This window comes from Camelus dromedarius, chromosome X (assembly GCF_036321535.1).
Source record: "Camelus dromedarius isolate mCamDro1 chromosome X, mCamDro1.pat, whole genome shotgun sequence".
Lineage (NCBI taxonomy): Eukaryota > Metazoa > Chordata > Mammalia > Artiodactyla > Camelidae > Camelus > Camelus dromedarius.
The window spans coordinates 77335929-77463133 of NC_087472.1; the positions used below are offsets into that span (position 1 = coordinate 77335929).

Here is a 127205-nt window from a genome sequence, read left to right on the forward strand (position 1 = left end):
CTCAAAGCCCACCTGGCTCTCCTGGGACCAACTAAGAGTCCCCCACTCCCAGATCCAAGCTCCTCTTTCTGCTTCTTGTCCTACCTTTAGTCATCACCCAACCTTTGGGGTCTCACTCATTCTGTGAAGGTTTATTGGGCATCTATTCTGTGCCAGGTACCGTTCTGGGTTTCCCCCAGCACAAACTGAGCTGGCTTGTCCAAAGTGGTAGTCATCCCCACTCCAAAGGAATTGGAAGCAGTGTTGGAAGTGGCACAGGATGGGGCCACCCCTGGGAGGGGTATCTGAACTAGGGGCTCCACCCAGCTCTCAGAGCAGGGGTTCCTCATTTGTATACTTTGTGTCAATTAAGCCAGGACTGAAATTTGGGGGAAACCAGAATTGGAGACGAGGACTCAGAATATAAGAGTTGCACTAGGTCTTGAAACAAAGGCTTGGAGTGGTTGGGCTGGTGTGTTGTGGGAAAGAAAGTCATGGGCAGGGTAAAGAGAGTGGAGGGAGATAGTTGTGGGATGATGTGGGACAGGCCACCAGTGGCCAGATGATGCAGACCCTTGAATGCCAGATCCCAAGCCCTAGGATTTTTCCTGAAAGCAGTGGGGAGCCATGGGAGGGATATGAGCAGGGTAGTGATATAGTTAACTTTGCATTTTAAGTAGATGCTCTGACGGCTGAGCTGAAAACAGAAGGGAGGGGGAAGAGACTGGAGATGCTAAAATTGGCAGAATGATGGTTACCTTAGCCAGGGGAGGTGGCAGAGGAGATGACGAGAAGTGAGTAGATTCCAGAAATGTGTAGAAGGTAAAATGAACCATTTACTGGGCCCTGTGCTAAGTGCATTACCGTGATTATCTTGTTTAATCAGTGCAACAATCCTATGAATATCATTTTAAATTATCTTGCCTATCCAAAGTCATACAGGAACAAGTATTAGAGGTGGGATTCAAATTCAGGCAACTGAATGCCAAAACCCATGCTCTTCCCCCAATAAGGCAATAACTGGGAAGTATCTATTGCATATTTGTGTGAATTTGAGTGTGTTCTTTTAAAAAATAGCTATACATTCAGATGGTTAAAAATTCAAAGGTACAAAGGGATATAAACTGAAAAGTTCCCTTCCCTCGGGAGGCAACTGGTGTTATCAGATATCTTAGCCAGGTATGGGATGCTGTGCTGATAAGTTAGCACAGTGGCTACGAGTAACAGGTGCTGGAGCCATACTTCCTGGGTTAAAGTCCTAGTCCTATCATTTACCAGCTGTATGACCTTAGGAAAATTCTTTCGCCTCTCGGCACCTTAGTTTACTCAGCTGTAAAATGAGGCTAGTAGTAGTACCTAACTCGTAGGGTTGCTGAGGATTTAAATGAATGACATATGTGAAGCTCACAGAACAGCCACAATTTAAAATGTTAATTTAAAATGCTAACATTTTAAAATGTCTCCCTATAATTATGATATGACCCTTCCCTTCTCTTTGTACACAATTCCCACATAGTTTGACCTCTACATTTCTTAACTAAATATCTTGGCAATCATTACATAGCTCCATATTAGTGACAGCTACACAGTACTCCACTTTGTGGCTCTTGAGTTTTTTTAAACAGGCCAGCAGTAATGAGCACTTAGGGAGTGTCCACTCCTATTATAAACAGCGATACAGTGTATCATCTTATACATACATCTTTTAGCACATGTATGACTCCATCCATAAGATAAACTCCTAGAAGTGCAAACCCTGAGCGAAATATATGGATTTGTTAGTTTGCTAGATTTTGCCAAATTCTCCTTTACACAAGTTACACCAACTTAACTTCCACTGGCAATTTATGAGAATGCCTATTTCTGACCAACCTGCTAATATTGAGCATTATCAAACTTTTTTTTATATGCACCACCCTCAAGATGAAACAGTGTCTTAGTAGCTCTTATAGGCATTTCTTTTAGTATGAATGAAGTTAAGCATCTTAAATTCCAACTTGTATTTATCCATTGGATTTTTGCAACATGGCAATTGCCATTGACCTTGGTAGGCCTAGTTTTAGTAGCATGAAGAAGGAATGGTCCAATTAAGAGAGGACTGGGGAATAAACAAGACGTAACGAGTAGAGTTGGAGTAGTAAAGACTTAGACTATGGAAGAGAGAAATAGGGAGACGGTTGGAGGGGGAAGGAGAGGTTTTCTTAATGTGTTTAAAATGCAAACGAGAAGAAACCCTCAAGACCCTGAACTATGCTTACAGTGCAGGGACTTTGGGCACTGCCAATAAGTAGCTGGGCGACCTTGTACAAGTCGCTTAACCTCTCCCGGGACTAATTTTCCTCACCTGTAAAAATGGGACCAAGAGTCCCTACCACATAGGGCTGTTCTAAAGAATAAATAAATGAACATATTCGACAAATTCAGCAAAGGGCCTGGCAAACTCATACTGTAGGACCGAACAGTCCACCTCTCCCCAGATCTCTAGTTGTATTTTCGGAGATAACGATCTTCCTAGAGCCGTTCTCACGGATCCAGCCTACGGGCTGGAATGGCGGCCGGGGAGATTTAGGCACGGCCCGCTGTGCGCAGGCGCGCGGGGCGAGCGAGGTGGGGGCGCGAGGGGCGGAGCTGCAGCCTCCTGGGCTGTTCCGACGATCGCGCGCCACCCCCGCCGCGCCCCGCGCCCGCCCTTGCTAGCAGGCGCCTCCCGCCCCCCGCATTGCTGATGCTGCTGCTGGCCGACATGGACGTGGTGAATCAGGTACGCGTTCCAGCACCGCGGACAGAGCCCGCCGCTGCCCGGCATCCTGGCCCGGTTCGCAGCGAATCCGCCGACTGTAAGAGGTGGTGGCCAGAATCCTAGCAGCGGACTACCGGCCCCTGGCGCTGGGGCTAGGGTCTGCGGCAAGAGAGGGGAGGAAGGGGGAGGTGGAGAAAAGAAGGAGTGCGCCCTTTGCCGCAGCGAGGGCCGTCCTTACTGCAGCAGCGGGGCTGCCAGAAGCCGGTTCCTTACAGGCAACCGGAGAGGAAGAGAGGTCTTGGGGCTAGGGTATAGGCAAGGAGGGAGGGGAAGGGAGAGAGGAAGGAAGATGGGGGGTGCTGCGGATGAGCTGGGAAATAGAGCGACAGAAGGCGTGGGGGCGGGGGTGGAGGGGAGGGCTGACACCTGCCCCTGACAAATAGAGACGGTACCCTGGTGGACGACCACCCCTTCTCCCAGAGCAGACCAAGGGGACGATTGGTTTCGCCTCTCCCAAACCCCTAGTCTCCCTTCCCCCAGCACGTATCCAGTGAAACCATGTCCCAGCCCTCCTCCACCTTAATCAGTCCAGACCCTCTCTGCCATCGCACTCTTCTTCACCACCTCCAAACCTCACCCATCTCTAACCAGGACTAACCCCTCCCCATCCTCATCACCTCAGACCCCATCACCATCATCTGACCCACCTTTACCGATGCAGACCCCTCCCCCACCCTATCCTACCCGACTCCCTCCCTGATATGATTCACCTTCACCACCCAAACCCCTCCCCCACCCTAGTGAACCCCAACTCCTTCCCCACTCTCTCCACCCGATCCCCTTCGCCATCGACTCACTTTTATTGTTTCAGACTTTCTCCCCTTCCCTAACTCATCGTGACTCCATCCCCATCTTCCTCACCCCTGACCCCCTCTGCCATTTATCTCCCTATATTTCCCCACACCTCCCCACCAGTCCTGAACTGCTAGGGTTTTCTCAGAGACCCTGAGCTCACACCTTCCCCAAAGTGTCACCTTCTCCTTTTCACCCCCTCTCCAAACATCACTCCCTCCCCGAGGTCACATGCCTTATCCCTAGGGGTCATTGCCTGGTGGCCTTGCCCCTCACCTCCCTCTCCATCCCCAACAACCCCACCCCTCCCCACTGCTTCTCTCCTCAGCTGGTGGCTGGGGGTCAGTTCCGGGTGGTCAAGGAGCCCCTTGGCTTCGTGAAGGTGCTGCAATGGGTGAGTGTGGTCTGGGCTGTAGGGAACAAGAGAGAAGGAGTGGGGTCCAGAAGAGCAGAGGTGGGAGGGAGGAATGGATGGGTGGGTAGGGGGCAGAGGGGATGGGGGAATCGAATCAGGCTCCAGGGTGAAGTCTGGGGGATTGGGCTAGAGAATGGATGGGCTATGATGTGACGTCACATAAGGCCAAGGGTACCCCCATGGTGAAGTGGAAGATTGTGACGTCCTGCTTCCTCTCCTGAGGTGAGAGAGGGGCAGGGGAGGTGGAGCCTGGAGCTGGTTGCTGCAGGAAAGACGCAAACCCAGAGAAATCCAGAGATAGTGAAAGAGAAAGAGAGAATGAGAGATCGGGAATGATGAGATAGAGGTGGAAATACCAGGAAAAAAGAGATACAAAGATGGGGGGGGTAGCAAACAGAACGAGACAAAGAAAAGAGAAACAGAGAAAGATGCACAGAGAACAGAGATGCAAAGAGAAACAGGCACAGGAAGAGAGGAAGAGAAATGGGGTGGGGGAGAGAGAGAGACAGAGAGAGAAGAGACTTTCCAGAAAAAGAAAAAAAGAGAACCTATAAATGGAGGAAGAGAGGCAGGAGGGGGACAGAGAGACCGAGTCAGAGACAGCACAGAGAGACCAAGAAACAGAAAGACAGAGAGAGAGAGAAAAGAGGCAGAAAGAGACATAATAGATACCAGAGCGGCAGAGAGAGAGACAGAGACATCTGAGAAAAAGACACAGAGAAACAGAGAGATATCGAGAGAAATAGAGACACAGGACAACAGAGACAGGCAGAATACAGAGAGGCAGAATACAGAGATAGAGACAGACAGACAGACAGAAGGGGAAATCAGAGCATTATTGAGAGATAGAGACCAAGAGAGACACTGGGAGAAAGACAGCAAGAGATAGTCACACCCCTCTAATCAGCTTGTCCTTGGGCCCGATGAGCCCTGATTAGGGGGTGGGGGTGGGGACCAGTCCATCTGCTGCTGCCTATGCCCCGAGCCATCCAGAGGAGGGCACCCCCATCCCTCATGCACACAGGCTCATCATGGCCATCCCCATCCCTGCTGCCCAAGGTCTTTGCCATCTTCGCCTTTGCCACATGCGGCAGTTACAGTGGGGAGCTCCAGCTGAGTGTGGACTGTGCCAACAAGAGCAAGAGTGACCTCAACATCGAGGTCGAATTCGAGTACCCCTTCAGGTGTGCCCCTACCCTAGCCCACCGTGGGATCCTGACAGACCTGGGAGGGAGGGGGAGGAGAGGGGGGAGGGAGAGGGGGCCGCGGGACCACCAATGTTTCCTCCCCAGTGGCTCCTGCTCAGCCCCCACCTCAGGAGACCACACCCACTCAGTCACTGCGCATGCACTGAGCACCTACTTTGTGCCTGGCACTGCTCTGGACATCTAGGACACATGGTGACCAAGACAGGCATAGGCTGTTGCCCTCTGGTTATGTCCAGTGAAGGGGAAGGGTAGGAGACTGGCAATAAATAAGATTTTAAAGTAAATATATATCCTTGTATGAATATATATATATATATATTATATATCTTAAACACAGTAGGTGCTCAATTAATGTTACCCAGTATTATTATTTAATTCCCATTCATTCATTCCATACACATTTTTTGAGAACCTACTGTATGTCAGGTACTGCTCAAAATGCTGGAGACATAACAGTAAACAAAACAGACCAAGCTCTCTCCCCTCATGGAGCCAACATTATAACAAATAAATTCATAAAGAGGATAATTGCAGATTGGGAGAAATCCAAGGAAGGGGTTCTCATGCAGGGTTTTGATAGAGAATAATGAGAGGGTGCTGCTTAGCTACAGGGAATGATTAAACCCAATTAAACAGGTCTGATCGTTATTGAACCCATACCGTGTGCCAAGTGCTAGGTACACGAGAGACAGCACTAGCAGGCAAGGTCATTGCCCTCATGGAGATGCTTAATGCCTAGGACTGGGGAGACAGAGACCCAGAGACACCATTTCAATAGATGCTCCTGAGGCTCCTCCACTACTAGGACAAATCACATAACTGCTCTGGGTCTCAATTTCCTCATCCGTAAAAGAGGATAATAATACCACCTTGCAGGGTTATGCTAAATATTAAATGAATTAATACTTGTAAAATGCTTAGCATGGTGCCAGGCACACAATAAGCGCTCCATAAGTGTTAAAATAAGGAAAAGAAATAAGTTTAAGGGACTCAGGAAAGAGGCCCAGCATTGAGTTGGAAATGGGGGATTTTTGAGCACTGAGTGTAACTATACACTCAGGAGGTCACCCGGGGTGAGACGGAAGAGTGAAGAGAGGAAAACCCTGGCACAGGCCCTGAGCTATAACCAAAAGAAAAGGGGGCACCAGGGAGGCGTGGTCTGAGAGGCTGGGGGTGGGATGGCAACTGGGGATCCAGCAGTTCACAGAAGCCAAGAAAGACAGTCTGGGGAAGGAGAAAGAGTTGCAGCCTGGGATACTGCTGAGAACAGGCCCTTTGGGAATCCAGAAGACCACAAAAATCCAGGGATCCCCCAACTCTCCCATGCATAGGACCTCGAGTCCTGAGGGTCTGCCTCTTACCCAAAAGTCTCCCAGGGAAAAAAATACTTTGCCCTGTATTTTGCTTTGACCAACCCTGCTGCTGCCCCAATACCCCACCAAGGCCCTCTCGCTCCCCCTTGGATACCCCTTCTAGTAACCCAGCCCCCTAGAAACCCAGACATGCAAACCAGATCCAACTCCTGGCCCCATCATCTAGCAGCCACACAACCCCGGGCAAGTAACTTAACCTTGCTGAGCCTCTGTTTGTTCATCTGTAAAACAGGTATAATAATGCCTGATTTAAAGAATTGTGGGGGAAGATCATTAAATGAGGCAGTTCTGGAAAATGCTTAGAGGTGATCAATAAATGCAAGCCCTTCCCTCAGGACCTTTGCTATACTAGGGCACTGGCATCATTTGCTGGTCTCAGGATCCTGCCCACCCCCCAACCTGAGGCCAGAGCTCTGGGACCTCACCCCAGCCCTTCTCCACAAACACATTTTCTCCCTAGGACCCATCTTCCATCACACAACAGGAAAGGCCTTAGCCCCGGACACCTTCCCAATCTGCCCCTGCCCTACATCTCACATACATGCATCCTGTTCCAGGATCCCTTCTACCCTCCTGTCTGTTGGTCTCCACTTATTTTGTAGTCTCTGAGCTCTCCTTGGCAATGTATACATTCGTTTTTCTCTCCAGGACCTGAAGTGAGGTAGAAGAGTCAGCATGATGTAGGGGGAAAACACAAGATTCAGATCCCAACTCTGTCATTCCTTTGGCAGCTGTGTGACTTTAGGCAAGTTAATGCACTTCTCTGAGCCCCCGTTTCTGCCTCTGTATACCTCACATAATAAACATTTTTTGAGCGCTGACTTTGTGGCCACACTATTCCAGGCCTTAGGGGTACAACAGTGAACAAAGCAAAGGAAAAAGCCCTGCCCTCTTGTAGTTATGGCAAAAATCAAGGAGAAAACTAAAATACACAGTATGTCCGATGGGATATCACAGCTACAGACGAAAAGTGGAGCAAAGAAGGGGGCAAAGGTGTGCTGGGAGGGAATAATTAGATTTAATTTTAAATAGTGAGATCAGGGAAGGCCTCATGGAGAAGGTGACAAGTGGAGTGAAGCTTGAAGGAGATGAAGTGAGTAGGACATGAAGATATCTAGAAGAGCATTCCAGTGCAAAGATCCTGGGGTAGGAGGGTGCCTGATATGTTCTATGAATAACCGAGAGGCCAAGGTGGGAGTGAGCGATGAATAACACCTATTTAACCAGCAATCAATGAAATGTGACTGGTACACAGTAGGTGCTCGTGAATGGTTATTTCCTCCTCTTCCCGGGACCTTGTCAGAATCCGGGGGACCCATGACTGGGCAGGGGGGAGGGGGAGGGAGTTCTTAGGGTCCGGGCCATACCTGCCCACCTCTCTCCGCAGGCTGCACCAAGTGTACTTTGATGCACCCACCTGCCAAGGGGACCCTAACAAAATCTTCTTGGTGGGGGACTACTCCTCATCAGCTGAATTCTTTGTCACCGTGGCCGTGTTTGCCTTCCTCTACTCAATGGGGGCTCTGGCCACCTACATCTTCCTGCAAAACAAGTACCGAGAGAACAACAAAGGGCCCATGCTGGTGAGCCCCCACAGCCAGTCCCGTGCATGCAGGGGCCAGGGGACACGGAGCCTCGGGGACACAGCCATGTTCGTGGGCCACACCAAATCCCAGACAGACCTGCATACAAGCAGCCATGATAACAGCCACACACATTATTGCTGCTTCTGCTGCTGCTTCTGGGAGGATCAGAGACACCAGGTCATAGAGTGACAGGGACACATTCATAGCCCACACAGCATCCCAGACACCCGGAAACTTGCCACCTCTCACAAAACCACACAGTCTAGATGAAAGAAAAGAGCACACAGAGGTTCACTGTGACAGTCATGCTTGTCATCACGCCACAGACACAGAGATTCCTCCACAGCTGTACTCAGACACCCTCATCCTAGACACAAAATGACACGAATTCCCACACTCAGACTAAAGTGGAAAGACACTCTACTTTCCACAGGTTCGGCAACCATCCCACAGAATGCTCCCCACACACCAACACCACATACCACAATCACACTCCCACATCCTCTGTGTCACACACACACACACACGCCCAAGCTAGGAGGGCCACCTTCAAGTGAGGGTTGGGGGCTTCAAGAGTTGGAAACGCAGGGGAGAGACAGGCCTCTTCTAGGGGAACCCCACTCCCAAGAAAGCCTGTGATCTGAGGTGGCCCTACAACCTGGCATGAAGCAGCCTACTCACAGTGTGGTCCTCCTCTCCCCTAGGACTTTCTGGCCACAGCAGTGTTCGCCTTCATGTGGCTGGTTAGCTCATCGGCCTGGGCCAAGGGGCTGTCAGACGTGAAGATGGCCACTGACCCAGAGAACATTATCAAGGGGATGACTGTCTGCCACCAGGCGGGGAATACATGCAAGGAGCTGAGGGACCCTGTGACCTCTGGCCTCAACACCTCAGTGGTAAGCCCTGGGAATTTGGCTGGGCCAGTGGGAAAGGTGGCTGGGAAACTTAGTCTGGCATAGAGAGTGGTGGAGAGAGAGAATGAGAGGAGAATTTAGAGGAAATCCAAGTGGGCTTCCTGGAGGAGGCATGCCAACAACAGAGCCTTGAAGGATGAGCTAGCAATTGCAACCACTGTGACACCACAGACTGTCCCCAAGAGGAGAATGTGATATCTTCTGTCCAATTAGGTTGGGGAGACCTGGATCCCAGGCCCAGCCTAGTCATGTAGAATCTCTGGCAACTCAGTAAGTACCTTCTTGGGACCTGTTTCCTTACATGCAAAATGAAAAAAACAAAACAAAACAACCTTGAAATGGTTCCCATTTGGACGCCCCCTACTGGCCAGAGTCAGACTGAGCTCAAATGCCAGCTCTGCCAATTACAAGCTCTGGGACCTGAAACTAATTACTCAGCCTCTCAGGCCTCAGCATATAAATTGAAAACAAGAGGTCCTGCTCCAAAGTTGAGTATTTAATGAACTAATAACATACAAAGTGCTTAGGAAAGGGCCTGGCACATGGTAACTCGTATACAAACGTTACAGATGCTAAGATTCCAACTCTCCTTTTCTGTCAATTGCTGGCTATGAGACCTTGGGCAACTTAGCCTCTCTGGGCCTCAGTTTCCTCAACTGTACAGTGGGAAAATTACTCCCTATCCCCAAACTGAATTACATTGTATATATTTATACAAATTCAATATATTTGTTTTAATATAAAAGTATATATTTACATACTTTATACACGTGATTTATACATTTACTTGTATATACATGTGTATATAGGCATTAGTGGTATATCTACATGTTCAATAAACATGCGTAACATTTTACTACACATTATAAATTCAGATTTGTTTACTATATTTCATACATGTATAAACATGTGTATATGCAAATATATAAATACTTACATATGTAATGCTGATAAACCTCAACATCTCCGGGAATCTGAGTTCTAACACCCCCCGCGCCCCTCTCCCCGCCAAGGTGATTTTTCCTGCACATAGACATTCATGCGCTGGGACTTAAGAGGGTCTAGGTTTCAGAAACCACCACCCACCGGGAGCCCGCGGATCCAAGCCCGACGCAAGCGGCCTCGATGTTCCCCGGGGCCGCCAGGCCAATGGGCACAGGACGACAGCCGAGCTTTGTCTCCCCGCAGGTGTTTGGCTTCCTGAACCTGGTGCTCTGGGTCGGCAACCTGTGGTTCGTGTTCAAGGAGACAGGCTGGGCCGCCCCATTCCTGCGAGCTCCTCCCGGCGCCCCTGAAAAGCAACCGGCGCCCGGGGACGCCTACGGCGAGGCAGGCTACGGGCAGGGCCCCGGCGGGTACGGGCCCCAGGACTCCTACGGGCCCCAGGGCGGCTATCAGCCAGACTACGGGCAGCCCGCCGGTGGCGGCGGCGGCTACGGGCCTCAGGGCGACTATGGGCAGCAAGGCTACGGCCCTCAGGGTGCGCCCACCTCCTTCTCCAATCAGATGTAGCCTGGTGAGTGACGGGCGGGCGGTGCAGCCAGAAAGGGTTCATGACAGGAGACGGGCGGGTCAGTGAACCAGTAAGAGTCAGGAGTAAATAGTACGTAGCTACGCTAGCCGGACAAGTGAGGATGGGAGTCTGAAGGAGTCAATAGGGAGGCGGAGCTATATACTAAGGGCGAAAAACTAGCCAATGATGGAAGTCAGGAGAGTGGAACTTGAAAATGGGCAGAATGAAGAGCCAATGGGAGAGGGATAGAAAGGTTTCTTTGAGGGAAGGGAGGGGCGAGAGAAGTGGGCAGAGCAACCAATGAGGGTTGCAACCAATAAAGGAGGAACTAGCGGGAGGACATGCGTAGTGGGGAATCAGCCGGGCTCAGGAGCTGAGAAGGGACGACCAGGGGTGGGGGTGGGGGTTAGCCAAAATGTTAAGATAAGTCCAATAGATGCTTAGGGTAACCTGGCTTGGATCATGAAGGTCAGACAAGCTCGCCAATCCGGGAGAAGGTGGTAGATCCGCCACCTCTCCGCAACCCTGGAGGTGAGGGAGGTGGTGTGAAATTTCAAAGAGGCAAAGGGGCGGGGCGGGGGAATTGGAAAGTCTTGCCAGCCTTCTTGTTGGGCCTCCAAAAAGAAGTGAAATTTCCCTCACATATGAGGAGGGAAGATGGAGAAAAGAGGCATCTGAGGGAATGGCGTGAGAAGGGAAAGGCAAGGAGGTGGAAACAAGTGGGTAAAGGTAGCTTCTGGCACTTGGCCAGGATGGAAAGGGGACAGAGTTTCTTAGGCATCTCATCTCCAATTCATTTAAAAATCTTATTGGCTCTATCTTCAAAATATATCCATAATCTTTCCACTTCTCACTGTCCCCCTGGACGTCTTCACTGGTTTCCACCCCTATTCGCATTATATCCTACTCCCAGCATGGGGAAGGATCCTGTTAAATCCTAAATCACTCCGCGACCCTCCTGCGTTCATGGCACAAATCTCTGCTGGGCCTCCCATCTCACTCAGATTAAAAGTCAAAGCCTTCACTATGGCCCATGAGGCCCTATACAATCCAGCCCCACCCCTCACTTCTCTGATACCTCACCTCCAACCACTGCCCCCACAACTCTGTTCCAGCCACGCTGGCCACCTCAATGTGCCAGGCACCATCCAGTCTTGGTACTTGCTTTCTCCCTAGAGTTTCACACCCACACACACTGATAACCTTATCTGGCCAGCTCCTTACAAGTCCCCTTTCTTATCTTATCAGGGAGCTGTGCTTTTCTTTATCAGTCTGTAATTATTAGTTTATATGTTTATTGACTTTCTCTTCTACTAGACTAGGGGATGTGACCATAACTTATTCATGCTATACACACATCACTTAGAGCACTACTAATGTTAAGAAACATTTGTTGAGGAAATAAAAGAAACTATATAGCATAAGACATTTTACTATCATTTTACTCTTCTCTGCTTAAAATCTTCCCATGATTTACACCTCACTGAGAGTCAAAGCTGAAGTCCTCACAGTCTTGTCCACAAGATCCTATGACCCCGTTTCCTACCTCCCCGATTTCACCTCCTACCACTCTCCCTTGCTCACTCCACTGGAGCCCAACTGACCTCCTTGCTGTTCCTCAAACACACTAGACATGGTCCCACCCCAGGGCCTTTGCACAGGCCCTTCCTAGAATTCTCCCCCCCCCCAAGTTATCTGCATGGCTCATTCCCTCACCTCAAGTCTTTATTCCAATGTCACTTCTTCAATGAGGTCTTCTCTGACTACCTACTTACCACAGTTACCTTTCTTCCCCACCTGGCATTCCTAATCCCCCTCACCCCAGTCTACTTTTTGTTTTTCCATTTCACTTATTATCACCTTATGTCATACTAGATAACTCACTTATACATCTTGGTCATTGTTTGAAGTCTGTCTCCCCTGCTACAATGTAAGCTCCAGCAAGATAAGGATCTTTGCTTTGCTCAACATAGTTTACCACCAGTGAGGAGACCAGCATCTGTTAACGGACTTTTTTGGGCTGGGGGAGAGGAAACCATCCTTTCTTTGGGACCTAACCTAGTGGGAGCAAGGTATATCTTCACAGTAGGGGCAGCTGGGATGAAGCTGACTCCAAGACTATAAGTGAAGGAAGAAAGGGAGAAGAAAAGGCATGGCAGGTAGAGGTTAAAGCCAGGGCAGAGGCACAGCAGCCCAGCCCTTCCACAAGAGCATCACCTGTGTCTGGACCCCCTCTCCTTTCTGTGTGTTTTGTCTCCACAGGTCAGTGCAGCCCGGGAGGACCCCATGGTAGGCAAGAGCTCAGGAGAAGGCCTGCCCCCCCAACATCCCACTCCTACACCCTGGTCTCCACCCCTCAAGCCAGGAGACCCTTAACTGTCTTTGCTGTTTATATATATATATATTATATATAAATATCTATTTATCTGTCTGAGCCCTGCCCCTACTCGACTCCCCTCATGCATTAGGGCCCAATCTTGAATGGACCCCTCTCTTACCCCTTCCCCTGCATCCCTTGGCACCTCTCTGTTCCCTGGCCCTGTGCCCTGAGGTTGGGGGACTCTGAAAGGGGGTCAGGGAGGAGACAGAAGGCTGTGTGGGGAGGGTGGGTGTGACTTCAGACTCTCTCCCCTCTCTCTCTCTCCATCCCAACTCTGGCCTCAATTCCTCTAGCAATGCCTGAACAGGGGCCACTAGGAAAAATTCAACCCTGAGCAGGGGAGAAAGGCAGAGACCAGAGGAGCTTGGGACCCAAGGTGTTCTTGGAGAGAGCCTCTGGAGTAGAGGAGACTAGTAAGCAGGGAGGTTGGATTCCAGACATACTGGGTCTGGAGTCTCAAGAAGAGGGGTCGCCTTAGAGCATTCTGGAGTGGGGCTTGGAAGGAGGCTGAGGGTATGGTTCTAGGAGGGGTGGAGCTTTGAGTGAGGCAGCAGGTGGGCCAGGAGTGGGCAGGGGTTGGAGTAGAACAGGGTTCTATGGAAGGGGTGTGACTTGAGACCTGGGAACTGGGTTTGGAAGAGTGCTGAGGGCTTGGCTGTAGGAGTGGGGTGGGGCTTGAACCAGGCAGCAGGTGAGGCTCCAGGGTGGGTAGGTCTTGGATTGGGACCAGAATCGATGAAAGGGGTGTGGCTTGGAACATTCAGGAGGCTGACTTTGATTCTACAGGGGGCAGATCTTGGGCAAGGCAAGAAGTGGGATTCAGGAATGGATCAAACTTGAGGTGAGGTCGTGGTCTGGGTTCTAGAGGGTTCAGGGCTTAGAGTGGGGCGTGCATGGTGTTTTCAAAAGGGGCAGCCCCGCCCCCGCAGTGGAGCAGTGAAGAAAGTATGTTTTAGAGTAGGTAGGTTTGGCAGTGGGGAGGGCGGGGTGAGAAGCCTGGGGAAGGGTTTTGTTAGGGGTAGGGGGGAATATCCCTGGACAAGGCTGGGGACTGAGGTGGCCTGGGAAGAACTAAGAGGTAAGGCTTGAAGGGTAAGGGATGGGATCCAGAAAGAAGCACCCAGTAAATGGGATTTGCTGAATCCCTTGCTCATCCCCCGATGGGACAGCTAGGCAATCAGAGGACAGAGCCAAAGGGTCTGTGGGGCCGACCCACCCCTCTCCCCGCCTTCCCTTGCCTCTTCCCTCCCTCCGCACGCCCATCCATCCCGGGGTGGTTGGAGGCCCGGTCTGGAGCCCCTATCCTGCACCCTCTGCTGTGTCTGTGACGTCGGTAGTGCCTGTGATCGTGTGTTGCCATTTTGTCTGGCTGTGGCCCCTCCCCTCTCCCCTCCAGACCCCCACCCTTTCCCGTGCCCTTCGGTATTGTTTGAAGACTCCCTCCCCAAGGAAGAACAAATATGATTAATTCTCCTCCCCTAAATAAACTCAACCACCTAGTCCACAGGGCTCTGACTTCTCGATGTGTCTTTTTTTGGGGGGTGGGGGCGGATGGATGAAGGGAAAGATGGGGAAGAGGAGGCTAGAGGAAGCTCTGCCTCCAACCTGCTGGGCACTGCTCAAGTCACCCCAGAGTTTTCAGACCCTCCAACAGTGTTTTGCCAAGCTGCATCCTCTGTGAAGCCTGGCCTGCCGATCATTTTAAGTCACACTCTGGATAGCCCTGCCCACTGCCCCGCTACTGGCCACCAAATGTCCAATCTTTCTAGGGTTCAGTTCTCATTCCGGTCCCTTAGCCACACCCCTTCCCAGCCCCTGTGGAGCCCTGTCCTCGAATCCCCAAAGGGTTCAAATAGGACACCCATACTTCACAGGGAGACTTCCTTCTAGGCACCCCTCTTGCATTCTTCAGACACTGCCCTCTCTCCATTTCCTTGCCTTCGCTTCAGCTGGAGAACCGAAAGACTGGCTAGGCTGCTAGGCCCGGAGGTGGGGGTGCCGAGGTGACTTGTTAGTTCATTCATTCATTCCCTATAACATGTTCCCGGTTCCTCCCAGGGGGAGGGAGGGACAGGAAGTATCAGGGATGTGCGTAAAGGGGCAGGGGTCGGGGTGTGAGGTCCTGACGCCCACGATGAAAAGGCTGGGCTGACCGTCGCCACCACGCGGTGCCTAATTAGAGACCTCGGCTGGGCACGAGAGTTTTGACTGTGGCCAGGAGACCCCCCCACTTCCTCCCAATTCCGAGGCACAGCAAAGCCTGGAGCGCGAAGGAGAGACTCTCAGCTCTGAGAGTGAGCTCAGGGAAAGGAATATCTAACTGGAGAGGGAAAAACGGGAGCAGGGGAGAAAAGACTTTAAAATATATTTCTCAGGACTTAGGGGGCACCACAGCTGGGCCTGTAAGGATGGGGAGTGAGCAGGGAAGAGGGTCTCCGAACCTGGTCAGTAACTTTAGCCCCATCCCTATAAATCTCAAATAATCCTAGCTCTGAAAGGGGATGGGAGCAGGGGTGGGAGGGTTGTAAGATCTAGCTCTCTGATGGGGCAAGGGAGCACCAGCTGGGGCTGCGATGGGGTTGGGGACTGTTCTTACAGCATTCATCCGGGGAAAGAGACCTTCGTAACATCACCAGTGGGGAGGGGGCCAAGATGTGGTTTTAACCCGTCCCCCAAATAAACATCCAAGCTAAATCGACACGAAGCGTCAATAGAAGTACCGTAGAGCACACCTCTTGAAGTCAGGTGGCCACTTCCAAGTTCCCCCTCCTCCTCTACAGAGCCCTCAAGCGCTAGAATGTCCTGTGAGAGACCATGTGGAACTTTGGGGTTCTGGGGGCCGTGCCTTCTGAGGCCCAGCTCCCGCCGCCGGGGCAGGAGCGCATGGGGAGCTTTCGCGCACGGCGCTCCTGGGCTGCGGGCCCCTCACCTCTAGGCAGGGGGCGCCTTGGCCCGAGAGAGACAACAGGCCCAGGGGCGGACCCGGCTGGGCGCGCTCCTCCCCTGCCGGTGTCAGGTTTACGGAACAGAGCTCCCCTGCTGGACGCGCGGTGGCCAGACGGCCACAAGGATTCCATTCGCCCGACCCGGCCCGGCTTGACCCTGCTCGGACGCGCCATGTTCGCGCGTGGGTCCCGGAGGCGCCGCTCTGGGCGCGTGGTGAGCTAAACTCAGGGCAGCGGCGGGGGTCGGGGTAAACTGAGGCCCAGGGGAGGGGGCAGGGGAGAGGGATAGTAAGGAGGTGCTTCACAGAGGATCTAGGAATCCTCATCCCCAGGATTCCCAGACCCGAGGGTCTGGAGCTATTGGAAGCATGTGGGTGAAGGAACTGGAGATCAGGTGGCCCTTGCTCCGTAATTACCTCTCCGCACACCTTTATCAGCACCCCGCGGATCTGGTGCACTCCCCTCTCGGTGAATTATGAGAGGGGATTCTGAAAGCCAAAAGATTGAGTCCTGGAGTCCTGGATTGAGTAGGGACCTTCTGAGCTTCTGAGGAAAGGAACCTACCCCTGTACCTTGGCGGAAGGTGAACTGAGGATTGAGGCCCTACACTTCTGTGGTGTCCAAATACTGAGAGTCCAATGAATGGGATTTGCTGAAGAGGGCTTCCAGGCTTCCTCTTGTGCCAGGGAGTTTTTTACTTTCTAGATAGGAGGGTCTCTATCTTCCTTTGGTGGGGCTGTCTGGGTGAGGTCTGGGTTTGGCGGTCCAGAGAAGAAGTAAATAGCCCTAGGATACGAGGGGTTAGGGCCAGGCTTATTGGGGTGTGGGTTTCTGAATGGCTCAAGGGCCTCCTGAGATCCTGGAGGAGGGTCTCATTTCCTTGGATATGAAAAGGTGAAGCCAGGGCTTGCGGGAGGGGCTCTTGAGCTTCTGAAAAGAGGAGCAGGGTTCGTATGGGGATCCCAAGTAAGGATGGGGTCTCAGAATCCTACCCTGTGGAACTGGAGTGCCTCTGGCTTTGTGGGTGTTGAAGGGGCCGAGACGAGGCCTGGGAGAAGACATTCACATTAGGGATTCTGCTCTGGTGGTGAGAATGCTCTGAGTTCTAGGGTAGGTGTTTTGAGGCATAGAAGAGTCAGAGGCTGGGCGGAGGTACTGAGGCTGGGTGAGGGGATTCTGAGGCTGACTTGGCGAGGGGAATTCCTTGAAAAAGGGACATTTAGGGAGGTGGCCTCGGCTATCCCGCCTCTACCTCGGTTGTGTCCCCCACCCCCGCGCTCTGGGCGCTGTCCCAGCCTGCCTGGCGTTGCCCTGGTGGGACAGGCCCCAGCGTGCGGTTGCCGGTCTTGGACTGGAGAGGTGGGCGTTGACTTCTCTCTCAATCCCTCCCGCGCACCTTGCTCGGTCCGCGTCTGCCCTCGCCCACTACAGCCTCCAGAGGCAGAGGACCCAGACCGCGGCCAGCCCTGCAACTCCTGCAGGGAGCAGTGCCCCGGCTTCCTGCTGCATGGTTGGAGGTAGGTGACCATCCCAGGGCCTAGTCTTCGTCAGGGTCCTGCTGTCAGGGGAATCCCCTGAGATTTAGGCCACGCCCCTAGGCTTGAGCCGGGACATCGGAGAAAGCTCAGATTCAGAGCCCCGCGCCTGACTCACTCCCAATTGTCTGGTTCCCAGGAGAGCTCCGCCCACTACACAGCCCCGCCCCCAGAAGTGACCTCCCCAAGCTTCCGAGTCCCATCTCTAGGGAGATCCTCCGTCCCAGGCTCTGAGCACCGCCCACTGAACACCAGCCCCCGTCTTGTGCTCAGAACTCCTCTCCCAGACCCAGTGTCCTATCCTCCTAGGACGCAAAACGTGCCATAAGATATCTCAGACAGAGCCCTACCCACAGGCTCAGAGCCCCACCCGCCCACAAGAGCCTCAGCGCAAGCTGGAATCCATCCCTAGGGAATATTCCCCCACAAGGGCCAAAGTCCCGAAGGAAGCCCCTAAATTTATAACTCCAATCTCAGACTCAGAGTCCTGCCCCTATTCAGGCCCGCTGCGGGGAGAGTTTGACCCAAGTCCCAGCAGTGAAAGTCAGGGGATGGCTTTGAGATCTCCCCACAGCGCCCCTACCCCTGTCGCATCCACGGCCCAGGCCCACAGCCCCACCTTCAGCTCTCAGGCACGCCCCCCGCCCCTGTCTCACAGCCCTGCCCCCAGCTGGCCGCTCCGCCCCTCACAGCCCGACCACTCCCCACAGCGGTTTAGTTCACAGCCCCACCTCCGTTCAGCACCGCCCCCAGGCCCAGAGTCCTGACCCGGCTCCGAGTCTTTTGCTGGTGATAATCTGCATGTCCCTGCCCCTTAATTGGACTTCCTTGGGCTGCCGAGGAGTTCAAGTGGGCTATCCCTTAGTAATCACCTCTCATCCCGGCCTCCTCAGAAAGATCTGCCAACACTGCAAATGTCCGCGGGAGGAGCACGCCGTGCATGCGGTGCCTGTGGACCTGGAACGCATCATGTGTCGGCTAATCTCAGACTTCCAGCGCCACTCCATCTCCGACGATGACTCTGGCTGTGCCTCGGAGGAGTATGCCTGGGTGCCCCCTGGTCTCAAGCCCGAGCAGGTGACCAGACGCCGCCACCCACTCTTGCTCACCAGTGGGTGCACACACACACGCATTAGCCTGCGCACACACAGGTGGGAACCTATTTCCCAGGAAACGCTAGAGTGTGTGGTCAGACTGCGCATGTCATTCTGGCCCCTCTTTGATCTAGGGGTGGTCGGTCCCCCATAACTCACAGGAAACTCTGCATCAGTTCCTCAGGGCCTGTTCACCACACTCCTGTTCTCCCACCTCAGGTCTTATTCCAGCACTTCATTCACCACGTCTCCATTGACTGATTCATTCAGCAAATAGATATTAAGCACCTACTGCATGTCAGACACTGTTCTAAACACTGAGAACACAGCATTGAACAAGACACACACCAAAAAAAATCTGCCCACATGGAGATTTTATTCCCAAAGGGAGCAAGTGCCAATAAGCAAACCTGTAAAAATGTCAGATAGTGTAAGGGCTATGGACTTTTTCAAAAGCAGGAAAGTAGGGGGCAGAGAGATGTTAGAATTGTAAATAGGGTGCCCAGGTCAGCTTCTGTGAGAGTATGATGTTTGAGCTTCCTGAAGGAGGTGAGGGTGGGAGCCATGCATATATCCAAGGTTAGAGCAATCCAGGCAAAGGGAGGAGCTAATGCAAAGGCCCTGAGGCAGGAGTGTACTAGGCGTGTGTAAAAAACAATGAGGAGATCTGCGTATCTGGAGCATAGTGAGCAATGAGGGGAGTGGTCAGAGGTGAGGTCAGAGAGATGGCAGGGGGCCATGGAGAGAACTTTGAGTTCTACTCTGAATGAATGAGGACGCAAGAGGCTTGTGAGCAGAGAAAGGATGTGATTTGTCTTAGGATTTCACAGGATCCCTCCACATGCTGAGTTTAGAATGAGCTGTAGGAGTGAGGGCAGAAGCAGGGGATCAGTGAGGGGGAGGCTACTGCAGTAGTCTAGGTGACTGACGATGGTGCTGGCAGTGGAAGTAGTGAGCGGTGGTCATATTCTGGTTATATTTTGAAGGTAGAACTGAGAGGATTTGTTTGTGGGTGTGAGAGAAGAGTCAAAGATGGCCTCAAGGATGAATGGGTTGATTGATATGGGGCAGGCCAAGGCATAAGTCCGGTTTTGGTCATCTGGAGTTGGAGATGCCTGTTGGACATCTGAGTGGTCATGTTGTCTGGAACACATGGAAGAGGTCCCAGGGCTGGAGGTATGCATTTGTGAGCCATTAGCCACAAGATGATATTTATAGCCATGAGGTTGGATGTGAGTCCCAAGGGGAGTGAAGGTAGACAAGAGGCAAGAGGACCAAGGATTGAGCCTGAGGATCCTCCCACATTTAGGGGTCGGCTAGTTGAGGAGGAACCAAAAATGGGACAGAGAAAGAGCAGCCAATAAGGTAGGAGGAAACAAATCCAGGAGTGTGTGGTGTTCTGGAAGCTAAAGGAACAGAGGGTTTCCAGGATGGAGTGATCAGCTGTGTCCAGTGCTACTAATGGGTCAAATTGGATGAAGATCAAGACCTGAACACCAAGATGAATGATATAGATGACATTGATGACTGAAAGGAACAGCTTTGGAAGAGGGGCAGGGACGAGGGAGCCGGGAAGCCTGACCAGAGTGGGGTCTAGAGAGAATGGGAGGAGAGGAAGTGGAGACAGCAAATGCACACAACTCTTGAGGAAGTTTGCTGTAAAGGGAAATTAACAATTGGAGTGGCAGCTGAAGGGAAAAGTGGGGTCAAGACAAGATGGACCTCTCAGCATATTGGAGAGGTGGCAGAAATGACCTGGCCTGTAGGAAGGAAGGATGGAGGGGGTCAGTAGAAGTTCCCTCCTGCTGACTTTAATTTTCTCAGAACAGTAAGGCCCCATCATCCCACTGCAACCCAACTCACCCTGTTTCAATTGTTTTCTCCCACCCCCCATGTCCTCCCAGGTATACCAGTTTTTCAGCTGCCTCCCAGAGGACAAGGTCCCCTATGTCAACAGTCCCGGGGAGAAATACAGGATCAAGCAGCTGCTACACCAGCTGCCCCCACACGACAGTGAGGTGAGGAGAGAGAAGACATGTCAGATTGGGGGCACAGCCTAGACAAATGCTTAGCCGCTGGAAAGGAATGGGTAGGGTCAGAGGAGGAAAGGTGAGCTGATCTGAAGTGACATGCCTGGACAGGCAGGGGCAATCAGGGGACACTCTTTGGCAAAACCACAGTTGGGCCTTGGGAGAAGAGGTAAGGGGTAAAAAAAAAAAAAGAGGGGTAAGGGGTGAGTATTGCAGGCAGGAAGCACCACCTATACAAAGGCCTAGAAATAAATTCTTTGAGCCTGGATGGAATCTGGAAGAAGGTCGGGGCGGGGCAGGCATCAGGGGAGGAGCCTGGAAGACCCCCACTACTCCAGGCACAGTACTGCACGGCACTGGAAGAGGAGGAGAAGAAAGAGCTCAGAGCCTTCAGCCAGCAGCGGAAGCGGGAGAATCTGGGGCGTGGCACCGTCCGCATCTTCCCGGTGACCATCACTGGAGCCATCTGTGAGGAGGTGAGACATGGAGGGAGGGCCTCAGTGAGTGGGCAGTGCCTTTGCTCCAAGCCCTGAGGTGCAGGGCCCATCTCCCAGGCCCTGGGAAGATGAGGCCTGCCACTTAAGCCCTAGTGATCTGTCTAGTGTCCCCTCTGGAGGGCGGGGTCTTTTCCTTACGTTTTTTTTTAGTGGAGGTACTGGGGATTGAGCCCAGGACCTCGTGCATACTAAGCATGCATTCTACCACTGAGCTATACCCTCCCCCCTTTTTCTTTACATTCTACTGTTAAAGAGGGACCATTTCTAAGGCCTGCCAGGCCAGTGAGTTCTGTCTCCAGTGAGTCTACAAACTGGTGGACTGATGGATGGAAATCTGTCCTCAGATCCCACTGTTAGTACCGTCTGTCTGTAAGGAGGCCCTCATGGATCTTCTCCATTAGTTTCCTCTCCTCCATGCAATTAACATGGGGCATGGGCTGTCTCTCTGATCCTCTGTGATTGAGACTTATCCTTAAGAACCAACCCACAGTGGCAGGGCCTGTCTCTAAAGCCCAGTGATGGGTGGAATTTGTCTCTAAGCCGCTCCCCTACCCATGGGAGAAGGCTGAACTTAGATCTTACCGTTAGGTGAGACCCGTCACTAAGGTCCCTCCACTGGGCCTGGCCTGTCTGTATGGTTTCTCCCAGGGCAGGGTCAATCTCTAAGGTGCCTTCTCTCACCCCCAAGCCCAGCCATGTAGGCATGGGCCTGTCTCAAAGTTAACCCCTGGATGGGGCCAGTAACAAAGGCCATAGGAAGGCCCAAGTGTGACACATCTCGGCTGACCCCATCTGTCTGACCATCCTGGTGATGGGGACGATATCCCTCTGTCATTTGGCAGTGCGGGAAGCAGATTGGAGGTGGGGACATTGCCGTGTTTGCCAGCCGTGCGGGCCTGGGTGCCTGCTGGCACCCACAGTGCTTTGTATGCTCCACGTGCCGGGAGTTGCTGGTGGACCTCATCTACTTCTACCATGCTGGCAAGGTCTACTGTGGTCGCCACCATGCCGAGCGCCTGCGCCCACGCTGCCAAGCCTGTGACGAGGTTTGTGCCTCTCTGTCCACGGGTGAGAACGGAGGGCGCACAGGGCCAGGGGCACCCCCTTCTGACAGTCACAGATGGCCTGTGCCCCCCAGATCATCTTCTCCCCTGAGTGCACGGAGGCTGAGGGCCGACACTGGCACATGGGTCACTTCTGCTGCTTTGAGTGTGAAGCATCCCTAGGAGGGCAGCGCTATGTTATGCGTCAGAGCCGCCCCCACTGCTGCGCCTGCTACGAGGCCCGCCACGCGGAGTATTGTGATGGCTGTGGAGAGCACATTGGTGGGTGAATGTGGGACTGGACGGGGAAAGATAGACAGCTGGGCCACAGCCCCACCCCCAGTGTTCCTCCTGCCTTCCAGGCCTCATCCCCCATTATACCCTGTACTTTAAGTCTAGCCCCAGCGCCATAACCCTATATCCTTAACTGTAATCCCATCACCAATGTCTCCCATTATGCCATACTTTCTAAACCTCACCTACAAAACACTAGGCACCACTGCACATCTAGGCCCACCTCCAGAGTGTCCTCTAATTCCTAGCTTCCCAGGGAGACCCTCCTACACTCTCAGTTTAGCCTCTACTCTAAGCCATGCCCTATTCTCCAAGATTCTCCTCCATCAACATAGGTAAACCCTACCTTCTAAGCCAGACCCTACCTTCTAAGCCCCACTCCCTTCCCACCAAGGCCACATCCTACCTTCTAAGCCCTGCCACCACCACCCAGCCCTCTTCTTCAGGTCCACCTTCCACTCTTCTTCCACCTGAAGCCACTTCTTAATGTCTAAGCTGACTCACATCTTTGACTCCAATGCCCACCCCTACTCTGGGAGGGGCCACCCTGGTAAAGAAAGGGAAGCAGAGGAGGAGACATTTATCAGCCCGTTTCCAGGAAAGGAGGATGAGGATCCCTGGGATGAGGGCCCCATTCTTGAGAGGTGGGGGGAGAGGGCATCTCTGAGTACCCTGCCTCAGATTCCCTGTCTCTTTTCAAGAAGGGCCCCCATTCAGGAGGAGTAGGGATATACCTGGGGACTCCGCCTCAGTTTTCCCCATCGTGTTCATCCCTACAGGCCTAGACCAGGGCCAGATGGCTTATGAGGGGCAGCACTGGCACGCCTCAGACCGCTGCTTCTGCTGTAGTCGCTGTGGGCGAGCCCTCCTGGGTCGCCCCTTCTTGCCACGCCGTGGCCTAATCTTCTGCTCTCGAGCCTGCAGCCTGGGGTCTGAGCCCAAGGCTCCGGGGCCTGGCCGCCGCAGCTGGAGCGCGGGCACGGTCTCTACACCTCTTGCAGCCTCCACAGCCTCTTTCTCTGCTGCGGAGGGAGCGTCCGACACCTCCACCAAAGGCACCAGCACCGAGCCAGCGCCTGGTGAGCTAACACTCGAACCACGCCCAGCCACTCCGTGTCCCCGCCCCCGCCTCAACCCTGGCCCCTCCCCTTGACTCAGGCCCAGGCCATCAAACTGTAGCATCCCTGGCCCCGTCCCCGTCTCCGCCCTTGTTCCGTCCCCAAACCATTCCGGGCCAAGTCTCCATCCCAAACTACATCCCCACGTGAACTCTGGTTCCGCCCCACTGTACAGCGCTCTTCCCCTACCTCAGCTAGTCCCTATTTGAGCCCAAGTTCCGCCTCCTTTCCTCCAAACCCTTGACTCCTCTCCCTCCGCCCAAGGCCCGCCCCCTACTTTATCCCAGCATTGTCCGCCCACCTTTGCCACGCCCTTCTTACCAGAAGCCACGCCCACCCCAGCCACACCCCATACACCGATCCAGTCCTGCTTCTCGGGCCTTCAACCTCGTTCTCCACCCAGAGCATGCCCCAGGCCTTATATTTCCCAGACCCCCACCTCGCTGCCCCTCTCCGACGCCTGCCCCCACTTTCCCAGTCCTTATGGGGGAAAGAAGAGAGAAGGCTATTCCAAGGCCTCCTCTGGGCGGAGGTGGAGGGGAGGGAGATAACAGGGAGTTGCTCCATCTCCTTCTTTCCAGCTTCAGGCCCCGAGGAGCCTACCTGCTTTCTGAGAGGGGCCCCCCACCGCCACTCCATGCCAGAGCTGGGGCTCCGCAGTGTCCCGGAGCCAACCCCGGGGCCTCCCGGCCAGCCGGACCCGCGCCCAGAAGATGATGCCTTTGGTCGCCAGAGCACCCCGCGAGTCAGCTTCCGTGACCCTCTGGTGTCTGAGGGAGGCCCGCGGCGGACCCTGAGTGCCCCCCCAGCCCAGCGCCGCAGGCCGCGCAGTCCCCCGCCCAGGGGCCCCACCCGTCGTCGTCGCCACCGCCACCACCACCACCATCACCACCACCATCACCGCCGCCACTCTGGCAGACGTCGCCACCATCAGTGTGACTTGGGATCAGGGTCTGACTCAGGATCTTGCTCTAGCTCGCCGTCCAGCTCCAGTTCTGAGTCCTCAGAGGACGACGGCTTCTTCCTAGGGGAACGCATCCCGGTGCCCCCGCACCTGTGCAGGCTCATGCCAGCGGTGCAAAACACTGCAACTGAGCCCGCCAACTCCCCATCTCCACAGCTCGCCCGGAACTCCCGCCCAGGGATGCCTCGCCAGGCCAAAGACAAGAATTGCATCTTGGCTTGAAGGAGAGGCAGTGATGGGGGGGGGGGGGGATCCATTCTCAAATCAGTGTCGGCGATGACCCAACCCTCAACTTAAGTCATAGATCCCCTTCCTTCCTCCTTCCTTCGTCTGTTTGTATTATTGAAGTAATTTAATATGTGTTGTAAAACAGGCCTGGCTTCTTTACCTCCTTGTTCCAGCTGTCCCCTCCCTCCCCAATTTCCCCCAACCCTGATGCTTGAGATTTATCTACATTTGATCAAAGCATTAATTTATTTGTCATCATATGTTCTAACAATCTACTTACTATTTATTTACTCCTCCACAGAACCACCCCCACCCACACACACGCTGAGGTTATTTGGAGTGGATCACAACCTGGGGCCTGGAGTCTGAAATCCAAGGCACCTTCCTTTTGTAGCTGGGGTGGGGGCATAGTCCAGGCAGAACTGGAGTCTCGGTTTGGATGCTGCAGAAGAAAGGGGGACCTAGGCACACCCGTAAACGTGGCCACACCCAGGAGGGTTGAATGGCAGGCTAGAAGACAAAATCTCCCGATAAAGGCACTTTTACCTCAATAGAGGGCTGGGAGTTGGCTGGGAGTATTGTAGGGGAGGGGAGGAATTATTTCGATGGAGGTGTTCTTTGCAGGTTGCTGAGAGAAACGGAGTTCACCTACACCGGACCATCTGCAGGGTCTGCAAGTGAGGAAAAGAGAGAAAGCATTGGCTGGATCCATATGTCCATTTTACAGATAAGACTACTGAAGCTTAAGATACTTCTTGGCAATAAAGTCTTACGTGCCAATAAGGGACAGAGTTGGCATTCACGCCCTTGAAAGACTCATTTCCTTCTCAGCCCTCTTAGCAACACCCCCTCCCACACACAGACACTTACCAGTAGGGGCTGCTGTATGTCTTTGCTGCCGCAAGGGGAAGGTAATGTAGGCATCATAGCCAAAGAGGCCTGCGGCGACTAGGCCCAGTACCTGGAATGGGGATGGGAATGAGAGGGGTTGGATTAAGCTGATAAGCCTACTCAACCTCTTACCTCCTGGTATCCACCACCTCCAGTGACTGCCCCCACACAGGGGTGGTGACTAAAGCCCCAGGTTGGGAAGCCAGAGAGCCCGAGGGAAAGGCCAGAAGACTGAACTGTACCCCACCCTCCCTCTTCCTAGTACCTCTCAACACAGTGCAGCCACACAGTGGCCCCACATATAGGTGGAACCATTCATACTGTACAGTGAGACAAAGCTTTAGCAGATGGTAGTCTAGCGTGATGACAAAGGGGCCACCTCTTTGTGCTTCACACAAAGGTCCCCATGTTGGACAAGGGATGCCCCTTTACACCAAATACGACTTGGGGAGAAAAAACAGGGCCTGGGTCAGAGTTTCCTGCAGACCCTGAGGACAAAGGTGACCTACTGTAGGTCACACACTTCCTGGCAGAAGCAGAGGCAGAAATGGCCCCAGGATCCTCAAACCCCTCTCTCTATGCTTTGGAGCAGATTCTACAGCCTTTACCCCTGCGGCAATTTTGGAGTTGTTTCCTCTCTCAACAAGCACAACAATGGAGGTGATCAGGTAGAGGATGACTGCTATGAGGGTTCTGAAGAAATCCTGTGATGTGCAGGGAGAAAAGAGAAGTCAGTATCCAGAATTCCCTCTACAATACCACCTTCCCAGACCCCTCCCTAGCCTGGCCATTGTGGCCCCTTTCTCACACTCCAAGGCCAGTTGATGATCAGTATCTTGGTGTGCAGGTCACACATGTAGACGACAAAGAAGATGGCAGCAAAGATCATCTCAATCACAGACAGGAAAGAGTATTCTGATGCTGAGGCACCGAAGCAGATCAGAATCACCAGGCACAGTATCTGGAAGAATGACACGTGAAAGGGGACCTCCATCAACTCCCAGGGCGGAGAAGATTGGTTTAAATTGGGAGTTTCAGACTCAGATGCCTACCAGGACTGGGAAGATGGCAAATAATAATAGCTAAACAGTTATTGTGTGCACACTGTATTCCACATATTGTTCTAAGAGTTGTACAAGTATTAATTCGTTCAGTCATCACAACAACCTAATGAGCTGTGTACTATTAGTAGCGTCTTTATCTTATAGATGAGAAAAGGGAGGCACAGAGACAGACATTAAGTGATTTGTCCAGGGTCACCCAACTAGTAAGGGATAGGGTTGTGCGCATCAGTTTCTCCCCTTTTCCCTTCTGGAATAGTGGCAGCCTTCGGAGAGTGGTGCCTTCAGGTGTTTTTTGTAAGCACTGCCAGCACCAGCTTCAGGGCTTTTGACGGGGCGGGACGTGCGGTTCCCCCGGCAACCCCTTTGAGAAGCGGTGAGTGTCACACCGAAGGGGCAGAGCTCAGTTAAAGGCGCCGCACCCCTTTTACAAGTGACTCAAAAACGGCGCCCACTTTGAGAGGGGCGATAAGCCGAGGTTTCCAAGCGGCCCAAATATCTAAACACCTCCCGCCCCACCACAGAAGGGCGAGGAAGAACTTGGGAAGGGCGGATCGCCCTGCCCTGCGGGACTAGCGCGCGGGGCCCCACCCCAAGAGGTCCCGCCCCTGGGCGCTCTGCCAGCCCGCCCGCCAGTGCCCAGGCCGCACCACGCCCTGTCACGGGAGACCCTCCTCCACCTCCCAGCCCGTGGGGACCCCTTGGATGAGTCCACCGTGTATCCCTCCACGGGGCCCCGCAAATGCCCTATGGGCCTCTTGTCTCACCCCGTGGGTCAGCAGCTCCCAACCACCTTCAAACTTCACTGACCCGCCCTGCGCCCCTGGTTTCGGGCCTCCGCCACCAATCTACCCACCCCGCGCCCCACGGCGCAGAGCCCCTCACCACGCGCCTGCCTCCCCTGGGGCTGTCCGGATCCGCGTGGTCCAGCCACCCCACCCACCTTTGCCCACCCGCCTGTCCCGGGACGCTCACAATCTCAGAAAACAGGAGAATCCCCTTTCGGGTGCGCGAGAAGTTGGTGCAGGCGGCCCAGCAGCCGGGGGCCGAGAGGCGCTCGGAATCCGCCATGGCGTGGACCGGAGCCCGTAGGGGCGCAGAGGATCTGCTCGCTTGCTCGTGCGTTCGAGGACGCTGCACACCCAGCAGTCTTGCCCGCCGTCTGGCCGGGAAGGGGGCCCCGGGGCGAAGGAGGGAGTGAATCACCGCGCGGAGTAGAAGCGGGCGGGGCCGAAGCAGGCCGGGCCAGGTGGCTGCCGCCCCGGAAGCCCCCTCGCCCCGCCCGCCTAGGATACTCCCCGCCCGGCGCACAGCCCCCCAGGGCGCTCTATCTCCGGGACCGCCAGCCTCTGAGGCTTGGCAGTTCTGCGTGCCATGTGTTGCAATGGAGAGATCTTTCACGCTTTTAGAATACAAACGCGCCTGGGGCTGCCTCAACTCAGAACCGTGGGGATTTCGCTTTGGAGGGGGAATGCCTCAGTTTCCTTAGTTGTAAATACGGCCAAGGCCAGGGTTAAACTCCAGTACGTTTCCAGAATTCCGAATATTTTGGATTTTAGAAAACAGTGCGTGTAAGGTACATTATTTAACACTCTCGGCGAGGGTCTGAGGCTGCCCCGTTTAAAAAAAAAAGTTAATATTTCCTCAAGGAAAGGTGTGGACAGCCACAGTAAGTGGGATAAGCCAGAACCAAAAATTGTTCCTGGTTAAGTCAGATCAGGATTTTTAACCAAAAAGTGCCCAGCTTGTGGGAAAACTGTTGGTTTTCAGAGCTTTGGGGATTTTGAAATTGTGGATAGAGGATTGTGGACCTTGGAGTAAATTAAGCCGTGATGGGAATGAGACCTCGACCGTGAACAGGCTGAGAGGGAACAGGGCCTGCTCAGCAAGCTGCTTGGTAAATGGAGGTGGACATTATAATAGTGTCAGAGCACAGGGTCTGATTCTCAGTTCTGCAATTCTAGGGAGGTCCTGGCCCGAAATGCTGGGCCTCCATTTCCTGGTTCTAAGGAGAAGGGCTGTCAGCTCCAGACTTAGATGAAGAATGAGGAAGGAATACAGGTTTATTTACTGCTGAGAGCTTGGCGAGATGAGGGGAAGTCTCCTGGGGTGCCAGGCTGGTTGACAAGGCTGATGACATTTGAAGAGTGTGTTATCCTGAGTGAGTAATGTTTCCTGACTCAGCCTTGATTTCTGTGTCTGAGACATGCACCTGGTCATGGGAATCAGTATCTCTATTTGGGGGGGGGGGGGTAATAAGGTTATTAATTTGTATATTTATTTATTTTAATGAAGGTCTGGGGATTAAACCCAGGACCTCCTGTGTGCTAAGCACGTGTTCTACCACTGAGCTATACCCTCCCCCTGTGGGTGCTGGTTTCATTCTCATCTCATTTGAGGAGAGCAGAGCCATGGCTGGAAGACCAGGATGGTTCCCCAAGGGACTGACTGTTCCCCCCCAACCCAGGGTCCCACAAAATCAAGGAAGGGGCTCCCCTCCTTCAGCCCAGGATGTTGAAAGAGTGATTGGACAGTGGAAGATATGAGGCATACTTTTCCCAGTGCTGGATGTGTGCTTTCCAACTCTGTGAGGACATGCCCGAGTTTCTAGAACAAAACAAATTCTGTTCTACATCAGGGTCTTTGAACTTGCTGTTCCCACTGCTGTCAATGGTTGCTGTTCCCCAGTACTTCCGACACTTTGTCTCCGGTCATTTAGGTCCCAGCTCAAATATTAAGTCTTCAAAGAGGCCAACAGCCCACCATCATTACCTCCCTCACAATAACCTCCTTTTGCTATCTTCATAACTCTCACTTCTCTCTGAAATTATCTTTTATCTTTTCCTTGTCTTTTCTGAAATCTGTCCCCCTCCACTACATCAGCTACACCAGGATAGAAATCTTTATGTTTCATTCCTCCAGCATCTCACCAGTACCTATCACAGTGCAAGGTAAAACAGATGGGACTCAATTCATACCTGTCAAATGCTGGTGAAATTAAGAGAACGGGCTTGGGAATGGGACAAGATTAAATCTCGCTTCAATCCCCAGCTCTCTCAAGCTATTTATACTCGCTGGGCCTCATTTCTCTCCTCTGCGAAATGGACACATCAGGATTGTTGAGTAGATGTGTAACTAGACGGAAATAGGTAATGTGAGTAAAGCCAGTAGCAGGGATAAGGCTAAATAAATGGTGGTCAGGGTTACTGTTATTAGTCTCTTGGGTATGACTGTGCTTATAGGGCTGGGGCTCTGAAGCCCTTTCCTGACTTCTCCAGAGCCACACCTCTACCAGGCTCTGAGTCAGGGTCAGCTAGAAGCCCCAGCACACTCCCCCACAATGCTTACAGTGCTAATCATTCAAGGGTTCACTTCTTCACCTCTTTATACCCCAACTCCTTGCCTGGCTTTGAAGTCTCCCTCTCCTCCCCAACACCACCCTGGACACTCACACTCGGGTCCTTTAATTTCTCTCCCCCACCTCTCCAGCCCCTCCCCATAGGGGTGAGAGTTGCCCATTCCCTCCAGACCACAGCTTCCTTCCTTGCGGGGATGGGACCAAGTGTTCAGGAGGTGGTGACAGCAGAGGTGACTGGACATTTCTGGCCTCGGTCAGCTCCTGCTTAGGGGCTACCCCGATTGGAGTCTGGCTGGCCATATAAGCCCTGGCTTTGTGGCTCTGTTCCCAGGATGGAGGAAAACTCTGGCCTCTCCCAGGACTGGGAACGCCCAGTGTGTAGCGTGTGCACACAAGCCCGGCCGGCCACAGTTCTTCACCATCTATGGAAGCGGGGGCGGGGGGGGGGGGGCGCGGCCCAAAGGTTCTAACAGCCTTTTTTAGCCCGGCCCGCTGACTCACACCTTCCCGGCTCCGCCCCGAAGGGGGCACCAGGGCCCCAGCCCGTGCCCTGAGGGTGGCAGTCTACCTGCTTGGGAAAGCTGGCCGACCAGGCAGGAAGTGAAAGACCTCAGGCTCTCGGCAAAGGAAGCTACTCTGGTTCTAGCCTTGCTATCTGGCCCAGCTGAGGATCTGGACGACTCCTGGCCAGGGCTGTGGGTATGCTGGTGCACTGGTCACAACAGGCCCACCTCTGCATTCCCCACGCCGCGCGCAATAATTATCTGTGAGCCCTGCGCACCTCCAAAAAAGTGAAATGAATGAATGGGAAAGAAGCAGGAGTTGACGAAGGGAATCGGAGTTGGGAGACAGCCCGCCGGCAGAAGCAAAGGTCTCTCTAGGGGCATGAAAGAAACAGCACGAAGTAAGCCTGTCAACAGTTGCTAGAAGAGGCCCTCCTCGAAACCAGATCGACACACCCCCTCCTTTACGGGTGGACTCGGCAGCCCCACCCGGCCTAGAGCACCCGGCAAGTCAAGACTGGATCGAACCATTTTATTACTTCCCCTGCCTGAAACAAGAAGCGCAGGGCTGGCCGGTCCGGGAGGGTCGTACCACTGACGCCGCGAGGGGAGAGCGGGCTGGTCGACTGCGCAGCAGGAGGGGGGACAAGTGGAAGCTCTCACCGCGAAGCTAGAGAGCGGAGGGCGGAGCGTGCCAGATCCAGGTTGGGCAATACCAAGTGAACTGTCTGATGCATGTTCAGTGCCTCCGCCTTCCGGCTGCCATCTCCAAGGCTAGCTGCGCGGTCCCCGGGACCCCTAGAGCCTGCGAGAGCCGTTCCTCACTTGGCACCAGCCAGGGTCCAGGGGAATCTGGGGTTTGGTCTTCCGGGTCCCTCGTGCGGGGCTCACGAGCAGGAACGGCGGGGCCGTCGGCTGCCCCTTCTGGGCTAGGCTCCGGGCTGCCCTGGGTTTTGGGCGTCGTATAGGGTCGAGGGTGCTGAAGTGGGGAAGCGCTGGCGCTGTGAGACCTCATCACCTCTGGTTCCCCAAGATTTGGGCTTTGATCTGGGGATGGCAAGACTGCGGGTTAGATTGGGCGATAGGGTGGGGAAAGGAGGTCGGGATCCCTTGGCCATGGATGGCCGGGAGACTCCAAAGGCTGCCGGAGGCAGCGGCCCCGGTACTTAGAGAAACCTCCCTTCAAGGCATGGACATGCCCTTCGGGAACCGATGCCACCCCTCAAGACCCGACACCTCCTTTCCCAAGACCCCTCCCCTCCTGGATCCAGAACACTCCCCTCAGAAATCAATTCCAACAACCCCCAAAGGAAATCAAATCCCTCCCATCTAGGATCCCAGACTTTCTCCTTGCTCATCCTACCTTCTTCAACTCCCAACCCTTTCTCTTACCCCTCTCTGGGTCTCTCTCTGACCCCTCTCCTTTTGGGACTAGACCTCCTACTTTCTGGATCCCCATCCCATCCCCTCTCTCTTTAGAGCCACTCTTCCTTCCCATCCAAGGACCACGACCCTTCCTTCTGAATACCCACTTTTATCCCAAACCCCTTCATTCCTCTTCCCTTCTAGTACTTCAAAAACCACCCTTCTGGAAATCCACCTTTATTCCTATCCTGTGACCCCGCCCTCCCCACCGCAACTTTGGAGACTATCATGACCCTCACAAACACTGAAGCCTCGACCCTCCCCATTGAGACCACCAAACCCTTCTCACCCAGGACACCAGCCTCACCACTCTGCGACCCCCTTTCCCCCTCACAGATCCTTGACCCCTCTCTTCCTGGGAAACCCACCATCTTCTTTCCGGGGCCCTCCCACCCCCTCAGGCTTGCTGGCGTGGGTCTCAAGAGGCCTGCTTAGCACGAGACAGAGCCTGGGGCCGCCTGCACGAATCCGCTCCATGACCTGGGCATGGGTGAGGCCTTGAGTTGACTCTCCATTGATGTGGAGCACTAGATCACCGACCTGTAAGAGTGCAAGGCAAGGGGTGTTGTAGGAAGGGCAAAATGGAGAGCACACTGACAAAGGGCAAGGACAGGGCTAGCACCGTCGAATGGGCGGTGCCTTACAGTTCACCTGCAAGCGGCCGCAGCGCTGTGCCGGCCCGTCCTTCAGCAGCCCGCGCACTGCCAGCGGAGCGTCCGCGCCTGCATCTCGGCCTCCACTAAATGTGAGGCCAAAGCCCGCAGAACCCCGAACAAGTTCCACACAGAATCGACCAGAGGTCTGGGACGGCTTCGAAGCACAACGTGCCTTACCCTGCGTCACTTGGGGCGGTGCGGTACGTGCACCCAAGGTCTCTGGCCGACGGTGCTGGAGTAAGGACACAAGTGTACATGTGAGTGCCAGTCTCGAGGCAAGTGGCCTCGATTAGGAGGGCGAGGTGGTACCTGGGGCCGATGTTCCATGAAAGTGGCATTGGGAAGGCGACTGTCTGTGACCTCTATGTCCGCAGAATCGAGCACGCTAATGGCTGGGGGACGAAAGAGGCAGTCGGCAGAGTACGATACGGAAACCATCTAGGATCTGCTAACTGAATTAATATACTAGCCTCAGCTCATTTCCTTCCCCCTAGAAAGCACAGACTTGCCTATCTATTTAACTAGGCTCCGCCCCCACGAATAAGTATCCAGATCCCGCCTTCTTAACTAATAATCTTGGAACTGAATAACCCTCCAGACCTTCCTACTTTCTTCTAGTAATACGAAGATCCCGCCTCTCATATTAAACCCGTAGCCCCCACCCTGGAAAGAGCTACTCTCGGATTCGGCTGCTGAAGATTCCAGGGCCCGCCCTCTTATTAGCCTATGAACCTCAACCTCTCCTTGACATTTCAAGACACGCCCCCAGTGCGTTTATAGGCTCCACCCCTTGACTACTAGTCTAGGCCCGCCCCGTAACTAAATCCCCATTCTCTACCCTCTCCAGGCTCTGCCTCCTCAGAAATGCCACTCGAAACCCAGCTGACAAAAGACAGATCCAATCCCGCACCAACGATGAATCTTGCAACGTTCACCTACTGCAATAACCCTCTCTGTGTCACCTCCTAGAGGAATATTCTAGGATAACCCCAGCCGCCTCGAATCGCCGCCGAGCCCCGCCCTCCCAACTCACGCCCATGGGCCCCACCCAGCGGAGTAACTAGCAATCCCGGGCCCGCCACCTCAGAACCCAGCGCCACTCCGGCCACGCCCTCCAGGAGGCCCAGCCCCCATCACGCACCCTCCTTGGGGCGCAGGCGCAATGAAACGCCGGCCCTGCGAACCAGCGCCGCCACGTCGGCCGCGGCTCGGGCCGCCAGGGGGCGCGCGTCCAGCCGCGCCAGGAGCTGCCGGGCGCTGGGGCCCGCGGGCGGGGAAAGGCCGCGGCCTGCGCGAGTGAAAAGAACAGATCAGCGCCCACCCTGAGCCTCAGCGAGCCACCACACCCCCGACGATCGAAGACCTAGTATGCCCCTCAAGATCCCCGGGGACCGAGACCACGCCCTCCGTAGTTCCAGAGGTCGCCGACTGTCCCTCTCACCTCCCGCGATCCCCGACCATCGCGGGTGTGCCCGTGGACCCCCCGCCTGGCCCCACGATATCCCTGGAGATAGCTGTTTAACCTCAGTACTCCTGGACACCTCCGAACACCCCGCAAATACCTCTGGAGGTCTCCGACTGCCCCCTTGTAACCCCGGACTACAAACTCTCCTCCCCAATATGGAGAGGGACCTAGATTTCCCCCAGATGTCCCGACAGAACACGGTCTGCCCCCCACCCCAGTGGCCGCGGCACCCCCGAGTCCCATTCCAGATATCCTAGGCAACCCTGACGGCCCACGTGGCCCCAGAGTGCCCCCTCCACACATCTCCAGAGGCCCCCCGCCTCACCCCCCAAAATGCACCACAGACCCTGAGTGCCCAGGTGTCCCCAGTGACCCGGGCAGACCCCTCTGACACATCTCCCCCGAGATTCCCGAGAGCCCCCGGGTCTGGTGCGCTGCCCCGCAGCGCGGGTGTGGGTGCGGGTGCAGGTAGGGGGCCTCGAGCCCAGCCCCGGTCGCTGGGCCCCTGCCCTCTACGGCCGCCGCCCGCCCGCCGCCGCCGCCGCCGCCGCTTGGGCGCCAGGGCTGCTTTGTTTACCACCTGTCGCAAGGAAAAGGTGAGGAGCAGACAGGCGGGGCGAGGGCTGGCAGGGACGCGCCCGCTCCCTCCCCCCCGCCCCGTACCTCCTCTGCTCCGCCTAGGGTCCGCGGCGCCCCCCGCAAGCCGCTCCATGACCAGGAGTCGGCGGGGTGGACGCACGGCCGCCAGCGACGCGTTTGGAGCGCCCGGGCGCGCTCACCTGGCGGCCCGCCCGGGCCTGGACGCGGCTGAGGCCGGCCGGTCCCGTGCCCGGCGCCCCGACCAGCGCCGTGACCTACCTGGCGGCCGGCAAGGAGGCCAGGCTGTGGGAGCCAGCGCGAGCGCTTGGCCTCGCTCTGTCTCAGGCGCTGCCTCTGTTTCCCAGGACCGTGGGAAACCTCTTTCCACCCAGGGGATGTTGTTACTCCTCTGGTGAGAAGGGGAAGTCGAGGCCCAGACAAGTTAAGGGCCCCACCTGAGCTCTGACAACTACCAAGGGGATCCAGAACCCGAACCCAAGTTTACCAGGGTGTTCTGCCGCCTCCAACAGAGCTTTGCACAGCCTAGGCACTCAGTAACTTTGCAGTGAATGCTTGCCTCAGCTGGTCCCTACTGGGGAACTGGAAGAGTGTGGTGGGCTGGGGAGGGTGGCGCCCTTGGAGCCTTTGGGGTCCATGGGAGGCTTGGAGGCCCTGAGCAGGATAAGGTTTGGGGACTCAAAAAGTAGGGAGGGGAAGGCCCCCTGGAGAAGGAGGGGCGGTAGGGGCCTGGACTTGAGGAGGCTTTGAAGGCACGTTGGTGGGAGGGGACGCCAGCCAGTGAGAGGTGAGAAATGAAGTCCTGAACGCCAGATTAGAAGCTGCCATTTCCATCTTCAGTGCGCGAAGTCTCAATAAGAACAGAGCCAGGCAGAGAGTAAGTTACCTTGTCTGGGCCTCTGTTTCCTAATTTAAAAAATTAGGGAATAATAATTGTGCCAGTGTTGGCTTATTTCTCCTTCCACAAGCCATAGGTAAGAAGTTTACATAGCATTATACAAAGCAAGCATCCTGGCTTCTTCGAAGAGAAGGTGGGCAGATGCGGGCATCTTCTGCTGGGGATCCTGGGAGCTCACACATCAGCTGTACTTCCAGGGATAGCCAAGAGGGACACAGCAGATCCCAGTTCAGGCAGGCAGACGACCAGAGGCCAATGATCCCGGTGACCGGCACTGCCCTGCATAATTGGTGACATCCCCGGGGGAGGGAGAGGGGACTGGGCCCTAGAGGAGAGAGAGGCAAGGCTTCCTAATGGAGGAGAGGACATGGATGCTTAGGTCTCAGCCTTGGTTTTTCTCCTCAACCGAATTTTCTTGGGAAGACTTAGGAAAATAAATCAGCCTGGACTCTTCCCCACAGACAGAAGCACTTTGGTTTACAATTCTTCATAGTCAATCATACACCATCTGCATATGAACATGTGTTCTTTCTTTGTTTCAGAAAGAGAAGAATGGACGATTGGAGTCTTTGAACTGGGCCTTGATAACATGCAGTGGTGGACAAATGTCAGAAAAGGCCTCCCAGGGAGAGGAACAGCATGGGCAAAGGCAGGGAGGTGAGAATAACAGAGGGCCTATTTGGGGATCTGTGAAAACCCCATGTAGTCACCACGAGAACAAGGCAGAGGAGGGAAGGAGGTCCAGTGTGCCCCTCTTCAGACAAGGTCAGGTCAGAGATGGGAGGGGCATGAGATTGCAGGAGGAATGAAAGCAAGAGAACAATCAGCCCTTTCACCTACCACAACACTGGGACCCTGCGAAGTGGATGAGAGAGGCTGTCCAGCCAGCCAGAATGGATGTCAGGACACAGTGCATCTACAGCCCATAGTGGAACAGGAACTGGACCAAGGAAGTGTGCGGAGTAAGCTGCCAAATCCAGGGCTATTGTTGGCTGGCTATGGGGCCCTGAGCCCCTCCTGCCCTGTTTCTTCCTCCACAAAATGGTGGCCACAGACCTTCTCTCACTGCACCCCATTCGTCCTTCCACTATAGTAGCACTGTGTAAATCACTCTCCCACTTGGGCCTTCAGCTCCGGATACCCCACCCCTTTTCAAACCTAGAAAGGACCTTATTTCTCACCTCTCACTGGCTGGCGTCCCCTCCCACCAACGTGCCTTCAAAGCCTCCTCAAGTCCAGGCCCCTACCGCCCCTCCTTCTCCAGGGGGCCTGCCCCTCCCTACTTTTTGAGTCCCCAAACCTTATCCTGCTCAGGGCCTCCAAGCCTCCCATGGACCCCAAAGGCTCCAAGGGCGCCACCCTCCCCAGCCCACCACACTCTTCCAGTTCCCCAGTAGGGACCAGCTGAGGCAAGCATTCACTGCAAAGTTACTGAGTGCCTAGGCTGTGCAAAGCTCTGTTGGAGGCGGCAGAACACCCTGGTAAACTTGGGTTCGGGTTCTGGATCCCCTTGGTAGTTGTCAGAGCTCAGGTGGGGCCCTTAACTTGTCTGGGCCTCGACTTCCCCTTCTCACCAGAGGAGTAACAACATCCCCTGGGTGGAAAGAGGTTTCCCACGGTCCTGGGAAACAGAGGCAGCGCCTGAGACAGAGCGAGGCCAAGCGCTCGCGCTGGCTCCCACAGCCTGGCCTCCTTGCCGGCCGCCAGGTAGGTCACGGCGCTGGTCGGGGCGCCGGGCACGGGACCGGCCGGCCTCAGCCGCGTCCAGGCCCGGGCGGGCCGCCAGGTGAGCGCGCCCGGGCGCTCCAAACGCGTCGCTGGCGGCCGTGCGTCCACCCCGCCGACTCCTGGTCATGGAGCGGCTTGCGGGGGGCGCCGCGGACCCTAGGCGGAGCAGAGGAGGTACGGGGCGGGGGGGAGGGAGCGGGCGCGTCCCTGCCAGCCCTCGCCCCGCCTGTCTGCTCCTCACCTTTTCCTTCCGACAGGTGGTAAACAAAGCAGCCCTGGCGCCCAAGCGGCGGCGGCGGCGGCGGCGGGCGGGCGGCGGCCGTAGAGGGCAGGGGCCCAGCGACCGGGGCTGGGCTCGAGGCCCCCTACCTGCACCCGCACCCACACCCGCGCTGCGGGGCAGCGCACCAGACCCGGGGGCTCTCGGGAATCTCGGGGGAGATGTGTCAGAGGGGTCTGCCCGGGTCACTGGGGACACCTGGGCACTCAGGGTCTGTGGTGCATTTTGGGGTGTGAGGCGGGGGCCTCTGGGGATGTGTGGAGGGGGCACTCTGGGGCCACGTGGGCCGTCAGGGTTGCCTAGGATATCTGGAATGGGACTCGGGGGTGCCGCGGCCACTGGGGTGGGGGGCAGACCGTGTTCTGTCGGGACATCTGGGGGAAATCTAGGTCCCTCTCCATATTGGGGAGGAGAGTTTGTAGTCCGGGGTTACAAGGGGGCAGTCGGAGACCTCCAGAGGTATTTGCGGGGTGTTCGGAGGTGTCCAGGAGTACTGAGGTTAAACAGCTATCTCCAGGGATATCGTGGGGCCAGGCGGGGGGTCCACGGGCACACCCGCGATGGTCGGGGATCGCGGGAGGTGAGAGGGACAGTCGGCGACCTCTGGAACTACGGAGGGCGTGGTCTCGGTCCCCGGGGATCTTGAGGGGGGGGGGGGGGAGGGGGGGACGGGGGGGGGGGAGGGGGGGCTGGTCGGAGCGGGGGGGGTCGGGGGGGGGGGGGGGGGGGGGGCTCGCGGAGGGGGGGGATCGTCGGGGGTGTGGTGGCTCGCTGAGGCTCAGGGTGGGCGCTGATCTGTTCTTTTCACTCGCGCAGGCCGCGGCCTTTCCCCGCCCGCGGGCCCCAGCGCCCGGCAGCTCCTGGCGCGGCTGGACGCGCGCCCCCTGGCGGCCCGAGCCGCGGCCGACGTGGCGGCGCTGGTTCGCAGGGCCGGCGTTTCATTGCGCCTGCGCCCCAAGGAGGGTGCGTGATGGGGGCTGGGCCTCCTGGAGGGCGTGGCCGGAGTGGCGCTGGGTTCTGAGGTGGCGGGCCCGGGATTGCTAGTTACTCCGCTGGGTGGGGCCCATGGGCGTGAGTTGGGAGGGCGGGGCTCGGCGGCGATTCGAGGCGGCTGGGGTTATCCTAGAATATTCCTCTAGGAGGTGACACAGAGAGGGTTATTGCAGTAGGTGAACGTTGCGAATATTGGACTTCCTGTTTTCAAGACCATCCTCTGAGCCACTGTACTATTCTGCTTTCCAAACATTGTTACTATGTCCCATTTCATTTAATTATATGTATACTTTCACATTTAAAGGCTCTAGTATATTTGCTCCATTCAAGCCATGTGCTGTAACTCATTTAGCCCATCCCCTAATGTTGTTCATTTAAGTGGTCTTCAAGCTTTTGCTACAATAAATAATACTCTGATGAATCTTGTATAAATTTTTTTTGCACATCTTCGATGATTTCCTTGGGAAGAATTTTTAGCAGATTTGTAGTATTCTTTCTTATGACTATTTAAGTATCAGTCTCTTAAGGTCCTACACAAGAGTAGTCTATCTCATTAATCTTCTGAAGCCTTAGGACCTGGCTCTCACGACATATTTAAAGTTGGTAGGAATTGTTTCTGCTTTTGTTTTTGTTTTTGTTTTAATATCCATTTAAGTGTCATTGATCCCCGCTGGAGTAGGAGCCTCTAGAGAGGAGGCCCCTCTATTTTATTAATACAGTTGACCCTTGAACAAAGGGGGGTTAGGGCAGCGACCCAGTGCAGTCTAAAATCCCCATATAACTTTAGTCTCCCCTCCATGTTCCACATCCTTGGATTCAACCAATCTTGCATCATGCAGTACTGTAGGAGGTAGTTAGTGACAGATACCCACATATAAGTGGCCCCTTGCAGTTCAAACCATGTTATTCAAGGATCAACTGTATCTGAATCCAGAATTTGTCCAGTATTAAATCTGTCACGTGTAGGCACCATTTACATGTCTATTTTTTATTATCGTACACAACTGGCACTCACAGATGTTTCTCTTAATGACTTTTGTTACCTACACTTCCCACACCAGTAGGGCAGAATAACGAGCACACAGTAAACGCCTACAGGAAGGAATCAATACTTGGCAAGAACGAACCCACCTTCTATCAAGCCTACCTCCTCCAAGAACTACATTTCCCGGTATGCTTGGCGCCACGCTCTCCTGTGACGTAAAAAGAGCGGCAATTACTTCCTATGGCCCCTTAGCCTTTGACCACCAGTGCCGCACTGTTTCACGGGTAAAGTAGTTCTAGCGCTCGTGGTCCGCCCCCCGGAAAAGTGAGAACAAACTAAACTTCCCATCAAGCAGCGCTCCGGCCTGGGAAGAGGGGCAAGATGGCGGACGCTGAAGATGGTATATTGCGGCCGGCGAGAGCCTCCAGCGTCCCAATTTCATTCAGCTTCAGTCGAGTATCTGCCCGGATTCGGCTGGCGGGAGACGGCGCGGGTGCGGCTCCGGAGGATAAGGATTTCTTGAAGACCGTGGAAGGGAGAGAGCTACAGAGGTGAAGCGCTGGGTCTTTCGTCCGTTGGAAACCAGTGCAGTGGGTGCCTGCGGGAGAGTGGAATCAGAGTTGATTGTCTTGGTGACAGTGGCCTGTAAAGCCTAAAGCACTGCGTGAGGAAATTTCGTGGAAGCGAGAAGGCGGGAGTTAGTAGGAGAGGGGGGCGGAAATTGGACCTGTTGACCCTAGGGGTTGAAAGGAGAGGATATAATCCTGAAAGGGAGTGTCTTTAGGGCTTGGGGGGCCCTGAGGAGCCTGCGTTCTGAAAAAGGGAAAGAGGGGAGAATGACAGGACTCCTAGTGTCCCAGCTAAAGCGGTGGGGCTTGTCCAATATGGCAAGCGGGATGGAGCGGCAGATTCAGGTTGGAGGAGACCCCCATCAGCTTAATTGGGAAAGGAGAGCCTGATACAGGGACTTCCAGAAGAGAATCAACCATCCAGGAGGCTGGTGTGGAGCCTGGAGCTGGGGAAAGAGTCCAGGCTGAAGATGGTGATTTGTAGGTCATTGTGGAAACCATGGAAGTGGGTCTTGGGGTGAATAGAGGGTCCAGAACTGAGACCGGTTCCTCAGAAGCATTGATATTTAAGTTGAGGGTGGGGCAGAGAATCCAAAGAAAGCCTCACCAGCGACCTAACAGGAGAGCCAGACAGAAGAAGGGAGGGGTTGAGTGACTTGGGGCTGAGGGTGAGTTTGGCTCTTGTGTTTTTCCCCTGAATGAAGGGGTATGGCTCAGAACCCACTGATCGTGCTGCTTCCCCAACTTCACCCCTCTGTGTCCACATCAGTGTGAAGCCCTCAGAAGCCCCCAAGGAACTTGTCATCCCTTTGATCCAGAATGGCCATCGCAGGCAGCCACCCACCCAGGCCCCTGGACCATCCATACATCCTGAGGTCTTGGCGGATGGAATGCTGTCCCAAGCTGTGAAGGAACTCATTGAGGGTGAGTGCTCCCTCCTTTGCCTTGCCCTAGTGAAGGAAGAAGGGGAGGAAAGCGGAAGGATAGGGTGGGACCTCATTGCTCCCTCCCATTCTTCCTTAGAATCCAAGAAGTCTCTGGAAGAGAGAGAGAATGCGGGTGTCGACCCCACGCTCGCTATCCCCATGATCCAGAAAGGATGCACCCCCAACGGGGAAGGGGCAGACAGCGAACCCCGGGCTGAGACAGTGAGCTGGCCCCTTGCCTCCCTCCTTCCCCAGTCTCTCATTACCCTGTTGGCCAGGCCGGCCTCCCTGAACACAGAAGGAAAAGTCTGTGTGTGTACTAGAGGCCTGCTGCCTCTCCCTTCCTCCTTTCATCATTTTTGGAAGCATTAACAAGTGAACAAGTACTCGGATTCTGGGATTATCTGAATGAGACGAGGAGCAGAGGGAACAGGAAATGGAGAAATCCTGAGAGTAGACTCTGCCTGGAGTGTTTGAGGAACACCAGGGAGACCAGTGGAGCTGGAGTGAGGGGTATGGGTAGTTGATGAAGTCAGAAGTCAGCCACAGTGAGGACTTTGGCTTTTACTCTGAGTGAGTTGAGAGCCATGGGAGGGCTCTGAGCAGAGAAGGGACAAGACTTATGATTTGACAGGCTCTTTCTGGCTGCTATGAGCAGAACTAGTGAGCAAAGGTGGAGGCAAGGAGACCAGCAGTCCAGGCTAGAGAGGATGGAGGCTCAGGCCAGAGCAGTAGGAGTGAGGTCAGGAAGGACAGAGAGGGTTTAGTGAGAGATGGCAGAGCAGGGTGAATGCTCCTAATGGCAGTGATGACCCAAACACTGGCATGGTGGCAGGAAATGGCATGGGAGCAGGTGTGGTGTGTGTCCATCAGTGAGGCAACTTGTGGTGTGTTTGCAACAAATATAAAGAATTGAAGGACTGATGATGGGAGGTGATAACACGAGAAGTGAGGGGTGTGTCCACAGAAGTAACCAAGTCTGTTTTTCATACCCATGGACCCTACTTTTCACTCTTTACTCACAATTTTTTTTTTGCAATGCTTCCTTGGTTCCTAGTTCTCCTATGGCCCCAAACCACTCTCTCTTTTGACTGAACTGTTCTCATTGGCCTTCAGACATCCTCTGGTTTCTTTCATCTTAAAAAAAAAAGACCTTCACTCTCTGTCCTGTTCCAGCTTTGGCCTCCTTTCTCTCATTTTCCCTCCTCTTGTAGCCTTCCACACCTCAGTTGATTACAGTTCCATCCATCTTCCTCTCACTTAGCCTAAAAACCTTAGGGTCACCCTTGACGCCTTTTATTTCATACCCTGTGTACAATCTGTCAGCAAAATCCTGTCATCTCCTTTTTCAAAATATATCCAGAGTCAGACGACTTCTCACCATCACCTCTACACCACTCTGGTCTGAGCCACCAGCATTTCTCATCTGGACTAATGCAGTAACTTCCTCTCTGGTCCCCTTTTGGCTGCCATCCTATTGTGGCTTCTGCCCAGCTCTCCTCAGCCTCCATATCTGTTTCAATCAGATTGACTTTCATGATGCTCTTCATACATAGATCTTGTCCTGCCTCAGGGCCTTTGCTCTTACTGTCCTCTCTGGAGCGCTCTTTCTTCTTATATCCTCAGAGTTCCCTCTGTCATCTTTTGGTCTCTGCTCAGATGTCAACTCAGTAACATTCCCTTCGCCATCCCTCTGCATCCCCTTAACCTGCTTTATTTTTCTTCACATACCATATCACTATCTGACATACTGTTTTATGTATTTTATTTGTGATGTCTCCACAACTAGAATGAAAGCCACATAAGGGCAGGAGTTTTTGTCTCTTTCGTCCACTGCTTTATCCCCAGCACCTAGAACAGTAGCTGGCACAGAATGAATCCTTTATAAATATTTGTCAAAGGACTGAATGTGGAGGAGTAAAGTGAGGGATAGCAAGAGGAAATCAAAACTCACCCTTGAGTTGACTGGGAAAGAAGCCTCAAGGGTCACCCCATGTGTGATAGCGAGCACACTTCAGAGGGCCCACTGTAAGCCAAACCTGACCATCCTTTCTGTGCCTAAACTCATAGGTGCCAGAGGAGGCTGATTACGAGGCAGTCCCTGTGGAGGCCTACGGGCTGGCTATGCTGCGGGGCATGGGCTGGAAACCTGGCGAGGGCATTGGCCGCACCTTCAATCAGTGAGTTGTAGGGTAGGGGCAAGGGGACAGCAGATGGGCCAGGGAACAAGACCTGCATGGTTACCACCCACCCAGAACCATCCAGGCAGGGAGAGGACGCATTTCCACCCTAAGTATTTCAGTAGCCCCTTCCACTACTGTTCAACCTCCTTTTGCCCTTCAAAACCCCATAACCTAACAAGATCTCATTTATGTAAAGATTGCCTGTCTGGGCATCAGCCTTCTCAGCTGAAAAATGGGGATAATAACAGTACTGACTTCCCAAGTCTGTTGTGACAGTTAAGTGAAATGATGCACATTAAGCACTTTACAGTAAGCCCTGGCCCCAGATAAGCACATACTATATATTTGCTATTGTTATCACATGGGCTTACGAGCCCTTCTTCCACAGTTTTAAACTCCCCAAAAATCTGAAAACCAAACTTTTTTTTTTCCATAAAACAATTGGTAGTCAAGTGTAACCTGAATTGACACTGAGTATTTTATGTTCTGTTTCTTCTGCTTGGTGAATAGTCATATGGTTTCCCCTGTGGAAATATTAGTATATTTGGTTATTGGAACCTGCCTCAGATCCTACTAGAGATACTGTGTAATAGAGGGTATGCACAACATGTTATTAGGTTAAACCAAATGAAATTGCCATTTCTGTCCTAATATGAGTTTGGCAAGGATATTCTTGAACATATTGATAGGGTGGGATTCGGGCAGTGGTTGGGGGTAGGGGTGGGGAACGGGGCCTTGAAGACAGATGCATCCCCCACAACAAGCCCATATCCTGTGTTCCCTGCAGAGTGGTGAAGCCTCGTGTCAATGCACTGAGGCCCAAGGGGTTAGGGCTGGGCGCCAACCTGACTGAGGTCCAGGCCCTGGCCCCCACGGGCCCCCACCGGCTGCCAAGGCCAGATGAGCAAGAGAAGGATAAGGAAGACCAGCCTCAAGGACTGGTGCCTGGAGGAGCTGTGGTGGTTCTTTCTGGCCCTCACCGTGGCCTCTATGGGAAAGTAAGCAACCAGGATGTGCCTGGAGCCCGAGACAGGAAGCAGGGAAGATTGATGTGAGGGTCAGAGGGCAGAAGAATTGGGTCTTGGGTAGGAAAGCTGGAAGTCTTTGTCTTTCAGGCCTTCCTGGCCCACCGCCTCATTCAGTAACTCAAGACTATTTGTTGGGCCTGTCTTGAGCCTCAGCTTCAACTAAAAGGGAGAGAATCCTTATGCCACAAGTCCCTGAGGATTAGATACTTAAAATAGATCCAAGCCCCACGGTCTGCTGGGGGAGACACAGGGGTGAGGCCTATCAGAGGTAGGGACAGACAGTTTGGTTTTAGGACTGTGGGTCAAGTTCACTCAACCCCTGCCTCCCTTCTTCCCCACAATACTTTAGGTGGAAGGCCTCGATCCTGACAATGTTCGAGCCATGGTCCGTCTGGCCGCAGGGAGCCGCATGGTGACTGTTAGTGAGTACTGCCTGCGGCCTGTCTCCCAGCAGGAGTTTGACAAGAACTCCTTGGATCTCAGTGAGTGAGCCTCTTACCTAGCTGGGGAAATTGTAGAAGCATTCCTGGGGGTGGTAGGGCCTATCTTGGGGGCAGAGGTTAGATCCGCAGAGGGGTGGAACAATGGACTGCTGGCAAGGGTGATTTCTGGTCACAGTTAAGAAGTGAGAATGAACATAAGTGGTATATTCCATTTAATTGAAAAAAGATTGATCTATTAACTCTTTAGCCTCTTTCTGAGGCGGGAGAAACAGATGTGGAAACCATTCCCTACCCTTGGGAGGTCTTTATTTGGGGTGGTGAACCTCTCTTGCTAGGGAGTGAGAGCAGCTAGGACTAGATGGTGATGGGGAGGAAGGCATTTTAGGCATATCGGTAGGATGGGCCAGTTTGGCTCATGGGAGATGGGTGCTGTCAGCTCTCCAGGACTCCCTAGCCCATACTAGGTGGTTGGCTCAGGTAAGCACTGTCAGGACTGGCTGGGATGGTTGAGGAAGGCTTCCTGACAGAGGCCGAGATGGTTGAGAGGAAGGGGAGAGTGTTCTAATAGCCCAGGCAAAAGCTTGATGGTAAGAGGGAGCATTTTGGCAGATGGAAGGTGGTCTGAGGCTGGGGTGTGGCCTGGAAGGAAAGAGGGTGAGATACCGAGGCTCTTTTCTGGTTCTCCCCACACCCCCTTGAACAGGCCAGGTGAGCAAAACCTCAGGGCAACAGAACGGAACAGCCTCATCACGAAAGGCTCTTCGGAATCAGGACCTCCACGGCCGGCAGGAGGACTCAGAGAGGAAGCGGAAACACCTTCCAGACCGGTGGGACCCTGGGCATCTGGGATGGGGGTAGGGGGAAGACCATGGTGAGGCTCCAGTCAGAGAAAGCGTCCCCAGGGCAAGGCACTTGCCTGGAAGGAACTAGGAGTAGCATTATGGGTGGGTTTCACAATATTGGTGAAGGTGGTGTGCCCAGAACGTGCCTCTGATAAAGAGCTAAGCCTCCTGTCGGCCCCTCTCTACAGACAGGATGGGCCTGCAGCCAAGAGTGAGAAAGCAGCCCCCAGGAGTCAGCACTGGTTGCACAGGGACCTGCGCGTGCGGTTTGTGGACAAGCTGCACAAGGGTGGCCAGTATTACAACACCAAGGTGGGAACCCCGCACCTGCGTCCGCTTCCTCCCCCAGGGACTGGGCCTCCTTAGCTCTCTGACATTCTCATATCCCCTGACCCTCTCCCCAGATGACAATTGAAGATGTCCTGAGCCCAGATACTTGTGTGTGTCGGACAGATGAAGGCCAGGTCCTGGAAGGTGAGTCTGAGGGATGGCCACTGGGTTGTCATCCTGGACGCTGATCAAGAAGGCTGTCATAGGCCAAGAACCTGGCCCAGGCAAAGGCTGGGAGGGTGGGTTTTTTGCAATGCCCAGCATCCTCTAACAGAATGTCAGACACCTCTGTGATGGTGAGTATCTGAGCCCCACTTTCTCCATCTGCACAGTTAACACCTGTTTCTCCCCCTCTGTGACTGGTGCCTTGTAGGGATGTGTGCTCTGTGTGCAGGGCAGGGCATACAGCATGCCTATGATAAATGGTGTCTGAGGTGTATTTTTCTTTTAATTTAAGTATAGTTGATTTACAATGTTTCAGGTGTACAGCAAAGTGATTCAGTTATATATGTATGTAAATCTGTTCTGTTATCACCCCCAGCCATCATCATCATATATAAATGCTCTCTTTATTACAACTATTCCCAGGAACCACTCGTTAGGTTTCCTCATCCGTGAAATGGATGTGGGGAACTCCCATCTGTTAGCAGGTACAGAGTAGCTCCAGGGAACACAGGAGAGGCCCTTCTGATAGGACCCTGGCTGGGCTGCCCTTGCTGGGGGCCTCACTCCCCTCTCCTTGTCTGCAGGCCTGAGGGAAGACATGCTGGAGACCCTGATCCCTAAGGTCGAGGGCAACCGGGTGATGGTGGTGCTGGGGCCACAGGCTGGAAGGGTGAGTCCCAGACCTGGGAATGGGGGGTAGGGGCACACAGGGAATGTCCCAGGGTCTGCATTGGCCTTGCTGATTCCTCCCGCCCCTACTCTAGGTGGGCCGTCTGCTGGACTGGGACAGAGAGCGGAGCCGGGCTCTGGTGCAGCTGCGGAGAGAGAATGAGGTGGTAAAGCTTCACTATGATGCTGTCTGCCAGTACGTGGGCCCCAGCGACTCGGATGAAGACTGACCTGTGGACACACTCCCATCCCCCAGGCTGTTACCAGTCCTGCACGGTGTGGAGAGACTGCCTTCACGAAGGTGGGGAGGTTGTTGTTCTGCCCTCCACTTTGCAGCGCAGCCCTGGGACAGGGTCAGGGCACAAGCTGGATGGACCAGAAGGGAGGCTAGAAGCAAACCAATATTTACCAGAAGTTAGTGTATAATAAAAACCATTTCAAATACCAAGTAAAACGAAGAGATCGTAAGTGGTGTGCTGCGCTGTGAGAGGAGGCGGGAGCCAGGCTGATTGAGGTGGGAACTATTCCATTTTTCAGCCCCACTGCCTTGCTTGGGCAGCTAGCCAAGCGGAAGGATCCATTCGCTCCCACACTCACTGTTGGAGTCCAGAAGTTATGAAATCTGTCCCCAGCAGGTACTATGAAGTCTGGAAGGCCACATCCCTGGACAACTTCCTGAGCAAGAATCTAGCAGGCTCTGCTCTTACTCTTGGTCCAGAGCAGATGCCCAGAGATTATCTTGAGCCTGTGACAGGGGTCAAGAAGAAGGGAGGCTTCTACCCACCAAGGGGATGTGTTAGCACTACTTTCCAGAGGACCCAGTTAACCTCGGGGCCCCCATTTTAGTCCCAAAACTTTGGCTTGAAAGTAAAAAAGTTTTGTCTGTCTCGGGTAGAATTTCCCTGGTTGCTTCAGGTAACTGGATTCTCAAAAAGGTTATTGTCAGAGAATCCTTTTTCCTACTCAGTGGCCTAAGATAAAAAATCAACAAAGGAAGAAAAAAAAATCAAAGGAAGTCAGAGTTTTAGGCCCAGCTGTTTCTAACTCATCCTTCATCACTAAGTCGTTGATGTAATTAGCTGTATTTGAGTTAGATCTAGGCCTCTGGTATAAACTGACACTTCAGAACATGGCACAGCACTGGAGAATTTGAATAGTTCTTGTACAGGATGACATGAGCTGCCGTCCCTGCTAAGCTGAGGCAGACTGCTGTTTTGAGCCAAAATAAGCAAGGTATAGAAAAACAATGAGTTGGCCAGACCAATGGCCATATACCCAGTAAGGCAAGGGATGATTAGAAAACCTTCCAGCATAGTAACCCCCATATGAGGGACACTGGCACAGACTGATTTACTTTTTTTGATTGTCCCTAATTAATTCCAGAACTCACCTGTTTTCAAGATTAGCCAAAAAGGGTTGTTAAGGCCGACACTGGAGAACAAATTCCCACCCCAACGCCCCCAGTTCCTCCAGTTCTTAAGTCATCATTGTGACTGCACACACTGCCCTGGAACTGCAGGCTGACGTGTATTTTTTTTAATTTAAGTATAGTTGATTTACAGTGTTTCAGGAGTACAGCAAAGTGATTCAGTTCCATATATATATATATACACGTGTATATATATATATATATATATATACACACATATATATGTACATATATATACACACATATGTAAATCTCTTCTTTTTCAGATTCTTTTCCATTATAGGTTATTACAAGATATTGTATAGCTCCCTGTGCTATACAGTAAGCTGAGTTGTATTTTTAATCTTGGGAAAGGTTGGGAGTTCTAGAGGTTCCCAGTTTGGCACGTCCAGGAGTCAGTTTCCTGCGCTGTCATGTGTGAAGCCTAGTCAAGAAGGCCTCCTCCTAGGGTTGGGTATTAGCTCAGTGGTAGAGTGTGTGCTTAGCATGCATGAAGTCCTGGGTTCAGTCCACAGTACCTGCATTTAAAAAAAAAAAAAAAGGCCAGGGAGTGGGGTGGGAAGGAATAAACTAGGAGTTCAAGATTTGCAGATATTTTATATATATGGTATATATAAAATAGATAAATAAGTTTATACTGTATAGCGCAGGGAACTATGTTCAATATCTTGTAGTAGCTTAAGTGAAAAAGAATATGAAAATGAATATATGTATATCCATGTATGACATTGTGCTGTACACCAGGAATTGACACAACATTGTAAACTGACTATACCTCTATAAAAAAAAAGAAGGCCTCCTCCTTTCTCCAAATCATAATAAATTTCTTGGTAGTGCCCTTGAGAATGATATAAAGCTCTCTAGGGAAAGGCATTGTCCCTCTGGGTCTGCCCTGCAACGTGGCATCACCTGGCAGTTTCAGACAATCCCTCCATCTCCTCCATGTGCCATGACACTTAAAATAGATCTTGCATCAGATTCCAATCTCCTAGAGTTAATGTTTCTCCCGAGCCTGCCTTTGGAAATGGGACCTGAAGTTCTTGAATACGGCCCGGTGTCCAGAACGCCTAGCCCATGGCAGAACGCCTGGTCCCCCAGAGCAGATGATCAGATTTTTTTGTGTTTCCTCAGAGAGGATCCCTCCTGATCCCTCAGTTTGAGAACAGAGCTCCTTAAGTTCTGGAAAATGTAGACAGCATCAGGAGGCTTTCCCAATCTGCGCTTTGTTCATTGTGCACAAAGACTTGGTCCTAAAGACCCTTTGAGTCTGCGCAGCTTTCTCGGCTGTTACCCCTTGGGCAACGGTTACTGCAGCAACAGCTTTTGTGAGCCCATGAATTCTCCATGGACCGCTCACAAGCCGAGGACCATGACCCATACAGTTTATCCAGACTGGCTTCTTCCACATCACAGGGACTGAGCAAGATGTGGGTGCAAAAGCATCTGCCTCTTCTGCCAAGTCTCCAGAAGCTTCCCTGGCAGGGTGCTGCCTCTGTTTAAAAAACTATCCAGACACTGAGCCAGGAATTTGTGGCATCAGACTCGAGAAGCAGCTTCTTTCTCTGCCTTTCAGAGAGAAGTGAATTATTTGGGTGATGGGGACTACTGCCTGGGGCTGAGCTTGATGGCGGGTATATACAGGTAGGCTCTCATTTCTGACATTCCTTCCTCAGCTGGAGGATGCTCCCCTCCATTCCCACACTGGGGCCTTTTAACTCCCATGTTTGTAGCATCACACAGTGAGGTGAAGTGTCCAACAACTTGGAAAGCTACGTGAGGGGGACTGCGTCCTCACCAGGTGCCCCTATGGTTCCAATTCATTCAGCAAGGATCTCTGGAGCCCCTACTGTATGCCAAGTACTGTTCTGCAGGCTAGGGATACAGTAAAGCATACATCATTCATTCAACAATTATTGAGTCCCTTCTTGATGCCAGGCATGATTTTCTAGCTACTTGAGATAAAACCATGAACAGGACAAAGATCCATGCCCTTGTGGAGCTGATATTCCAGTGGGTCTGGGAGATAATAAGCAATAAGCAAAAGAAGTAAATTATCCAGTATGTTAGAAGGTGCTAAGAACCATGTAGGGGGAGGGCAGGAGGAAGTACAGCAGGGTAAAGGGGATCCAGAATGGGCAGTATTCATAGGAAAGTTTTACTGAAAAGGTGACATTTGAGCCAAGATATGAAGGAAGTAAGGGAGAGTCATGCACTATCTGAAAAATGGTCCAGGTGGGGGAAACAATGCAAAGGCCCTGTGGTGGCACCATTGCTGGTGTGTTTGAGGAATAGTGAGGCCAGTGTGGCTGTATGGGAGTAAATGAAAGAGAGGGGAGCTAGGAGGTCGGGTCCGAGAGGTACTGTGGTGCTTCAAGGGCCACTCTCACTGTTCTGACAGAAGTGAGAATCCTAAGAAGCCTCCATGCAGCCACTGCCAAAGACTGATGCCCCACTTCCCCCACCCCTACACAGCCACACTAAATACACCTGCGCTTCAAGTGCCTTGGTCGGTCTGGCTGATTTCCACTGTCCAGAACTGATTTCTTCCAGTGGGGCTGCTGGAACTTCCTGGAAGGCTTACTTCTCCATCAGTGCCAGTGGGGTACCTTCCTCAAACTTGGGAAGCAACTTCCTTCCCAGGTCTCAGAGGGATCCTCAGCACCTGATGTCCACGTACCCCCGATCTTTCACCGCTTACCTGGAAGAGTTATCACCTGAAGATCACCAGACACCACCAGCTACAGAGAAGAGGCACTAAATGTATCCGGTTTCCCCACGGCATCTCACAAGAGGACGAAATGCCACAACTTTGCTCACTAATCTTTTGGTTGTACTGATTTTCCTCATAACCTCATCCCATCCTTATCTTCAAAAGTTCTTTAAGTCATTAGGGAACTGCAAATTAAAACAACGAGATACCACTACACACTATGACAATGGCAAAAATCCAACAAACTGACAACACCAAATTCTGGTGAGGATGCAGTGCAACAGGAACTTTCATTCATTGCAGGTGGGAAGGCAAAATGGTACAGCCACTCTGGAAGACAGTCTGGCTGTTTCTTACAAAACTAAACATACTCTTACCATATGATCCAGCAATCACGCTCCAAAAGAGTTGAAGACATGTCCACACAAAAACCCGCACATGGATGTTTACAGCAGCTTTATTCATAATTGCAAAAACTTAGAAGCAACCACGATTGTCCTACAGCAGGTGACTGGATAAATAAACTGGTACATCCAGACAGTGGAATATTATTCAGTGCTCAAAAGAAATGAGCTATCAAGCCACGAAAAGATATGGAGGAATCTTAAAGGCATGTTACTAAGTGAAAGAAGCCAATCTGAAAAAGCTACATACTGGATGATTCCAACTCTGACATTCTGGAAAAGGAAGTACTATGGAGACAGTTAAAAGTGGTTGCCAGGAGTTAGAGGTTGATGGAGGGACGAAAAGGCAGAGAACAGAGGATTTTACAACAATGAAACTATTTTGTAGGGGGTGGGAATAGGTCAGAGGTAGAACACCTTCTTAGCAGGCATGAGGCCCTGAGTTCAATCTCCAGTACCTACATTTAAAAAAATGAAATTTTTTGTTTTCTTTTTGTTTTTTCTGTGTGTATATGTATATATTTTTAATTGAAGTATAGTCAGTTTACAATGTTGTGTCAATTTCTGGTGTACAGCATAATGCTTCAGTCAGACATGAACATACATATATTCGTTCTCATATTCTTTTTCACCATAAATTACTGCAAGATATTGAATATAGTTCCCTGTGCTATACAATATGAACTTGCTTATGAAACTATTTTGTATGTGACTCTAATAGTGGATATATGTCATTATACATTTGTAAAAACCCATAGGATGCAACACTAAGCATGAACCCTAATGTAAACTATGGACTTTAAATGACAATGATATGCTGTTGTCAATGAGTGTAGGTTCATTGATTGTAACAAATGTACCACTGGTGGTGCGGGATGCCAATAGTGGGGGAAGATGTGCATGGAGGTGGGGGCAAGGATATATTTTCCACTCAATTTTGCTATGAATCTAAAACTGCTTTTAAAAAAGAAGGCTGATTCTTTTAAAAAGCACTTTAAGAATCTTTATGAAAATTAGAGCTCCATCACCCCTTTTGCTTTGCCATATTCTATTAGTAGATTGTTTTTAAAAAGCAATTCTTTACATATTCTGGGTATAGATACTTTATCAGATACATGATTTGCAAGTATTTTCTCCCAGTCTGTGGCTTGTCTTTTCATTCTCTTAACAATGTCTTTCGAAAAGCAGAAATACTCAATTTTGATGAAGTCAGATTTTTTAGTTCTTTTTGGATTGTCCTTTTGATGTCACATCTAAGAAATCTGTGCCTAATCCCAGATCACAAAGGTTTTCTAGAAGTTTTAGAGTTTTAGATTTTATGTTTAGATTTTTGATTCATTTTGAATTAATTTTTGTGTATGGTGGGAGGTATGGAGACAGGCTCATTCTTTTAAGTACGGATATCCAACTGTTCCAGCAACATTTGTTGAAAAGACTGTCCTTCCTCCACTGCATTGCTTCGTGCCTTTTTCAAAAATCAGTTATCCACCACAATGAAAAGAAAAAAATCAGTTGTCCACATATGTATGGATTGATTTATGGATCTATTCTGTTCTATTGATATATTTGTCTATCTGTATATCTATCTGTATGTTTTAATAATAACTGTAGCTTTATAATGATTCTTGAAATCAGGATTAGCCCTGAAACTTTGTTGGTCTTTTGCAGAGTTTCTTTCTCTTTTGCAGAGAAAAAAAAGATAAATCTTTTGTCAGATTTCTCCCTGAGTATTTCATATTTCCTGATATTATTGGACATATTTTTAAATTTAAATTTCTAATTTTTCATTGCTAATATATAGAAATACAATTGATATTTGTACATTGCTCTTGTATCCTGTAACCTTGCTAAACTAACAATTTTATTAGCTTTTTTAAAATAGATTCCATTGGTTTTTCTATTAGATAATCATGTTTCTTCAAATAAAGACATGTTTCTTTCTTTCTTTCCAACCCAGATGCCTTTTATTTCTTCTTGCCTTTTCTGCACTGACTAGAATCTTCAGCACAATATAAAATAGCAGTGGTGAGAGTAGATATCTGTCTTATTCCTGATTTTAGGGGGAAAGCATTCAGTCTTTCACCAGCCATTAAGTACAATTTTAACTGTAGCATTTTTTTCCCTCTCCAACATACTTGTAATTTATTAAACAAATATTTATTACCAAGCAGGTTCAACACATGCTAATCATAAACCCATTTGTAAATTCAGCAAAATCCCAGCTTCTTGTCCTTCTAGGGACTCTGGCCATACCTTGAATCAAGGGTTCCCTTGAGGAGGTTACACTCCAGGGGAAGGGTTCTATTACTTTGTAGTATCAGGTCACCAGTGACTCTCAAAGTATGGATCCCAGACCAGCAGCATCAGCATCACCTGGAAACAGTAGAAATGCAAACTCTCAGGGCCCTCCTGGACCTAATGAATTTGAAATTCTGAGGGTGGTAACCAGCACTCTGTTATAATGAACCCCCCAGGGGCTGATGAGGTGAACACCAGTTATGAACTGCTCTTCCAAAGAAAATGGCAGAGGTAGGTCTGTTTCAGGGTCAAACCTTGGGCAATACCTCTAAGGACCAAGGCCATAGTCACAACTAGACTCTCATGTCTGTTAGTGCAAAATGGAGAAGGCTTCCAAAACATTTTAGCCAATCCATGTATCTTTTTTTTTCTTTCAAGGAGTTTTATTTTTTAATCTTATTGTGGTAAGAACACTCAACATGAGATCTATGCTCTTAACAAATTTTAAGTACACATTATTGTTGACTATAGGTATAACGTTGTATAGCAAATCTCTAGAGTTTACTGAACCTTAATACCTGTTGATTAATAACTCCCCACTTCCCTCTCCCCCAGCCCCTGTTAACCACCATTCTACTTTTTGATTTTAAGAATTTGACTTTTTTAAGACACCTCATAAAAGTGGAATCATGCAGTACTCGTCTTTCTGTGTCCTGCTTATTTCAATTAGCAAAATGTCTTTGAGGTCCATTCATGCTGTCACGTATGGCAGTATTTCCTTCCTTTTAGGGCAAATAGTATTCCATTATATATGCATACTACATTTTCTTTATCCATTCATCTGTCAGTGGACATTTAGGTTGTTTCCATGTCTTAGCTATTGTGAATAGTACTGAAATGAACATAGGAGTGTTTATATCTCTGTTAGATCCTAATTTCAATTCCTTTGGATATATATCCAGAAGTGGGATTGCTGGATCATACAGTAGTTCTCTTTTTAATTTTTTGAGAAATCTCCATCATGTTTTCTGCAGAAGCTGCACCATTTTGCATTCCCACCAACAGTGTGCAAGGGTTCCAGTGTCTCCACATCCTCACTCACATTTGTCTTTTGGTTTTTTGATAACAGTCATCTTGACAGGTGTGAGGTGATATTTCATTGTGGCTTTCACTTGCATTTCCTTCATAATGAGTGGCAATGAGTGTTTTTAATACACCTGTTACACAGATGTTCTTTATCACATTGACAAAGTTATTTTCTATTCCTACTTTCCTGAGAGTTTTATCAGGAAATCATGCTTAATTTTATCATCTTCCTTTTCTGCATCTCTTGAGGTGATCACATGTTGTTCCCTTTTGTTGTTTGTTAGTATGGGAAATTGCACTGATTAATTTTTGAATGGTAAAGCAACCCTGCATTCCTGGGATAAACTCCACATGGTCATGATGTATTATCCTTTTAATACATTGTTGGAATCAATTTGCTAAAATTATGTTTAGAATTTTTGTATCTATGTTCCCAAGGGATATTGGTCTTTATTTTCTCTTTCTGTAATATCTATCTGGTTTTGGTATCAGAGTAATGCTGGTCCAATAGAATGGGCTGGGAATTATTCAAATTTTTGCAAGAATTTAGGTAGAGTTGAGATTATTTTCATCTTAAATGCTTGCTAGAATTCACCACTGACAACATCTGGGCCTGGAGTTTTCTTTGTAGGAAGAATTTTAACTATAAAGTTAATTTCTTTACTAGATATAGGGCTACTCAGGTTTCTATTTCTTTTTTTAAATTGTGGTAAATACACATACATAAAGCTTACCATCTTAACAATGCAAAAATCCTCACCAAAATATTAGCAAATAGAATCAAACAGCACATAAAAAAGATTATAAATCATGATCAAGTGGGTGGGACACAAGGGTGGTTCTACACATGCAAATCAATCAATGTAATAAACCACATCAACAAGAGAAAGGACAAAAACCATCTCAATAGATCATCTCAATAGATCATCTCAATAGATCATCTCAATAGATGCAGAAAAAGCATTTGATAAAATTCAACACCCATTTATGATAAAAAAACTCTCATCAAAGTGGGTATAGAGGGAACATATATCAACATAATAAAAGCTATATATGACAAACCTACAGCCAGCATAGTACTCAACAGTGAAAAACTCAAAAGCTTCCCACTAAAATCTGGGACAAGACAAGGATGCTCACTCTCACCACTCCTATTCAACATAGTCCTGGAAGTCCTAGCCACAGCAATCAGGCAACAGAAAGAAATAAAAGGGATCCAAATTGGAAAAGAAGAGGTAGAAGTGTCACTATATGCCAATGACATGTTACTATATATAGAAAACCCTAAAAGGTCCACACAAAACTACTTGAACTAATTGAAGAATTCAGCAAGGTAGCAGGTTACAAAATTAACGTTCAAAAATCAGTTGCGTTTCTTTACACTAGTGATGAATCAACAGAAAAAGAAATTAAAGAAACAATCCCCTTTAAAATAGCACCCAAAGTAATAAAATACCTGGGAATAAATCTAACCAAGGAGGTGAAAGAATTATACACAGAAAACTATAAACCATTGATGAAGGAAATTAAAGAAGACTTAAAAAAATGGAAGGATATCCCATGCTCCTGGATTGGAAGAATCAATATTGTTAACAATTTTAAGTGTACAGTTAAGTGGAATTAAGTACAGTCACATTGTTGTGCAGCCATCATCACCATCCATCCCCAGAACTCTCTTCATTTTGCAGGATTGAAATTCTGTACCCATTAAACAATTACTCCCCATTATTTCCTCTCCCCAGCTCCTGCCAACTATTTCTTCTTGAATGAGCTTTAGTAATTTGTGTCTTTGAAGGAATTTATACATTTCAACAAAGTTGTGGAACTTATTGGCATAAAGTTATTCATAATATTCCTTTATCCTTTTTAGTATCTGTAGTGATGTCTTCTCTCTCATTCCTGATATTGGTAAGTTATGTCTTCTCCCTTTTTTTTTTCCTTTTGTCTTCATGTTTATCAGTTTTATTTATCTAAATAAAACAGCTTTTGGCTTCATAATATTCTCCATTGTTTTTCTGTTTTGTATTTTCATTGATTTCCACTTTGATCTTTATTTTTTTATTTCATCTGCTTATCCTAGGTTTACTTTGTCCTTCTTTTTCTAGTTTCTTATGATGGAAGTTGATGTAATCGATTTTAGACCTTTCTTATTTAGTCCTCTCTACTTTTGTAATATAGGCATTTAATGTGATAAATTCACCCTGAAATACTGCTTTAGTGGCATTCCACAAATACTAATATTTTGAGTTTTCATTTTCATTCAGGACAAAGTGTTTTCTAATTTCCATTGTGACTTTTTTGATCCTTGAATTATTTTGAAGTGTGTTATTTAGTTAGTTTCCAAATATTTGGAGATTTTCCAGAAACTTTGCTTTTATTGATTTCTAATTCAGTTTCATAATGGAAAAGAATATTAAAAAGAATATATGTGTACATATATATATAACTGAATCACTTTGCTGTACACCAGAAAGTAATACAACATTGTAAATCAACTATATTTCAATAAAATAAAAAAAAAAAGAATGACAATTGTCCAGGCCTCACACCCATTAGGATGGCTACAAAAAAAAAAAAAAAAAAAACTGTTGGTTGGGATGTAGAGAAAATTGGAACCCTTGTGCACCATTGATAGGAATATAAAATGGTGCAGCTGCTATGGAAAACAAAATGGCAGTTTCCCCCCAAAATTAAAAAAACAGAATTACCATATGATTTGACAATTTCACTTTTGGAAAAATATCCAAAAGAATTAAAAGCACAGCATCAAAGAGATTTTGCACACCCATGTTCATAACAGCATTATTCTTAATAGCCAAAAGGTGGAAAAAATCCAAGTGGCCATCGAGGAATGAACTGATATGCAAAATGTGGTATATTCATACGATGAAATATTACTCAACCTTTAAAAGGAAGGAAATTCTGACACATGCTGCAACACGGATGAACCTTGAGGATGTTATGCTAAGTGAAATAAGACAGTCATAAGAAATCAAATACTGTATGATTCCACTTACGTGAATTATCAAGAGAAGTCAAATTCATAGAAACATAAAGTAGAATGGTGATTGCCAGGGGCTGGGGGAGGGGGAAATTGGGAGTTGTTGTTTAATGGGTATAGAGTTTTAGTTTTACAAGATGAAAAAGTTCTGGAGATCTGTTTTACAACAATGTGAATATTTTGACACTGCTGAACTATACATTTAAAAATGGTTAAGATGGTAAATTTTATGTTACATGTGATAAAATACAATTTTATTACAATTAAAAGTACATGAATATCTACTATGTGCCTGGAATTCTGGTTCATCTGCGTACCCAGTGCCTGCATATAATGCGTACTCTTCATCTTTCCCTCTCAGCAACAAAAAAACATTTGGTTTCCTTCTTTTTAAAATTTAAAAAAATTTTATTTATTTATTTATTGAAGTATAGTCGGTTTACAGTGTCGTGTCAATTTCTGATGTACAGCATAGTGATTCAGTTATACATACACATATATATTGATTTTCATATTCTTTTTTATTGTAGGCTATTACAAGATATTGAATATAGTTCCCTGTGCTCTACGGTAGGACCTTATTTGACTCCCTTCTTGAAATGCTTTTTCACTTGACTTCCAGAAATCTCTTGGTTCTGCTCCTGCCTCACTGGCTGCTCCTACTCAGTTTTGTTTCGCCAGTTCCTCCTCTTTCCCCTGACCTTTGTATCTTGGAATGCCCCAGGGCTTAGGCCTCTAACCTCCTCATCTACATTCACTGCCTAGGTGATCTCCTCTAGTCTTATGGCTTTAAATGACTTTGAGTCTGATGCCTCCTGAATTTGTCATCTTCAGCCTGTACCTCACTCCTAATCTTCAGTCAAATCCAATCACCTACACAACATCTCTATATGGTATTTCATAAGCATTTCAGACTTTACAAAACCAATACAAAATTCCCAGTTTCCTTTCTTAATCTGCTCCTCCAGCTGACTCTCAACTTAATTAAAACCTTCAGAGTCATTCCTTTCTTAATCTGCTCCTACAAGCTGACTCTCAACTTAATTAAAACCTTCAGAGTCTATCCTCCTCACACCCTATATCCAACCCATCAATATATCCCTTCAGCTCCACCTTCAAAATAATTCCAGAAGACATCTTATCTCTTCCACTGCCCAGTGTCCAAGGCACCAAAAACTATTGCCTAATTTACTGCAAATAGCCTCCTAACTGCCCTCCTTGCTTCCCCTTTCCCTGCTCCCCTCTTGGTCTACACATAGAAGCCAGTGTTTTTTTGTTTTTTGTTTTTTTGGAAAGGCGAGACTGGTCATGTCTCCTCTGCTCCAAACCCTCCATATGGCTTCCTATCTCACTCAGAATGGGAGCCAAAGCATTTTATTTTATTTATTTTTAAAAAATTATTGGAGATATTGGGGACTGAACCCAGGGCCTCCTGCATGCTAAGCACGTGCTCTACCCCTGAGATACACCGACACACCCTCCCCACCCCCAAGCCAAAGCATTTTAAATGGCCTACAAGACCCTGCATAATCTGCCCACACTCCATACCTCTGTGACTCACCTGAGAAGCTGCATTGATATCCTGGCTCTTCCTTCTACCCAGAATGCTTTTCCCCCAAATTTCCACGAGGCTCATTCCCTCACTCCCTTCAGGGTTTTTTGTTTATTTGTTTGTTTGTTTGTTTTGGTGGAGGGAGTAATTAGGTTTATTCATTTATTTTTTTAATGGAGGTACTGGGGATTGAACCCAGACCTCATGCATACCCCCTCTTCAGGTTTCTGCTCCAATGTCACCTTATCACAGTTTTTTCTGACCATTAAAATCTGACCAATAAAATCGCAACCCCTCCCTTTATCCCAACTCTTCCTACCTCCTAGTCCATTTTATTTCATATATAATATATATTCATTCATCACCTTTCTCCTCCAAGGACAAGGATATTGTTCTGTTTACTGTTCTGTTCCCCAACACTTAGTACAGCGTGCCTGGTGTGTTGCAGGCACTCGGTAAATGTTGGGTAACTGAATGAATGAATGTTCAATAATTAGTTGTTTAATGAAGATTAGGATGCTACCTTTCAAAACATCAGAGCAAAACTTCAACTATTTCTCAATCCACAAACAATCCATTTTCCAGGATGCATTAGAGAAAGATTGATTCATTGAGTCACATCCACAAAAGGTGAAATGTTCCTAGAAGAAATTCTAATACTATAATTGGCCCACCTGGGTCTAAGTAGCGTTGTTTTGGGCTTCAAGATTTATGTTTTGAGAAAGATTCTGACTGAGATATGGATACTTACAACTCATTCCCACAATTCCAAGTTTGGATTTCTTCAGCTGGTTACTTGGTCATTAGAACTTGGTCCTTTTTGATTCTGACACCCTTCCTCAGAACAACTTTGTATGACAGGCATGTGCCTCATTCTTCATTCTCTGACTGGCCTATTAATATACAGCATTAAGTAAATAACCAGACCACTGGCTTAAAAAGCAAATTAAAAAGAATTTAAAAACTTAGAAACCCATCTTAATTCAAATAAGATGTTAAATCCTGTTTGCTCCAGGAAAAAAGGTGAGGTAAATCTCCCCATTGTGGTGATGAGGGTGGGGTGGTACTTCTATAAACAGAAGTTTTCACAGCACCAGGGACTTACACAGTATTTAAGGTCAATTACACGTCAAAAGCCAACAAACAAACTCATAGAAAAAGAGATCAGATTTGTGTTTGACCAGAGGTGGGGGTTTCGGGGAGGGGGAATTGGATGAAGGCAGTCAAAAGGTACAAATTTCCAGGTATAACATAAATAAGTGCCAGGGGTGTAATGTACAGCATGATAAATATAACTAACACTGCTGTATGTTATATATAAAAGTTGAGAGTAAATTCTAAGAGTTCTCATCACAAGGAAAAAATGCTATTTCTTTAATTTTGTATCTGTTTGTGGGGTTTTTTGGGGGGGGTAATTGTGTTTATTTTTTTAAGTGGAGGTTTTGGGGATTGAACCCAGGACCTCGTACATGCTAAGCACACACTCTACCACTGAGCTATACCTTCCCCCCTTTTTGTATCTATTTGAGATGATGGATCTTCACTAAAGTTATTGTGATAATCATTTCAGGATGTATGTAAGTCAAATCACTAACCCATACACCTTAAACTTATACAGTGTTGTAAGTTGATTATATCTCAATAAAACTGGAAGAAAAAAACAAACAAAAAAGATCTTCTCTGTATCATTAGTTTGGAGCAATTTTATTACAATATGCCTTTGTGTATTTTTCATCTTGTGCTGGTATTCAATGAACTTTTTGGATTTGTGAAGTTATATGTTTCATTAATTTTGGAAAGTTTAGGACTTTATTTCTTCACGTACTTTTTCTATCCCCCCTCCTCTCCTTTGGGGATTTTATTTCCCTGCGTGTTAGGCCATGTGAAATTGTCCCACAGCTCGCTTATACTCTTTATTTTTATTTTTTCGGAATCTTTTTCCTCTGTTTCATTTTCTTTAGTTTCTATTGCTATGACATCAAGTCATTAATGTTTTTCGTCTGCAATGTTTAGTTATTAATCCATCCGATGTATTTTTCATGTTTAAAATTCAATTTGGGATGGACCTAGAGATTATCATACTAAGTGAAGTAAGACAGAGACAAGTATCATATGATATCACTTACATGTGGAATCTAAAAAAATGATATAAATGAACTTGTTTACAAAACAGAAACAGACTTACAGACATAGAAAACAAACTATGGTTACCAAAGGGGAAAAGGGGAGGGGGAAGGACAAATTAGGACTCTGGGATTAGCAGATACAGACTATTACATATAAAATAAACAACAGTGACCTACTGTATTGCACAGGGAACCTATATTCAATATCTTGTAATAACCTATGATGAAGAAGAATGATAGGTGGAGGAGTAGCCAGAGATATAGGAGGAAACCAAGAGAATGAGAGCAAGAAACTGTGGAATAATGCTGGGTGGTCACAGGAAAGGGTAGAGAAATGACTGCTGATTTGGGAAGATTATTATTCATCAGTGATCTGGTTAAGAGCAGTCTCAGAGACATGGGAGCGACAGAAGCCAAACTGAATTAAGTTAAATATGCTCTGGGATGTGAGGAAGTAGAGACTGAAGGAAACCAGAGGAGTGGCTTTGCTGAGGAGCATAGCAACGGAGTCACGCCTAGGGCAGTATATGGGACCAAAATCCACAAGTAAATATGTCCACGGATTTTGACAACACAGTACATGAAACGACCCAAATGGCCATCAGTAGGGGAACAGCTGAACATTTCTGCATTTATTCCACGGAATACCGGGAATCAATAAAAAAGAATGAGTTAAACAGATGTCCATTATATATTAATAACTTTTTAAAGCATCAAAACAATACTTGGGAAAAAGGATAGGTGGGTTGTACCAATGTCAATATTCTCAGTGTAATATTTTACCATACAACATGTTACCTTTAGGGGGAAGCATTAAAGTACATGGGATTTTCTCTGCATTATATCTTAAATCTACATGTGAATCCACATCTCAAAATTTAAAAGCTGAATTAAAAATATTTCCACTGTGTACATAATTGGGATCTTCCCCGTCCCCCACAGTGAATCTCTAGATACCTCTTGCCATCAAAAAACATTATTCATTTTGTAACTAAAACATGGCGGGGCTGGGTGGGGACTCCTATCGTGTCTTCCCCTGGCTAAAGGGAGAGACTTCGCTTTGAAGGTCTCCAGGCTCGCCCCCGCCTCAAGGCTCCCTGGTCACCCCTGCCTAGAAATCTGGGAAGATTATAAATAGCTACTAGGGGTGGCCCTTCTAGCCCACCTCGGAGGTCCAAGTCTTGTTAGCCCAGAAGGTAACGCCTCTAGCTCTCCGAACAGGACCGAGTTGAGGAATTCTCGGCCCTCCCTTTTCCGCTCAGCAAGGGGAAGGCTGTCTCTCGCCCACTCGTCCTTGGTTCCCTCAGTCATGCCCTTCCGGAGCGTCCCCCGCTCCCCGCGCCCTCCTGGGAAGACGTCACGGTCGCTCGCTTTCCTCCAACAACCCAGAAGCTGGGCTAGAAGGACCGCGGCCGTGTTTTCCGGCCAGGGTGAGCCATTTCCGGTCACAGACTCCCTCCCCCGGAAGTGAGGACTGATGTAAACACCGGAGCCGGGCGTCAAGGCCCGGGAGGTCAGAAAACCGGGCCGCAGGCGGCACCGAGAGCTGGGGCCAGGATTGGGGACACGCGGAGGTCAGGTCAGTGCAGGCGGCAGGGACCTGGGACATAGTCCCAGAACTGGTTGGGGTCTGGGGTAGGGAGGGAGGGGTCTTTTGAGCAGGGTGTCTTGGTGTATGGTGGATATCTAGGTATCTGGGTATCTAGGACAGGGCTCTTGAGTAGGTGCTGGCGTTGGAAGGTGTATAATGAGCGTGGTCTTGGACGTAAGGGGGGAGCGGTGTGTGAGGCATCCCGGGGCAGGGTTCTTGGGTGGAACAGGTCTTTGGAATGGGGGCGGATCCCAAAAAAAAGGGATCTTGGAAGGTGGGGCTGTCCAAAGAATGGGTCTCTGGGGGACGAGGAGGTCCAGTGGAAGTGGTACAGAGGGGAAAGGAGGTTTGGAGGATGGAAAGGGTGTGCCCGGGCAAAGTTTTGGGGGAGATGAAGGTTTGAAGGGAGTTTGGGGGCTCCAGGGCAGGCGACTTGGGGGGTGGTTGAGTTGTCCCAGGTAGGGGATTGGGGAAGTCTGTATCCTGGGCAAGGATCTTGAGGAGGTAAAGGTGACCTGGGGCAGGGTCTTGGGGAGAGGATAGAGAGTCTGGAGGAGGAATCTTAGGGGGATGCAGTTACTGGGGGTAGGTCCAAGCCCACCCATTGTCAGAGTCAGGGACAGCAGAATGCACGCATGGAAAGGAATTTGGAGTTATAAGGGAATCCTGAGGTAGGAGGGTCTTTAGGTCATAAGGGGATCTGGGGGAATGTCCAAGTTGGCCGTGGTTGGGCAGAAGTTAGCATGTCATGAGGAGTCCTCCGGAGGTAGGAATAGGATCCTGAAAGTGTTTGGGGAAGCCTGTGAGGAAGAAAGGTGTGGGAGGGCTCTGGAGTGGTAGAATAGGTTGGGGTTGAAGGACATGAGGAGGGGAGTTCCTTTGGGTGGTGCACCAACCGTAGCAGGTGTCAGGGCCAGGTCAGGGAGATGCAGGAAAAGGTAGATGTCCTAACCCCCTTTCCCCATTTACTGAGAGGCAGAGTTAGGTGCTAGGTTCAGGTGTGAAGATGAGAAGTGGGTAGGGAGTGGTTCCAGGCAATGTCAGGCACTTGGGGCCAGGATTGGCTGGGGATACAGAATAGATATCACTGGGATAGCCCCTACCCCATTATTTCCTGATGAGCAGTCAGTCAGGACTAGGGGTTAAGGAGGGGGGCCGGGCCAGGTCAGGATAGGCCCAGAGAGCTGGGGTCAACCAAGTATGAGAAAATGAGGATGTTCCTGGCCATGCTCTTTGGGGTCTTGGGAGCTTAGAGCGGAGACCCCAGGGTTCTCCCCCTGGTTTTGTCTTCTTTGCAGTTCTACTGGGGTTGGATAGCAGAGTGGGAGGAGGAAGAAGAAATCAGTTGGGGACAGGAGTTCTAGGACTCAGAAAACAGACCCCAGGACTCTTCCCAACCCTACCCCAATTTGTGTCCAGGGAAGCAATCCTGGACCATGACTCAGCAGCCACTTCGAGGAGTGACCAGTCTGCGTTTCAACCAAGACCAAAGTGAGAGGGGCTTGTGCCTGTGGCCTTTTGGGAGGGAGGGAGGGAGAGAATGGCCAGAGGTGGGTGTCAAGCCCCTAGCTTCCCACGTGGGCATCCTTCGAGGCAGCCCGTATTCTTCCCATCCCCAGGCTGCTTCTGCTGTGCCATGGAGACAGGTGTGCGCATCTACAACGTGGAACCATTGATGGAGAAGGGGCATCTGGGTGAGCTGTTGGTGGGGGAGGGGCAGCGGGAAGCAGGGATGGGCTGGGCATTGACACCCATTCCTACTGACACCCTGGTCCTTGTCCAGACCATGAGCAGGTGGGCAGCATGGGCCTGGTGGAAATGCTGCACCGCTCCAACCTGCTGGCCCTGGTGGGCGGTGGTAGCAGCCCCAAGTTCTCAGAGATCTCAGGTAAGTGTCCTCACCCCATCCCACCCTTGGCCCAGATTCCCCAGAATCCTGGCCTCCCGGAGGCACTGGCCAGTGAAGATGTCAGAGTATCTCAGAGTCACACAGTGAGGCCTACAGCTTATAAGTCATGGATTCTATCACTTGAGAAGCTTGGTGTTTTGTCTTCATTTAACAAACACTTGTTGAATGCCTCCTGTATGCCATGTCCTTACCTTTGGAGCGCTTGCTGTGAACCTGGTGCTGTTCTAACTGCTTTACATGTATTAACTAATTTAGTCCTCACAGTAACTCTGTGTGGGAGGAAGTATCATTATCCCCATTTTTACAGATGAAGAAACTGAGGCCCAGAGAGGTTAGGTGACTAATCCAAGGTCACACAGCCAATAGGTTTTAAAATCTTGGAGCTGTCTCCTCAATGCTCTCTTGCTTTGAGTCTCAAGCACCATCTTGTTTTAAAGGGTTTTTATTGATCCCACTGGGGCATGGCAAGAGATGCCCTAGGATTCCTCACAGAAATCTGGGGTTATGGACTGGGGCCCCAGAAGCAGAAATAGTTACTGATGGAAATTTACAGGCCTGGGTGAGTCCCTGCTTGCTTGCTGATGGGCTGTGAGGTCCTTGGCCAGATACTCAACCCCTTCGTTCCTCAGCTTCCTCATCTGTAAATGGATATAACAGTTCGAGAACGTGTTCCTGCAGGAATCACATCCACAAGTGCTCATGCTGTGTGAGGGTCACATTGGGTGTTAGCTAAAGGTTAAGCAAGTGGGTTGAGGTCCCTTGGGGAGTAGGGGTAGGTCTTGTGTCACCAGGGCTGCCCCTCACCCCAAACCTTGGCCCCGACAACACACCCACCTGCCCAGCAGTGCTGATCTGGGACGATGCCCGGGAGGGCAAGGACTCCAAGGACAAGCTGGTGCTGGAGTTCACCTTCACCAAGCCAGTGCTGGCTGTGCGCATGCGCCATGACAAGTGAGCCTGAGGTGGGCTGGGGGTGGGGGAGGCAGGAGGTCCCCACAGCAGGCAAGAGGGTTAGTCCTGCGTGGGCATCCTGCCCTCCCCTCATGGCCATCCTGTGTTGTGTGATGCCCACAGAATCGTGATCGTGCTGAAGAACCGCATCTATGTGTACTCCTTCCCCGACAATCCCCGAAAGCTGTTTGAGTTTGACACCCGGGACAACCCCAAGGGTGAGAGGACCCAGATAATGCAGGCGTAAGGGCAGGAGGCAGTGGATGGAGCAGAGGAGCAGAAATGAAGAGAGAATGGAGGGGCACATGGAGAGAGGAACTGGGAAAGAGAGGCAGGGAGAGAGTCTTTGCAAAGAGATGCTCACATGGGTGGCAATGCCCATACTCCCAGTCTAGCCATTTTCCCATTCCTTAGCCAATCCTCTCTCTCCACCCTTGGCCCCACTCTACCCCTGGGTACCCCAGAGAGCAGAGAAAAAAGGCCCATTAGTGGGTATGCCAGGGATCCTGGGCCTCCTGGGACTGCCACGACTGCATTGGGAGGTAGGGAATCTGCCTTGGTCGTGGGGAGCACAGCCGAGGCAAACCCTTTGTGGGTTCTGTGGATACCACGTGTCAAGGAAGGTTGAAATCTGGCCCTTATCCAGCTCTGTCCATTCTGAGACCCTGCCTGGCCCACTGCCTGGCCCTGACTTCCCCTTTACCAGCCCACCCCGCTCACACCCTAGGGCTCTGTGATCTCTGCCCCAGCCTGGAGAAACAACTGCTAGTGTTCCCAGGACACAAGTGCGGGAGCCTGCAACTTGTGGTGAGCTGTCCAGTGGACAAGGGTGGGTTCGTGGATGGGTCGCCTCTCCCTGTGGACTCCTGGCCCCTGACCTCTGTACTACCCCAAGCTGGAACTGCTCCTTCTACCATAGGACCTGGCGAGCACAAAGCCCGGCACTTCATCTGCTCCGTTTACCATCAATGCACATCAGAGTGACGTGGCCTGCGTGTCCCTGAACCAGCCAGGCACGGTAGTGGCCTCAGCCTCTCAGAAGGGCACCCTTATTCGCCTTTTTGACACACAGTCCAAAGAAAAACTGGTGGAGCTGCGTCGAGGCACTGACCCTGCCACGCTCTACTGGTGAGCACAGGGTATGCGAGGTGAGTTGGTGACCCCATGCCCTATGACACGTGGGCGTCACTTCCGGTCCGTCTTTCAGCATCAACTTCAGCCACGATTCCTCCTTCCTCTGTGCGTCCAGTGATAAGGGCACAGTCCATATCTTTGCTCTGAAAGATACCCGCCTCAACCGCCGCTCCGCGTGAGTACTCCCTGCCCCACCCTGCCTCGTCTCCATCCCCCTGCCCATGTACCACACCTGGGCTTAGCCAGTGTTGCCTGCAGGCTGGCTCGTGTGGGCAAGGTGGGACCTATGATTGGGCAGTACGTGGATTCTCAGTGGAGCCTGGCCAGCTTCACCGTGCCTGCTGAGTCAGCCTGCATCTGTGCTTTTGGTCGCAATACTTCCAAGAATGTCAACTCTGTCATTGGTGAGTGGGAATAGTGCTTGACTCTGGGTATGGCATGGGCAAAGGCCTGCAAATTGGACCTGGAAGAATTTTAGGGCATGGGAGGCCTGAGGGAGCTAAAAACGGGTGGCTCAACTCCCTCATCAGTAAGGGGGATGGCATGTGAGCAAAGGCCTGGAGGTAGACCCTAGGCCATGGGACACCTGAGAGGATTGGAGTGTGTGGATTTGTTTGGCAGCCTCTAACCTTAACCAATCCTTCCCCCTCCTCTAGCCATCTGTGTAGATGGGACCTTCCACAAATATGTCTTCACTCCTGATGGAAACTGCAACAGAGAGGCTTTCGATGTGTACCTTGACATCTGTGATGACGATGACTTTTAAGGACCCTGTGGGTTGTACTAGGGACCTGTAGTGGCAGATTGCAAAGCCTTTGTATGGGGTGGGAGTGCTGTGGAAGCCACCAGCCTGCAAGCAATGGAGCAGGTGTCCACTTTCCACTCTTAAGAGCAACGCCTAAACAGCTCATTTCTTCCAAGCACTTCTTGATGACTGTGTGCCCACAGGGCCAGGCCAGGAACTCATAGAGGCAGCTGACCCCCTGGGGCTCCCAGCCTAGAGACGACTGCTAGGGACCCAGAAGGGGTGCCCTAATCCAACCTGTGGGGATTTAAAAACTTCCCGGAAAGAGACGATCTCTGATGTGACGAATATGAATAAAAGGCCCTTAATAGTATTTTTGGCTGGACCTCGGGAGTGGGGCCCGGAGGAGTTGCAGTGAAAAGGCGCTGCAGGAGTTTCCAGGAAAGGCGTGACCCTCTTGGACCCTGACGGGAAAGAAGTGGGATCATGCTCGGGTCCTTCTCAGACAGCCTCTGCATGTCCTTTAATGTGTGGCTACAGTGTGCTTGAGCCGCCAGCACCGCCCAGAACCGTGCCCTGTGGCGCCCCCGTCTGGGGGTGGATGGGAACGCCTCGCCTCGCGGCGAAGACGTAATTTCCCGGCAGCCCCTGCTACTTTACAGTTCCGGCGTGGTGTTTGCATTGTATTTCCGGTCATGTGCATTGTTGCACCTGCGCAGTCCACTAGGTCCCTGGGATAGCGGTGGCACAGCTCAAACTCCACTTCCCGGTGTGCTCCGCGGTGGCGCAGGGTGGAACGGGTGTTGTAGTCCCTCCGCTCTTCTGGCTGGTCCAGCTACATCGACCGGCAGGATGTCGGAGGTGCGGCTGCCACCGTTACGCGCCTTGGACGACTTCATTCTGGGGTCGGCGCGGCTGGCGGCCCCGGATCCCTGCGACCCGCAGCGATGGTGCCACCGCGTCATCAACAACCTCCTCTACTACCAAACCAACTACCTTATCTGCTTCGGCCTCGGTCTCGCTCTGGCCGGGTGAGGGAGGGAGGGAGGGAGGCGCCAGTTGGCCGGGGACGCCTGCTGGGTTTTGAGGGGGATGCAAATCCTGGAAGGGCGAATTCGGTAGGGATGGAAAATCTAAGGGTCATGGGAGGGAGAACTTGAAGGAAGTGGAACCTGTTTATAAGAAGGGACTGGGGCGGGATAGAGCCTAGCTGAGGGGGGCTGATGGGGATGGAGGGTCTGGAGGGAAGACCGGGGGAGAATGGAGAAGAGGGTGGAACTGAAGGGGAAACTGCGCTGGGAGGTGGACTTGAAGATAGGGAGGGCCAGAAAGTGGGACATGAGTGTGCCTGAGGGGTGATGGGTCCAGATTAAGGAGGCCCTGGAGGATTTAGGGCAGGGACAGGGACGTGGTCAAGTTGAAGGGTGGACTTGTGGAGGATCGGGGCTTAGAGAGGAGCCTGGCTATAATTGGAATGCTCTAGGAACAGGTACATGTTGGGGAACTTGAGCCAAGAGGGAGGACCCCGGGATGGAAATCCTGAGACCAGGGAGAGATGGAGAACGTGGAGGAGGGACTTGGGCAGGATTGGAAGATAAGAGTGAGACTGAAAGCCTGGAAAGGGTTCTAGCAATGGAGGTTAGATTCTATTGGGAATTGGGAACCTGGAGGGGGAATTTGAAGGGGAGGAAGTCTGGAAAAGGGGTCTTATGACTGGGCCTGGGGAGAGGGAAATGTATGGAGATGGAAGGCCTGGAAGAGGAATTTTCAAGGGCCTGGCCTCTGTAAAGGGTGGGTTTGGGGGAAGGTTGGGATGAGGGAGGCGGGCTGGAATGGGCCCTGTGGGGGTATGGTCAGAAGGAAAGAGCAGGGAAGACTGGGAGCCCAGGGGCCTAGCGGATGAGAGGGCCTGAAGCAGGAGATTTCAGGAAGATGGGACTGCAAGATTGACAAAGAAATGAGGGTCTGCAGAGGGGAGCCCACAGCGCCTAGGAATTGGAGGTCCTGGAGGGTGGACCCGTTAGAGACAGGGCTGGCGGGAGTATTTGCCCGGCTGGAGGATCCGGAGCGGGCGTGGGGTTAAGTGTGGGGAACCAAAGCTCTTGGGGCCCGGGATCGGTGGACGGTGGTCTGGGAGGCTTGGAGGCCGGGCGGCCCTCTTCCCGCCTGCCCGGCTAGCTTAGTTCCATTGTCCCCGCAGGTACATGCGCCCGCTGCACACCCTCCTAAGCGCACTGGTGGTGGCGGTGGCACTTGGCGTGCTGGTGTGGGCGGCTGAGACTCGCGCAGCCGTGCGCCGCTGCCGTCGCAGCCACCCAGCCGCCTGCCTGGCCGCAGTGCTTGCTGTCGGCCTCCTCGTTCTCTGGGCCGTGGGCGGCGCTTGCACCTTCCTCCTCAGCATCGCCGGGCCAGTGCTTCGTGAGTCTCCACACCCTGAGATAGCCGGGAAAACGGCCAACAATTGCGCTCGGCGCCAGGCCCGCCCTACTCTGATTCCTGCGCTGAGAAGGGGCTAGGACACCCGGCGGGCGTGGCCTCACCTTCTTTACAAAGAGCCTTCCTTGGCTTTGCTCCCTCCTCCCCTCTGGGAACGCCCCTCTTTACTACCGCCTTTCTGGGCGTCACGGCTGGTCTGAAGTGCCTTCCACTGGCCACGTCCCCGTTACCGTGCGACACCTCACAGCCACGCCCCTGTTGCGAAGCGCATTCCTCCGTCACTTTTAGGATTCAGAGGCGTCCTAGCCACTGACTCCAGTTCCCTTCTGTGGGCCCCGGTTAGCTAAAGGCTGATGTTCCATTCCCACTGACCCCACACCTCTCGTATTGCCCACAGTGATCCTGGTGCACGCATCACTGCGCCTGCGCAACCTCAAGAACAAGATTGAGAACAAGATCGAGAGCATTGGTCTCAAGCGAACGCCAATGGGGCTGCTACTGGAGGCGCTGGGACAAGAGCAGGAGGCTGGATCCTAGAGGCCTAGGATCTGTACCCAAGACATGGAGAATGCCACCCCCCACCCCGGCCCGCATCCAGGACCCAGAGACCTTTCGCAGCCCTTCCCCCAGGTCCCAGACTGGGATATTCCCCTCATACCCAGCCCCCCATCTTAGGGAACCAGTCTTTCCAGCCCTTAACTTGGGACCCAGAGACACATCCAGCCTAAAACTGGGGCTTAGAGACCAGAGCATTGAGGCCAACCTCAAACTCTGCACCCAGAAACACTCCCCTGACTCCAGTCTGGGACCCACCTGTCTCCCGTGCTCAGCCCCAAAGCTGGGGACTGGGACCAAGGCATTCTCAAATATTGAACCCTGGACCAAGGCTTTTCTAGACCCCACCCCAGCTTTGAACCCAGGTCAAGGCATTGCCAAATCTTGAACCCAGGATCCAAGTGTTCCCAGTCCCCATCTGGGTAGAGAATTCAAGTATCCTGATCCTGTTGGACCCTTGGTCCCAGTTAACCCCAACACTCACCAGTCCCACTTGCCTTCTTCCAGCTCTTAGGGATTCTGCCACTCCTCCCGCCACAAAGTTCCACAGTGGCAAGGACCAAGGGGTGGGAATGGGGTGGGGTGGGGGTAGCCCTGACCAGGAATGGAGCAAATATTATCAGTGTTGCTGCAACAATAAAGGCTGTTGCATTGCTCAATGCCAATTTGGGCCTCCTGGGTAAAGTCTGTTTCAATGGCCAGAAGTGACCTGCTTTTCAGTTCTGCTAGACTTTCTGACTCTGTTAAATCTGTGGGCTGAACTCAGTTCCTTTTTTTTTTTTTTTTAATGGCGGTACTGGGGATTGAACCTAGGACCTCATGCATGCAGATCACATGTCCTACCACTGAGCTATTAAACCACACCCCCTCCCCAGTTCTTGTCTTGACTGTTACCTTTAGGGCAGCATTAACATACAAGGTAGTTAAAGGCACTTAGCGTTTCCTGTCATCATTCGTATTACTAAGGACGCTTGTTGAGAGTTGGCTAGGAAATCAGCACAGGCAAAGAAGTTGCCTCACATCACAAAGCAAGTAAAACCAAAGTGGATGACATTATCACAGGCTGGTTCCACGGTGCTATGTATTTTTTTTTCTGATAAAAATACATTGGTCTTAGCTGAAGATGTGGGCCCCCAAGGCAAAGCAGATAGGGAAGCAATGCATGGGTTCAGTTTACACATTTATTATAGAAATCCCCTTCCAGTGTGGGTAGTGTCTTGGGCCCAGATCCATTGGTACAAAAAGAAAAGTTTAACACCAGGTAAAGGGGGTAGGGGAACCCCCAGCTCCAGAAAGTCACAGACAGGTATCATAGAAAACACAGCTTGTGTGGATTTGTTTAAAAAGTGGTGGGTGGAAGGAAAACCAAGGAAGACGTGACGTAGCCTGTGGCCAGACGTCACCTGAGGATTTCATTGGCATCTACCAGATGCCAAGTTCCACCACCGCAGCATCCCAGGACACAACACACCCAGCGGCTCTGCCTGTTGGCCCTCCTGCAGATTGGGGGTAGTTGGGGCAGAGGCTGCCGCTAAAGGCTGGGCCAGGCAGAGGCAGTGGGCACAGACAGGCAGACAGGGACTGGGGTTCCTGCAGGCACCCCTGGGGGGTGGCGAAATGAATCCAAGTCCCCCACCACCAGACTTCAGTCCTATCAAATGTGGGCAGAGAGCCCACCTCCCCAAGAAAAACTGCCCCGGTAAGGGGTGGCAGGAAGTTCTGTTCACACCAGAGTCTCCTGGCTGCCCCAAATGGCCCCGAGACCCTATATGGTCCATTTTGTGGAGAGGGTTCCTGAATGGAACAGGCTGGGCACGGGGACAGGAATGAACCCAACCAGGACGAGATCACAGTTTCTCTTTTTATAAAACGTCTAGTGTTGGGGGAAGACAGTGAATACCTAAATCACAACTGTAAACAGAAATGGAGGAAGGGGCTTGGAGTCCCCATGACATCATCCCCTCTTTTAAGCTGGCTGAGGACCCCCAGTCCCCAGAACAGTACAAGAGGAGAGGCAGGGTGTCAGACACCTTCGTGGGCCCATGGGGAGCCAGGGACCTTGGAAGATCAGGTTGGTGCCCCCCAGGACCAAGAGCAACCACACCCCAGGGCTCAGCGAGGTCAGCTGTGTGCTCCCCAGACTGGAGTCATGCCCAGGCCAAGAAGGGGCATTTCAGAAGGGGTCAGACCAGTGTCCCCGGGGTCTGGGGGTCAGAACCAGAGGACTGCTCCCCCTCTAGCGTCAGGTCACTTAAACGAGCGCTCAGCTCCGGGGGGTACAGGAAGTCCGCGTAGTATCTTTGGAAGGGGTAGCAGGAATCCGGAGGACAGGGTAGGAAGACAGAGGAGAGAGGAAAAGACGGACAAGACACAGAAAGAGAGAGGAAAAGAGGCTCGTTAAAGAGGTGGAGGCAGGCACAGGACAGCACCTTTAGGCTCACGAGCAGGGGACACGGTGAAAGTAGGAAGAGACAGGCGAGGGCCATAGGACGTCCCTTCCTCCCAGCACCCTGGTTTCAAGGCTCATTTTCAGCTGACATGCACTGGTTGTTCAAATGCTAAAATCCCAACATAGCGTGGTGAAGAACTGCTCCTACCAGGGCCCAAGACACCCCTCCGCGGAGACCCCACGGACTAATGCGGGTCAGGCAGGGCCCCGTGTCCCCAGGCCAAGGCTGCGGCTAGTTCTCCTGTGGTCCATGTCATTTGCGATCATGACCAGCGGCCCCCGTGGCCTGGACACCTTGACTAACTGCCTCAAGAGACCCCTACCCGTCAGTAAAAGCACCCCCCATACCTGCCGGAGACAGGGGGCGCCGTGAAACTCCTCGAGTGTGGGAGCGGCGCCTGGCTGGGGGCCCCGTACAGCGCCTGGCCCACCTCATAGCAGCGAGCATGGAGGAAGGGTGGGTGCTGCGGGCCCATGGCGGGGAGCACAGGCCGGCGCTGGGGCCCCGCGGCCAGTCCCGAGTTCCGGATGTACCAGTCCCGCAGCCCCTCCAGGGCCAGGTTCTTGTGGCCGCTGCGCTCAGCAGCCGGGGGAAGACGGGCGGGAGGGGGCATCCACAGCAGGGGGTTGGGATGCACCTCCGGACCCTCGGCAGCCTCCAGGGGCAGGCCACAGGGCTTGGTGCGGGCGGCACGGCTGTGGGGGTCCTTGCTGCGGAGAAGGGGGCTGCTGCCGTCAGCTGCGTACACAGGTGGTGGGCCTGGGAGCATGGCGAGGAGCCCATCCCGGCGGGAGAGGGGTCCTGGGACCTCGGCTGTGGGCAGCAGCTCCCCCCAGCCGGTCCCGCCGCCACCGCGGGGCAGGCCCCGGTCCAGGGAATAGTCCAAGAGGAAGTCCCCGCACACAGGTGGGAGGCGGGGGGCCCCGCGAGAGGCGGGGGCGGCTGAGCTAGGCCGGGCAGCCCGGGGAGGGTCTGGGGGGCCAGCTGTACGGGAGGAGAAGGCAGGGGTGGGTTGCGGGCGCTCGTACAGCACCTCACTGCTCTTGCAGACCGGGGGCCCAGCGGCAGGGGGCACCAGAGGCGCAGGTGGGGAGCCAGCTCCCCCACCAGCCGCCCGGTCCACCAGCAGGGCCTCGGAGCTATTGCTGCGGCGGGTGCGAGCAGCGAAGAGGGAGGCGCGGTCGGAGACAGGGTCAGCCCGGGGGAAGCCCATCTGGGAGTCCTGGCTGCCGGACCACTGGCGAGAATGGAGGCCTTCGGGTCTGGGGGCACAGAGGTGAGGGTGAAAGGAGACAGGTCAGAAATATCAGGCAGATGGGATAAGTGCCCTCCCTACCCTGCCTCTTTCTGAGCCTTCACTTCCACACCTCCAAATGGGCCCAGGATTAGAAGCTGTGTGTATAAAGGTGTTGGGGAGTGGTATGTAAAGGGCGGCAGAGGTTCTGCCCTGGACTAGGGGGCAGAGGGGTTGAAAATGGGGGTGCCTGGGACTCCAAGAGAGATGGAAGTGTGCTTAGGGCTGGAGAGGAAATGCTAGCAGGGGAGGGCAGAGGGCTCTTCCTAACACATCTGACCCCTCATCCCCTGTTAAGGTGCTTCTTCGGGCTCCCTGCCTGCTCCATGATGAGGCCAGGAATTCAAGACCCTTCTGGAACTCTCTGTCCCATCATGGGTATGAACCACCCCAAACTATCATCCCAATAGCCTCTATTCACAGAATGCAAGTGCCACAGGGATGGGGACTTTGTTGTATTCACGGCCTGGAAAAAGGAGGTACGTTATCTGTTTAAGCAGTGGTAGAGTACAGTGGTTAAAAGCACGGACTCTTGAGTCAAACCTGGGTTCAAACACCAGGTCTTCAGTTTACTAACATGTTACTTAACCTCTCTGTGCCTCAGTTTCCTCATCTCTAAAATGGGAATAACAATAGCACCTTCCTCATCGGGATCTTGTGATAATTAAGTAAGTCCGATACCAAGGAAAGCACTGACTCCTAGCAGATGGTAGGTACTCAGTACACGTTAACCAGAACTTACTACACCTACAGTGTCTTCCCCAAATATTATGATGCTCATTTCACAAATGAGGAGACAAAGATTCAGAGAAGGGAAATGACTTGCCAAAGTGCACAGAAAAGCCCAGACTCAAACTTTGGTGCTTCTCCCCAAAATCCATACCCCCTTCCCTTCTTCTCTACCAAGACAGCTCCTATTCACCTTTCAAAGCCCAGCCTTTCTTTTCTTTTCTTTTTTGGTCAATTAAAATTTTTTATTTATAATGTGATATCACACATATACATATATTGCATATTCCAAAAAATCTTTTACTTCTGTTTCTTTAGCATGCAATAAGACGCATTATGAACAAAAGCTCTGAAACAGAAATAAAATTCTTGCTTTTTCATACAAGCTACAAAGAAAATCAGAACAAAACTGATAGACTCAAAGCTCAGGCTCTCATGCCCCACACCCTTTGATAATGCTCTCCCTGACACCCCCAGTTAGAGCTACTAGTTCCCTCCTCTGGTCCTCAAACTCACCCTCAGAATCCACTTACTTGCAGAGCTGGGGGCCAGCGCCCCGGGTGAGGACAGGGGTGGCAGGCACACTTCGCCCCTCAAAACTGGAGGCACTCCTGGGCAGCGAGCGTGTGGGGCTAGACAGAGACAGGCAGGCCCAGGTGGGGGTCCAGGTTAGAGACTGTAACCACCAGTGGGCCCCCCTGCCAGCCCAGGCTTAGGCTCCACTCCTGGCTCCTGGGGAAGGAGGGCAGGGGCTCACCCTCACCTGGTGGGGCTGGCCACAGAGTTCCGCCGGCTCTTCAGATCCCCATAAAGATCCGACGGGGGTGCTTTCCATGGGGTTCGCCGCTCAGGGCTGCCCCCAGATACTGCCCGCAGCTGGTCCCAGGCTTTGGGTGGTGAGGGGCGCTCAGCCAGAGGGAAGCAGCCACGGGGCTCCTCTGGGTGGAATGGAGAAAGTAGGGGAGAAGTCAATGAGAGGGTACCCGAAGGGTTGCAGGCAAAGCAAAGGGTGGGGACTAGGGAGGCGGGGGGTGGGGGGCAGAGGGCGGGACAGGCTGAGGAGGAGCTGAAGGATGAGGTGAGAACTGGGGCTGATGGGGCAGGATAGGGTGAAGCAAAGAAGATGGGGGTTCCACAGGAGGATGGGGCATGGCTCAAAAGAGCTGAAGAGGGAAGGTGAGGGCTGAGCATCAAAGGATGGGCAGATTTGGGAGAGACAGGTCCTCACCGTTATCATGGCTGGCCCCAGACTCTGAGAGGGAGCTGCTCTCTGAGTGCAGAACTACGTCCTCTACAGGTGAGAAGGGGGAGAACCGGGCCTATCAATACAAAGCCTGGGTGCCATCCCCTTACACCACTGGGCAGTCTCCTCCCCACCCCCTTTGCTTCCCAAGAATCCACCTTTATCTAAATCTAAGATCACCAGGGGCTTGATCTCTCACTTCCCTGATGCCTATTCCCAGTGGCCCCACCCTTGCCCGAGAGTCAGTTAATCATAATTCCTTAAGTTCCACCTCCCTCCCACTTTTCACTGGCTGCTCACACCCCCCACCCCTACCATGCCCACCCTCCGGCTTTCACTGGTGGGGTGACAGGGCCTGGCTCACCTTGGCTAAGCTGAGTGAGGCGTGTGCCCAGGCAGACTCCCTGGGCGGTGATAACTGCGCCGGTGGACAGTGGCAGGGGCTGGAGCGGCGGGAGCACCGGGAGGCCCAGGCGGGCCCGGACATCCCCGAGCTGCTCCTCCAGCTCATGCAGCCTCCGCAGCGCATCTGCCTGGACCTGGCGCCGACGCCGGCGCTGCTCGGCATTCAGCTCGGGGGCCAAGGCCAGGCGGCGGGCAGCTGCCGTAATCTGCTGCTGCACTGACACCTCGCGCTCCAGGGCCTCAAGCGCCAGCTCCTGCGGGGCCCACCCGAGTGGGACCAAAATGTTAGAAATGGTCAAGCATAGGAAGCAGGTGGTGGCAAAGCCAGGATGCACTGGAGGCAGGGCCTGGGTTGATTCGGGCTGAGCCTATGCATCTTGGGGTGGGGGGTGGGGGAGCAAGGGTGAAAAGCCGATCCTGACAGTTAGGGACCAGCATCCTCTCTCTCAGTCCTGGAACCCATCTCCCTCAAGCTCGGTGCCTTTTTCCCTTAGCCTCTCCTTCCCCTGGACACAGCCTGCCCTCTGCTTCCTCCCGGCTCCTCCTCCCCTGTACCTGTCCCACCCCCATCTTGTTCTGTGTGCCCATCTGCTCACCTCAGCGGGACACAAGGAGTGGTGTGCTGGGTTGGTGTGTGGTGGAGGGTAGGCTCGGGCTGCAGGGGGCCGCCGGCGGACCAACTGGGGCCGTTCCCCAGGCTCCAGTGGGCACTCGGGGGGCAGTTGGCCAGTCAGCTCCTGGGTGGACGAAGGCATATGTCAGAGACTACAGGATTAGTTGGGGAGGATGTGGCAAAGCAGCCTGAATCTACAGAAGTCCTACTAGGACCCCAGCCCTACTCGGCATCCACACCTGTTCTCTTCCTCCTCCCAGTACTCCACTGGGCGGGTGTATGGAACAGACTCTCAGCCCCTCGTTGGCCCAAATCCCTGGGGCAGTGGGCATGGGAAGCAGGGAGACCTGCTTCGGAATCCGGAATTTCTTCATTTTTCATACAGGTGACACCATCTTTATACTACATATTATATGACACTCTTTGAGGCCTGGGCTGCATGCTCTGAACTGCATTATTATTTCTGGCAAACTGTGTGGACAGTCACAGCAAGAGGGGTAAAGCGAAACTATAAATCACCTTATGTCAGTTCAGATCAGGTTTCACTGCCAAGTTTTGGAAATAACTTATGTGAGGGTTTTTTGTTTGTTTGTTTTTTTGAGGTTTTTTGGATTCTAAATTATTGACAGGGGGTTGTGGTAAAATATTACCATATTTTGTTGATTCTAAGACATCTGAGCTGAGCTTCGGAGAATCTACAGCTCAGACAAGTGGCTCAGTGATCACCACCTGATTGCCTACCTCGCCCCGGCTCCTCACCCCAACACCAACACCCTTAGGATCAGGCCCTCACCGCCTCCTGGAGACACACTTTTCGTAGCTCCTGAAGTTTCAGACTCAGGGCCTCCTGCAGGGCCCGCTGCCGGTCAAGCAGCCCCCGGAGCCGCTCTGACTTCACTTGGGGGGCAGCCTCTCCAAACAGGGCAGCTGGACACAGAGGGAACAAAGATCAGGGGCACAACTGGGGCAACCTGGAGCAGCGGTGGGGCCAGGGACCAACCCTTCCCAAGCGGACAGGAGGTGACTCAGAGCTGGGGAGGAGGCAGCAGGAGAGGGAACCCAACACCGACCTGAGGCATTGAAGGTGGGAGAGCTGATCAGCTGACCTTTGACTTCCATCCTGGTGCTGTCAAGAGGCCGTGGCTGATGGCTGGGCAAGGCCTGGCAGTGATGCACGGGAGCCACTGAGGAAGCACATCCCCTGATCCCCCAATCTCCACCCAGACCCAGGTTCCCACACCCCAGCTGCAAATGAGGGGTACCCTGGCCCCACCCACCTGCTTGGTCTGCCCTCTCAGAATCTGTGTCAATGTCAAGGCCCTGGTACCTTGGTTCCCTTCCCATTGAGTGGGAGCACAGCAAGTGGGGAGCCAGGCGGACTTACAACGCCTCCTCAGAGGCCCATGGGCCACAGTCAGCAGTCTTGCCTAGGAAGGGAAAATGAATGGCATGGATTCAACCAACGATAAGAACGGTGGGCATTTATTAAGCACCTGGGTACCTGGAATAGGTAACTCCTATGCCACGTTTAATCTTCACAACCACCCTATGATGCCAGTTCTGTGATTATTATAACCCCATTTTAGAGACGAAGAGAGTAAGACACAGAGAAAGGAAATCACCTGCCCACAGCTGAGGGTCCAACACTCTCCCTTACTAGAGGTGCTGAACCCCACCAATTCCTCATAAGCTCACAGCCCAGCAGGCCTCCAGACTTTGCACAAGCTGTGGCTGCTGTCCAGGGCCCTCTTTTCACGTCTCACCACTCCAGCCCCTGGCGCTCACTCACACCCTGGGACTTCGATGTCACTTCCAGAGGTGGGTCCCTGCATTATGTCCCCTCACAACTGCTGTCCAACAAGAGACTGTGCCTCTCTTGTACATTTAGGAGGCCAGAAAACGTATCTGTCCTTTTCTCATCAGTCTTTTTCTCTGGCACGCGGAACACTTCTGTGTACACAGCAAGTGCTCAGTGAATGTCTGCTGGGTGAACAAAAGAATGACTGTGGTCTGTGGGTCACTACTTGTCCTAACACCATCCTGTGTCCCTGGTGTGGCAGGGAGAGTGTTCTCCTGGCCTCAGGACCCCTCCGGTCCCTCCCCGCACCCTAGCATGTCCTGCATCCAGCAAGGGGAAGTCACCCTACTGGGACTGAAAACGGCAAAGTCCGCAGTTGCAGATAACAAGCTGACTGCCTCCTGCCTCCTTCTCTGCCCCCAGACGCCCTGGCTGGCGGTGGAGCCTGCTTTGGCTGGCCGCCAGTCCTGCCCTCGTCCCTTCCTCTGGAGTTTGCTCCTTCCCTCCCACATCCTGCTCAGTCCCCAGCTGGGAAGCCAGGTGACATCACCTCCCACCACCTGGCCTGACCTCGGTGGCAGGCGATTGGGAGGATCTCATGAGGCCACAGAGGTCCCATCCCCACCAACCTCGAAATCCCCGGCTTGTCATGACATGGTGGCCAGGTGTGGAGAAGACCTAGGCAGCTGAGGTGGCGTGAGTTCAAGCCCCTTCCCCATCTGTATATTGGGGGATGTGGCCAAGCTATTAACAGGGTACCACTGGTATCAGCAGTCCTCCCACTTGCCCCATTGGGTATGTAGCCTTCCCACAAGGCAGGGGTTCCCTGTCCCCAACATCAGGGGCAGGGTCCATCCCTAAAGCCCTTCTGAACATGCAGGCAACAGCATGTGCTCGGCAGAGGGGCTCACATGCCCACCCTCCAAGAGCTGACACTGCCCAGCATGGCAGGGTTTCCTTGAGGTCCTAGCTTAGCCTCCTCTGACCCTCAGCTCCTGGGGTTCTTTCTTCCCCAGCCCCAATCTGGGTTTGAGGAACTCTCCCAGGGCCCCCCTAAACCTTCCTCCACCCCGACAGGAACCTCAACTCCTCCCCAATGGGCCCATTCACCAGGATCAGTCCCACATCCCACACTAGGCTGCTCTGAGCCTTCCTTCCCTGGGAGCTCATGGCATCCTGGAAGTCCACATGGGGTCCAGACAGGAACCCCGACTCCACCCTGTCAGCCTGACCTCGGGGACATAGCTAGGGCCTGAGTCATGGGGTCATCGGGCAGGCTAGACACAGGGTCAACGCCCCACACCCCCACACCCGCTCTTAAGCCTCTGCCTCTGCTCGCCTACCCTCTGCACATTTGCCTGGGGGCCTGGGGCCACCCGGTCCCCACCCAAAGATGGTGAGAAGGGGGATCCCAGCAGTCCCCTCCACAATGCACCCCTACACCAGCCCATGGGTCTCCCCACCGGTGACCCTGTGTCCCCGTCCTGTCCCAGGATGGGCTGCAGCAAGAGAGCTGCAGAGGGCACCCCCCACACCCAGAGGCGGGCCCAGCAGGTTTTTCAGGTCTGCCCTTCTGACACCACAGCCCAGAAAGAAATTCCTGGCTGTAATGACTGTTTACAACCGAGACACCTCACCTGGGTGGCACCCCAACACCTCAGTGGACCCCCATTTCCACATCTTGCCACCTTCAGAGCAAATACAAACTCCCAGTGTCTGGCACTGTTCCCCACACTGCCCTAGAGCCCCTCCGTCCCCACTCCAGGGGAACAGATGGGGGGCAGGCAGGTGCCGGATGTAGTTTCTCAAGAGCCCAGTATGGGGGGCTTTCCTAGGGGGCTGGGCCCCGGGTTGAAGGAGGGCATGAGGTACCCCTGCAGGGGAGAAAGGGGGAGAGGAAGTAGGGGAGTGGAGAAGGAGGACTCTGGCTTCTCTTCTCCCCCATCCCTTCCCCTTGTCCACTTCCGGCAAGGGATCGGCCTCGTGCCAGGAAAGGAAACTGGACATTTTGGGCTTCGCCCCTCTACTCAGGCCCTCCTTCCTTGCCGTGCCTCTCGCACAGACCTGGGTCTCTCCTACAGGGAACTTCAGTACACCCCATACTGCTCTCCCCACACCCCTCGCCCTGGGCCCACTGTTCCCAGGTGCTCACCAATGCCAGAGAGGTGCTGTGGAGTGGCCTCAGGTACCTCAAAAAAAAAAAAAATAGTCGTCTCGACAAGGCCCTGCTCTGGCTGATAGTGGCAGTGAGCAGGGGTGAGCACAGTGGCGGATGCCTAGGCCGCCTCCCACTAGGCGATGGCCCAGCCTACCTGGCCAGGGACTGGGCCGGCCCATACCTTTTAACCCTTGCCTGCCTGCCACCAGGGCTCAGGCCACCCTTAGGGGCAGTCTTGGGGCCTGGTCCCCTCAGGGTGTCCAGCAAGGCCAAGAAGAGAGCCTGACCTCCCCCCTCCCTGCCAGACACCTAGCAGAGGACAGACGAAGAAGGGCTAAGGGTCATGGGAGCAGCGGCTGCCTCTGGTGCTGCCCAAGCGCCCAGATCAGACCCTGGCCACCCAAGGGAACTACTTGGGGGCTGAGGGATGGAGGTCTGGGGAGTTGTTAGGCACACAGGAGGCCTTGGGTGTTCATTGGGTGTGTGTCTCTTGGCAACACTCATCACATTTCTGAGGCCCCTACCCTTTCCTCCCAGGGCAAGGAAGGGGTGGGAGAAGGTCTTAGGGCAAATCCTACCCTCACTGGGGTAGAAGTTCCCCAAGATGGAACATATGAGGTTACCTTTTCTAAGGAGAACATGTCTCAAGACCCTACCACCTTCTGCAGCTCCAGAAGAAATCATCTCAGCAAACGGAAGACACACACAGGCGATTTAATCCCTCCTGACCCCTACAAACCTGGGAGGGTGGCACGGCCCCAGCTCCTCATAGCCAGCTTGTAGAGATGAAAGCTGGGGCTTGCAGAGGTGAAGAGGCCCGATTCTGACCAGAGAGGCATAAGAGCAGGTAGAATCAGAATTCGGGGGGGCTGGGTCCTGGGTTGCAGGCTGACAGAGGCAATCCCTGCAAGGCAGGAGGAGTGGGCATGGGGGCTCATGCTTCTTCACATCCAGGCTGAGGCTCTCCCAGTCCTCTCCCTATGCTCCTGGGACATTTCTGGCCAAGAGTCAAGGAAATGAAGGACTCTGAGCCTCTACGAGGTCCTGCTTCCCCCACACCACCACCTGGGCTCTGGGCCGGCCCCAACACACACCACACATCCTGCGCTCCATTTGGGACCATCTGCTCTGTGACCTCAGGGCCCGAGCCCAACCCAGGCCCCGGCAGCCCACACATGATGCGAAAGCACAGAGTAAGGAAAGCTCCCTCACCACTTGGCAGGGGGGCCAAGCCTGGAGAGGAACTTGCTCTGTACAAGCAACGCCCAGTGTATGTGCTATTGAGGCCTCCTGCCACCCTGCCCACCTTTCTTCCTGGGTGTGAGATTTCCTGCATGGGACACAAAGGCCCCTTTCATCACCCTCCTTCTCCCTCCTCTCACTGCCTGCGGCTGGTGGAGGCAGCAGCCACGAGGTGGGCAGCTGGGGGTTGGTGGGGAGTGTCTTCTCAGCCATGGCCTCACTCATCTCTTAAGGGACACCAAGGACGTTGGGAAGAGGGATGTTTATAAAATTAGAGCCGAGAGGGAAAGGGTATCTGGCCAGCAATGTCAACTGACTCTCAAGGCTGAGGTTTCCTCAACTGTAAAACTGGTAAACAGTACTAACAGAGCCAACAGAGGCCAAAGTAACTTTGGAAGACATCTCAAAGTGCAAGGAAACTCACACCACGTTATTAACGACCGTTAGTAACTACAATCACAAACTCATGCAGAGGTGGGCTGGTTCAAGAGGAAGGAGGGAACAGCAGGTAACCGGGCCTCTTGGGCCAGGCAGATAGGTGGGGCAGAGTCACCCACACACATCACTGCCCTAGTCCACAACTTTTAATACCCTGGAGGACGGCCACCTCTAAGCCCCTCCCCAGTGGGGACCTGAGCCTCCTGTGGCCTCCTGTGGCCTCCTGTAGGGCTAACAAGTGGTGGGTCTGGGATTCAACCCAGCTCTGCCGCTTAGTGGCTGTGTGACTGCTTGGACACATCACTTAACCTCTCTGTACCTCAACGTCCTCATCTATAAAATGGGGGTAGTATATGCCTCCCAGGAGGGTGGTGAGCGTGACATGAACTAAGACATTTAAAGCTCACTTGGGACAGTGCCTGGCCCGAGCTGAGTGCTCAGTATGTATTGGCTGTCATACATAATCACAAGTACTCCTCTCAGTCCAAAGTCAGGATTAATCACGCACACACACACAGAGGGGAAGAGACAGACAGACAGACAAAGGTGGCATCTCTCAGCCTTGAAACCCTCCCTACTTGCTGCCTAGACATACTTGAAACAGAGCTGTTTTCCCTCATTATCCAACCCCTCCCTACTCAAAACCAAAAATACAGGAACCAAATCTATTCAGAAGAATTGTCCAAACTCTCACTATCCAAATACAGCAACTGAATGGATTTGGATATATTTATGAGATAGGACTGGTATATCCGTCACTCTCTGAGCTTTCCTTACTCACCAGGCAAAATACAGGAACCAAGTACATTTCTACAACATGATACCCTTATTAATCCCAACTCTTGCCACTGGAGCACAGGGAAATGAATAGATTTGAATACATTTTTGAGTTAGAGCCATTATCCCTCATTATCTGAACTCTCCCTACTCACTCTGTAAAATGCAAAAACAAAATATACCCCCAAATAACTTAATATCTTTCACTGCCTGAACTATCCAAACTCTCCCTCTCAGAACTTGGGTACCAAATATACTGGGACAGTGTGGGATGCTTGTGTTGTTATGAAGAGGTCTGGATAAAGGCTTTGGATAAATGAGATAGGTCTGGTATCTCGTTATTCCAACTCTCACTACTCTCAATGAGAAACACAGGAACAAAACATAATTGAATGACATGTTACCTCCTCACCATCCAAATTCTCCCTGTCTGTCCTCAAACTCAAGGAGATTCAGATAGTGAAAGAACTCCGTATTTTTCTTATTTTTCTTGTGGTTGTTATTGTCACCACTGGATGGGCCTGATTCTAACAGTGATAGCCCCCCCACAACAGACCTGCCCCACAGAGGTGGGATGGACTTAGCACCAAGATTTGTATTGCTTATTGCTGAGAAAGGGGATAAACTCCCACCCCACTCCTACCCCTACCAAGCCCTGAACCCTCTGGCCTAGAATGGACTTTTTTCAGGCCAGGAAAACAGGGATCACTGCACCTAGTGCCAAGACTAGCAGATAGGGGTAAGATGTCCTAGAAGTTTCACACATACCCCTGAGTCCCCCACTCTTACATGGACAGCCCCCAACCTAGCAAGGCTGGAAACATGACCCGGACCTCACAGGCTCCCAGAGATTCACTGAACAATTCAGGGTGTTCTTTCACACTTGGGGAGGGTGGGGGGCATAGGACCAGTTCCAGGCCCTCCTGGGACAGGGAGAGAAATGCAAGCCCTGTGTGAGCTCACTGGGTGGGGGTGGGGGGTGGGGGAATCACATGTGAAAACTCCCTCTGCTGCGCAGGGCCCATAAGGCTGCTTGCTCTTGTTCATGCTAAGAGAAGCATTTGGGATGAATTTCAGAGATCATGGGAACCTCCAAGTTCAAATGCAGGGTACAATGGGGCCCCTTTCCTTCTGGGCTCAGAGATGGAAAGTGGGTGTTACAAAGGAGGGAGATCTGAACAGCATGGAGGGGCATGGTACAGGGTAGAACAGGGGCCTGGGGTAGGGACAGGATGAAGGGACAAGACAGGAAGGAGTACAGGGAACAAAACAGAATCAGAGTCATTGCAGCATGGAGGTCAGGAGGCAAGACAGAGAAGGAGCCAGGACACTGGCCAGGGGATGGGATGGAGTGAGGCTCAGGACAAGGGCCAGAGAAAAAGTAGGGGACAGTAGGGGACAAAAGAGCAGGGCAGGGAACAGGGTCAGTATAAAACAGTAGTCAGGAGACATGACGGGGGACAGGCCAAGACAGCGGTCAAAGAAGGGGATAGGGAAAAGGGCAGGTTCAAGATGGAGGTAAGGAACAGGAAAAGACCGGGACAGAATGAAGACAGGAACAAGGACAGTGGTGGGACAGAAGACAAGGGAAAACAGCATAGGTTAGGGGCAGGGGCACGGCAGGCGACAAGAGGGACAGTCTAAAGCTGGTAAGCCAAGATGGAGTTCAGGAATCAGGAGGGGGACCGGTGAGATAGTACAGGGTGGGGAGAAAATACAGAAGTCAGAGGTCAGGAATCAAGGCAACCTGGATCAGACTGGGGTTAGGGGGATAGGAAGGGGTTCAGGGACTGGACAAGAGTTTAGAAACAGGACCGAAACGGGTGCTCAAGACAAGGCAAGATGAGCTTCAGAGATAGAACAGGGTCAGGCAAGCATCTGGGGTCAGGTCAAGGATCCTAAGAACAGAACTGTACGGGGTTTGGGGTCAGGACTGGATTTAGAGGGTGCAAAATGGGGTTTGAGAATCACATCACGCCAGAATATGGTTGGGTTAGGGGTCAGACCAGACGTCCTGGGGTCCGGGGTCCGAGATTAAAGAAAGATGTACTCAGGTCAGGCAGGGGTCGAGAGGGAGACCACAGGGTCAGAGGTCGCGGGTGCGCGCGCAGGTACATCCCTGGTCGGCGTTTCCGGGCCTTCACCCCGCCCCGTCTCCTCCCTTCCAACCCCAGGCGGGCATTACTCACCGAGGGTCCTCGCCCAGCGGCGTAGGCGGGGTCGATGCAGGCCGGTAGGGGTGGTGGGCGCGCCCGTCCCTCGCTGCCCCCGGCTCGTCCCCGGGCTCTTGCCTACTCCCCTTCCGCGCCCCGCCTGTGGGCCGCGTTCGGCCGCGCGACTGTTAGCCGTGGGGGCCAGACGGGGGGCACAGGCAGGGTGGAAGAGGGGCGCCCGCTCGGCGGCGGGAGGTGGACCCCGGCCCCCCCCACCCTCAACTCGGGTCTGTCCGCTCCAGGCGGCACCGCCACCTCCGCCGCTGAGCGCGAGCCTGGAGGGGCGGGGGGAGACGGGGGGCGGGGCGCGAGACCACAGCAGCGGCGGAGACCAAGTGCGCAGGCGCCAGTTCGGGTCTTCGATTTCCCTGCCCTGGGAGCGCCAGGAGCGAACCAGCTCGGAGCGCGTGCGCACACGCTTTCTCGAAGGCCGAGGAGATCTTCTTTACCGAGACCACGCCCCCTCAGTGATCAGACTTGCGCCCCTCACCCCAAATCACCCCGCCACGAACATCCGAGCAGTACCCCAAACTGCCTTCTATCAGCCGTCACCACACCCCAAAATTCCCCCAACTACCCTCTGTGCCCCAAGTGCACCCCAAACCACACTCCATCATCCCCCACATTGTATCCCCAAAACATTTTCCATTGATCCCAAGCAGTACCCGCAAGCCGTCTTCCATGGACAACCAAGCTGTCCGAATAAGTTACCCTCCACTACCCCCAAGTTGTTTCCCTAAACCATCTGCAATCAGCCCTGAAACCATTAACCTCCAAAGAGCCCTTCCAAATAACTTTTCATCTAACCCCAATATGCACCCATTGACCCTAAACCATTCTCTATGTACCCTCCTAACAATGCATTATTGATCCCCAAATGGCATTCCAAAAGCCCCCAACAATACCCCAAATATCCTCAGCTACCTTTGGCGTTGCCTCCACTTGCACCCCAAATCAATTCTAGCAGTCACCTGCTCTAACTCCAAACCATATTCTATGAACCTGCCCCCCTCCCACCAAACCTTTCACTGACCAACCCCACACCCAGCAAAACAACCTTCCAACAGCCCCTATCACTATCCCATATACTGCCAACTACTCCAGGGGAGATCCCCCAACTGTGCTTAAAACTACCCTCCAACATCCTCTCCACCTCCAAACCACATTCCACAGATCCAAACTCCAGCCGCAAAACACTCTCCAACAGTCCTCAACAACACCTCCAAATAATCGCTAACTTTCTTTCTGTAGTTACCCAACTGAACCTGCAAATTGTACACCAATGGCCCAAGATGTGTACTTCAAACCCTCTAATGACTCTTACCCACACTCCAAATCATTCCTCAGTGACCCTAACATATTACAAAGCATCCTCCAATGATCTTTTTTTAAAACAACTTAATCGAGGCACAATTTACATATCATAAAAGTCACTCATTTTATGCATGCAATTCAATTATTTTAGTAAAGTTACCAAAGTATGCAACAATCACCACTATCCAGTTTTAGAGCATTTGCATCATTCTTATGAGATCCCTCATGCCCAAATACATTTAATCCCGGTTCCCAGTCCCAGTCCCAGGCAACCACTAATCTAATTTCGATCTCTATAGATTTGCCTTTTCTGGACATTTCATATAAATGCAATGTATGGATTTTTTCATTTAGCATATTTTTTGAGGTTCAGTCATGTTGTAGCATGTATCAGGAGTTTGTTTCTTTTATTGCTGAGAATAGTATTCCATCCAATGATCTTTAACTGCTCCCCCAAATCACCCACTAATAACTCCTCAACTACAACTCGTAATATCCATCTGACATCCAGACCTCAAAACAGGCCCCCAAACTGCATCCCAGACTATACCCATCAGCCTTCAATTATATCCCAAAACCATGCTATCGATCCTGAAACTTCATCACTAAACTTTCCACCAGGTTCTCACCTTCACCCCGAATCCTCCTTCCAACAGACCCTACTCTACCCTCAAACTGCCCTCTAACTCCTAAAAATATCCCCAAGTGCCAGTTCAATGATGCCCAACTTGGTGGGTGGGGAGTATAGCTCAGTGGTAGAGCACATGTTTGGTGTGCACGAGGTCCTGGGTTCAATCACCAGTGTCTCTGTTATGGGGGCAGGGATGATGCCCAACTCTAACCCCAAACTACTCTCTAACAATTACAAACCTCACCCCCAAAATTTCCTTTTCAAGAGCCCCCAACTCTGCTTCTAAATACCCTTTTACTACCTTCCCTTGGTCCCATAGCTGCAGCCCCAAACTATACCTCCAAACCACTCTTCAATGACAGCTATACCCAACCTTGTCTTAAATTACAGTCGGCCCTCCATATCCAAGGGTCCCACACCAGGGGATACGGAGGCCAATTGTACTATGCCATTTTATATAAGGGACTTGAGCATCTGTGGATTTTGGTATCTTTGCCGGGGTGTCCTAGAACCAATCTCCCCACAGATACTGAGAGATGACTGTATGCGCAACTGCACCCACAAAACATCTTCCAATTTTCTCCAACCATACCACTCAAACCACCCTCCAAGAACTTCCAACTACACCTCCAAATCACCCTCCAGTGAGCCCCCAACCCCATCTCAGTTTTCCCTTTGATGACTCCAACTGCACCCGCTTTTCAATGCCCCTAATTACACTCTCAAACTGCCCTCAATAATCCCTAAACATACCCCTAAATCCCTCCAATAACCCCCAAATCTACCCCCAAGCCACCTGCATTAGCTTCCTGTGGCTACTGTGATGAATTACCACAAGTTCAGTGGCTTATAACATAAGAAATTTATTCTCTCAGTTCTGGGGGCCAGAAGACCAAAATAAAGGTGCCAGCAAGGTCATGCTCCCTCCAGAGGTTCTAGGGGAGAATCAGTTTGCTGCCTTTTAGTGGCTGTCAGCATTCCTTGGCTTGTGGCCTCCTCAGTACAATCTCTGCTTGATGGTCATATTGCCTTCTTTTCTGTCAAATCTGCCTTTCACCTTCCTCTTATAAGGCCACTGTGGTTACAATTAGAGTCCCCTGGATAATCTAGGATAATCTCCCCATCTCAAAGTGCTTACCTTAATCACATCTGCAAACCACAAAGTCCTCTTTTTTCTTTTCTTTTTTGTTCCATCTAAGGTACATTCAAAGGTTCCAGGAATTAAGGTGTGCATATCTTTGGTGGAGGCATCATTCAGCCTACAACAGTATACCTTTTGGCGCCCAAAGATATACATCCATTCTATGTGAAAAACACATGCACCTCATCCCAACACTCCCGTAATTCCAATCCCTTACAACATCAGCTCAAGTTCAAAAATCTGACTTTAATATCATCAGCTCAAACATTTCAAATCTCATCATCTAAACCATCTAAATCAGATATAAGTGAGACTCGGGGGATGATCTACCCCGAGGCCACATTCCTCTTCATCTCTGGACCAGTGAAACTAGAAAATAAGTAGGATCTGTTAGCAGAACACAATGGTGGTACGTGGGGGAGGGTATAGCTCAAGCGGTAGAGTGCATGCTTAGTATGCACAAGGTCCTGGGTTCAACCCCCAATACCTCCATTAAAAATAAATGAACCTAATTATCTCCCCCACAAAAATTCTAAAAACAAAAAAACCATAACGATGGGACAGACATAGGATAAGAATTACAGAGTTTCCTATTCCAAAAGGGATAAAATGGAAGGACAAAAAGGTGTCACTGATCCCAAGTAATTGTGAAATCCAGCAGGGCAAGTTTCATTCAGTTTTAAGGCCTGGGAATAATCCTCTGTGGCTTGAGGCTCTACCTCTGGGCTCACAGCAGTGCCCACAGTCATTCTTCATTTCCCTTGAAGGGTAGCACATATGTGCTGCTGAGTAGTTTTAGACTGCATCCTTCCAGTAAAACTTTGGGAGGCCAACATCCTTCCTTTGTTTCACCCTGTCTCTGTTTTCTTCAAGCCCATCAGGCAGTGTTTCAGGCCATATAACATTCTGAAAACTCTTTTGGGTCACTCATGAAAGTCACAGGGGTTCACATCATTAGACAAGAGAGTCCTCCTCAAATCTTTTCGTGGACAATCCCATCTCCATTCCTGACTTCTGCTGAGATGGTTGGTAGGATCCATGAGTCACACAGAATCTCCTTAGTACTAGCCAAGGCTGTCCAGCCACACCCTTGGCTTTCTATCCAGACCATACTTTCCTGACAATAAATCTCCAAAATTTTGTGTCTTTTGCAATCTGGACAGTCTGAGAATTTTCCGAATCATCAAATTCTGGATCCATTTTGCTTAACAATTCTTCCCTTAATTGATTTCTTTCCTTTCACATTTTACCATAAGCAGCAAGAAGAAACCAGGTGGTACCTTCAACACTTTCTTTGGAAATCTCATCTAAATATCTAAGTCCATCACTTACCAGCCCTGCTTTCCGCACAACTGTAGGACATAATTCAGCTCAGTTTTCTGCCTTTATATAAGGAGGATCTTCTTTTCTCTAGTTTCCAATAACATGTTCCTTATTTCCTCCTGAGCCCTCACCAGCAGCACCTTTAACATGAATATTTCTACCGACATTATGATGATACATGTATTATTCTCTAAGACACTGTATGCTTTTTCTCGGATGTTGTCACTTCCTTCTGAGCCTTCACCAGCAGTGCTTTATTTATTTTTTTAATTATTTTTAATTATTTTTTTAATAATTTTTAATTATTTTTAATTTTTAAGGGGGAGGTAATTAGGTTTATTTATTTATTTTGATGGAGGTACTGGGGATTGAACCCAGGACCTCGTACATGCTAAGCACACACTCTACCACTGAGCTACATCCACCCCCACCAGCAGTGCTTTTAGTACTTATATTGCTACCAACAGTCTGTTCAAGGCAATATAGGCTTCTTCTGTCATGTGCCTCAAAATTCTTCCAGCCTCTACCCACTATCCAATTCCAAAACCACTTCATTGAGGGGTGGTAATCAGGTTTATTTATTATTATTATTATTTTTTTTTTCTAACAGAGGTGCTGGGGATCGAAACCATGACCTCATGAATGCTAAGCATGCGCTCTACTACTGAGCTATACCCTCCCCCTCATTTTTTAAGGTATTTGTTACAACATGTTATGGACTTAGTTGTGTCCACCTCCTCCCCCCACCCCACCAATTGATATGTTGTAGCCTTAGCCCCCAATATGACTGTATTTAGAAATAGGGCCTTTAATGAGATAGTTAAGGTTAGATGAGGTCAGAAGGGTGGGGCCCTGATCCAACAGGCATCAGGAGAGCACATGCATGAAGCAAAGGCCCCATGAAGACACAGCAAAAGAGCAGTCATCTGCATGTCAGGAAGACAGCTCTCATCAGAAACCAACCCAGATGGCACCTTGATCTTGGACTTCTAGCCTCCAGAACTGTGAAAAAATTAATTTCTGTTGTTTAATGCACCCAGTCTATGGTATTCTGTTATGGCAGCCCAAGCAGAATGAGACACAGGTACCAACATCTATATTAGTTTCCTGTGGCTGCTGTAACTAATTACCACAAATTTCATGGCTTAAAAATATAAGAAAATCTATTCTTTCACAGGTCTGGGGGTCAGAAGTCCAAAACCAGTTTCACTGGGCAAAATCAAGGTGTTGAGCAGGGCGGTACTCTCCCCAGAGACTCTAGGGGAGAATCTGTTGCCTCTTCCAGCTTATGGTGACTGCCAGCATTCCTTGGCTTGTGGCTATACCACTACAATCTCTGCCTCTGTGGTCACATTGCCTTCTCCTTTTCTGTTTGTCAAATCTAGCTCTGCTTTCCTCTTATAAGGACGCTTGTGTTTACAATTAGGTTCCATTCAGATAATCCCAAAATTCTTAATTTAATCATACCTGCAATTTTTTTTGCCATATAAGGTAACATTTACAGGTTCCAGGGATTAGGACATGAACATCTTTGAGGGGGGCATTAGTCAGCCTACCACACCATCCCATAACAGTTAACAACTCTATTAACAACTCCTTGAACTATCTTACAGAAGATAAAACTCTATCTCTAAACACTAACTTCCCATAGTCCCACCAACTGCATCCCAAATTATCTTCCATTCCCCAACTATATTCCCAATTTACCCTCCAATAGCTCCCACTTGCACTTTTTTTAAAATTGAAGTATCGTTGATTTACAATATTGTGTTCACCTACACTCTTAAACAGTCCTCTAGCAGCCCCACTCCTCCTGAAGCCCTTCACAAGATCCTTTAGTTGTGTGCAAACAAGCCATCATCGATCACCACTCACATCTCTACATAAACATCCCCACCTTCACCAACTAACTGCCCTCTCTTCTCCCTCCATATCTCCTGTTCACCCCACCCTACAGTTGTGTTGCAATGAAACCCCAGCTGCCAGAAAGAGAGAGAGAGAGAGAGCAGTGTAGAAAGAGTTGTGAAGTTGTGAGCAAGAGATTAAGAGAGAGAGAGAGAGACAGATTGAGGATGGGCTTATTGTGCAGGGTGTGTGATGAGGAAACACTTGTCATGGTGATATATGGGATATGTATGAGGCTGGTGTGTGCAGAACTGGGGTGTGCGACAGGATAACGAATCTGTGGGTCTGATGTTATAAATTTTTTCTCCAAGTCTGCTGCAAGTCTTTTAACTTTGTTTGTAGCATCTTTAATCAGATTATAGTTTTATATTTCGATGTAGTCAAACTGGAGAGATAGTGGAGTGTGGTAGTGAAGAGTTCCTGGGTTCCAATCCTAGGTTTTATAAATTGGGGTGACCTAGGGCAAGTGACTTAACTTTGCTGTACCTTGGTTTCCTAATTTGTAGGTTGGGATAATAAATGGAAACCTTCTCGGAGGTCTGTTGTGAGGATTAAAATGAATTAATACAGATAGAGTGCCAAGAATGACCAATAAATGTTGCTTGTTGTTACTTTTCTTTATATCTTTTACTTTTTGTATCCGGTTTAGGAACGCCTTCTTTTTGCCAAAGACTTAAAAATATTCTCCAAAAATATTTTGTTCTGATGTTTTTTATAGGTTTTGTTGTTGTTGTTGTTTAGGTCTTTAGCCAACCAGGAATTAATTTTTCTGAATTGAGTAAATTAGGAATCTAATCTCTCCCCTGAAAAGACAGTCATTTCTCCCCAAACCATTTTAGTAAATACCCATTTCTCTTCCAGTGACTTGAAATATCACTTTTGTCACTTACTAATTCCCACAAATACCTAGGTCGATTTTTGGATTTTTTTTTCTGTACCATTGATTTAGTTTTCTATTCCCACTTCCGTATCACAATGTTTTAATTACTAGAGCTCTGTCATATATTTTAAATATGGTTAGATGATGCCCTCCTCTTTCTTCTTCTTTTATAAAATTAGATATTCTTTTTAAAAAATATTTTATTTATTTGTTGCTGTATTATTTAATTATTTTATTTTGGTGGGGGTGAGGGGAGGTAATTAGATTTATTTATTCTGAGAGGAGGTACTGGGGATTGAACCCAGGACCTGGGCCATGCTAAGCATGCGCTCTACTACTTGAGGTATCCCCTCCCCCTTAGATATTCTTTTTTTATTGAAGTATAGCTGATTTACAATGTATTAGTTTCAGGTGCACAGCAAAGTGATTCAGTTATACATATATATATTCTTTTTCATTTTCTTTTTCGTTATAGGTTATTATAAGATATTGAATATTGTTCCCTGGGCTAAACAGTAGGTCTTTGTTGTTGATCTATTTTATAAATAGTAGTCTGTATATGTTAATCCCAAACTCCTAATTTATCCCTCCCCCCATAAAATTAGATATTCTTGCATATTTAAGGTACCATAGGAATTTCAGCATCAGGTCTACAAGTTCCATTTTAGAACTTTTTTGGCAATGTATTGATTTTTTAAAGATTAATTCGGGAAAGAATTGTCATCTTTATTATGTGGATAATGTTTGTGTGTGAGTGTATGGGTTTGTGTGTGTTCACCAAGCCAACCTGGGAAATAAGGGTGCCAATACAAAGGGGGTAAAGCAAATGAGAGCTCATGATGGTCCAACTGATGTGAGTTTCTGATGGTCCAACTCATGGGCATGGTCTTGGGATGTTGGGAGGGATACAGGGAAGGTTGTTGGTCCGGGTGTTTTGTGAGCTGACTGTGCACCTGAAGGTATGGGTGGGACCCTCTGCTGTGTGCGAGCCGGCTTGCATGTATCTAGCACACAGAGGAGCTCAATAAGTGTTGAATCAGTGCACAAATGAGTGAACCAATTAATTTGGGGAGATCGTCTTGTATGCCAAACAACCTACTAGCACTATTCATAAATTACCCGTAATTCTCGTAACAACCTGGCCACAATGGTATTAATAACCCCCATTTGACAGTACAGGAAAGCAGAGGCTTGGAGAAGGGAAGTCCCCAGCCCATATCCAAACCGGGGTCTTTATGATTCCAGAAGTCATCCATCGAAGGGACCATATCTAATTTCCATCATTCCACTCATTCATCCATCTGTCAAAGATTTACTAAGCACCTACCGTGTAGCACAACGACCTAGTACAACAACCGCTCTAAATGACATAGAGTAGGCGGAGCGCTTCCAGGAAGACCAGCTGGGCGGCTGGACTGTAGGTACCGAGAGGGCGGGGTTTCTGGTGCGCACCTCCAGGGAATCTAGCTTCCTAGGCCTCAAGGCTATGGGTTTGGCTGAGGAGTCACCGCCAGATCAAGTTTGGAGTGAGGTCTAGGGCGCTGATATGACAAATATTGGCCGAGAGAGGGCGCGGTTCCGCAGATAGAAGCGTAGCCTGGAGACCCTCTGCCCGCCGACTAGCCATTGTACGCAGGCGCAGAGGACGCAAGGAGCGGCTTAGTAGCTTGCGGAGGGATAATTTGAGGGGGGAGGCGTGGCTCAACCAAATTACCTCTCGCTGATTTGCTCTGTCTCTGAGGGCGTGGCCTAGGTGCCCCCTTCTCGGAGTAAGGGCCCGCCAAATCTAGTTTTTTCTCGGCTTCGGAGGCGTAGCTTGGGGCGGGCTCTTGAACCACCCCTCAACGATTGGCCGCCTCACCCAGAGGGCGTGGCCCTGCGAGCTGTCTATCCTCGGTGCGGTCACTTCCTGTGGAGTTTCCCCAGCCCAGGGAGGAGGGGGAAGAGGACGGGGGGGTGGCGAGGAGGGCGGTCGTCCGGGGTTAGGTTAAGGGGGGTGGTGTTGGTCCGTTCAGGGCGGGGGATGACTCACGGCCCATCCCATCTCCCCGACGCCGCCCGCCCGCGCAGAGCTCGCTCCATGGCTTAGCGGAGGAGGTGGTGGCGAGCAGGGGGAGGGGGACTCTTATTTTGTTAGGGGGACCGGGCCAAGGCCCGACCGGCCTGGCAGGGCTTGCCCGGGGCCGGGCGTCATGTCTCATGCGGCCGAGCCAGCTCGGGACGGCGTAGAGGCCAGCGCAGAGGGCCCTCGAGCCGTGTTCGTGCTGTTGGAGGAGCGCAGGTCGGCCGACTCGGCCCAGCTGCTCAGGTGCGGGGCCGCCTGGGGCCGGTAGTGCTGACTGGGGTTCCCGGGGGCCTGGTCTGGGGGCAGCGGGGGCCCAGGGCCGTGATTGGAGGCCATTGGCCTAGGCTTGGAGGACGTCGGGGCGCCCGACTTGGGGGGGCATCTAAGGAAATCGGCGGTGGCCTGCTTGGACTGAGGCTTAAAGGAGTCATGGAAGTCCATTAAGGGAGGCCTGGTTCAGATTTGGGGGACCCTCGACTGGGTCTAGAGGGCCTGATTCTGTTCTGTCCAGGAACTGGGCTAGGGTAGTTGAACTTCGGGGACTGAGACTAATTAGAGGTTGAATTTGGGGTCCTTTGAGTCAGGCATGAGGGGAATGAATTTGAGGGGGCACTCTAGGTGAGGCACTGATTTTAAGGGACTCTTTCTCTCAGAGAAGGGGTTCTGGAGGACAGAGATGCTGTCTTAGGAGCTTGGTAACTCCCAGTTGCTGGTTGCTGGAGGCTGTTTGGAGATAACATGACTCTGGAGAGATTTGGGGGTATCTCAGAAATGCTGTGGAGGACTAGCCTTGTGAGTGTGTGGGAGTGAACATTAAAAGCAACATTTATCAAGACTTGACCAGAATAATCCCTTCATCCCTGTCCACCCATCCAAGCTGGGTCAGATCCTAGGGATAGTGGAAAAGCTCTCTTCCCACACCCCCATAGGGGCTTGAATGGGAGACAGTGAGGCATACAGGCAATGGAGATGGTGCCACTTCTTAGCTCAGAGAAGGCCTCAGACCTTATTTGGAAACCCAGAGGAGGGTCTTGTTCCTGCTGCCACCTGCCTGAGCTTCTCAGCCGGCCCTTTTCACCCCCTACATACACACAGACAGGCACAATTTTTTTTTATCTCATCCTTCCCGTCTGTCTCTCAGGCCCTGAAGACAATCTTGAATCTGACCCTACGGCTGGAATGAGCACCAATTGCACCATCCCTGCCTGGGTGGGTCCTCTCTGATCTCAGCCTCACTTCCATCAGCGGGCTTGGAAGCCTCAGCCCTCTCTGTCCCCACCCTGACCACCCCTGTGCCCACCTCTTCCAACTTCTGTGCAAAGGATGTGTGAGCATGGGAGGGGGTTTTGCCTACTTTCTGCTTGGGATTGTGCTGAGCTCAGCGGCTCCCCGAGCTTCCTCTTCCTGACTTCCTGGGTGGTTTTAGGGCCCCATCTGTGGGTGAGGAAAGGAAGGAAGACAGATCCTTGGGGAGGGGAGAGAATTCTTGTCAAGTGAAGTCAACCACAATCTCAAGATTCTAAATCTTTGACAAATTCAAGGATGCATATCCATCTGTCTACATGTTAATGTCCCTTGCACACTAAGGTCTCACACCCAATGTGGAGGGTTGAGCAAGTGCCTTTCTGTATACCAATTTACCATTTTCTAATGCCTTTATAACAACCTAGATCATCACAGTAGTGGGAATGGCTGAAAGGAAAGGGTGTGTATGACTTCTTATTTTGTGTGTCAGTGGGTATTGATATTGGAGATGTGTTTGTGTTTTGATCTATCCAAAAAAACAGGAGAGCGCTGGTCTGGCTCCTCCGGCCAAGAAAAGAATGTTCATATAAAGCGGATCATCCACCCAAATTCTCCCTCTTGTAAATCCAGATTGTTGGACCGAGGGGTGCCTTTGTTATTTCCATTTTGGTTTTGGACGTGTGTTGGCATCCCATGAACTCCGGCTGGGGCTGGGGCGGGGTTGGGGGGAACTCCTTTGCGAAGTCGTGGATCCTTCTGTAAAGTGAATCAGCGACCCCAGTTCTCTTTGTGATGCATTCAGTTTGTGTTACAATGGACTGTTCTGCTGAGGGATGCCCCTACTGTGTAGACCAACGTGGGCTCACAGTCTGCAGCCAGGAAAACAGTAGGGGGGTGTGGGGGCTGGGAGAACTCTGAATGCAAAGTCAGGAATCCTGCAAAGTGAATTGTCATTCCTAAATTCCTCGTTTCTATTTTCCTGAAACCCAGGTTGTTACGCATGATTGTTAGAGCAAGGAGCTGGGATCCAGGCACTCTTATTATTTTGAATCTTAAGGAACTATGGGTAACACAGAGCAGAAGAGAGTGGGGAGGGAAGAAAACATGGGAATTTGTAGTGGTGGTTTCAGAAGAGTGGCCGAATGCGAGGGATACACTCTGTTCTCCCTCCTTGTGTGTTCTTCTCTTCTGTCCTCTCTTTCTATCTGGGGAATGACATCTCCATACAATTACTGACCATTACCCCTACCTTCCCCCCACCCTCAGCCTGAACTCCTTGCTTCCGGAATCCGGGATTGTTGCTGACATCGAATTAGAAAACGTCCTTGATCCTGACAGTTTCTACGAGCTCAAAAGTCAACCCCTATCACTACGCTCAAGGTATGTCTCCTCTATCTGACTTCCCTCCCAATTTGCCAGGCCCCTCCATCCTCTCTGGTTCGGCAGCGGCCCCCAGTGCCAGCCCAACCCATTCTCTCACCAGCCTGAATTTGCCAGATAGTAAAATTAGGGGCTAGTAAGAGCATGTGGAAAGCAGGTGGCCAAGCTAGGATTCTAGTATCTCAGACAAGATCTCCCCAGCCTCCTCCCACCCCACCTGCACACCCATTCATAGACAAAAATTGCAGCTTGTCTGGAGAGTCCAGACACAGGGCGTGGCCTGCTCAAGCCCAGCCCCAAGTGGGCGGAGCCATTCCCACAACCCCTGGTCACCCTCACCCCCTACTCAACAAATTCACCCACCCCAGCCCTTGAAGAACCCCTGCTGGTCTCTTCTTTTTTCCCCAGCTTATAAGTCTAAATGTGCTGAGTCATGGGCCTGGGCTCTAAGAGAGGGGAGGGGACCTGGAAGAGGGGCAGGAAGAGAGGATTGTGAAATCTCTGAGATTTTTAAGACTGACTAGCTCCTGGGACCAGAGGCCCAGGCAGGGGAGGAAGAAGGGCCTGCGGTTGCTCATATAGCCTGTCCACCCCTAGGAGCTCAGGGAGCATCTCCAGCCCCAAATTGAGCTGAAGAGCTTTCTGTGTCCGTGTCTAGTGCCACAACCTTAATTTGGCTTTCTTCTGCTGTCCTTTAAATGGGGTGAACCCCTTCTCCCAGAGCCGAGCAATGGCACTTTGGCTTAATATATGTACAGGCTCAAATCCAGGCTTCCCCATAAGGATGGAGGGCCCAAATTCTCCCACCAGACTGACCCCGAGGGTTGTGATCAGGGCTAGTTCCTGTATCTCTCCTCCATGTTGTGGCCTCTGAAGGCAGAGAACCGGAGAACAGGCCAGGTTCCTATGTCGACTCCATCGCACTATGACTCCTTAGGCCTGGGCCGAGACTTTTAGCTTACCTATGGCCCCGTATTTCCCATTCCACAGCCTCCCAATATCACTGCAGGCCACACCAGCCACCCCAGCTACACTCTCTGCATCATCTTCTGCAGGGGGCTCCAGGACCCCTGCCATGTCGTCATCTTCTTCATCACGGGTCTTGCTGCGGCAGCAGCTAATGCGGGCCCAGGCCCAGGAGCAGGAGAGGCGTGAGCGTCGGGAACAGGCTGCAGCCTCTCCCTTCCCTACTCCTGCACCTGCCTCTCCTGCCATCTCTGTGGTCGGCGTCTCCGCTGGGGGCCACACATTGGGTCGTCCTCCCCCTGCTCAGGTGCCCAGGGAGGTGCTCAAGGTAAGGTGACATCCAGAGGCCCTGGGAGGGACTCCTGGTGACTGAGGATTGGTCCTGGTGCCTTTTGGGCAAGGTCCTGGGGGCTCTAAGGAAGGTCCCAGGTACTGCTAAAAAAAGACTAAGCTAGTGTCCCATTATGGTTAGGGTTTCTAAGGCATTCTTGTGGAGTTGTGAGGGGCTCTTGGGGACCACAGGAAGTCTTGGTGGACCATGGGGGTTCATGAGTGCCCTGGGTGGGCCCTAGAATCGTGAAGTGGCTTTGTAGGAAGAGCTTCATGTCTGGTGATGCATTAGAAATTCTTTGGCCATTGGAGTGTCTTGGAAAGCCACGTGTAATTCCCAGGTCTGTTAGGTGGTATCAGAGACTGGGGCGGTGGGGAGGGGAGAGTCTTGGGGACTGTGACAGGGTGCTCCAGAAACTGTGAGGGATTCTGCAAGCCACGGTTGGATCTGGGGGGCTGTGAAGGATTTCTGAAAAGGAGAATTTGGGTCCTGGGGAAGACTTACCAGTTTGGGGAGTGGGAGAAGGTTCCCAGATTCTGGGCCTGGTTTGCCATCCTGAGCCTAGGAACAGATGACTTCTGAGGGGCAGACTGGGGCTCAGAGTCACCCCTCTGAGCCCTGTTCCACCTTGTTGCCTCCCATCCCACCTCCCCCTTTTCCATAGGTGCAGACCCATCTGGAGAACCCAACGCGCTACCATCTGCAGCAGGCACGCCGGCAGCAGGTGAAACAGTACCTGTCCACCACACTTGGGCCCAAGCTGGCTTCCCAGGCCCTCACCCCACCACCAGGGGCTGCTAGTGCCCAGCCACTCCCTGCCCCTGAGACTGCCCACGCTACTGGCCCCACAGGCAGTGCTCCCAACAGCCCCATGGCGCTGCTCACCATCGGGTCTAGCTCAGAGAAGGAGGTGAGTGGCTGCAGATGACCCTCCCATGCTCTGCCTCCACTCCAGATTCTTCTAACCCCCTTCCATATTTCTTCTCCCAGATTGATGATGTCATTGATGAGATCATCAGCCTGGAATCCAGTTACGATGAGATGCTCAGCTATCTGCCTGGAGGCACCACAGGGCTGCAGCTCCCCAGCACGGTAAGGTCCTTAGATGGGAAACTGGTCTAAAAATTAGCACATCCCTCTATCATTGAGAAATATCTTATATACACCTGGGCTGAGTGTGTATATAGGACATTCTCACCTTGGATTGTACTAAGAGACGGAAGCTGTATGATGGGATGGGGCATACCAGTGCCCTGGGGCCTTGTATTGAACTGCAGGGAGAGGTGGACTTGTAGATTTTGATACATACAGGGCGGGGACTTCATGGAGATATTAGGGCATACCAGAGTACTTAAACTTCACAGTGGGAGGGACCAAGAGGGGGCTACTCGCAGCATTTTGAATGTACCAGGACATTCAGGTCATGAGGACATACCCAAACCATGAAGTGACGGAAACATACCAAAGGTGTCTACATTTGATGTGATTGGACCTTGAAGTGATTAGAATGTACCATGTCTCTTACAGTCAACATGCCAAGAGGCTGGGTCTTCATAGAGAGTGGATAAAACTTTCTAGAGGAAGGGATGCACCAAGAAATTATAGCATTCTGGTTCCAAGCATTCCAAGAGTTCCATAATTTGCTCTGGAACATACTGAGTGGTTGTAGTTTTACTTCTTTCCAAGTTCTCAAGAGGATAGAAGCCTGTGTAAAAATGGTAGCAATTTATCAGAACTTTTCGTTGATTTGGACACAGCTAGAGATTGGGACCTTATATTAGGTGGATCCAGCAGGCTAGTGGGGGTTTCAAGAGATGAAAACTCATCAAGAGGTGAGACTAATTACTTAGGGATTCGTTTGTTGCCCTAGGGTGTATCCAGGAAAGTTTGAAGGAGAAAAAAAAAAACTAGGTTGACATAAAAACAGTGCTTGTTGAGTAGTTGGACAAGACAGCCTGAGAGATCAGAATGTGCAAGAAGATATCAGAATCAGGACGTTGGTGTGTGGCAGCCAGAGACTGTGGATGTAAGGTGGTGGCAACGCAATCACAGCAAAAGACTGGAGATGGGGCTGGAACTCTCCAGAAGTCCAGATTTTGGGTGGAATGTTGCCATGATAATTTCCCAAGGTCTGAGAAGATGGTGTTGGACTGTACCAAGAATGCTGAATTGGAATATCGTTCTAGGAGGGGTTAATGGACTGAAATGTTGCATCAGAGCTGACAAAGACCAGAGAAGGGTGGTTTTCCAGCATTTTCTCCAGAGCCAGCCCTAGGGTTTGGAAGATGGGCTTCAGAAGTCACTGGGGGATTTGAGGGGCTATGGGGCATGATGAATAGGCGGGGCAAGCTCCAGTCCCCCGGCAGAGCACAGTACGTCCCCTAGACCCTGTCTTCCCTGTTGAGTTGCTGTGTGAAATTCCCTTGATGGAGAAGGAAGGGCTCTCATGCTGAGCCATACAATCCTTACATTAGGAGGCCCATCTCTGGGGTGTGTGGAGGTTCTGGAGCCTGGTTCAGAGAAGAGGCCGAGCCTGGGGTCTCTTCCCAACCATCATTTTTCTGCCTTCAGCTGCCTGTGTCAGGGAATCTGCTTGATGTGTACAGTAGTCAGGGTGTGGCCACGCCAGCCATCACGGTCAGCAACTCCTGTCCAGCTGAGCTGCCCAATATCAAACGGGAGATCTCTGGTAAGGGCCAGGGTCTTGGCCCCGTGCGCTCGTCCTATTCCCCAGGGTGAGCCCCATATCTACCAGGTGGGGGTGGGAGGAGGGTTGGGCCTGATTCTAGGGGGAGAGGGTTTAAACAGACAAGAACGGGGGCTGTTTGCCATCTTTGTCCATGTGGCCCACAGGCCTGCTTTCACTCCACTTCCTCTCATCTTGGGTTTAACAAATGGCCTATATCTCCACGCTTCTTTAAAAATTGTAAAAAGGAAAAAAAAGGGGGGGGGTATAGCTCAGTGGTAGAGCGCATGCTTAGCATGCACAAGGTCCTGAGTTCAATGCCCAGTACCTCCATTAAAAAAAAAAATCAAAAAAAGAGTGGCACTTTTAAAAGAGTCACTTCCCCAGCCTGTGCCCACCAAAGCCTCTTCCAGCAGCTGCACATGCTGCCCTCTGGCGTCTTTCCCAGCCCCAGAGGCCTTGACCCACCCCTACTCTCTTCCAGAGACAGAGGCCAAGGCCCTTTTGAAGGAACGGCAGAAGAAAGACAATCACAACCTAAGTGAGTGGTGTGGTAGCCCGTGCCCCTGCCTTGCTCTGCGCCCCGCCTTCCTTGGGGGCCTCTCCCTGCGGCAGCCTCCCCTCTCCCACTCCCCAGTTTCTCCACTTCCTTCCTCGGCCTACTGACGACTCTCTCCCACTCTCTCTTTCTCTCCCCTGCTTTCAAAGTTGAACGTCGCAGGCGATTCAACATTAACGACAGGATCAAGGAGTTGGGCACCCTCATCCCCAAGTCCAGTGACCCGTGAGTCTGGGTGGGGAGCCCCAGGCCAGTGGAATGTGGAGAGGGGGACCCGCTCCCCTTAAGTCGTTCCCAGGTGGGCCCACCCTACCTGGGACCCACCTGGGCAGTTCTGCTCCTTGGACCCTTTCTCACCCAGCTTTCCTTACCCTGAGCAGGGTGGCAGCCCCTCACTGTGTCCCCATCTAAAATTATACATGCATGACATGATTGTGCGTGTACCTCGTGTGGTCCCCGTGTGATATAGACACTTAGTTTTCCACTCATTTGCTACTTCCTCTATTTCTTCAAGAAATGTATTGAGCTCCTTCTGCTTTGTGCCAGGTACCGTGCTAGGCCCTGCGGATACCAGAGGGAATAAAACACATAAAAATCCCTGACCTCAGGGAACTGATGTTTTAGTGGGAGCAGACAGCCAGCCAACAAGATAAATAAGTAAAATCCAGCAATGAGGAGTGTCGTGGAGAAGAATTAAAGAATGGAAGGAAGATGAGATGTTGGGGAAGGTTATAATTTGGGGTGAGGAGGATGGGGACAGGGCAGGCCTTGAGGAAACACTAGAATAAAAAGCCTAAGGATGAGGGAGGGTATAGCTCAGTGGTAGAGTGCGCGCTTTGGATGCACAAGGTCCTGGATTCAATCCCCAGCACCTCCATTAGATAAATAAATAAACCTAATTACCACGTCCCCAAAACAAACAAACAAAACAAAACCAAAAAAATTAAATTAAAAAAAATTTTTTTAAAGAGCTTAAAGAGATGAGGCAGGGGCCATCTGGGTGTCTGGGGTAAGAGTGTCCGAGGTGGAGGGCAGGCTGGGCTGGAGGCCCTGAGGTGGGAGTGATCTCCCATGTTCGAGGAGCATTGAGAAGCCATTGTGGCTGCAGTGAGCTGAATCAGAAGGGTGTAGGTAAGAGCAATCAGGGATGAGGTCAGAGAGGGCTTCCTGGGCTTGGGGTGTGATGGGTTATGGTTGGGAGGTCCCAGGCAGGTGATTTGCATCTGAGCATCCCCTACCCTCAATGTCCGCCCACCTCAAGTTCTAGGCATGTGGTGGGGCGTTTCGTCTACCTGGCGCAGGTTCCCCCTTCAGCTCCCAGGAGACTCCACATTACAACTCTCCCTTCTTTCCTCCCCCTCGTGCCCCCAGGGAGATGCGTTGGAACAAGGGCACCATCCTGAAAGCTTCTGTGGATTATATCCGCAAATTGCAGAAGGAGCAGCAGCGCTCCAAAGACCTGGAGAGCCGGCAGCGATCCCTGGAGCAAGCCAACCGCAGCCTGCAGCTCCGAATTCAGGTCTGGAAGGAGGGGGTGGTGGCTGGGGTGGGGGTGGGGGTGGAGGGGCTTCCTAGAGGAAGAGGCAGAGGAAGAACAGGGCAGGATTTCCCCTCCTGGCATATTTGGGAGGTCCTTGGGCTTCCTGCCTCACAGAATGATGATGACGATGTTGATGATGATAAGTAGTAATCTTAACATTAACTAGAACAAAAGTGAATATTGGCTAACGTACATAGTGTTTATCTTATGCTATGCATGTTGACAAGAGCTTTATCTCCATTTACTAAATTAATCCTCACAATGACCTGATGAGACAGGGACTACTGTTATTCCCATTTTATAGATTGGGACCCTGAGGCTCAGAGACGTTAAGCAATTTGCCTAAAGTTACACCAATAGTGAGTGGCAATGGCTGCATTCAAACCCAGGCGGCCTGTCCTTGTAACTGTTACATCCTCTGCTTCTTTGGGACTCTGAACCTGTACCCCCGCCTTTTTTTGTTGTTTTTTTTGTTATGTACCCCTTCCTCTTTGCAGGAGCTGGAACTGCAGGCCCAGATCCATGGTCTGCCAGTGCCTCCCACCCCAGGGCTTCTCTCGCTGGCCACAACTTCAGCCTCTGACAGCCTCAAGCCAGAGCAACTGGATGTGGAAGAGGAGGGCAGGCCAGGCACAGCAACGTTTCCTGCAGGGGGGGGACCTGCCCAGAGCACTCCCCATCAGCAGCCCCCGGCACCACCATCGGATGCCCTTCTGGACCTGCACTTTCCCAGCGACCACCTGGGAGATCTAGGGGACCCCTTCCATCTGGGGCTGGAGGACATTCTGATGGAGGAGGAGGAGGGGGTGGTGGGGGGACTGTCAGGGGGCGCCCTGTCGCCACTGCGGGCTGCCTCTGATCCCCTGCTTTCTTCAGTATCCCCTGCAGTCTCCAAGGCCAGCAGTCGCCGCAGCAGCTTCAGCATGGAGGAGGAGTCCTGATCAGGCCTCACCCCTCCCCTGGGACTTCCCCACCCAGGAAAGGAGGACATGTCAGGATGAGGCCCCGCCTTTTCCCCCACCCTCCCATGAGACTGCCCAGCCCAGGTGTACTGGGGGAAGAGGAGACGAGATGAGGCCCCACCCCTGTAACCAGGCAAGGAGGAGGAGTCAGATGAGGCCCTGCCCCTTCCCCACAGGACAGGCCAGCACAAGTATTTCAGACAGAGAAGGTGGGGGTGGGGGGGGCATCAGGGTCTGTCCCCTGGAGATCGCAGCCTCACCCCTGCCCTGTGGGACCCGCCCTTGCCCAGATTAGGGAAGGAGACAGGATGAGGTTGGCCCCTGGCCCCTAGGGACTGTCCTAGCCAGGTTTCCTGGGATGAGCGGTGTCGGGATACTGCTCCATCCTCTCTTGGAACCGCCAGTCTAGTCCATCCTGGCAAGGAAGAGGAGTCAAAATGATGGAGGTCCCACCTCGGGGGTTTAAGCCTGCCCCTTCCCCCGTGAACCCTGTCCTGCCCAGGCAAGAAACAGAAGTGAGGAAGAGAGCCAGCCCCTTCACCTGGGAACTCAGTCCTGGCCTCCTAGCAATGGAGGAGTCAGGCCCCGCCCCTTCCCCACAGCCCAGCGCAGGTATTTCAGGTGTGGAGGAGTCAGTGAGATCAGGCAACTATGTGGAGATCACAGCCCTCTTCTCTTAGCGACATCCCATCTAAGCATTCCACACTGCAAGGAGGAGTGGTACTTAAGCTCCCCCGCCTTAACCTGGGACCAATGTGACCTAACCTAGGAGGGCTCTAAGCCGAAACCTTGCCCTCTAAGAAGAGGGCAAATCTTGAGATCCTGTAGGTTGACATTCCAGACTTAGATCAGGAGTGAGTGAGAGTTAGACTCCCACTCTTGGGCAGAGTGCTGCCTCCTTCCCTGAAGGGTAGCCTGGGGAGGTGATGGAGATTAGGGGCTATGGAGTCCAGGTTCCCAGAACCAGCACCCTAGTACTCTTGCAACATGCGGAGGAACAGGATGGAGGAAGGGTCCTTTCCGGGGAGTTCCCCAGCCCAGGAAAAAGCGGAAGCCTGTCCCACCAAGGCAGAGGCTTGGAGGGAGGATTGCAAAAGCATATGTACCCCCTTTTTTGTTTATCTGATTTTTTTTATTGACCTCCACCCACTCAGAAGCTAGGTCACCCCCAACCTCTGGCCTCCACCCAGTTTTCCATTTGGAGAAATCCTCCCCTTTTCAGAATTATCAAGAGACACTCCCTGCCCATCCCCATCCCTGCTACCACATACACCCAAGATTGTTGGCTTTAGATTGTTGGGGCCAAGCCCCAAGGAGGGTGTACTGAAGGGTCTGTAGGTTTGTGATTAATAAATGCTAGGCGTGTTTGATGCGCTTTTAACTTTGGCAAAGAGTCTCCTGTGCTTGCTTTTGTCTGTGTAGTGAGCCTGGCCCATGAAGGCCAAGAGGAAGAAGGATTCTTGGCAGATTTGGGAGGGGAGGATTAAAGAATTTAGATAGAGGGACTGGAGGAAAACCATCTGCACACAAAAGCAATTGGTCGTGATCTGCCGGGCAGCCTCCTAACTGCCACAAGTGTAAGCATTTTACCCAACTTATTATTCTAGGGACTATTTATCAAGAAAGCACTGATTCTTATTCCCATTTCATGTTTGAAGAAACCAAGGAATATAAGTAACTATCTGAAGATACTCAGCTGGTAAATGGATGAAGTGCTAAGTGGTAAAGTTAGGTAAGTGAGGGCTTTGGTTTGAAAAATATCACTGAGGACAGAGGGGCCAAAGTTTTCTTGTAAATTCCCTTTTGAAGCTGATAAGGATGTATATGAAGATGTCTCCTGGCAGGCAGCAGAGGTACTCCAGATGGTGGAAATGGCAAAGAGAAAAAAAAAAAACTGTAAAGGTAGAGGAACAAGCAAGCAACTCAGTTTTAAACAGATGTTGACATTTGAGGGGAATTTAAATGGAGGTGAACAGACACAAGTATCTTCTTGAAGGCTGGGGAAAAAAATATTCCGGGAATTTGCAACCAGACTGACTCTCAGGACAGGCATCAGGTCTGTTCCTGTGTCTCCCCCATCAGACTGTGACCGCCACACTTGCTGCCTCTTTCTAGCTGATCATACCGTGAACCCAAGGGCCTGGTTACTGAGTATCACCAGACTGGTGGCTGCCTGATAACCTTTTTTTTTTTTTTCCCCTCAAATTTGCTATATTCTTTTTGGGTGTTTTTTTAATCTTTTTTTTTTTTTAATAGGGGTACTGAGGATTGAACCCAGGACCTTGTGGATGCTAAGCATATATACTCTACCACTGAGCTATACCCTCCCACCTATATTCTCTTTGTTTTATAAAGATAACATGTAATACTCAGAAGTGGTTTTTTTTTAAGTTTGTATTCTGAAATAATTTTAGATTTACAAAAGTGTTGCAAGGACAGTAGAGAGAGTTCTCATACCTGTTATCCAGCTCCCTCTAATGTTAACATCTTGAATAACCATGGCACATTTATTAAAGAATTATTGCTAAGAAAAATTACATGGGCACAGTACTAGGAACTGGAGACTTTATTTGGATTTTACTGGTTTTTCCACAAATGTATTTTTTTCTGTTTTAGGATCCAAGTAAGGCTATTCTACTTGTTATCTCTTTCTGTGTAACAAATCACCACCATTTTAGTGGCTAACAAAATCATGCACTCATTATCTCCCAGTTTTTGTGGGTGAGGAATCCAGGCTGGCTTGGCTGGGTCCCCTACTCCAGTGACTCTCACAAGGGTGCAGTCGGAAGGTGCCGGGCAGGGCTGAGGACTCATCTGAAAGTGGGACTGGGGAAGAATCTGCTCTGCACTCACGTGGTTGGGGGCAGACTTCAGTTCTCTGCAGCCTGTTGAACTGAGGACCCCAGTTCCTTGCAGGCTGTCAGCTGGAGGTGCCTTCAGTCCTGGCCATGTGTGCCTTTCCTTCCATGAGGCAGCTCACAGCACACATAGTTTTCTTCCTCAAAGCCAGCAATAGAGAGCGTCTGCTAGCAAAACAGAAGTTATAATCTCTTGTAATCTAATCATGGAGATGGCCCCTCCTCACCATTGAGGCTTTCTGTTGGTTAGAATCAAGTTACTCAAGGCAGAGGATTACATAAGACCATGAATATCACTAGGCAGGGACCATGGGGGGACATCTTTAGAAGCTTCCTACCACATTGGGTTGAGTTGTCATATCTCCTTGGACTCCTCTGACACTTTCTCAGTCTGTCCATTGAAAAGGCCTAGGCACTGTGCTATTCCAGAAGCAACAAGCACGTCTAGTACACAGGATCTTGGTTTCTAAATGCCATTCTCCAGTAAAAGGAACCAAGGGGGAGGGTATAGCTCAAGTGGTAGAGGACATGCTTCGCATGCATGAGGTCCTGGGTTCAATCCCCAGTACCTCCTCTACAAATAAATAAATGAGCCTAATTACCTCTCCCCCAACAACAACAATTAAAAAAAAAAGGAAAGGTCCAATAAAAGGAGCCAGAGATCCTTGGAGAAATGGCTGGTTTTAAGGCCGGGGAAGGGAAACAAGATGACCCTGGAGCATTGTATGATGCTGGAAAGTGATGAAGTATCTAAAATAAAATAAATAAATTTAAAAAGATAGGAGCATGTCATAAAGATACAGAAGCCAACCTGAAAGAAATCCCAACGGCCAAAGCTAGAACAATTTGAGCAACAACAAAATAATGATAGTATTGTATTATAGTCTAAAAACTAAATATCTATGATTCCATACTTACATAAATCAGTGATATGATTTGATAAATAAATAAATGATGGAGACAGGACAAATCTTCCTTGCATAAGAATTCCAAATAGTAAGGAAACTGAGGCCCATCTGGGGAAAAAAAAGAATTCTAAATAATAAATATTGAAGGAATGAGGGAAATAGAAAATTACCACTAGAATACCAGAGTAATAATTTCTGCAGACTGGATCCTCTCAATGCTAAAATTAGTGGACCAAACTTTAAGGTGAGCATACAATGAGCCTGGATTCTGTCTACTTTGTGCCTCAGTCAGTTTCAGGACCCCCTTGGAGGGAAGTGGAGCCTAGACAAGAGAAAAGCAATATAGCTGAGCTAGGTGGGAGAGATCAGATTTGGGGACTTGAGTCTAGCAGGCATGGTACTGGAGAAAAAAAAAAGGAGCTTTGTAGAGGCTGACTTCCAGAAATCACCATAGGTGTTGCTTTAGGTCTTTGGCCAAATACTAGGCTGTGCAAGCTTAGAGGCAGACACTGCGAGGCCAAGCAGAGATCAGCCCTGGGCTTATATGAGCTGAATGGATGCTTGCAGAGTTCTGGCAGACATAGGTATTTTGACCAGCCTGAATGCGGAACTTTCACCCAGTATCCCCCTGAGAAATAGACACCCCAGAGAGATCATACCTTAAGAGCAGACCGCTTGAGCCCTAGAGTAAGGGTTACTATAGATGGTCTCCAAAATACCCTAAAAACATGCCTCAGAAGGATCAAGCTGAATTGTGGGATTTAGAATGTATGTAGATATAATACACGTAACAATAACACAAAGGACAGGATTTGGGAAGTGAAGCTATACTTTTTGCAAGGTTTTTCCATCTAATGTGATATGGTACAATATTGACTTTAAGTTGCATGTGATACACTAAGGATGCATTTTGTAATCACCAGCGCAACCTCTGAAGAAAACGATGAAAACAGTTACAGCTGAAAAGCCAAAATAAGAATAATAATAGAATATTAAAATATATTTGGTTAACTCAAAAGAGGGTGGGAAAGGAGGAACAGGACCAAAACCCAGAAGGAACAAATAGAAAACAGGTAACAACTGAAAGAACTTAATCTGACCATGTCAATAGTTCCATAGTACGTAAATGGACTAAAAACTCCCATTAAAGGCAAAGCTTTTAAGAAGGGATTGTATAGCTCAAGTGGTAGAATGCATCCTTAGCATGCATGAGGTCCTAGGTTCAATCTCCAGTACCTCCTCCAAAAATAAATAAACAAATAAACCCAACTACCCCCCCAAAAAAAGTAAAAAAAAAAAAAAAAAAAAGCTTTTAAAGGCAAGAATTTTAAGACCAGAAAAAAAAAATAATAATACAGGACCCAACCAGAGCTAGGATTAGGGTAAGGCAAGTGAGGCACTTGCTTTGGGTGCGAAATTTAAAGGCATGACAAAAACGCAGGAATTGGGATGAATAATATTTTAATGTGATTTTGAAAACAAAACAAAAGTAAAACAATCCATGATGCACAAAATATCAACATTTTACATCATGACAGGTTTCTACCCTGCATTTGCACTATGCTGAGAATCATGCAAGTTGTGGGGAAGCTGGCAGGCTCAATGACATAAAAAAAAACAAGTCTCTTACTTGCAATTTCTTTTTTTTTTTTTTAACTTGCAATTTCTTTCGAAGGTCATTGTTCCATCCTGAGGGAAGTCGACAAGTTTTTTCCATTGTTTATAGCTGCAGCGTACAGTATTTCATGGTAAAAAGAAAAGTTTCATTTTCTTATAAATACATGCTTGTGTGTTTTTTTTAAATATTAAGAGCACTTAGTTAATAAGAATTTTATTCATTAATATATTTGACTTTTCACAAGTGAAATCTGATCAAATATCAAACATTTTCTAAACAACCTATTTTTTATCAGGAAAACAAAATTTACTAGGAAATGTTTATACTTTATTCATTTAAAACAGTGATAAATAGTTCACTATTATTAAGTTATTTTATTAAAAATTATTTTCACCAAATGTGTCTGGAAGTCTGGTACCAAGTTTTCTGCTGTTTGTAATGATTGATTTTTGTATTTTTGATACAATTGTTTTGCACACCTATTTTATTGTTAAATATTATACTTTATATGAATCTTAATATAAATTAAATACATATTATGTGTATTTACTCTAATTAAATATTGTATTAGTGAAAAATAAATATATTTTAATCTTCTACTTAAAAATTTCTAGACAAATATGGCATCTAAAAAGCCAAGTGGTGCAATGTTCAAGAAAAAAAAAATATGTGCAGAAATTAATCAAAATTATAGGGAGCAGTTACAGTTTTTGCTATAAAAACTCAATATTCCAGCTACTAAAAATGATAAGGTTTCTTTCTTTAATTTTAATTTTTCCATGTTTATTGAGATATAATTGGCATATAACACCGTGTAAGTTTAAGGCATACAACATGATTATTTGATGTGCATATATATTGTGAAATGATTTGTGAATTCAACTAACAGGTGGGATATTCTTATATCTGCTCTAAAAACTACTTTAAAAACATGTACAGATACCCTATGGGCACCAAGATCAAATACAGTTATGGCATTTTTCTCAATATATATATATATAATATGAAATGACAAAATACACTATTCTGAAATGAGAATCATCTTGGTGAAAGTAGACTATACATTTGTATGCAACTTATCTGTGTAGGGTGATATTTTGAACCTAATAGGAAAAGTTAATGAAGTTCTTCAATAGTGGGGAGGGTGTAGCTCAAGTGGTAGAGTGCATGCTTAGCATGCACAGAGTCCTGGGTTCAATCCCCAGTGCCTCCTCTAAAACAATAAGTGAATCTACTTATCTCCCCCCCAAAATTAAAAAGAATAAATAATACAATAATAAGTTAAAAATTTTTTTTAAAAAGCTCTACAGTAAAAATACCATGACTATATAAAAAGCTGCATGCTTAATAGAAGACCCATTCCTCTGCTTACAACAAATAAGAGAATGTAATTTTGATAGAATGTAATTTTGAAATTTTGCTGAATGTACAACTTTAGCACAAGATATGAATATACTTATCAAATTTTAAAATAAATTAAAAAGGATAGTACAGAAATTGGAGATGTATGATATGAATTACTGCTTGAGAGTTTCACTTATTATGGGAAAAGTGCATATCAAATAGAAATTAAAGAGAATATAGATACTTCAATTTCACACTTAAAATGGCAGTGGTATAAAAAATGAAAGTGCCTTCAGATTTTGGATTTTTAACCAGAGATAAGTTATTTTCTCCCAATCTATCTGATTTTCAAAAAGTATAGCCATTGACTTAGCTCTTACATATTCTGATTTAAGTCCTACAGAAATTTATCTGAAATTGTTTTAAGCAGCATGCACCATCAATAATTTGTAATATAAATGCAGCATTCTGTTTGGATCTTCTAAAACTGATTGACCAGTTTTGCTTAGTGCAATTCTTATCCAAATCTGGAAATGGCCTTGAGAATAATTTAATAGTAGCAATCAGTGGAGTCCTACAAATGAAGTTTCTGTAAGCTGGGGTTAATTAAAAAGTTATTTTGGATTGTCACTTGGTAAAGAGAAGTTGTCAAACATGGCAATTCTCTCAACTAAAAACAAGATAAGCCAAGAAGTACATTTTGAAAATATTATTGGTGAGTCTGTGTCTCTTAAAGCAAAGAAAGCAAAATTATACAATTGACCTTTGAACGACACAGGGGTTAATCTGTCTATAATTCATAGTTGCCCCTCTGTATCCACAGTTCCTCTGCATTTGCAGATTCAACCAACCATGAACCATATAGTACTGTAGTATTTACTATTGAAAAATATTCACATAAAAGTGGACCCGCACAGTTCAAACCTGCCTTGTTCAAGGACCAACTGTCATATATTCTATTTTTAGTATAAATAAAATATTTTAACTTAAAAGGTTGTGAGTTTTAACACATCTACTTCTCAATTTGTCAATGTTTTTCAACAATTTTAATGTTCTGGAACAAATTTAACCATTAAAATTTTTAACCATTAAAATTATATTAATTTATAAATCAACTATACTTCAATTAAAAAACAAACAATTTAAAAATTAAAAAATATGTAGGGGAACACAGTTTTCCTTCTGCCTCAGACTCCAATATGGCTTGGCATGGCAGTAGACCCAACTATATGCCATCTATAGGAGAAACACGTTAGATAAAAAGACACATAGTTTGAAAGTTAAAGCGTAGAAAAATGTATAACATGCAAACACTACACTCAGGAAAGCTGGAATGGCTATATTCATAACAGATAAAATACACTTTAAGACATGAGTATCACCAGAAATAAAGGGAGACATTTTATAATGGTAAAAGAGTGAATTCATAAGGAAGCTATGATGTCATAAATGTGCAAGACACCTAATAACAGAATTTCAAAATACATGACACATATCCAACAGCAACAAAGTGAGAAATACACAAATCTACAATCATGATTGGAGATTTTAACACCCCTGGTTTAGTAGTGGATAGAATTACAAGATTAACAAAACAATAATGAGATTTTGACTTCCAACTAAGATAGAGTAATGGGGGCCAAATTTACCTTCCTGCCTGAAATAAATACAAATCTAGGCCAAATATATGAAACAACAAATCTTAATACATTGGACATCAGGCAATGAAGGAAAGTGATTCCTGAGAGATGAGAAATAAACAAGGTGAGCCTTATGACTGCCCAGTTTACTGCCAGGAGATGGAGAGGGCCAACTTTGGCAAAACCTATAAGAAATCTGCCTGTGTTGAGGAGACAGAGCTGAGAGCCTGGTGAAAACCAAGGCAGTTAGAGTTAACTGGGCAGAGTATCATTGTGTAGAGGGATTCACAGAGAGATGACTCCAGAGACCTTCAGAGGGTTTCCATTGGTATTCAGTTGAGTGAGTGTTAATCAGCACAGGCTTGTGAGGAAATTACCCAAGGCCAGGGAAAAATACATGAAAAGATTAAAGGGAACAATACCTGGAATTCACACAGGGCAGGAAATAATGCCTTTTACCAAAAGCCACAGAGGAAAACCTCATAATTCATGAATCAGTGGGTAGAGTACTAAGAAGGATGTTGCCTTAGTAGTGGGGAAAATTAACCCTTGTTTCAACACTGTTCTGGTCCTGTCTAACAAAGCTTAACAGCAGTACCTGAAAGTAACAAAGTGTTTCCAAATAACTTAATCACATCACCATACAAAATTCAAGAATAGTTAGAGGAATACAGAAATATCCAGTACCCAACAAGGTAAGAGTTACAATGTCCGGCATCCAAAAAAAAAAAATTACCAGGTATGCAAAGAAGCAGGAAAATAAATGCACAATGAAGAGAAAATTCAGTTAATAGAAACAGACCCAGAAATGACACAGGTGAGAGAATTACTATACAAAGACATTAAAATAGTTATTGGGAAAAGTTATTGTGACTCAATTCCATATGTTCAAGAAGCTAGAGGAAAGATTAGATGTGTTAAGTAGAAACATGAAGCATATATAAATGACCCAAATTGAACTTCTAGAATTGAAAACAACATCTGTTTATAAAGTACACTGGATGGGATTGATGGCAGATTAGACATTCTAAAAGAAGAGACTAGTGAATTTGAAGATGTAATGATAGGAACTATCCAAAATGAAACACAGAGGGGAAAAAAAGACTTTAACATTATTATTTATGATAACCAAAAATTGGAAACAATCCAAATGTCCATCAATTGATGAATGTAGAAATAAAAGTGGTATAGCTATGTAACGGAACACTGTTCAGCAATAAAAAAAGAATGGCGTACTGATAGATGCTACAACATAAACCTTGAAAATATGCCAAGTAAGTGAAGCTAGTTATAAAAGACCACATGTTGTGTGATTCCATTTACATGATATGTCCAAAATAGGCAAGCCTATAGAAATAGAAAGTAGATTAATGGTTGCCTAGAGTTGAACGGAAATGGGGATTGACTGCTAATGGGTACAGAGTTTCTTTTGGGGATGATAAAAATATCCTAAAATTGTGGTGATGGTTCTACAACTCTGAATAAATTAAAAAAGAAATTGAATCATACACTTTATGTATTAAAAAAAGATTTTTTTATTGAAGTACAATCAATTACAATGTGTCAGTCTCTGGTGTACAGCACAATGTCCCAGTAATGCATATACAAAAATATATTTGATTTCATATTTTTTACATTAAAAGTTATTACAACACATTGAACATAGTTTTCTGTGCTATACAAAAGAAACTTTTTTAAATCCATTTTTATATGTGGTGGCTAAATTTGTAAATCTCAGACTCTCACATTTATCCCCTCCCATCCCCTTTCCCTGGTAACCATAAGATTGTTTACTAAGTCTGTTTCTGTTTTGTAGATGAGTTCGTAGTGTCCTTTTTTTTTTTTTTTTGATTCCACATATGCGTGATATCATATGGTATTTTTCTATGTCTTTCTGGCTTCCTTCACTTAGAATGACAGTCTCTAGGTCCATCCATGTTGCTGCAAATGGCATTGTTTTATTCTTGTTATAGCAGAATAGTATTCCATCGTATAAATATACCACAGCTTCTTTATGCAGTCATCTGTTGATGGACATTTAGGTTGGTTCTCTTTCTTGGTTATTGTATATAGTGCTGCTATGAACATTGGGGTGCATTTATATTTTTGCATTAGAGTTCCCTCTGGATATAAACCCAGAAGTGGGATTGCTGGATCATATGGTAAGTCTGTTTTTGAGGAATCTCCATACTGTTTTCCATAATGGCTGCATTGAACTATATTCCCACCAGCAGTGTAGGAGGGTTCCCTTTTCTCCATACCCTCTCCAACATTTATTGTTCAGGGACTTTTAAATGATGGCCATTCTGATTGGTGTGAGGTGATACCTCATTGTTGTTTTGATTTGCATTTCTCTGATAATTAGTGATATTGAGCATTTTTTCATATGTCTATTGGCCATTTGTATGTCTTCACTGGAGAAATGTTTGTTTAGGTCTTCTGCCCATTTTTGGACTGGGTTGGCTTAAAGACTTAAATATAAGACAAAACACAATAAATCTCCTAGAAGAAAACATAGGCAAAACATTCTCTAACATAAATCTTAGCAATGTTCTCCTAGAGCAGTCTACACAGGCAATGGAAATAAGAACAAAAATAAACAAATGAGACCTAATTAAACTCATAAGCTTTTGCAGAGCAAAGGAAACTATAAGCAAAACAAAATGACAACCTACAGAATGGGAGAAAATATTTCCAAATGATGCAATTGATAAAGGCTTAATTTCCAGAATATATAAACAGCTCATACAACTTAGTAACAAAAAACAAACATCCCAATCCAAGAATCATACACTTTAAATAGGTGAATTGTATGGGATGTGAAGTACATCTCAATAATGCGTTAGAAAAAGAAAAACTGAAAAATGAAAACAAAAATTTTAAAGATTATAGCATTTAGTTCTGCTGACAAAGAATTCAAAATTAAAGCTATCTAAATATGGAAGGAAAAAAGAAAAATATTGAAGGAGTTCATCACCAGCAGACCTGCAATAAAAGAAATGTTAAAAGAAGGGCTTCATGCAGAAGGAAAAATGATAGCAGATGGAAACCTAGATCTAGACAAAAGAATGATGAGCACCAGAATTTATAACTACATGGGTAAACATAAAGTCTTTTTTCTTATTATTTAAACATCTTTAAAAAGGCAACATACCGTTTGAAGAGAGAAAGAGAGGACACTGTACTGTGAGGTTTATAACGCATTTAGAAGTAAAATGTATGGCCAGAAATAACGCAAGTATTGGGAAGGGGGAAATGGAAATATACCATTGTAAGTTTCTTACACTATACATGAAATAGTACACTATCATTGGACAGTAGACTGTAAAAAAAGTTAAAGATGAACAATAAGTTAAAAATAAGTTAAACCTAGGGGGAGGGTATAGCTCATGTGGTAGAGCGCATGCTTAGCATGCAGGAGGTCCTGGGTTCAATCCCCAGAACCTCCTCTGAAAATAAAGAAATAAAACCTAATTACTTTACCCTACCCAACAAACAACTGAACAAGCAAAAAGTAGGTTAAACCCTAAAACAACTACTAAAATAACTTCTAAATAACTACTAAAATAAGACTAAAATAAGAGTTATAATAAATCAAAGGAGATAAAATGGTATCATAGAAAGTACTCAATAAATCCAAAAGAGGACCAAAAAAGAGAAAAGGGGGAAACAGAACAGATAGGACGATTAGAAAACAAATAGTAAGATGGTAGATTTAAACTCAACTATGTCAAAAATCTAATAACAAATTCAAAATAAATGAAGCAGAAACTGATAGGATTGCCAGAAGTAGACAAATCCATGAGTAAAGTCAGAGATCTCAGTGCCCCTCTCTCAGTAATTGATAGAACAATCAGACAGAAAATCAAGTAAACAGAAAATCAGTAATGATGTAAGAGACTGGACCAGAACTATGAACCAACTTGACCCAACTGACATTTATAGAAGATTCCACTCAGCAAATGCAGAATACACATTCTTTTCAGGTGCATATAGAATATTTACCAAGATAGACCATATTATGGACCATAAAACAAGTTTTAAGAATTTTAAAAGGATTCAAGTCATACTACGTTCTCTGACCAAAATGGATTTAAATTAGAAACCAATAAGAAAAGTAGATCTGCAAAACCCCCAAATATTTGGAAACTAAATAATACATTTCTAAATAACCCATGAGTCAAAGAAGAAATCAAAAGAGAAGTTATAAAGTGAATTTTAAAGGGAAATTTTTAAATGAACTGAATAAATGAAAACATAATATATCAGAATGTATGCAATACAGCTAAATAATACTTAAGAGGGAAACTTATTTTATAAAAAAATACCTATATTAAAGAAGAAAGGTCTAAAATCAGTTACCCCAGCTTTCACCTTAAGGAACTAGAAAAAAAGAGAAAAATTAGCAAATAAATAACTAAATAAAGACAAGAGTGGAAGTCAATGACATAAAAGATAGAAAAACAATGAAGAAAATTAATGAAATGTTACTGAGAAGATCAGTAAAATTGATAAACTTCTAGCCAGATTGATCAGGAAAGAAAGAGAGAAGATATGAATGGCCAGTATCAGGAGTGAGAAAGGTGACATCACCAGAAGTTCTACGTATATTGAAAGGATGATAGGGAATATTTGTATAGCAACATTCATAGCAGCATTATTCAAAATAGCTAAAGGTGGGAACAACCCAAGTGTTCATCAACAGATGAATGAATAAACAAAATGTGATATATAGATATGATGGATTATTATTCAACCATAGAAAAGAATGAAATTCTGACACATGCTGGAACATGGACAAACCTTGAGGACACTAAGTAAAATAAGCCAGACATAAAAGGACAAATATTGTATGATTCTATTTTTATGAGGTATCTAGAAGAGGCAAGTTCCTGGTGACAGAAAGTAGAATAGAGGTTACCAGGGCTTGGGGGTTGGGGGAGGGTGGGGAGTTATTGCTTAATAGGCACAAAGTTTCTGTTTGGGATGATGAAAAAGTTCTGGAAATACACAGTGGTGATGGTTACATAATGTTGTGTATATATTTAGTGCTACTGAATTGTACACTTAAAATGGTTAAAATGGTAACTTTTATGTTATGCATATTTGACCACAATTTTAAAAAGAGAATAATAGAATATTATGAACATATTTATGTCAATAATTCTGGAAAAAATTTCCTTGAATGACACAAAATACCAGTTCCCACTCAGGAAGAAATAGATAACTTAAGTAACCCTGTATGTATTAAATAAATTGAATCTGTAATAAAATGTCTTCACACAAGGGAAATTCCAGGCCCAGAAGGCTTCCTTGGGGAGTTCTACCAAATACTTAAGAAATAATAACAATTCTACACAAACTCTCCCAGAAGATTAAAAGGAGGTGATATTTCCCAACTCATTCTATGATACTAGCATTACTCTGATACTAAATCAAAGAATGTTATGTAAGAAAACAAATATGGAACTATTTTTCACAAACAGTGATGCAAAAGTTTTCAACAACATTTTAGTAAATCTAATCCAACTATATATACAAAAAGATAATTCATCAAAACAAAATTGAATTTACTCCATGGAAGAAAAAACATGTGATTACCACAAAGATGCAGAAAAAACATTTGACAAAGTCCACCATCCAGTCCTGATTTAAAGAAGCTCTCAGAAAATAAGAAATAAAATATAACATCTCCTCAACATGATAAAGAGCATTTAGAAAAAAACTTACAGTAACATCAAAGTTAATAGTGAAAACTGGAATGCGTTTCCCCCTAAGATCAGGAACAAAGCAAGGATGTTTACTCTCATAACTTCAATTCAACATTGTAACTGGTTCTAGCCAGTGCAATAAGGCAGGAAATAAATAAAAGGCATGAAGATTGGAAAGGAAGAAATGAAGCTGTCATTATTCAGAGGTGACATGATCATCTGTGTAGAAAATCATATGGAATCTACAAAAAAGCTACTAGAACTAATAAGTGACTTTAGCAAGATTGTAGAATACAAGATCAATATACTGCACTTAATTGTATTTCTATATACTAGCAATGGCCCATAGAAAATTGAAATTTTAAAATACCATTCATAATAGTGTCAAAAAATGGAAGTACATGTGCAAGACCTGTATGCTAAGTACAAAACTTTGCTGAGAAAAATTAAAAATCTAAATAAATGGAGAGATACACATGTTCACGGATCAGAAGGCAGTATTATTATTTTTTTGGATAGGGGAGGTAATTAGGTTTATTTTTTTATTTTTTTTATTGGAGGTGCTGGGGATTGAACCCAGGACCTTGTGTATACTAAGCATGCGCTCTACCACTGAGCTAGACCTTCCCCCCTCAGTATTATTAAGATATCAGTTCTCCTAAGATTGCTATATAGATTTAGTACAATCCCTGCAGGATTTTTTTCTTCCTTTTGTGTGTGTGTGTGTGTGTGTGTAGCATTGACAAGTAGATTCTAAAACTCATATGGAAGTGCAGAGAACCAAAACATCTTTAAAAAGCAAGAACAAATTTGGATGACTTGCACTTTCTGACTTCAAGACTTCTTATAAAGCTATGATAATTAAGACATTGTGGTGTTGGTATCAAGACAGCCATATTGGGGGAGGGCAGCTGGGGGAATTGGATGAAGGTGGTCAAAAGGTACAAACTTCCAGTTATAAGATAAATAAGTACTAGGGATGTAACCTACAACATGATGACTATAGTTAACACTGCTGTATGATATATTTGAATGTTGTTAAAAGAGTAGATTAAGAGTTCTCATCACAGGGTAAAAATAATTTCTTTTGTATCTACATGAGAGGATGGATGTTAACTAGACTTCTTGTGATAATAACTTCACAATATAGGTAAGTCAAATCATTATGCTGTACACCTTAAACTTATATAGTGGTGTATATCAGTTATATCTCAATAAAACTAGGGGGGAAAAGCCAAATATGTCAATGAAAGAGAATAGAAACTCCAGAAATAGGCCCACACATATATAGTCAATTGATTTTTGAAAAAGGTGCAAAGGCAGTGCAGGATGAATAATCTTTTCAACAAATGATGTTGGAGCAATTGGATATCCAAATGCCAAAAAGGAAAAATCAGAAGAGTGATTTTTCCATGGTGGAGGGGATTTACTGGGAAGGGGTAGGAGGGAAAATTCTGGGGGTGATGTATATTTTGATAGGGGTGTGGGCTACTTGAGTATATTCATCATTTATCAGGATGCTACGAATTTTGATTTGTGAATTTTACCATATGTAAATTTTATCTTTAAAATGCCTGGAAACAAATATGGAACACTAGTAAGTAGATTCGCTTTTGCAGAGGTATGGGCTGACAATTCTGGGATTCTGAAACAAGGTTTTCTGAAAATCGCTTTTGTGTAATCCAGGCTTGAGGAAATAAGTAAATATATTAGGAATAATGAGAGCCAGGTTACTTACTAAAGGAGTTACTAATAAAGAAGGAAGTTACAAATATGGACGGAGGAAGACAAGAAGCACCCTGAAGTGTTGAACTGAAATTTGAGGTATCAAGATGATTTCATGGTTTTAGATAAGACAGAGAAAGAGAACTGTGTGTGTGTGTGTGTGTGTGTGTGTGTGTGTGTGTGTGTGTGTGTATTTCCCATTTGTTTACTGAGAGATCCTAGAATCAGCTATCCCTTTAGCAATGAGCAATAGCCCACTTAGGGTACACATTTGGTTCATTTTCCACTTTTTACTTTTTATTTTGAAATAATTTCAGATTTATAGACAAGTTGCAAAGTAATTCCTATATCCCCTTCGTTCAGATGCCCCAATGTTAACATTTTGCCACTTTGTTGGTGGCGCGATATCACGTACACATACACACTGTATGCGGAGAGAGCTGATGGCTACTCTATTTATTGATTCTCGTAAAAGGGTTTATCTAGGACATGCATGGTGCCTCAAATATCATCTAAGTTATAACAATGTTAATAATTTTAAGCTATTTAGGTTCCCAGGCTCCAGGTTCCCAGGCTCCTGCAGGAAGCACAGGATGTTACATGATCAAGGACAGATTGTTTTAAAGTTCGTCACAAAACTTCATTAAGTAGGCCATCTCTTATCCAGCTGGCTGTGCTTGTATTAGGTTGTCCTCCTCTGAGGATCTTACCCGTCATTGGCTATCCAGCCGTCCATACTGGATACATTAAATAGGCCATCTCTTATCCAGCAAACTGTGTGACATTTCTCACAGCTTGTTTATCAGTTCAGCCCATGGCTTATTCTCTAGAGCCTTCAGGCGGGGGCCTACACACTTTTCTTTATTATTCTCTCTTTCTTTCTCTCTCTCTCCCCCTCTGTTGTTTCTTCCCTCTCAGTGTGTGTGTGTGTGTATTTGTATCAGGGGTCCCCAACACCATCCCCAGCTTTGGTGATTCAGTAGAAGGATTCACAGATTTCAACATATAGTTGTACTCATGGCTAAGATTTTTTACAATGAAAGGATAGATACATGATGGGATCGATAAAAAAAAAAAACGCTAGTGGAATCTAAAGAAATCCTTGCGCAGCCTTCCTTATGCTCTCTACCTCCCTTGAGCAAAGGGAAAAGGCACATGGGCCAAAGTCCAGAGGAAACCAGGCACAAGCTTCCAAGAGTCTTCTCCCAGTGGAGTCACAGAGGACACATATAATTCCTCCAACAATGAGTTGATATAATACATGTGATGTGTTGTCTTTCAGTGAAGCTCATTACAGACTCAAGTGCCCAAGGTTTTCACTGGGCGCAGGTGCCACCCTCTACCTTGCATGTTCCAAAATTCCAGACTCCCTGAGGGAATACAGGTGCTCAGCATAAATCACACTGCTTTGTACAAACAGTTTGGCACAGTGAACTAGTCTTATTATGTAGAAAGGTTTTATATCAGTGTAGGGAATTATTTACCAGTTACGTTTCTACATGCCAGTCAAAGGTCAGCCATGCAATCAGGTCTTTCTCAGGCCTACTGTATTAACTACTTCCTGTACAAAGACATAGAAGAGAAAGACATTCCCTCATACAACCGCAGCATCATTATCAAAATCAGGAAATTAATCCTGATACAATCCAATTATCTATTTTACAGAAGTTATTCAAAGTATTCCAATTGCCACACTGATGTCTTTTATAGTAGAATAAATACCATTTTTTGTGGTACAGGATTCAATCTAGGATCACATGTTGCTTTTAGTCTCATTAAATCTAGATCACTTCCTCAGTTTTCCTTTTTTTTTTTAATTGAAGTATAATCAGTTACAGTGTGTCAATTTCTGGTAAACAGCACAATGTCCCAGTCATGCGTATATGTACATATATTCATTTTCGTATTCCTTTTCATCAAAGGTTATTACAAGATATTGACTAGAGTTCCCTGTGCTATACAGAAGAAATTTGTTTTTTAAATCTATTTTTATATATAGTGGCTAGCATTTGCAAATCTCAAACTCCCAAATGTATCCCTTCCCATCCTCTTTCCCCTGGTAACCATAAAATTGTTTATTATGTCTGTGAGTCTGTCTCTGTTTTGTAGATGAGCTCATTAGTGTCCTCCTTTTTTCTTTTTTTATAGTCCACATATGAGTGATATCATATGGAATTTTTCTTTCTCTTTCTGGCTTACTTCACTTAGAATGATGATCTTTAGGTCTCTCTCTCTTCTTTAATGACCTTGACGTTTTTGAAGAGTACAAACCTGTTATTTTATTTTTTTTGGTAGGGAGGTAGGTAATCAGGTTTGTTTGTTTGTTTGTTTTCAATGGAGGTACTGGGGATTAAACCAAGGACCTCTTGCATGCTAGGAACGCACTCTACCATTGAGCTATACCCTCTTCCCCAAACCTGTTATTTTGTAGAATGTCCCTCAGTTGGGATTTCTCTGTTATTTTCTCAGGATTAGATTCAGGTTATGAATTTTTGGCAGAAATACTACAGAAATGATGGAGTGTCTTTCTTGATGCATCACAGCAGGAGTCATGAAATACCAGTTTGTCCCCATATTGGTGATGTTAATCTTGTCCACTTGATTAAGGTGGTGTCCAAGTTTTGCCACTGCGAAGTTACCCTTTTCCCTATTATAATCAACAGGTAATTCATGGGGGAGATCCTTTGATACTATGTAAATATAGTGTTCCCCATCACAGTTTTACCCACTATTTTGAGCATCCATTCTTGCCTGAAAGAAGTATTACAGTGGTAGTTGCCAAATAGTGATTTTTCTAATTCCATCATTTCTTCTACATTTATTAGTTGGTGTTCCTTTGTAAGGAAGAGTTTTCCCTTCCTCCGTTTATTTATTTAGATCAGTTTGGAGTCATGGATTCTTTTTAAATTCAAATTTATTCAGTGGATGGTAAAACAAGATGCTCTAGGCTCATCTTGTATATTTCCTGCCCCAGCCCTGGAATCAGCCATTTCAACAAGGAGCCCTGGTTCCTGTTAGTGGAAAGTGGTAGCTAGACAAGAGAAACCAATTAGAGGCACACAAAATGGAAAAGAAGAAATAAAGATATCTCTATTTTCAGATGATATGATTTTGTACCTGGCAAACCTTAGGGAATCAATGATAAAACTAATTTTAACAATAAAAGTATTCAGCAAAGTGGAAGGATATAAAACTAACATAGATAAATCAATGGCCTTCATATATACAAATAACTCGTTAGAGAAAACCTCATTTACAATGGCAAAAAGAGATAATATACCATAAGAAGGAACCTAACAAGAAATGTGAAAAAAAAAACCATGCCAGGGAAACTTTAAAATGCATTTGTCAAAACCTGTCGATCATTACAGCATACCAAAAAAAAAAAAAAAAAGCCTCTTAATGTATGAAAAATTTTTAAAAATCAACCAGGACATTAGGGAATCCCAGCATGGAATGGAGACTGTGACAACATAATCTAACTGTATTACAAATGTATGACATAACATCACTGGAGAGGATGAGGAGAAGATATGCTGACCTAAGTAACCTTGGAAAATGGTATTTTGACTGGAAACTCCAAAGCTAAAGACAAAAGGAACCATAGAAAAGCACTTAACTTTGGTAAAGTTATTTCCCACAGGGTTAACAGGTTAACAATACTTTTTAAAAAAAAATTTTACACACACACACACACACACACACACATATATATGTATTTGTTTTTGCTTTTTGTTCTGGGTGGGGGAGGTAATTAGGTTTATTTATTTATTTAGTTTTAGAGGAGGTACTGAGGATTGAACCCAGGACCTTGTGCATGCTAAGCATGTGCTCTTTTACTGAGCTATACCCTCCCCCCTTACAGGTTAACAATTCTGATATTACTATACATGTATACTGCAACTGAACAATTAAATAAGTGGGTGGTGGATGGTTGGAGCCAGGTTTCTCACTGTTGGAGTGGAAGACTACAGATAAACAAGAAGAGAAAGTTAGAATGAACCCTATGGTACTGGAATATCAGTATGAATTCATGTATATCTTAAAATATAGAGAGATTAATAGATACAGAAATAATTATATATATGTGTGTAACATGGGTTAGCATGCATACATTGATTTCCTAGCTCCTAGGATCATAAACATGGTCAAAAGACAACTGACAGACTAGGAGAAAATATATGCAATACATATTTCAGTATAGTGTTAATAGCCCCAGTATACAAAGAACTCTTGAAAATTAAGGGGAAAAATCCAAAAAGGCACTAGAAAAAAATGGGCAAAAGATGTGAACAGACAATTCACAGATTTAAAAATGATATTAAAATGGCCTTAACTATACGAACAGCATAATTTCACTGCAAAAGACAAATGTAATCTACAGTGTCAGAAATCCAATCAGTGGTTGCTTGAGATGGAGTTGGGGGTTGAGATCAGGCACATAGGGACCTTTTGGGGGTGATGGAAATGTTTTGTATGTTGATTGTGGTGGTAGTTACAAGATTGTATACATTTGTCAAAACTCATTGAATTGCCCCTTAAAATAGACGTATAATAGGTATATATGTACACACACACACACACATATATAGAGAAGGACAGAGAGAGAAAATAGCTCAATATAGCTCATTAAATTAAAAAGGAAAAATAGAGCCGCCGCTGAAAACATTTTCCCACAGCAGGGAAATCATTTACTCTCATGAAAATGAGGGGGCTGGGGAGGATTATAGCTCAGTGATACAGCACATGCTTAGTATGTGCAAGGTCCTGGGTTCAATCCCCAATACCTCCATTAAAAAAATAATAAACCTAATTACTTCATCCTCCCAAAAAATAAAAAAAAATGAAATAAAAAAATTTTTAAAAGAAAATGAAAGGAAAAAAAACCCCACAATGAGATACCATTTCTTTCCTCTGAGATTGGAGAAAATTTGAAAATACAACAACACAGGCTACTGGCTAGGCTGTGTGGAAACAGACACTCAAACACCAGGATAGTGGGAATGAAACTGGATAAGCCCTTTTGGGAGGAAATTGGAATACCTACTAAAACTAGATACTCACTTTTTGATGCAGCAATCCCAGTTCTATGAATTTACCCTGAAGATACACCTCAGACAATTAAAAAAAATACATTTATGTACAAGGTTATTCTTTTTGGCATTGTTTATAATTGCAAAGTATTGAGAACCACCTACATGGTCAAGCATAGGAGAGTGGTTAAATTATGATGCATTTACAAAATGGGATACTAGGTACCTGCGACAGAAAATGAGAGAGAAGATATTATATTAGTAAATGAAAAATACAAAGTGCAAAAGAGTAGTTACAGTATGCTACCCTTCATGGAGGATAAATAAAACAATATACATGTATGTGTCAGGGTGGGAAAAATTGCTTGCTACCCTTCTAGGTTCTTTGCTGGTTTAATAAATTGACATAAGACAGATTAACAGGAGAAAAACTAATTTCATATGTACAGGATACCCATAAAAATATGAGACCCAGAGGAGGTTGGGCAATTGAAGCTTATATGCTATCATGAGCTAAGGAATGGGATTGAGGCTTCAAAGAGGAGGGCAATTCACAGGATGACAAGAAGAGCAGATGTTTGCCCTGCCATGCAGGTAAGTCTCTCAGATAAAAAATTATCTCTGGTAATAGCTCTCTTTCTGGGACAGACCCCCTATCTAAATTCTTTTAAGCAGTTACAGGAGAGGTAAAGGTTTTTTTTGAATGTGCTGGGTCTTCAGCTTAAAATAAGCCACATACCAAAGTGGCACGTGTTGGGGTGGCATTTCTGCTCCCCTTCATATGTGCTCATTTGTGTGGAAAGAAAGAAAGTATAAACCAGAAATTAAGTAGATTAGTTACCTCGACAAGGGGGTGAGGGGAGGGCAAAATGGAATGCAATCAGAAACAAAGGAACCTAACCATATTTCAAATGAATTACACAGCCTTATGGTTGGGAGTTGGGAAGAGGAAGAATTAACCCAAGAAATTAAAAAAAAATTTTTTTATTGAAGTGTATTAGTTTACAATGTTACATCAATTTCTGGTGTACAGCATTATGTTTTAGTCATACAATACATACATATATTCCTTTTCATATTCTTTTCCATTATACGTTACTATAAGATATTGAATATAGTTCTCTGTGCTGTACGGTAGAAACTTGTTTACCAAGTAATTTTGAACACAGTATTTTGACTACCATCAGATTAAAGATGCAAGGAACTGCATCAAATATTTAAGCTTTGGTAGGCCTGATAAACATGATAATTTGACTACAGACCACCATGAACCTTAAGACCAAAGAAACTGTAAGAAAGTATGAAACTAGTTGGTAGACTTGTTTTTCACAGTCTTATGGGTTAGCAATTCTGGAGTTAATGTGTATTATGAGATTAGACAATTAAGTAAATTTATTGTGGATAATGGGCACAAGGTTTCTTTCTGTTGCTGAAGAGGTTTACAAATATGGAAAGTAAGAAAACTAGAATGAATCTTGTGTTGTTGGGTTGAAATGGAGGGTATTAGTAA

At 48.8% G+C, this 127205-nt stretch overlaps 9 protein-coding genes, 1 long non-coding RNA gene and 1 other non-coding gene across 19 annotated transcripts; 7 read left to right on the forward strand and 4 right to left on the reverse strand.

Moving 5' to 3' along the window:
* Positions 1 to 2658: 2658 nt before the first annotated feature.
* SYP (synaptophysin) lies at positions 2659 to 14475 on the forward strand. The gene is made up of 7 exons (XM_031445228.2): positions 2659 to 2740; positions 3900 to 3965; positions 5046 to 5170; positions 7955 to 8150; positions 8858 to 9049; positions 10256 to 10583; positions 12843 to 14475. The coding sequence occupies exons 1-6, from the start codon at positions 2705 to 2707 to the stop codon at positions 10577 to 10579; spliced, it is 939 nt and encodes a 312-aa protein (XP_031301088.1). The 5' UTR covers positions 2659 to 2704; the 3' UTR covers positions 10580 to 10583; positions 12843 to 14475.
* Positions 14476 to 15982: 1507 nt separating this feature from the next.
* Positions 15983 to 24828, forward strand: PRICKLE3 (prickle planar cell polarity protein 3). Its single transcript, XM_031445229.2, has 9 exons — positions 15983 to 16119; positions 17337 to 17422; positions 18334 to 18517; positions 20439 to 20552; positions 20903 to 21040; positions 21904 to 22107; positions 22200 to 22386; positions 23178 to 23477; positions 24098 to 24828. The coding sequence occupies exons 1-9, from the start codon at positions 16078 to 16080 to the stop codon at positions 24700 to 24702; spliced, it is 1860 nt and encodes a 619-aa protein (XP_031301089.1). The 5' UTR covers positions 15983 to 16077; the 3' UTR covers positions 24703 to 24828.
* A 107-nt stretch (positions 24829 to 24935) lies between these two features.
* PLP2 (proteolipid protein 2) lies at positions 24936 to 27893 on the reverse strand. Its single transcript, XM_031445231.2, has 5 exons — positions 27636 to 27893; positions 26408 to 26560; positions 26208 to 26303; positions 25579 to 25669; positions 24936 to 25379 (listed from the first exon to the last, which is right to left on the reverse strand). Exons 1-5 carry the CDS (start codon positions 27729 to 27731, stop codon positions 25357 to 25359), a joined length of 459 nt encoding a protein of 152 aa, XP_031301091.1. The 5' UTR covers positions 27732 to 27893; the 3' UTR covers positions 24936 to 25356.
* Positions 27894 to 31031: 3138 nt separating this feature from the next.
* MAGIX (MAGI family member, X-linked) lies at positions 31032 to 34822 on the reverse strand. 2 transcript variants are annotated; one of them, XM_064483142.1, is made up of 6 exons: positions 34731 to 34815; positions 33744 to 33890; positions 32912 to 32994; positions 32598 to 32834; positions 32315 to 32486; positions 31032 to 31568 (listed from the first exon to the last, which is right to left on the reverse strand). In XM_064483142.1, the coding sequence occupies exons 1-6, from the start codon at positions 34777 to 34779 to the stop codon at positions 31261 to 31263; spliced, it is 996 nt and encodes a 331-aa protein (XP_064339212.1). In that variant the 5' UTR covers positions 34780 to 34815; the 3' UTR covers positions 31032 to 31260. The 2 variants fall into 2 exon arrangements, with proteins under 2 accessions (XP_064339212.1, XP_064339213.1); XM_064483143.1 differs by lacking the exon at positions 33744 to 33890 and having other exon boundaries at positions 34731 to 34822.
* Positions 34823 to 39627: 4805 nt separating this feature from the next.
* On the forward strand, positions 39628 to 47157 carry GPKOW (G-patch domain and KOW motifs). Its single transcript, XM_010996852.3, has 11 exons — positions 39628 to 40099; positions 40887 to 41041; positions 41141 to 41265; positions 43114 to 43223; positions 44014 to 44224; positions 44604 to 44736; positions 45401 to 45524; positions 45728 to 45851; positions 45944 to 46013; positions 46619 to 46704; positions 46799 to 47157. Exons 1-11 carry the CDS (start codon positions 39930 to 39932, stop codon positions 46931 to 46933), a joined length of 1443 nt encoding a protein of 480 aa, XP_010995154.1. The 5' UTR covers positions 39628 to 39929; the 3' UTR covers positions 46934 to 47157.
* Positions 46967 to 62678, reverse strand: LOC105103291 (uncharacterized). The gene is made up of 4 exons (XR_838452.3): positions 62415 to 62678; positions 59875 to 60016; positions 53500 to 53619; positions 46967 to 47090 (listed from the first exon to the last, which is right to left on the reverse strand). It is a non-coding gene; the product is annotated as an uncharacterized LOC105103291 (long non-coding RNA).
* Positions 62675 to 67952, forward strand: WDR45 (WD repeat domain 45). Of its 2 annotated transcripts, none has more exons than XM_010996855.3 (11): positions 62675 to 62828; positions 64260 to 64331; positions 64460 to 64534; positions 64624 to 64728; positions 65592 to 65700; positions 65824 to 65918; positions 66428 to 66507; positions 66620 to 66828; positions 66908 to 67009; positions 67093 to 67238; positions 67491 to 67952. In XM_010996855.3, the coding sequence occupies exons 2-11, from the start codon at positions 64277 to 64279 to the stop codon at positions 67598 to 67600; spliced, it is 1086 nt and encodes a 361-aa protein (XP_010995157.1). In that variant the 5' UTR covers positions 62675 to 62828; positions 64260 to 64276; the 3' UTR covers positions 67601 to 67952. The 2 variants fall into 2 exon arrangements, with proteins under 2 accessions (XP_010995157.1, XP_010995158.1); XM_010996856.3 differs by having other exon boundaries at positions 65595 to 65700.
* A 140-nt stretch (positions 67953 to 68092) lies between these two features.
* PRAF2 (PRA1 domain family member 2) lies at positions 68093 to 71502 on the forward strand. The gene is made up of 3 exons (XM_031445233.2): positions 68093 to 68610; positions 69780 to 69997; positions 70413 to 71502. The coding sequence occupies exons 1-3, from the start codon at positions 68432 to 68434 to the stop codon at positions 70550 to 70552; spliced, it is 537 nt and encodes a 178-aa protein (XP_031301093.1). The 5' UTR covers positions 68093 to 68431; the 3' UTR covers positions 70553 to 71502.
* A 231-nt stretch (positions 71503 to 71733) lies between these two features.
* Positions 71734 to 86198, reverse strand: CCDC120 (coiled-coil domain containing 120). Of its 7 annotated transcripts, XM_064483148.1 has the most exons (13): positions 85907 to 86058; positions 82000 to 82164; positions 81255 to 81291; positions 78582 to 78731; positions 78375 to 78465; positions 78098 to 78231; positions 77288 to 77428; positions 76651 to 76945; positions 76272 to 76334; positions 75807 to 75981; positions 75577 to 75675; positions 73368 to 74282; positions 71734 to 72868 (listed from the first exon to the last, which is right to left on the reverse strand). In XM_064483148.1, the coding sequence occupies exons 5-13, from the start codon at positions 78421 to 78423 to the stop codon at positions 72754 to 72756; spliced, it is 1986 nt and encodes a 661-aa protein (XP_064339218.1). In that variant the 5' UTR covers positions 78424 to 78465; positions 78582 to 78731; positions 81255 to 81291; positions 82000 to 82164; positions 85907 to 86058; the 3' UTR covers positions 71734 to 72753. The 7 variants fall into 7 exon arrangements, with proteins under 7 accessions (XP_064339218.1, XP_031301094.1, XP_031301095.1 ...); XM_031445234.2 differs by lacking the exons at positions 71734 to 72868; positions 82000 to 82164; positions 85907 to 86058 and adding an exon at positions 81884 to 81984 and having other exon boundaries at positions 73053 to 74282; positions 78632 to 78731; XM_031445235.2 differs by lacking the exons at positions 71734 to 72868; positions 81255 to 81291; positions 82000 to 82164 and having other exon boundaries at positions 73053 to 74282; positions 78632 to 78731; positions 85907 to 86198.
* Positions 86199 to 95096: 8898 nt separating this feature from the next.
* Positions 95097 to 106249, forward strand: TFE3 (transcription factor binding to IGHM enhancer 3). The gene is made up of 10 exons (XM_064483149.1): positions 95097 to 95432; positions 97701 to 97814; positions 98805 to 99108; positions 99776 to 100021; positions 100102 to 100203; positions 101683 to 101800; positions 102282 to 102338; positions 102506 to 102581; positions 103728 to 103875; positions 104394 to 106249. The coding sequence occupies exons 1-10, from the start codon at positions 95317 to 95319 to the stop codon at positions 104835 to 104837; spliced, it is 1725 nt and encodes a 574-aa protein (XP_064339219.1). The 5' UTR covers positions 95097 to 95316; the 3' UTR covers positions 104838 to 106249.
* Positions 106250 to 108216: 1967 nt separating this feature from the next.
* Positions 108217 to 108290, forward strand: TRNAA-CGC (transfer RNA alanine (anticodon CGC)). The gene has a single exon. It is a non-coding gene; the product is annotated as a tRNA-Ala (tRNA).
* The last annotated feature ends 18915 nt before the right edge of the window (positions 108291 to 127205 follow it).

Bases quoted from the DNA above. Each gene is read 5' to 3' on its own strand.
- MAGIX (XM_064483142.1), bottom strand. From the start codon at position 34,779: ATGGAGCGGCTTGCGGGGGGCGCCGCGGACCCTAGGCGGAGCAGAGGA. The intron at 32,835-32,911 runs GTACCACCTCGC...TCCTTACTCCAG, and splicing joins TCATGGAACATCGGCCCCAG to CACCGTCGGCCAGAGACCTT. The intron at 31,569-32,314 runs GTGGGTTTCCCA...TGCCATCCCCAG, and splicing joins AGGGCCCCGGAAAGAAGATG to ATCAAAGCCCAAATCTTGGG.
- PRAF2 (XM_031445233.2), top strand. From the start codon at position 68,432: ATGTCGGAGGTGCGGCTGCCACCGTTACGCGCCTTGGACGACTTCATT. The intron at 68,611-69,779 runs GTGAGGGAGGGA...TTGTCCCCGCAG, and splicing joins CTCGGTCTCGCTCTGGCCGG to GTACATGCGCCCGCTGCACA. The intron at 69,998-70,412 runs GTGAGTCTCCAC...TATTGCCCACAG, and splicing joins CATCGCCGGGCCAGTGCTTC to TGATCCTGGTGCACGCATCA.
- WDR45 (XM_010996855.3), top strand. From the start codon at position 64,277: ATGACTCAGCAGCCACTTCGAGGAGTGACCAGTCTGCGTTTCAACCAA. The intron at 64,535-64,623 runs GTGAGCTGTTGG...GTCCTTGTCCAG, and splicing joins GATGGAGAAGGGGCATCTGG to ACCATGAGCAGGTGGGCAGC. The intron at 65,919-66,427 runs GTGAGAGGACCC...CTCACACCCTAG, and splicing joins CACCCGGGACAACCCCAAGG to GGCTCTGTGATCTCTGCCCC.
- CCDC120 (XM_064483148.1), bottom strand. From the start codon at position 78,423: ATGGAAGTCAAAGGTCAGCTGATCAGCTCTCCCACCTTCAATGCCTCA. The intron at 76,335-76,650 runs GTGAGCCAGGCC...TCTCACCTGTAG, and splicing joins CCTCACTCAGCTTAGCCAAG to AGGACGTAGTTCTGCACTCA. The intron at 75,982-76,271 runs GTGAGGACCTGT...CATTCCACCCAG, and splicing joins TGGGGCCAGCCATGATAACG to AGGAGCCCCGTGGCTGCTTC.
- GPKOW (XM_010996852.3), top strand. From the start codon at position 39,930: ATGGCGGACGCTGAAGATGGTATATTGCGGCCGGCGAGAGCCTCCAGC. The intron at 44,225-44,603 runs GTAAGCAACCAG...ACAATACTTTAG, and splicing joins ACCGTGGCCTCTATGGGAAA to GTGGAAGGCCTCGATCCTGA. The intron at 46,014-46,618 runs GTGAGTCTGAGG...CCTTGTCTGCAG, and splicing joins TGAAGGCCAGGTCCTGGAAG to GCCTGAGGGAAGACATGCTG.
- PLP2 (XM_031445231.2), bottom strand. From the start codon at position 27,731: ATGGCGGATTCCGAGCGCCTCTCGGCCCCCGGCTGCTGGGCCGCCTGC. The intron at 26,561-27,635 runs GTGAGCGTCCCG...TCATTCTTCCAG, and splicing joins TTCTCCTGTTTTCTGAGATT to ATACTGTGCCTGGTGATTCT. The intron at 25,380-25,578 runs GTAAGTGTCTGT...CCTCACTTGCAG, and splicing joins ACATACAGCAGCCCCTACTG to ACCCTGCAGATGGTCCGGTG.
- PRICKLE3 (XM_031445229.2), top strand. From the start codon at position 16,078: ATGTTCGCGCGTGGGTCCCGGAGGCGCCGCTCTGGGCGCGTG. The intron at 20,553-20,902 runs GTGAGGAGAGAG...CCACTACTCCAG, and splicing joins TGCCCCCACACGACAGTGAG to GCACAGTACTGCACGGCACT. The intron at 23,478-24,097 runs GTGAGCTAACAC...CCTTCTTTCCAG, and splicing joins CAGCACCGAGCCAGCGCCTG to CTTCAGGCCCCGAGGAGCCT.
- SYP (XM_031445228.2), top strand. From the start codon at position 2,705: ATGCTGCTGCTGGCCGACATGGACGTGGTGAATCAG. The intron at 5,171-7,954 runs GTGTGCCCCTAC...CTCTCTCCGCAG, and splicing joins GAATTCGAGTACCCCTTCAG to GCTGCACCAAGTGTACTTTG. The intron at 8,151-8,857 runs GTGAGCCCCCAC...CCTCTCCCCTAG, and splicing joins ACAACAAAGGGCCCATGCTG to GACTTTCTGGCCACAGCAGT.
- TFE3 (XM_064483149.1), top strand. From the start codon at position 95,317: ATGTCTCATGCGGCCGAGCCAGCTCGGGACGGCGTAGAGGCCAGCGCA. The intron at 97,815-98,804 runs GTATGTCTCCTC...CCCATTCCACAG, and splicing joins CCCCTATCACTACGCTCAAG to CCTCCCAATATCACTGCAGG. The intron at 100,204-101,682 runs GTAAGGTCCTTA...TTCTGCCTTCAG, and splicing joins GGCTGCAGCTCCCCAGCACG to CTGCCTGTGTCAGGGAATCT.